The sequence below is a fragment of the Lygodium microphyllum genome, chromosome 11 (genome assembly GCF_053477565.2).
Source record: "Lygodium microphyllum isolate KBCC chromosome 11, Lygodium_microphyllum_v1.1.10, whole genome shotgun sequence".
Lineage (NCBI taxonomy): Eukaryota > Viridiplantae > Streptophyta > Polypodiopsida > Schizaeales > Lygodiaceae > Lygodium > Lygodium microphyllum.
Window position 1 is genome coordinate 34,174,183 of NC_141145.1, and position 144,179 is coordinate 34,318,361.

The 144,179-nt window shown below is 41.8% G+C and overlaps 1 protein-coding gene across 7 annotated transcripts; it reads right to left on the reverse strand.

Moving 5' to 3' along the window:
* Positions 1–11,763: 11,763 nt before the first annotated feature.
* On the reverse strand, positions 11,764–101,540 carry LOC148028691 (phytyl ester synthase 1, chloroplastic-like). Of its 7 annotated transcripts, none has more exons than XR_015692311.1 (18): positions 100,995–101,540; positions 75,999–76,203; positions 75,812–75,916; positions 74,622–74,798; positions 74,374–74,471; positions 72,843–73,041; positions 72,691–72,741; positions 72,508–72,582; positions 72,335–72,414; positions 45,043–45,091; positions 13,521–13,577; positions 13,334–13,440; positions 12,973–13,110; positions 12,771–12,867; positions 12,603–12,618; positions 12,442–12,506; positions 12,007–12,253; positions 11,764–11,928 (listed from the first exon to the last, which is right to left on the reverse strand). XR_015692311.1 is itself a non-coding variant. In XM_087687481.1 (18 exons), the coding sequence occupies exons 1-17, from the start codon at positions 101,495–101,497 to the stop codon at positions 12,037–12,039; spliced, it is 2,097 nt and encodes a 698-aa protein (XP_087543607.1). In that variant the 5' UTR covers positions 101,498–101,539; the 3' UTR covers positions 11,764–11,928; positions 12,007–12,036. The 7 variants fall into 7 exon arrangements, 2 of the variants coding, with proteins under 2 accessions (XP_087543607.1, XP_087543608.1); XM_087687481.1 differs by having other exon boundaries at positions 12,007–12,111; positions 100,995–101,539; XR_015692312.1 differs by having other exon boundaries at positions 12,007–12,506; positions 12,731–12,867; positions 100,995–101,539.
* Positions 101,541–144,179: the final 42,639 nt, after the last annotated feature.

The window sequence follows — 144,179 nt, forward strand, 5'->3', positions numbered from 1 at the left end:
TGCCTTGGCGTCATAAATATAATCCCGATATAGATTATTCCACACATTCAATGAAAATTCATTCTAACGGAAAACAAATCACATTACATGAAATGCACACCTTTGATCATTTTTCATTGCTTAGTTACACACATGCTAAACGTGCATTAAGAAAATGTAGCAAATCATATTTAGTATGGGTGAATGAAATTGAAGCTAAGGAAAATCAAAAGCATCCTAGGCACGCACAATTTCTTTCACAATTTAAAGATTGTTTTGGTGCTAACTTATAGACACAATCAAATTGAGCAAAAAGAAATCCAAACACAAGTTGAAGAATTGTTAACCCAAGGACTCATTAGGCCCAGTAGTTCTCCTTTTGGTGCACCTATCCTATTAGTTAAAAAGAAAAATAATACCTATAGGATGTGCATTGACTATCGTACCCTAAACAATATTAGTGTCAAGAATAGATATCCGATCCCTAGGGTAGACGACCTCATGGATAAACTACAAGGAGCCACAATATTTAGCAAGATAGATCTCAAATCTGGATATCATCAAGTACAATTGGATACACCTGATATTTTTAAAATTGCATTTAGAACTCAATTTGGTCATTATAAATTCATTGTTATGCCTTTTGGTTTAACTAATGTACCAGCTACGTTCAGTTGTATGATGAATCGCATATTCTTGAAGCATCAACATTGTGTAATTGTTTTCTTTGATGACATATTGGTTTTCAATAAGAATGAGAGCGACCGTTATGAATATTTATCTTTGGTTTTCAAATTATTGAAAGAGAATCAATTATATGCTAACCCTGAAAAGAGTGAATTTTTTCAAATCCACATTGAATACTTAGGACATATTGTTTCTTCTAATGATATTCAAGCTGATCCTAAAAATATAGAAGCAATTTTGAATTGAGCGATTTCTAGAAATGTGCATGAATTACGTTCTTTCTTAGGTCTTGCTAGCTTTTACACAAAATTTGTGAGAAATTTTTCATTGCTTACATTACCTTTAACAAAATTATTAAAAAAAGATATTGTATATCATTGGTCTGATAATTAGCAAAAGTCTTTTGATTTATTGAAACATGCTTTAACCCATATCCCTGTTTTGTAATTACCTGACTTTAATAGATCATTTTTTCTAGTAGTTACTTATGCTAGCGGATCAGGAATAGGAGTTGTCCTTATGCAAGATTCACATCCCATAGCCTATTCTAGCTACAAACTTAAACCCTCTAAACTCAAGTATTCTACCTATGATAAGGAGTTGCTAGTTGTAGTACAAGACTTACGTCAGTGGAAACACTATTTAATGGAATCTGAATTCATGATCAAAACTGACCAACAAAGTATCAAACATCTCCTTAATCAACCACAAATCTTTGACCGTTATATCAAATGGGCTGCTTTTATTCAAAGTTTTCATCCACTTATCCAATATCAACCTGGAAAAGAGAATTTTGTTGCCGATGCCTTAAGTAGAAGACCAAGTATCCATAATATCTCCATAATATCTTTTGATTCCTTTATCGCTATGAAAAATACCTATGACCAAGACCATATTTTTCAACCTGATTATTGTTTTTAAAGATTGTTATCACTAACCATGGTTTACCAAAAGTTATTATTTCATATCGTGATTCTAGATTTTGCAATAATTTTTAGACTTCTTTGTTTACTAATTTAGGTGCTAAGATTGATTTCTCATTTGCATTTCATCCTAAAACAAATGGACAAACTAAAGCTACTAACAGTGCAATTTTAGATCTTTTATGTGCATCCACAATTTCAAAACCCCAAACATGGGATACACACTTGCATTTACTTCAATTTGCATACAATAATACATCACATACAGCTACACAAAAAGCACCTTTTAAAATCATTTATGGACATAGATTGCCTACACATGTTACATCATTGTCAAACAAAGTTAAGCTGCTGATGATATTGCCAATACGCATGCTACTATTTTTACTCAAGTCAAAGATATGATTGCGAAAGCCCAGCAATCATACACTAAATAACCTAACAAGAAAAGAAAAGCCATGAGTTTCAAAGTTGATGATTATGTTTGGTTACGCATTGAAAAGAGAAGATTACAAAGTGTTGAGAAACCCCCCATTGTTAAGCTAGCCCCTAGATTTTATGGACCTTTCAAGATCATTCATAAAATCAATGACAACGCATTTAAATTAGAATTACCCCAACACTGGAAAATCCACAATACTTTTCATATTAGTTTGTTACGACCTTTTAGAGGTCAATTACCTATTCACCCTATCTATGAAAACCCTCCTTGTTAGAAGAAGATACTGAAATCCTTGAACCTAAAACTATTCTAGACACTGATATTATGACTACTAGAACTTGCCGTCGATACTCTAGATATTTGGTTAAGTTTAAAAATCATCATGTTGAAGAGGCCTAATGGATGCACACCCACAACCTAAGTGCTTACCTCTCACTGTTCGCTCCACATTGAGCTAATAGTAATTTAGGACAATTGTTATCCCATCTCGAGGGTATGATACCAAGAGGCATATTCCATGATGGATTCCATGAGACCACGGTGGATTCTATGAGTTTTTTATTCCATAGTGGATTTCTGAGGTTTTGCGATGGATTCCATAAAACTATATTTATTTGCTGAGGCTCGTACACAAGGTGGATTCCTTATGCGAGAAGTTGACGGGGACGCTTGTCCTTTTCAGGCGTCATGTTAATTTAATGTGCACGTGGGTGATTCCATAGCGAGTGATTCCGCAAAATACATATTTAAATTAATGGACGTTTATCAGTTTAGAATGCACTCGTATTAAATTAAAGTTAGGACAGAGTTTCAATCTATTTATTTATTTTGTAGCTAAAGACTGCTAGGTATTCATTTTTTTTATTTAATTTTATTATATTTTAACAATTGTGAATGCTTCAGTTGATGTGTAGAGCAGGCAGCGATGGCATTGGGAAGCACTGGGCGATAGCATGTATTCAAATTACCTAGAAGAAATTATCATTTTTTATGGTTGCGTGTCTTATCATTAAAGACGTGGCGCTAATATTTATTTAAGCGTGCTTATTTATTGAAGTGCTTGACAAACATTTATTATTTTGTATGTGCATGGGCACTTGGTTTAAATATTTCATTATCGAACATTGTATTTGGACATAGTCCAACTTTTGGGCTGCCCAACCGCTTTATTCTTTATTTGGACAAAAGCAAACACAAAAGCCAAAGCATGCTAATTGTAAAATTGGGCTATTTTTTAGCTTTGAGATGAATAAATTTAGAAATACATGCCTTGTAAAGCACTCACACAAGGCATGGGGGGAGATTGTACCCAATTTGTCTCTTTTCTTCATGTCGTGCAAATCTATCTTCTTGTTTTATGAGCTTTAGTAGAGTTCTTTTGTTCTTGGGGACCTTCCGGTACTCACTACGTACGCATCCAGCATCCGATTTGCGCACCAATCATGAATTATATATTAGAGATGGATTCAATCTTATCTTCAATGCGCACGAATCAATGTGGAGGAGCCAACAAATCTTGTTCAGACACCTCTCAATGCATGAAACAAAACTCTTCTTTAAGTCATGTAACCCTATTCACCTAATCAACTAGTACATAGAACAAAAAGTCCCGATTATCATCATGCATACGTGAAAGGCCTTAAACATGTTTATTAGCAAGAGTTACACGTAGGTGAATGTGAGAGAGGATTGTAGACCACTTTGCCTCACCAGCAAGAACCAGGGGCATGCGCATGGAGTCACCTTCATGCATGCTTTAACGGCCGAAGATAGATTTCAGTATGGGTCCCGCTTTTATGGGGACATGCCGGTAACTCCCGATTGCTTGCCAATTGCGCAACCTTTTTATTTTTTAAAATTAATTTAAAACGAGCCCACAATTCTTCATCAATGTGATTCGCGGGCATGTGGTTAAAATCAGTCGAGTGTGGGAGGGGAAGTACAGGATTCGATCCCGTAGGACTTCATCTCCCGGGCGAGGAGACCTGTGCCCCTTCTAGGGGACTTATACTACAAATTCCAATGGCACTTGTCATTTCACTGGTTAGTGGTATAGGAAATGCCGAGCGTTTAGCGCTAGCTTGGACCCGCCGACATTGCTAGTTCTTTCTCAAAAACCATACCTTATCTCTAAATTTTTGTAAGGTCTAGAGAAAGACGAAGGCACCAGGTGGAACTCAAGAAATGCACGAGGAGATGCCAAGCGTTGGTGCTTTGAGCGACAAGAAGACCAAGAACTATTGTTGGTTCTTTATCAAAAACCATGCCCCATCTCTAAATTTGTGCAAGGTTTAAAGAAAGCCTAATCTTACTCTCATTGCATAGAGAAAGCCATTAGAGATGTGCAAGGTTTAAAGAAAGACTAATCTTACTCTCATTGCATAGAGAAAGCCTAATTGACTGCTATGCTTTATCTCTAGCTAGGACTCCAACTATTGGTTCTTGAAGACAAACATGAAAATTACATTAACAAAACAAGCATGCTCTATCTTTACTTAGAACACCATGAGCCAGTGCTTCCACAAATTGCAAACTTGGACACTTGAATGCAACGGCGCTTGGATACTTGGAGAGTATTAAAGATTCAAAAGTGCTAGTGCTTTATATTATTAGACCGAGGCCAGTTGCTCACTTTTACTTCTACTTCTTATCATGGACACACAAATCTTAGTAGAGCAAGGTGGAAAATAAATGCTAGATCTTTGAACTTCATAAGTTTACCACTACTTGGAATTGAACCTATGTCTAAGACCTACTCTGGACATTGTGTTAGTACACATGAAATTCTAGATGAAGGTATTTCCAACTTACTCAATGAATGTCCTCTTGGATGCTACAATGGTATTGCTATGAATCAATCCATATAAGGTTGTTAGCACTATTATAATGATTGATGGTCCTCTTTCACTATAAGATAGTTACCAAAATTGGATGAGACTTTGCTAATTTTGTAAGATAGCAAAATAATAGGTTTGAAACAAGTTTCAAGTGAAAATTCATTCTCTACAAAAATTTAATTTTCAAAAGTGCATAATAATTTAACAAAAAAACCATACATATCAAAGAAATTTTCATGAAAAAAAGTGTTTCGAGATGATTTTAATTAGAAGTACAATAAGTTGTTCGTTTTTTATAAAAATAGCCTCAAAGCTTGACATAGAAATATACACTTTCTAGCTTGTTTTGACACTTTCTATTTTCTTTTCAACTACGAGCTTCTACTCATCACATTTCTCAAAAGCCATTTCTAAGTCTTTCTCATTGATGAGAAGTGAAAGTTTTTATAGCACCTTGCAAACGTCTTTTGGAGGGACACACTATATCAACATGAGCATCATTCAAACCTGAGTTATCTTGTCTACAAAAATAGAAATTACATTTTCAATAGGATGGAGACAAAGTTTTTGACTGTGTGCATCCCTAAAGAAACGTAATGGAGGAAAGATATGATGGCCATGTTCGGGTGGTATACAAACCTTGCACCAAAGATAACTTTGATGGTGTGGGGTCTATCATGGCTCGCGCAAGACATTTGATGTGTTTTAATTTGGAGTACTCCTATTATGGATGCACTAATAAGAAATACAATCAAATACAATGGAAAGGGAAGTTAAGGTAGGTGTCCTCTGTCAGCATTCTTAGGTCTAAAGATACAATCAATTACAATATAAGGGAAAGTTATAGTAGGTGTCCTCTCTCGAGATTCTTAGATCAAGAAATGGGACTTTGGTGTGTCATCATTGTTTTACTATCCGAGAAAGTGTGGTGTAGAGAACATGTTAGAGAAAGTGACTCGTCTTGTCCAACAAAAAGGCTTAGAGTTTTTGTAGAGGTTTTCATTCATCATGAAATTGAATATTGTTCTAGCTTTTTAATTCTCTAAGATTCAAAGGATCATGGATATAGCTAAGAAAACTATAAAAGGGTTAGCCTCATGCCTTGGAGAATTGTTAGAGTTAAAGGATAGAACAAGGGGACATTACCCTTACTTTGACCATGTCTTATTTTTTAATTAGTTGATCCATCAAGAGGAGCCACATATTTTCAATATGTCTATTATTGGTCCTCTCACTAGAGTACCTAGTTAATCGAATGAGATTTGGAGGTCCATTGGATTGGGTCATAGAAATATATACGTTATATCTATTGGAGGGAATGAGAGAGTGATGGCTAGAGAGTGTTCAGTAGATCTAACATCAACTATGCTAGAGGAGCATAGCTAATCGAGATCTAACCTACATAGTGGTACTGAATAGTAAATTATAATACAAAAGAGGAGAAATGTGCAATGTGATTATTATGTTAGACAATGATATCATAAGCTAGAGTATAAGAATGTCATTGTTCAACATCCAAGGTCTAAGAGAAGTCCAAAGAATCCCTAAAGAAATTGATGTGGATGTCAAAGAAAGGACTATTCATAAAAAACTAACAAATTGTCAATCCATATGTTTGGGAGTATTCAAGGGAAAAGCACATTGTTGAAGTAGCATTGGAAGGGTTAAGAGTGTGTGCTTGCACCATGCTTCAAGGATTGCAGCCAATACAAGGATAAGGAGAGTTGGAAAATATTATTATTTGATCCCTACTCACCTAAGATTACTAATAACATTAAGAGCTTTTGTGCATTGATACCAATGGTATGGAAGGTAGCCAAGGGGATGTGTTTAACTACAAAGAAGACATCTAAACGTGTTTCCTTCTTTCAGAGGATATGGAGCATAGGGTGCCAAATGTTCAAACAACTCCTTGCAATGTGCACCCAACAAGTAGAGAAAATGTTAAAATTTCACACAATTCCTTGCAATGTACATCCCACAAGTAGAAGAGATGGCTATGTTGTCACATGGAGAGGAAATTATGCAAGAAAAATAGTGAGCACAATGATTGTGCTCATCTTTTTGTAAGGAAAAATGGTGAATCCCACATCTTTTAGATTACAATAGTGGAATCAAAGAAGACAATATCACTTTTGTTATGAATCTATGTGAGTTTGAAAGGTGCTCTAGCCACATATTTCTCTCTTCACGAATTGAACGAGGCCTACCTGCCTTGAAATAATTTATATTCTCTTTTCATTAGGTCCTTAGATGGGAGCACTTGATGCATGAATTTATGCATCAATTAGCTTTGACAAAGGTGGAATGTTACAATGCCGCAATGTACCATCTATGAGTGGTGTTTCAGTGATGATGTGTATTTGGAAGTGAAATTTGCGTTCAACAGCTATGATGATGTATTCCACTTTTTGGTCTTGTTGGACTTATTGATTTTGGAGGAAAATTGAGTACTATATTACTTTGTTTCATTTTTATAGTATTGATATTTGGATATGAACTTTGGCTTGGTAGATGAGGATAGTCTCTTCTTGATTTTGAAAAGGCTGGTGTCTTCCTAATTATGGCTTAAATATTTCTTAGTTATTGTAGGCTAGTATATTTGGTTTTAATAGGTAATGGAGAGTAATTTGCTCTTCGTAATAAAAGTACAATATAGAAATAGTCAACATTGCATCAAGTTTGTTTGGATGTGAGTTATGGGGCTGAGTAGACCAAGATAGTTTCTTCTTAATTTTTCCATGACATTGTCCCTCCTAATTGTGGCCTAGATATTTGTTAATCAACATAGGCTAATGTGTTTGGTATTGGTAGCTATAGAAGAGTAAATGCACTCTTCTTAATAAAATTATAGTATGAAAATAGTCTATCTTGCATCAATTCATGTGCATAAATGGTCCATTCATGCTCGTTTTCTTCTAGTGCTCACTCAAGTTTGCTTGATCTATAGTAATCATCATCCTAGCCACATTGAAGCCAAAGGACCTTTTGATCTTGCTATTTGATAACTACACACAAGCATCAAAGATAACTATGAGGCCCTTATATTTTCTCTCTATGAGTCCTTTGAAGCAAAGCTAGGTACTACAAGGTAGAGGAAGGCATGGTGGGACTGTGCGTGTCATATCCACGAGATGAGGAATTCCAAAGAGTATTGGTTTATATAGTGGCATTGTTGCCAAGAGGCATTTATTAAGCATGAGAGGTGTATGTCCATGAGAGGCCCTACCATTTATTTTTAGTGAAAGATGTTTGTGAGATGTCCTGGCATGTATTTAGCCCAACATGTGTATTTCAATGAGATGCATTTATTTAGCGTGAGATACATATGCCCATGAGAGGCATATTTATTCAGTCTATTGGACAAAATGCCCATAAGAGACATATTTATTGGCCATGTGATATTATTAGTGGGGTTCCTTTTGAGTATCCTTTAACTATTTATTTTGGTAACAATCGATGTTTTATTATTTATATTTTAGTATTTTAGAAAAATGATTAGTTTGTTATGATTCTTGCAATGACTTATTTTTTGCTAGACTCGATTGATGTGTAAAGACAAACAGGGATATATCCAGATATGATGTTGTACTAAGCATCATGTTAGGAAAAATATGGACTAAAAAATATCCCTTTAGATTAGAAACTAAACCCTCTTCTAATTAAAAATGATTTGAGGTCTGTTAATGAGAGAGGGGATGGTGTGCACATTTGATTTAGTTTTTTTTCACGTTAGGCCTATTACTCCTAGTTTTGCTCAAAAGTAGTGGTTTGGTTTGAAAAAATCTTGCAATACTATTTTAAAAAGATGGTGTATGTCAAAGGCTAGCTTGTTGGTTGCCATATGTAAAGGTTGATGGGGGAAATTTTTTGAAATTCAAATTTTTAAATTTTGACTCCATTAATAAAACATTTAGATTTATGTAGCCCATGTAGGCATAGAATTTAAAAGCGTGCACCACATATAGATAGCCTCACAACTTAGAGAGATCCCCCAGTAAAAATGGTTGCCATCATTACTACATGCATGTGTAGTGGAACCCACAACCTCCTACTTCAAGGCCCTCCATCATACCACTAGGCCAAGGCCCACCAATTGCATTTGAAGAAGCTCAAAATAAAGAAAATAAATTTAAATTTAAACTCCCCTTTTTTTCTTTTTAACAAAAACCACCATTCTCTTGGTCAAAACCATTTTTTATCCTCCTTAGGACATTTGAGTCCAATGCCCTTCAAAATTAGAAAAAGTAATCTTCTTGTAATGCAATCCTTACGAGGTTTTTTTGCAGACTATATTTTGCCTAATGGGCTATTCTCGATTATCCACATTTATTCGTGGATATAATTAGATTTTTTTACTTGTTAATATATGCTAATGGACGTATATATTTTTATGATGTTATTTACATTATCTGTTGATTATTGATTTAAGATATGATGCCTTTATTGATTGTCAATTATCTATTGATTACTGATTGTAAGGTGTAATGTCTTTAATATTGGATAATTTAGGCATATAATCTTATTATTTATATAATACAAAAAGACAGAGAATCTTAGTGCATATAAGCAAGTAAAAGGCTTGCAATATTTTTTTAAAGAGGACCATTTTTAAACACAAGAATAATCAAATCATTAAACATATACATTGAGAAGAGCTCTCTCAATACATGGGGAGAGATTGTATCCAATGTTGGTGTCATACTGTCTTATTTTTTATCATGTTCATGCTCTCTTACTTTCTTGTGAATTTCTTATATATTGAAAATTATCAAATCTTTGATAATTGGTATAGCAAACATGTGGTTAAAATTTTGAAAATGTGGACTAAAAAGTGTCTAAATCTAAATATTTTTCTTGCAACTAGATTTTACCGAGACCGTTTAAAATCAATCAAAACATCAATGATAATGCTTTTAAATTTAACCTACCTCTCACTGAAACATTCACAATATTTTTCACATTGTTCTTCTTTAACCTTTTAGGGACACTTCATTTGTTCACCCTATTTATAAACAAACACCTTCGTTAGATGAGATTACTAAAATTTTAGAGCTTGAGGCTATCACAAATATTAACCAAATGACAATAATACTTGCTCTAAATATTTGGTAAATTTCAAGAATCGCCCTATTAAGAAGTTCAAATGGATTACATCTCATGTGTCACACTCCTATCCTACTTTCTTCGCTACATATCAAGTCACAAGCAATTAATAAAAGTTTCCATACCCACCTTAAGGGTATGTTGCCAAGAGGCATTTAATTAGCTTGAGAGTCATATGCTTATGAGAGGCCTTGATATTTATTAACCATGAGAAACATAAGTCCATGAGAGACATTTATTTAACTTGAGAGAGGTATGCTGCTAAAAGATATATTTGTTTAGCCTATGAGAGGCAAATGCCCATGAGAAGTGCATTTATTTAGCCTATGAGAGATACACGTCTATAAGAAATGTAATAATTAGTCAAGAAATATTATTAGTCAAGTGTCTTTGGAGAATTCTTAAAACTATTTATTTTGGTAAGTAGCATTTGATCATTTATATTTTTGTATTGTAAAAAATAACTTGTTTATTATGATTGTCATATTAACTTATTTATTATTAGACTCAATTGATGTATAGAGATAGATGAAGATATGTCTGCAATGGTGTTGAGTTGAGCATCAACCTATTTTGGATTATTCATATTTATTTATGGATATTATCAAATTTATTCACTTATTAAGACATGACAATGAATGTATTCATATTTTCAACATTACCTACATTGTTTGCTATTGATTCTAAGGTATAACACCTTTGGCATTGGATAACTCAACACATAAAATTATGGTACTTATATAGTACAAAAAACAATTGAGAATCTTACTACAAATAAGTATAATGGTTGTACTATTTTTATGAAGTGAGTTATTTTTTGATACAAAATAATCAAGTTACTCATACATGCATTGAAGAGAACCCTCAATGCATTGAAAAAGATAGTATTCAATGTTGGTATCGTGCACTCTCTTGCTTTTCTCAAGTTCATGCTTTCTTGCTTTCTTGTGAATTTCTTATTGAAAATACTAAAAAAGAGAATCGATAATTATTTGAGAGAGAATTTTGAAAAATCAGATCAAGCTAAAAAAGAGGAATCATATATTGTTACCATTTGAATCAGTACCAAACACACAATGTGACATAAATGTTTAATTCTTAATCAAGGCTAAGCTTGATGGCCAACCTAGTTAGAGGCATATTGTGTTCTATATTTTGGCAAGACTTAAAATGTCATACTATGATAAGAATCTGTCTTTGTTCTTAGTCGATATGATAACCAAGATGAGAAATCTTCAATGAATTTTCCATAGAACCTATGAAACTAATGTATAGCTCATTGGCTCGTTTATGTCTTATGACATCACTTAATACATATGGCACAGTTTTGGAAAATATATTTGTTATCGAACCAATCATGAACAATGTTAATGAAAATATTTCTTGGTAGGAGATACAAAAACCTTTTAACTCAAAGTTTTGGAGGGAACCTTGAATCAAATTTACATGTACTTACTATTTTAATAACTAAGATTTTTACAAAGCTAATAGATTTTTAACCTTGTTTGGTACAGTTTGAGAGGTTTTTTTAGAACTTTTGCCATTTATTTTACATTAAACCTTGAGCTTTTCATGAACATTGATCATGAATCCTTGTCCTGTTACATTGAGGATATAGCAGGCCTCCATTGCCACACTGCTGTTTGTTTTAGCATCAAGAGGAAGGGTATGCTTAGGTTAATGGTTTGCCTTGCTTGTTCAAAGTTTTAAAAATTTACCCCAATTTAACTAGAGTGGATTGGACATATGGCACAATCAATATTTTACATTTTACTTTATCCACAAGGAATGGCCATGACCATTGAGAATGCTCTCTCTCTCTCTCTCTCTCTCTCTCTCTCTCTCTCTCTCAAAATGGGCAATGCGCTGGCACAAGAGACCTTCACGAACACTTGTTTATGTTCATAACCAGAGAACTGGATGAAGCTTCCGGAGCTGAATCAGGCTATCCTTGCTGCCATCAAAAGATAGTTCAGTTATTCTACAATTCTAGGTTCTCAATAATGGCATGTTATGGCTTGTTTGGATTTACCATCATCTCACTGAAAGGACAGAATGCCACTCAGGCTTTAGCTCTATTGAAATCTGGAAGCAGCTCCACTACTGTTCCAAGCAATCGCTTCTGCAAGTCTCTTTCCTGGAGATTTCCGTCCAAATGTAGTTTCAGTTCGTGCAAATGCATGCAGCTAGCCCAAAAAGTCAGAGCTAAGCTCAAAAGCAGAGCCTTTGATCTGATTTAGATCAAAGCCAAGCAAATCGGTGAGATGGTAGGTATGGAACTGCACCAAGAAACATAGAAGCCAGTCCTTTTCTTAAGTACTTACTACCGGGAATACAAAAGCCACCATCAAGACATCCAGAGTAGAGTCGTTAGATGGTATAATGCCACGCCCCAGTTAATCTGTCACACCTTCCTCAATATATACAAAGACCACCACAATTCAATGCATTAAAGATATACATAAACCTGATCGTTCAGTCGAATTTCATTCAACATGTCAATGGCTTTTTCTACCCTGTTTTTCACCAAGCCTGCAGTTGAACGAGATAACTAAATGAAGCTCTGAATCCATATGAGAGATTTCTCTACAACGAACACTAGAGACTATGCTGGGAATGGAAACTTACTGTACATCCTGTCATACTGCAGTGCAAATACAAACACAAAAGGCCGTCAATCTCTTAATATCACATTTGTTGCAAACTATAGTGAAATTTCCTGAACATTCAACTGTTCACTTGCTTCACATGCTTACTTTGCTAATTATGCTGTTGAGCATACATTTAGGCATATACCTTTTCCCGTCCTCCTGAACTTTCTTCAAATGTAGCAGTGTCAATGGGTTTTGCAAAATGTAAGTAAATACGTTCAATGTTAGGAACTGCAAGTAAGCTGCAAAATGTTGCCCATATACACCATCTCAACATTAAAACTGAACACGTGATAAGCTAAAAAGATTATCATCATCTTTCAACTTCTTCAATAACCAAAGACTACCTGGGTATATTTGTTCCAGGAAAGGCAGTCACTGGATAAACGGTATCCAAGCTTATATCTAGCCAACTGTACAGTTTCTGAACTACTGGTGCAAATGGAGATTGCATTATGTCATCTCCATCAAAAAGGATTTTATAACTGCAAATAGCACCATCAACACATAAGGAGCATGACAAGTTTCATTAAGCACAATTCAAAAGGCACCAGGATTTCATAAAAGCATAATAAATTTCATAAGCACAGTTCAAAAGACAGACACAGTTGGGTCAATGCTGACGTTTAACAGAAGTACTGTAAAAATAGAAATTAAAACCAGCTAGTTGGATGCTGACATTAACAACTGTAAGTATCCAAGACATACGCATCATCACCACCCAAAGTTGCAAAGGGAACAATAATGGCCTGGAACCGACTTGCCATCCGAACAAAGTCTGCTGTGGACTTCCACATAAGCTTGTATTCTTCTCCCTATGATGGGACAGACTGCATCAAAATCACAAATCCATAATAGTACACCAGAAACCTTGCAGAAACCACTACCCACTTGCCTTTCTCTTGCATACTTCTCTGACTCCCCCAGGAAACAGGAGAACATGCTCCCCCTCCTGCATTTGTGAAAGCAAACATACCCATTGAATGCCAGTATCACTACATCAAATATGCCCCATTAAAGCAAAAAGTAAAACGTTTGCAACACTAAGTGCCCAACTCGTTTTGAAGTTTGAACAGATAAATTTGGTCCTCCTGTAATAAGGAAGAACACATAAGTCTGCTGACCATATTGAAACCTAGGAAAAATAGGGCATACAAGACTGGAGAATCCACAGATTATGAACCAGTATAAAAGACCTATCAAGATAAAATGGATGAAAAGCAACTAAGGCAGTGCAATGCTTGGTAGCACCATTACTCATAGTGTTAATTGCTCCAAGTGTCCATGAACCTTGCTCTCTTGGCACTTCTGTAGTGCACGACCATTCTTTCCCAAAGAAGCAATACAAAGACATCTGACAATATTGACTATGAACTACCAAGAAAGAGCTACAAGAATGGCTCAATACAATAGCATGAGCCAGTAATAGATTATAAATATCTGTTATAGACCTCCAACATGGGTGTTTCTAACAGATAGACCAGTAAAAGATTGTACATCATGTCCTATGTGTTAGAAACATGGGTGTTTACACCTCCGTTTGTGAACCTCGCATACAAAACTAGTGAAGCTCCTGTAGTAAATTAATTCATATTGTTAAGATCGCGCTCAGCACCGTCACGTCATTTGGCTCTACCCCCCCACTCCGTCTGATCGCGCCCGCCCCCCAGTCTGGATCACGCCCTTCGCCTCCGCCTGATTGCGCCTGCCCCCCAGTGGGGATCACGCCTCTCGCTCCGCCTGTTCGCACCCCCCCCCCCCCCCCCCCAAAATCATGGGCTGTTTTCTTCCCCCCCGTTTCCGCCCTGCCTGACCGTTTTGCCCCTCGCTTGGACATCTGTCCCCCACCTCTGGCCGCCCACACGACTGTCCATTTCGCCCCGCTTGGCGCTTCCCCCTGCCTGTCCACCCAGGCGTGACTGCCCCCCCCCCGCCATTGATCCCCCCCACCCCCCAGTTGCTCCCTCTATCTACAGCAACTCCCCCCCCTCAGATAGCACCGCGACGTGATTGGTAGTTCTCTCAGAAGGGATGCACAATGGAAACCTCCAGTTAGATGCCGCTGCACTCTATGAGTGCCCCCCAGTCAAACACCTTGCATGTAGTCCTCTCTAAGGAGCAGCTCTTAGCCATCCGAGCTAAGGAGCTGGAGCTAATGGAAACAGCGATTTATGGTCAGGTAGTAGGACATTCCCCAACCAGGGCCTAGCTTCGAAACTGGCTTCACTCCACACTGCGCATCGACACAGTGCACATCGTGGAGGCGGTCCTATTGGGCCAAGGGATCTTCATGGTCCAGCTCAGCTCGGCTGACGCAACTCGCGAGTTACCCTCGCCAGTGCACCATATGCTTCCATGAAGGGGGTCATATACATGGTCCCTTGGTATAGTGGCTTTACTGTGGAGGCGTTTGCACTCCACAACAAGTTTCTTCGGCACCCAGTCACCCTTCTTTTCCCCGGCCTGGCGATTGAGTGTCACCAATTGGTGGAAGACTTTGGACGACTCTTCGGCACTATCTTTCGCGGATGCAGTGACAGCAGCAGGAGTCCCAAAGGTACGGGTGGCAGTGAAAGAGGTCAAGAATATCCCACAGTTCCTAGAGATTGAGGCAGGCGGGCATTCCTTTAGGAAGTAGGTCATTGTGACTGGGCAATCAGGACAGTGCCTACGCTGCCACGATTTTGGGCATCAAGCAGTAGTTTGTATGCGTTTCGGAGCCAAGGCGGCTCCGCTGACAGGCCCGCAAGTGGACGCCAACGGTTTTACTCGGGTCAAGAGACGAAAGAGAGGGAGACGGCAAGGGGGACGCAGCCAGCTCATCAGACACAGCCTCGTCAGCAGGGTGCAGGCGGGCGAGTGACGCCCCCTCAACACAGCACTCCATAGGCCCCCCTTGTCCGTCCCACTCGACAGGACCACAGCCCCCCCACATCCTCCACCCATCCACAAACTGCCTCGCCTAAGTTCCCACAGTCCCCTCACCCACCCCACCCCACCCCACATCCCATGCCCCCCCCCCCCCCCCCCAAATTGACCTTGGCCCACACCCCCCCCCCACACCCACCATGCATCTCGGTCCATCCCACCATCCCTCGATCTTCTTCCCCCCCACCAACCCCCCTAATCCGCACCCGGTTCAAGTGACCCAGCCAAACCCGCCCCCCCCCCCCCCCCCCACAGGAGGTGATGAGCCACACACACCTACCTCCTCCACGCACCAGTAGTCTTCCCCCTCCCACACAACCACCAGCTCATCCGCCCCTGCCACCCGCCACACCTTCCCGAGACAGGCACAACTATTGCCACAGGAGTTCTTCCATAGTGGCCCATGGTCCTACATGAGAGTTGCAGAGCGCGGAGAGTTCCCACTACCTCTAGAGGTGGGAATCTTCGTGGTTCGTAAGTCAAGGAGAGGCAAGATCCATCTACTAGCACCACCGGATGGACCAAACTATGCCTTTTTTCTTCAGTCCTCTCACTCAGGGGAGTGGACGACTACACAGATTAAGGAGGAGTTGAAGAGTCAGGTGGCGGATCACATCTCCCAGTGGATGGGAGATGAAGGATTAGCACTCTTTGCACAACAGTGGCCTGGTTGCATGATGGACATTAACTCGTGGGTTGGTGCCGAGGTCCCACACTTGAGCATTATCTTTCAAGCCCCCCCATAGTGGAGAGCTCCGAGGGACGTGATCGAGTGGCCCCCGGCACAGGCGGCCCATTTCTACCAGTGTACAGAGTCGCGATTCTCAGCATAGTTGATAGATGCACTAATAGCACCACCTGGAGCATCTATCACCCCTATGGTCCGGCTAAGGGCCACCATGGGGGACTTGAGTTCACCGTCCAGACCAGCAGCAAAGCGCACTTGCATGCCTCAGTCTCTTCTCCTGATCAGCAACATCCACACCTTGCATCCTGGAATGTGAATAGTCTCCACTACAGTGGGGCACGTGGTTCTAGGAAGTTGATTGTTCGGCAAGAGCTGCACCCTGCCCTTGCCAGACGGATCAATATCTTGCTTCTGCAGGAGCATAAGCTCACCCCCACCTAAGCCTAGCGGGTTAGGAAGGTACTTCCGAGCAGCTCGCACACTTACTAAAGGAATGCCCGCCTGCCTCAATCTCTAGGAACTGTTCACCCCCACCTAAGCCTAGCGGGCCAATAGAGCAGCAACGCAGAAGGGGGACACGATGTGCAAGGAGTTCTTCCAGGTGCACCAACCCTGCACCGCAAGAGAGCAGATACGCAACCTTCGGAATCAGTATGGGAGAACCTGTTCTAGCCCAGAAGAGGTGATGGAGATTGCCACCGACTATTACACGCGCCTTTTCCAGCAGGAAACAGCTTCAACTAGAGAACAAAGATGTAGACAGTAGGTATGGGATCACATCCCGTCCCTCATCACAGAGGAGATGGGACGCTCCCTCCTAGCCCCCTTCACAGAGAAGGAACTAGAGGAGGCTTTCCATACACAGGATGGGCAGAAATGCCCGGGGGAGGATAGCCTCTCTAAGGCCTTCTTCACTACCTACTAGGAAGTGGTGAAGGACCCCCTACTGAGGACCTTCCAGGAGATTTTTACTTCAGGACAGATGCCAAGGAGTCTCTCGGCAGCCTCATCAGTCTTCTCCCCAAAGGGGGAGACCGGTTGGAGCTCTCCCAGTGGAGACCCATCACCTTATTGTCAGTGACCTATAAGGCACTGGCAAAGATGATTGGTAGGCGACTACGCCCCGTGCTTCCAAATATTATCCATGACACACATACAAGCTTTATCCAGGATAGGAGCATCCTAGACAATGTATTTACCTTCTTTGAGGCGACAAGTGGGCTCAGCACAGTGGGCAGAGACTGGCCGTACTACTCTTGGATTTCGAGAAAGCTTATGACAGGGTGGACTGGGATTTCCTAGAGGACACCATGGTGAGGTTGGGATTCCCCCAGGCTTGGATTCGTGAGGTCTCCGCCCTGTACAGATCGGCCACATCCAGGGTTCTCATTGCGGAAGATGAGGGGAGAAGTTTCGGCAGGAGAGATCGGTTCGACAAGGCTGCCCCCTGGCCCCATACCTGTTTCTACTCTTCGCAGAGGCGATGTCTCACTTTCTCAGGTCACGTGTGAGTGGATTACGCGGCCTCCGACTTCCAGTGAGAGAGGAGACTGAGTTGCTAGACTCAAAGTACGCAGATGATACAGCCCTCTACATAGAGGACGATAATGTTTCTACTCTTCGCAGAGGCAATGTCTCACTTTCTCAGATTACGTGTGAGTGGATTACGCAGCCTCCGACTTCCAGTGAGAGAGGAGACTGAGTTGCTACACTCAAGAGTACGCAAATGATACAGCCCTCTACATAGAGGACGATGAGTTGATGCTGGAGAGAGTGAGGCTGGCTCTTGACGTGTTCTGCCCTGCAGTGGGAGCGAAAATCAATTGGTGAAAGTCAGTTGGTTTCCTCACAGACCCGGACTCCAGCACGGAGTAGGGCGTCCACCTGGGATTTAGATGGGTGAGCAAAGGGCAGACCGTCTGGTACCTAGGGTTCCAGGTGGGACTCGACATCACTCCTGCCCAACAGTTTCTTCCTATCCTTGATTCTATTTAGAGGAAACTGACCTACTGGAGCACAATTCGACTCTCACTAGCCGGACGAGCCCTAGTGGTTAACCAAGTCCTCCTAGCAACGGCCTGGTACATCGCCTCGTGTTAGTGCTTTTCCTCATCGTGCATAGTGCAGCTTCGCCGCCTAGTTTGGAATTTCCTTCCTTTGGTCGGGGTCTGATGGTTCCAGGGATTCCAAGGCCAAGGTGGCGTAGGCGACCATCATACGACATAGGTTAGAGGGAGAGCTTAGGATCATAGACCCAGAGTATCAGAGTATGGCCCTCTTGGGCAAGCTAGTTGTCCGCAGTCTCACACCAAGCGGGCAGACCTGGAAGGTCTTATTGCAGGAGGGCCTTCAAGACTGTAGACCGTGGCTTGGCGGAGAGTAGAGACCGTCCCTGAGATGGATCTTCATGTTTGCCCAGATCACCTTTCCTTCGCAACTTACTCCGCATGTGGTAGGGCCTCCAAAAGACCCTAATCCAGAGCCCCCCAGGCTGCCAGTAGGAAATAGACTGTCAACCGTTGATCTGTAACCCCCAGGTCAAAGATCGAGAAGGGGCACAAATAGGTGAACGCCCCCACATCCAGTGGACTGGGTGGGAGACCGGCCCGGCTCATACCATCAAGACATGATGGGAGGTGTACAGGATGGCGGACGAGGAGGTGTTGCAGCGAGTATTAGGCTGCCAGAGAAGAGTGGAGTTGAGGAGAAGGGAGATAGACACAGCAATATCTCCGGAGTGGCTTGCTCCCCCAATACGAGAGCCAATAGAGCCCGGGGAGATATGGGCAACTAGGTTTTCACCAGCAAGCATCCTCCTTCAGGTAGCAGGTAGAGTGGGTGGCACCCCACAAGGGACTTTCTTCATCGTTCAGGAGGGGGGACGTCTGGCCCTTGACAGATAGCAGCAGGATGAGGGGATTGCCACCCTTTTGGTGGAGGAGGATTCGGATAGCCGACCTTCAGGGGAAGACATGGCAACTGGATCCCTATGGTTTTTGGAAGGAGCTCAGGAATGGCGCCTTTGGAACTGGGAGGACAGACCACTTGATGAGCTGGAGTGGGATCCAGGAGAGTGGCTATGGCCGGCCTCTGCGGTCGCCAAGAAGCCACCCAGATTCCTAGAGTACACTGCCAGGATTGGCAGACATGTACTGATGCAGGAGGATATGGACTCGGCGCCGTCACGTTGCAGGCATTGAGCAGAGCACAACATCACGGAGCCCTTCCGACGAACCTTCTAACGCCGCCTATGGAATAATTGGAGGCCGAGGAGGGTGTCGTACTTCTTATGGTGAAAGGTAAGAAGGATCAAAGCTTACACGCGAGAGATATGGCGTGAGAGCAAGAGCAAGAAAGAGAGAGACAAGAAATGGGAACTCCAACAACCACAATGTGTGGCCGGGCCTTCCTTTATTCAAATTGTCACTAAAAGAATAAAGAATAAGTGACTGTGACGGACGCCCGCTACTTGCAATGTGCAGTGGCAGGTACTGTTAGTGTAGTAATACACGGGCGGTTAGGCAGAGGCACCTTTACCCCCAACAACCTCCCACTTTAAGGCGAATCTGGCCCAGTGAGAGAGAGAAAAAAAAGAAAAGACAATACAACATGTACACATGTACAACAGGATGAGAAAAAAGACGTCATCTCATCCAATGCCCATCAATCTCCTGAGGAAGGCAAAGTTCTCAGTAGTGAAACTCTTCGCGAGCAAGTCTGCAAGATTCTGCTCAATCGGAATCTTCACAAGGTCAACAGACCTGTCCTCAACGACCTTGCGAATGAAGTGATACCTCACCTCAATATGTTTCGTCTTCGCATGGAAGACTGGATTCTTGGCTAACTGAATGGCACTCATAGAATCCGAATGCAGTATAGGCATAGCATCTGTGATACCAAGGTCTGCAATCAAACGGCCTAACCAGATAGCCTCCTTGCAAGCCTCTGTGGCTACAATATACTCGGCCTCTATAGTAGAAAGAGCCGTACACTTCTGCGCCCTGGACATCCAAGAGATAGCCCCTCCAGCATAAGTGAACACATAGCCAAAAGTGGACTTTCTACTATCTGCATATCCTGCATAATCAGAGTCAGTGTACCCCACGACTCCTGTATCCTAGCTGCCATAACAAAGACACATATCTGCTGTGCCCTTCAGGTACCTCATGATACCCTTCACGGCATCCCAATGTTTCTTGCCAGGTGTATCCATATAACGTGCCACAACCCCAACTGAACGGGTGGCTATCATGGCATACATAAGACTACCCACGGCTGATACATAGGGAATCTTGGCCATCTCGGCCCTCTACTCATCTATCTACGGACAATCGGCCTGTGAAACCTTCACATGAGAAGGTAATGGACAGCCAATAGGCTTAATATCCAGCATGCGGAAGCACTCAAGGACTTTATGAATGTACTCCCTCTATGACAGATAGAGTAGTCCCTGAGATCTATCGCGCGTAATGCGCATACCAAGTATATGAGAGGCATGTCCCAGATTTTTCATCTCAAAGCTCTTCTTGAGCTGAGCCTTAAGAGCATCAAGCTCCTCATGAGCTATCCCTGCTAAAAGCATGTCATCCACATAGAGTACCAAAATCGGTCAAAAACCGTCACGGGCTTTCTTTGTGTATAAGCACGGATCCATAGCACTGCAGCTCTAGCCCTGTGACTGTATGAATGCATCAAACTTATGGTACCATTCCCTAGGTGCCTGCTTTAAGCCATATAGACTCTTCTTTAGCTTGCACACTAGGTGTTCCTTGCCAAGGTCTGCAAAGCCCTTAGGCTGCTCCATGTAAATCTCATCATGCAAGTCTCCATGTAGAAAAACCGTCTTGGCATCCATCTGGTACAAGTCTAGGTCAAGCTGTGCAACCAAGGCCAAGACTAAGCATAGGATAGTTATCTTAACCACAGGAGAAAAGACTTCATCAAAATCAACACCATGCTCCTGTTTAAAACCCTTAGCAACCAATCGAGCCTTGTATGCCGGCTTGGGGTATCTAGGGGTACTTTTCAGCTTGTACACCCACTTGTATGGCAAAGCTTTCTTACCTTGAGGCAAGGAAACCAAATCCCAAATCTGATTTTTATGCAATGAGTCAAGCTCAGACTCCATAGCCCTCTCCCAAGAGTAACAACCACCTCGGCGCATAGCCTCATCGTAAGTGAAAGGCTCTCCTGCATCTATAACCAGTACATAATCCATAGAGGGCGCAAAACGGTCAGGAGGTCGTCTATCTCTAGTAGAACGCCTCAATCCAAGCTCTGCTACCTGACCGACATCCTGTCTAACATCAGCATGTCTAACATCTGGGTCATGAGCATCAGGTGATACTGCACGCTGTCTAGCTGGCCGTGGAGTGGATTGAACGGAAGCAAGTGGCTCCTCCTGAAAGATAACTCTGCGTACCTCAACCACTTTCTCAAGCTACATATGTATTTTGTTCTCATAAAAGATGACATCATGGCTGCGGATTACTTTCCGCGCTTGCGGATTCCATAGACAGTAGCCCATCTCTTTTGCATCTCCATAGCCAATGAAAATGCATTTGACACTTTTAGGATCTAGCTTATAGCGTTTGTCGTTGGACACATGGCAGAATGCCTCAAAGCCAAAGATACGCAAATGATCATAAGAGGGGGTTTTTGCCTGCCCATACCTCCTTTGCAACCTGAAAGTCAATGCCACTGCTAGGCGACCTGTTAATAAGATGCACTGCAGTAGTAACTGCGTCAACCTAAAAGTGATGTGATAAGCCAGTCTGGCTAAGCATGCTACAGACCCTTTCCTGAATGGTCCTATTCATGTGTTCAGCCATACCATTTTGGGGTGGGTTGTAAGGGGCGGTCAACTGACGCTTAATACCCGCTCATCACAAAACTGCTCAAAAGCACGTGAGACATACTCACCCCCATTATCTGATCTTAGGCATTTTAGCCTTTAGCCAACGCTGAAATGTGTCTAAGACATCGGATTTTCTCTTTATGGGATAAGCCCAAACCTTACGTGAGTAATCATCTATGAAAGTAACAAAGTACTTTGCCCCACCAAGTGACTGACAGGGCATGGACCCACATACATCTGAGTGCACAAGAGCCAAGGGCTCACCCATGTGTTTCTTACCAGACTTTTTATGCGTATTTCTAGTCTTCCTACCATACAAATAATGATCACAAGAATCAAAATGCAAAGAATCAAAAGGCGGAAGATACTGCAAAGCACGGAGCATTTTCATTCCTTTAAGAGACATATGCCCCAAACGAGCATGCCAAAGGGATACATAGGGAATAGAACCCACAGACAAAACATGATCCAATGTAGCTCCTGATACAAGTAAGAGATAGAGGCTGCCAGACTTGACACCTCTTGCAAGTACAAGCCTGTCACGAGTAATCTTCTATGCAGAGTCTCCAAAAGAGACAAAATACCGTGCATCATTAAGCTGTCCAGCTAACATAAGGTTGTGAGTCAACACAGATACATGACGTACATCATGCAAAACAAAAGAGCTGCCAGAAGAAAACTGCAGCCTAACATCTCCAATGCCCATAATATCAAGAGACCTGTCATCACCAAGACACACAGAACCAGACATGGTATGATAGGTATGAAACCAATCTCTACAGGGTGTCACATGAAAGGACACACCCGAATCCAAGAGCCAGCACTGCACATGTATAGAATGTATCTCAGAAGTCTGTAAGGCATCACATGAAGAAGCTGCAAGTATGTAATCATCATCTGAATCAGTGGCCTGCATGACATTAACCTCTTCTATCTTCACACTGGACTTTGCAGGTACAATACTGCGCTCAGAAGACTTTTCCTGCACTTTTTATTTTCTCTTTTCCTTGCGTTATCATCGCGCATTTTATGGCACTGTAGCCTAATATATCCTGCTTTCCCACAATAATGACAGGTATGATTAGACTTCCGTCCACGGGACTTACTGCGACCACGTGACTTGGACCTGGACTTTTAAGAGTCCCTGCCCTTATGATCATTATCATGCCTGCCACGTCTGTCACCTCTAACGGTCAATGCATGTGAAGAGCGGGAAGCATCATTGTTTCTCCTGTTGATTTCCTCAGTCAATAAAGCACTCTCAACATCTTTGATTTTCAGCCCATCAAGCTTGTTCGTGCATATGGCAGTACGGAAGGCCCATGATTCAGGCAAGGTGCCAAGCAGAAACAACGGGTGCAAGTTGTCTTTAAACTCAATACCCTGTGACAACAGACTCTTCATGATAGCATGAAACTAACTGAAATGAGATAAAAGAGAGGTCTCCTCCTTCATACGAAGGTCCATTAACTGCTTCAGCCAATACATCTGTGACGCAGGACTTTGCTGCACATAGAGCTCCTGAATCTTCTCCCATAAATCCCATGCACTCTGATTCTCATCTTCAACAACATTATGATAGATCTCTTTTGAGAGTGACAAAATAATGGTAGACTTACATAGCTCATCAACTTCCATCCAAACATCATTATCCATATCCTCAGGTTTGACACCTTTGAAAAGCAAGGATTTAATCTGCAACTTCTACACCAAAACCTGCTATATTTGGGACTTCCAATACCCATAGTTGGTACCATCCAACTTAGCAATGTTAAAGAGAGCTGTGTCTTTCAAATGACCAACCATACTGTCCCAAATCAAAGCAAAAATGTAAAATTGCAGATTGTTATAATTAGCAGAAAATGCACTAAAACCATTGCTAAAACGGGCTAAAAGGGTGGATTTCACCAAGAGAAACACCTGTCCACCAAGTATGACCAAGATAACATCAAATAGTAAGCATTACCCTCATAGAAGTGCTCAAAATTTACAGATTTCATCTTGCTGTAATAAATGACAGATTTCAGTAAATGAGAGCTAACTGTGCCAAAAGCGGATCCCAAGTCAATCATATACTGCCAAGACCATAACCAGCATCATGCGGGCATAACATAGGTATATGACAATCGATAAGCATGAATCCAACACCCAAACATGTCATGAAATATCTGCCAATGAGTAGGCACACCCCCCAGTCAACGGAGCAAAATGTTCATGCCATTGCCAAGACTTGATACAAGTAGGTGTCAGCTCACAAAGAGAGGGACTCAAGTCGGAGAGTCAGCTCATAAGCATCGAAAATGAACCAAGACATATGAACCATGCATCATCCCAAAGGTAAGAGATCCCAAATAGTCTCAAAAGCTCAAATAGCATAAGATCCGTCCACTCAATGTCGATAACGCATCCAAAGACGCTCCCACTGGCACAAAAGCCGTAAATATCAAGGAACAAAGCTCGAACAAAGCATGTACAAGCACCAATGACAAGTGTCCAAGATCAAGCATCAATGAGATATCCCCGACATGGAGCGGTGTGACATCCATATGTAGCATCCATAGACATCAAGTATATCCCAAAATAAACTCTGGCAAGCCAATAAATCTCCAAAATATGCTTCAAACAATCGAATGTCAAGCCCAAGTAAAGCTCCAATAGCATCCAAGCTCAAACAATGTAACTGACATAGGTAGGTGATATGAGCATAAGTGCATGTTCAAAGTGGTCAAGCATAGACGATAAGTGCCAAGATACATCCAAGATAAATATCCAAATGCTATGGAAAGCGGAGCTCAACCTCAACCAATGATTAAGAAGCAATGTCGAACTCTTTTCCAATCCCCGATGGTCAATACATCAATGTACATCTTCAAGACATGACCCGAATAGCATAGGCATAAGCATACATGAGTAGAATAGCTTCAACCCGATTGTTTACAGTAGACATTCACTGCTCCAAACTGAGTATTTCATGCCTCAAATCGGTACCAAAATGCTATGGAAAGCGGAGCTCAAGCTCAACCAATGATTAAGAAGCAATGTCGAACTCTTTTCCAATCCCTAATGGTCAATACATCAATGTACATCTCCAAGACATGACCCGAATAGCATAGGCATAAGCATACATGACTAGAATAGCTTCAGCTCAACTGTTTATAGTAGACATTCACTACTCCAGATTGAGTATTTCAGGCCTCAAATCAGTACCAAAATAATGGCAATCCATTAACATAGCATCTCCATACATGTAGACATCATCCGGGCATCAATATGCATCAAGTGATCAATCCCGGTACGCATAGACTTTAAGAGATAAGTGCTGCCCTGTTTTGGCCTGTCTATGGACTGGTTATACAGTCCCAAATCTGAGGTAAATCAACTCAAGGTCAGCTCAAGCTCAATGCCAATGCCCGAGAGCTCAAACAAGGGTCAAGACAAGTGAAAATGACTTGTGAAGCTGCCTTAAAGTGCCAGGGAGGAAGGGGGGGCTGCTGAAGAAAATCACGAACAGTTGGGACAGATGGCGCAGCCTGCGTGAATGGGCTGGGGGGTCCTCTTGACCACATGGCAGCAGATGGCTTATGGGAAGGGCCCCAAAGGGGCCAAAGAAGCCAATGACAAGGCCTTGACAAAGCTTGATCAAGCCAAGTTGAAGGGGGAGCTTCAAACTCCAAACGGGAGCTCACTAATGGCTGCCCCTTTCCTGCATGACCTGTAACCAGTATAAACCCTGAAGAGAGTGAGTGTATACCTTTGATACGATGCCTTGAGGGTGCCCAAAAGCGCCGGGGAGTGACGGGAGCTCGAGGGAGTCGGCTATGGCTGCCGGGATGGAGACCCGATGAGTGTAGGGATTCGAATGGAAGCTGAAGACGCCACGAACCAAGCTCAGAAGGTCAAAAGTCAAGCTCTGAAACCAGTTGAAAGGTTAGAAGGATCGAAGCTTGCATGCGAGAGCTATGGCGGGAGAGCAAGAGCAAGAAAGAGAGACAAGAAATGGGAACTCCAACAACCACAATGTGTGGCCGGGCTTTCCTTTATTCAAACTGTCACTAAAAGAATAAAGATAAGTGACTGTGGCGGGTCCCCCGCCACTTGCAGTGTGCAATGGAGGGTATTGTCAGTGTAGTAATACACGGGCAGCTAGGCGAAGGTGCCTTTACCCCCAACATATGGCTGGTGACACATGGAGACTTGGAGGTGGGAAGTTGGCTTGCCCAGATGCAGAAGGAGGAAGATTGTAAGTGCTACATACAGCAGCCTCTTGAAACCCTAAAGCACTGCCTTTGGTCATATGAGGAGGCGCAGCTCGTGTGGAGAGGAGCATGCCACACCCTTCGCCGTATAGCACCCAGCCTGGGATGTATCTCATGGGGAGCTTTTTGTTGGCAGGTAGTCAACCAACGCCGTCACCTTTTATATGAGGCCGAGATGCAGGACACGATATTCAATATCAAGGCAGGGTCGTGCACAGTGGTCGGTTTGAAGGCTCTAACCATCCGCCCCCATCCGCCAGATACTGGAGCCCACAGCGAACCACTCAGAGGTATGGGAGATCATAGGAAGCCTTACTGGATGGCATATCTGGAAGGCGCGGTGTCAGGAGGCTTTCGGCAGAGAGAGACTTTCAACACATGCGACCTTAGCATAGCTCTGGACCTCCATTATCCACTCCCTCCGCGGCTAATGGGACCAAGTGCAAGGTGAGTCTAGGGCTCGTCAGGAGCTCCGAGGTCACTTCATGCGCACTTGGGGCGGTCAGGGTCTATTCTTCATGATGCAGGCAGGCAGCCCCAGTTGGCGATATACAACCCCCCCCCCCCCCCCATGGCTTCTTGGCCCCAGACCACCTTGAGAGGCTTGTATACATGATGTATTGGTGACTTTGCATCAGCTCCAGCTAGTCTGTTGAGCATGAGCACTCTGTTGTAATCAGTTTTTTTAAGTAATATAATCAGCCACATTTTACTTGCCAAAAAAAAAAAAAAAACATTTTCAGACAAGTAGAGAAAAAACCCCATGTCTAGTGGGTCTAGGAGACAAAGTTAACATCATATATTTTGACATGTAGCACATTTTCCGGTGAACAGTTATGTGTATTATTTGTCATTTGTGGTGTCACAAATCCTGGAACACAAATTGCAATCATATTTGGTCTGTTACTCATTTGGGGCCTAGAAAAAGAGCAAAACAAGTAACAAGTCATTCTCCCTGCAAGCAGGTTTTTTTGTGCAATTTTCTTGACAAAAAGAAAAGAAACAAGAGAATAACTAAATAACCTAGACCAGCCCTTGCTGGCTGCTCTCTGCAGGTGGCTAATAAAGGCAATGAAACACTGGGTTTGATCATTGGCCAATTGAAAGTGGTGAAAGAAAACACCAACAAGGCAATAACCTAGCAAATGTTTGGCCACAAATAAGTCGAAGAAAGGACAAAGTGCTCATGTGGCTTTAGCAAGGCATTTGTCATGCGTACCATCTGAATTGCCCCTAAGGATACAGATGAGGTCCACCCACATACAAGCAATTTGTCCACCAGCCAGATACTTGAGTTCCTTTCACTCACAGACATTCATCTTTATTCTAATTCACTAAGTGGATCCACCATAACTTATGACCACTCATCAATGACAACCTCTATTGCATTATTCTAGATATCTTTTAACTACAAAGGAAAAAAATTTAATGGATAATTAAACATACAAATTTAACGCACAAGGATACAACTTTTTTTGGGTATGTTGTGATAATATGAGTTTGTAATCAAGCTTTTGTTCTAGTTTACTTCGAATATCAAATCATGTGGACGTGTCTTTTTATTGGTTATGATTTTATTGCTTTATGCCATAATTTGTTCTCTCACAAAAGATACAAGTATGAATATCGTCAAGAAGCGCATTAAGACAAATTAAAGAAAAGTGTGTTGATTGCTAGGAAGATTGAGGTCTAACTCTATAGCAATTGATTGGTGCCTTGATGAGGCCTAGAGCTACTAAAGCCATGTCAAAAATTTCCCTATGTCGTCTTACTAGGTTGGAAAGCAAAGGCACAATAACAACATGATATTGCCTAGAGAACGGCTTGTGCTTTCAAATCCATTCTAGCATCCCTAGGAGTTTAACCAATATATATATCTAGAAGTTTCTTTTCTCTCAAAAAAGAAAAGGGAACTTGCAACCATGTCTCATTAGAACTCTTCTCAGAAAAGATTCATATATTTTCATAGTCTCAAGGAAAGAGGAGGAAAGCCCTTATAAAGAATCTTATGATGAAGTCTTGGATAATTAGTGTTGAGATTAGATAACTTCAAATTATCAATTGTTTCTAAGATGATAATATCCTAGGAAAATGAGATCGTTTGATGGATTGAATTAGACACATTAGGAAGTTAGAGTAATGGAATCATGTTTACTTTATCTTGAGGGTACCTATGATGGAACTAGATTTTCTCAATTAGGATGTATTCTTAGTCTTTTTCTACTAAATGGGAGTATAGCTTTTGAGTGTTAGATAGGATATGCTCAATACTCCACCCATGTAAGGTGCCATCATTGATCCATGGTGTTCAAAGTTGTAAGGCCCCCATTAGGAGTAGAATCCATGTGAGGTCCTAACTTATATATCAAAGGAGGCCTATGTGACCGGATGGTAAAAAGATGATATATAGGCGTCAAGCGTACTAGTTAGATAGAGTAGTTAAGATAATAGCGACTTCAGGTACACTACATGTCAAGATTGTGGGAGAGAAGGAAGGAGTCTCACTTGTAGCTTTCTTGCTTGCACAATGGGAGAATGCACACAAGGGTGGAGACTGAAAACAGTTTTCCTCTTCTTAGTTGTGAAAGCCAAAAGAACTCTCATACAAAGAAATAGAAGAACCCTATATATGCATCTCAAACCAAACTCAACTAACTAAGGTGGCATACTAACTGAGCCACGAACTAGAGTAGATAAGGATAGCTGTCATGTAGCTATTATTCATGGGCGGTGTACCAACCGCGTCTACAACTGACAAGTCGGTGACATAAATACACAACGGTCACCCTGGCGTATCACGAGTGGAGCTCGATATCTCAACACTCCCTCTCGAGCTCAATCCCAATTCCTGCACACCAAGCAGGTCTCTGAACTTGCGCAGCTTCTCTGCGTCCAATGCCTTTGTGAATATGTCAACTACCTGATCCTCTGTGCTGACATAAACTAGATCAATAAGACCTAGTAAAACCCTCTCCCGCACATAGTGATAATGCACCTCAATGTGCTTTGTTCTAGCATGATAGACTGGGTTATTTGCCAAGTGTATACTACTCATGTTGTCACAATAAATGACAACTGGCCCATCTGTAGACTGATGCATATCATAAAGTAGCTTATGCAACCAAGCTACCTCACATGCAGCCATTGCTGCACCCCTGTACTCAGCCTCTGTGCTCGACAAGGCAACTGTAGGCTGTTTCTTGCTGCTCCAAGTGACTACAGCACTCCCAAAAGAGAACACATATCCACTAGTAGATCGTCTATCAGAAATGCTACCAGCCCAATCAGCATCAGTGTATCCGTGCAACTGTATCTGAACCCCAGTCTCATAAAATAGTCCATACTGCAATGTGGACTTCACATACCTAAGTATGCGTCTAGCCGCATCCAAATGCGGTTTCCTTGGAGCTTGCATAAACTGACTTACCAATCCAACAGCATAGCTCAAATCTGGCCTGGTAATAGTCATATAAATCAAGCTTCCTACTATGCGTCTGTACACAGTAGGGTCTTCCAGAAGCTCACCTGCATCTGCGCTCAGCTTCACATTCTGCTCCAAAGGAACTGAAATAGGCTTACAGCCTGTCATCCCATATTTGGACAGCATGTCCAATCCATACTGCCTCTGCAAGAGCTGTATCCCACTTGGCGATCTAATCACCTCAATGCCCAAGAAATAACGCAGCTCTCCCAAATCCTTCATCTCAAACTTTTGCTTCAATAGCATTTTCACATGAAGGATATCTTCATCACTGTCACCTGTCATAATCAAATCAACATAAATGACAAGTAGCATAATACCTTTCTCTGTTTTTCTCACATAGAGTGAGAAATCTGCCTTGGAAATCTGAAAGCCAATAGTGACAAGATACTGTCCTATCTTGTCAGACCATGCTCTAGGTGCTTGCTTCAAGCCATACAAGGCTTTCTTCAACCTGCAAACAAACTCAGGATGAACAGCATGCACATAACCTGGTGGCTGCTCCATATATACCTCTTCTTGCAAATCACCATGCAAGAAGGCATTCTTTACATCCATCTGATGTAAAGACCATTCCTTTGATGCAGCCATAGCAATGACTGCTCTTACGGTTGCCATCCTTGCAACCGGACTGAATGTTTCTTCATAGTCAATGCCATATGTTTGTGCATACCCCTTGACTACTAATCTTGCCTTGTATCTGTTCACAGAACCATCTGCATTGTGCTTCACCTTATAAACCCACTTACAGCCAATTGCATTCTTACCTTTAGGCAAAGGTACCAATTCCCATGTAGCATTTGCTTCCAAGGTATCCATTTCTTCATCCATGGCTTTCTCCCATATTTCTTTTCCCATGGCTTGCTCAAAAGAAGTGGGTTCTGGTTCCTGTATCACTTTGACCATATATGCATAGTGAATGGCTGTAAATCCATCATATTTCAGCCTATCCACAGGATACCTAGCTCTCGTAGACCTGCGCAAAGTAGGCTCACTCCCAGGTGCTCTCAAAACATCCCTGGTCTTCCTTACTCTAGGTGTAACAATAGAAGGAATACCCAACTCATTATCAATGCTCTGTTCTGAGCCACTGGATTCACCATCCACATAAGAGTGACCTGTATTCACATCAAACATGGGCTGATCTACCTTCTCTTTTCCTTTTCGTGACACCTGCATACCACTATCTACATTGCTTTGAGAAGATTCTCCTGATCTCAATCTGCCTGTCCATGGTGAAGAATGTGAACCACTGCTAGAGGACGCTCCAGGTCCACTATTTTGTGACTGCTGCTGTGAATTCTGTGCAGTATTACCATTTTGTGCATCTACATCATCAATTACATTTACTGGTTTATACCAGCTACTCATCTCATCAAAAACAACATCTCTGCTCACTGTAAACTTACGAGTAGAAGGGTTATAGCATCTATACCCTTTTTGCTGCAGAGAGTAACCAATAAAGATGCACTTCTCAGCTTTTGGATCCAACTTGGATCTCAACTCATCTGGCACATGTACATAGGCAATGCAACCAAAAATTTTCAAATGAGAAATATCTGGTTTCCTACCAATATACCTCTCCTTTGGAGTCATCCCATGTATTGCTGCAGTGAGAGTCCTGTTCATTATGTAGACTGCTGTAGCAACTGCTTCAGCCCAGTAAAAATCTGGCAAGTCTTTTTCGTTGAGCATGGCACGAGATACCTCTCCAATATGCCTGTTTTTCCTTTCTGCAATTCCATTTTGCTGTGGGGTATGACTGCATGAATATTGCTGCTTTATGCCATGCTCCTGCAGGAACCTTGCAAACTCATTTGAGAGGTACTCTCCCCCTCCATCTGACCTTAGGTATTTTATCTGCAGACCTATTTCTTTTTCAACCATAGCTTTAAGAGTTTTGAAATGCCCAAAAACTTCACTTTTCTTTTTCATAAAATACACCCAAACTTTTCTGCTATAGTCATCGATAAAAGTGACAAAATAATGACAGCCTCCAAGAGATGCAGCTTTAGTAGTCCACACATCAGAGTGGATTAATTCCAATGGCTTCTTACTCTCTTGAACATGTCTAGGAAATGGTTTCCTTGCCTGTTTTCCAAACTGACAGGCTTCACATACCTTATGCATTTCTACAACCTTGAATTTAGGCAATCCTGCAACAATGTTTTGGGCCTGCATTGATTTAAGTCGCTGTATATTAACATGACCAATGCGTTTATGCCAGATATCAATATCTGCAACTACACCGGTCCCATGTGCAAACATTGCTGCACTCAATTCAGACATGTCTGCATCCAACGTAAACATTCTGCCATTCTTCTTTCCTTTTGCTATCAAGCGACCTTTATTTTTAATATCCTCAACAAAGCATCCATGAGGATTAAATCTGACCTGCAAGCCCTGCTCAATCATTTGACCAACAGAAACCAGATTCTTGGTGATATTTGGAACATGAAATACATCGGACAAGTATTTCTTTTTTCCATCCTGCATAGACAAGGGAATTTTTCCAATCTGCATAATAGGATGTGCAGTATCATCACCAGTCTCCACAAATCCTGGTTTTTCCATTTTCCTTGCATCGTCCATCCATTCTGCATAACCTGTCATGTGGTTTGATACACCTGAGTCAACATACCATACATCATTGCTTTCTTCTGCACTTGTCATAGAATTGTTCATGTACTGTACCATGAACAAATGCTCATTTCTGTCATCACCCTGTCTACTAGAAGATGCATAATTCCCTTGTTGCAGTTTTCCATTCATGATGTCATTCTGCTTTTTATAGCAGTCTTTAGCCATATGACCCATTTTACCACAGTAGTAGCATTCAACATTACTGTTTGCATTTTGACCTCTTTGCCATCCACCATGACCTCTTTGGCTCCCCCTACCTCTAGAGTTGCCACGTCCTCCTCCATAGGACTGGTTTTCTTGAGTTTGCTGCATATTTTGATTTCTACCACGGCCTCCAAATCGGCCTCCTCTACCTCTGCCTCTACCTCTTCCAGCATTTGAGTAGAAGACAGTTTCTTTTGAAGTTCCTCCTGAAGAAGATGCACCACCATTTCTCTGCTCCTCAGAAATTAGAAGAGCAATCAACTCCTCAAAATCAGGAAATCTTTCACGAACTGAAATGGATGTCTGAAACTGTGCATAATCCTTTCCTAGACCATTAAAGGTCACAGAAACTAAATCATCATCTTCCACTGGCGACCCAATGGAAGCAAGTGCATCTGCAATCTTCTTCACCTTCATGTGGTAGTCATTGATGCTCATATTTTCTCTTTGCACATTGTGCAACTCTTGCTTGAGCTGCATTTTCCTGGCTTGCGTATTTGTGCTATACATCTTTGACAGAGTATCCCATGCCTCCTTTGGCGTACTTGCATCCTGAATATGCACAATCATAGAGTCTGAAATGCTGATAGACAGCCAGTGCATAACTTTCCTAGCTCTCTCATGCCATGCTTTAAATGCCTGCATTTGCTGTTGATTGGGAACATCAGGAAGAACTCGTTCTTCATTTCCTGCAACAAATTCCCAATATCCTTTTCCCATAAGGAAATTCGTCATTCTAAACTTCCATGCTTGGAAGTTGTTCTTGTCAAGCTTTTCAGTGACAATCTGTGAAAGAGAATCAGACGCCATTACAGAATACTGCAAAAAATTCTGTCACTGCAAAAAACACAGTTTTACCCTCACAAGGGCAAATCTGCAAAACTGGCGAAAGTGATATTTGACCACACAGTCACTTCCTAGTGACGATTTTGCATAAACAGAAACCAAGGATGATTTTGTAACTCCCAATGTCTCTGCACATAAGCATACGATGCAATTTCTGTGGTAACTTTTCACTGACCTGTAGAACAGTGGTCGCACAGCATAAAACTGGGCCTTTTTCTGAGTGCGTGCAGAAAACTTCCGCCTCCAAAACAGGCCCCGAAATGGCCTCAAATCAAAAAAACACGGTCGCCAAGGGCTAAAGCCCTGTCCCGCAGCATATACTGCCCTCTTGCTTCACCGCGAAGGGCGTCTCAACCTGAGACAATGCACTCTTGCAATTTCCGGCTATGCTACCTGCAGAGATCTGCTCCCAAAACAGAAAATGAAAGCAACACTGCTCCTCTTACCAGAACACCGCGAGCTTGGCTTGCTTTCTTGAGCTCCTTGCTACGAACAAGGCTCTGATACCATGTCAAGATTGTGGGAGAGAAGGAAGGAGTCTCACTTGTAGCTTTCTTGCTTACACAATGGAAGAATACACACAAGGATGGAGGCTGAAAACAGTTTTCCTCTTCTTAGTTGTGAAAGCCAAAAGAACTCTCATACAAAGAAATAGAAGAACCCTACATATAGATCTCAAACCAAACTCAACTAACTAAGGTGGCATACTAACTGAGCCACGAACTAGAGTAGATAAGGATAGCTGTCATGTAGCTATTATTCATGGGCGGTGTACCAACCGCGTCTGCAACTGACAAGTCGGTGACATAAATACACAACGGTCACCCTAGCGTATCACGAGTGGAGCTCGATATCTCAACACTACATTGACTTGTGTGGTGTGGGAGTTATCAAGACACATATTTTGGGTCCCAAGGGCATTGGAGGTGGCCCAATCATGGTCACAAGGCATCCCCTAGCAAGGGTTTGGGTGCAATATTGTTGACTCCCTGGTGGTAAAGGGAATATTCCATGGCTAACTAGCATATGCCAATCAAACCGACCTACCATATTCGTGGGCTATAAAAAGAAGACCCTCTGAGAATCATGATGACCCATTACCCAACAAGAGTTCATCCAACAAGCTTTAAGCTCTTCACCCTAGAATCCGTCTAGATAGACATCTAATAAATTCATTGTGAAAGAGCACATGTGAAGCTATCATTGTATCAGTTGGTTTACAAATAAAGGAATCCCACTTTTTGTCTACTTTATTTTTTGCTCAGATTCTATTCACTCTGCCATGCAATTTTACATTGAGAAGGGTTAAGCTCTGAGTGAAGTTGATGATGAGGAGATATAATGGTAAAAGAGAGCTGAAGAGTTCTTTTTGTACTATGTTTTGTATCATTAAGGCACCATGCAACGTCCCATACGAGTAGGCCAGCCTTGAGCTGCCCCTAGGGCTTAGACTTTATCTAACTCACATACCCATTTACCAATTGGCCTAAATGGTAGTGAGTAAGAGAGCTTAGAGTTGTAACTTGTCCTAATGTTCTAAAAATTATTGAGAATTTTACCACTCCATGAGAGGATGATAGGCTATGTTGAGCTAAAATATGCATTACTTGTTGATTAGCCTCTTAAACAGGCCCAAAACACAATAAAAATGCTCTTTTAGAGTAAAACCCTAAAACGAGAAGCGGTTCGAGAGAGTTCAGTGGAAACCCTAAAACGGGGAGCAGCTCGAGAAAGTTTAGTGGAAACCCTAATTTTTGGGGCGCCCTTCCACATCTATAAATAGACAGGCTGCCCCCATTCAACAATCATCCTTGTTTGCAAGTTACACCAGCCCACACACCCTCTACTGCTGTTGGCGCCCAGTTTCTAACCTGCAGCCTGCCTCCATCTGCTGTCTAGCCATCATCGACTGCAGCCACATCATCTTCAGCCTGTCCATTGCTGTAGGCGACAGCTCTTAGCTACTGGCGACTACTCCAAACTGTCCCAGACTGCTGTTCAGCCTGCTGTCCATCATCTCCAGGGTCAGCCAGCCTGCGTTTTCAGCATTGCAAGCCTTGACACTCTCAGACACTGTTTCAGCCTGCTGTTTAAAACAGACTGTGCACAGTTTCCAGCCCCCGATCGGTGGTACACTGCTACATTTACCAGTTTCCAGTCTCCAAACTGCTGCGTTTTGGTGACCAGCTTGCTGCCATTCACTATTCAGCACTCCTACCCTCCGATTGGTGGTCACAGACTTGGGATCCGTCTTCAGTGGACATCACACTCCGACATTGCTCTACCCTTGAGCACACTATACACCCTTACATTCATTTACAGCATTCATTCACTTCAAAGTTGTGTTCTCTCTCTCCCTTCTTCTGTTTGGGTTTGAGTTTTTGTGTTTGAGTTTTGAGTTTTGCGTTTAGGGTTTGAGTTTTGCCCTCTCTGTCTGTGTCTGTGTCTGTGTCTGTGTCTTTGTGTTTTTGTCGTGGTCCTACACTCTATGTGTCCTCAGTACAAACCCTAGCAGTCTTCTTAACATGGTATCAGAGCCGGTGCTCTTGTAAAGAGTATCTTGCGGATATTGTTGAGAGCTAGTCTTTGTGCGAGCCACACAATACGACTCGTAACCGAATCACAATGTCCCACACACCTTCTTCTCCAGTTCCTATGATGTCTTATCAGGCTTCTCCATCATTGGAGGCCCTGAGACGGCATTATGGACTCGGTGAGGAGGACAACACTCCACCTTCACCAGATTTCACTAACATGACATAGGAGGACTTTGAGGAGTACTATCACAACAAGTACGGTGATATTTACACCCCTCCTACCAATTTTGCTACCACATCCGGACCGGTTGGTGAGGCTGGTCACCTCTTCGATCATGGAGGACATACGGCATTTGGAACGTCTAGCGATCCATCTTCATTATCTCAGCCAGGTCCAATGTCAGGTTTGTACAATTCTTTTGTGTTGCATGAATCAAAACCCTCGCCTATTTCTTCTTTTGAGGTACAGGATCCGGATGGCTTTGCGTATGTGAACTTCAATAGAAGGGGCTCATGAAGCAGACGGAACTCAAGTAGATCTATAGCTTCTGTTTCATTTGAGCATATCACACACACTTCTCACTTCCCTCCCATCCCACCTTCTATATCACACCTTGATGATCTCTCATCATCTCTCCAAAATCTTGGATTACACTCCACATCTGCTTCACATACCCTAGGGGTTGGATCTTCCATCTCCGCTCCTAGCACCTTCTCCTTCACCCCATTCTCTACCTCTTTGCACCATGGTACTTCGTTAGGGGAAATGCCACCCTTTAACACAGTGCCTCTCACCTTTCAGCAAATGAGCACACCCATCACTCCTGGGTCGACTGTGATGGGCATCCCCCTCACTATCCCCAGCTTCACATCTCCCATGACCACTCATACGCAGGGGTTTCCATCCTCAGCTTATGGTGCGTCTTCACACTCTCCTTGGGTTACACCTGTTAGCAGTCATGTTTGTCATGCCTTGTCATCTCCTGCCTGTGAGCCTCAGTCTGAGTCAGACGAGGACATTAGGAGCTCTGACATGTCTGTCATGTGTTATGATGGGGGAGGCTAGTCACTCTTGACTGGCTGTTTTAGGTTGTGTATTTCTTTTTGGCCTCTTTTAGTGGGCAGCCACTGGCTGCCCGGCCACTTTTTGGTCACTGTTGTGGGGCGCCCATTTTAGGGCACTTTTAGGGTTTGCACCCATTTTAGGGTTAGGGTTAGGGTTTGTCCGTTGCCTATTTATTGGCAGCCCCCCTCCCCACTTGGTCAGTTGTCTTCTTGTAGATTCCGACACTCCTTCTCCCCCATGGTGGTGCTGCCATCATCATCAGCCTGATCTGGTGCCCTCACTGACGCTGTGGGCTGCGTGCAGGGACTGATCAGTCCATTTCAGTGTATTCAGCATTCATTTCAGTCAGTGCAGATTTCTCTTCCTTATTTTCTGCTTTCTCTCTCTCTCTCTCCCTCCGTGTTCGTATTTCCTCTTCCGTTGCGCACTCTCACATGGTATCAGAGCCAAACCGAGAGCACGGAGGTCTTCATCGACTGGAGAGAGACCACACCTATTATCTGTTGCTACCCCCCTTCTCTCCAACAGCCAGGCAGCCCCTCCAGGTGGTCTGAATATTTGCGTTTGCTGCATCAGCCCCTTCCAGAGGCGCCACGTCATCAACCAGCCCTGTCTCCTTGCGTTTTCAGCTGGGCGGCCTTCTTTTCAGCGCGACTCCACTACAGGCTGCGTTTTGCATCCTCGCTGGTCGTCTACCCTCCTGGCGGCTCATCTCCAGCTGGCGCTTCTCTTCTTGGCTGCGTTTTGGTGCCTGGCAACTTTCCCTCCGGATTTTGTGCCCTACACAGCTGCATTTTCACCTCCTGGTGATAGGCGACCTGATTTCCTGGAGTTTGTGGTTCTTCTGGTGGTTGGTGACCCTTCTGGTGGTCATTCTTCGGCATCGGCACAGTTTTCTTTGGTGTTTGGTATTTTGCAGATTGGAAGATGTCTTATCATCAGTTTACAGGTTTTGATGACTCAGATGATGAGCTTTTGTCTCGACATTCATCTGAACGGAGGCGTGATTTCTATCGCGAGGATCGTTATATGGAGTCTATTCCTCGTTCTCGTCCCCCTTCTATTCATGTATCTCGGCTAGCCCCTTCCAATGGGCCGAAGACACAGCCTTTGGTACCTCCTGTACAGGTACCCGTACTTCCTCAGCTGCCCAAAGAGGACCGGTTGGATGGCTCCAACTTTTCTCTATGGTCTTGCAAGGTGGAGTGTATCTTGGACTCCTTTGATCTTTGGGAGCTTGTTTCTATTCCTATTCCCCGGCCTCAGGTGGATCCCGCAGATGGGACATCTATGGATCGTGCAGCCTTATGGGATCGGCTTAATTCTAGAGCCAGATCTTTCCTCTTTCTGAGTTTGCAGGATTCTGTCCTTGTTCATGTTCACCGGTTGAAGACTGCAGCAGATGTGTGGAGAAAGCTCGCATCTCTCTATCAACAGAAGACGTTTGCCCACCGGATATCTCTTGAACAGAAGTTGCGGATGCTCGCTATTGATGATAGTCCTTCCATGAAGGACCACATCAACAGCTTACAGGATATGAGGGATGAGCTTGCATCCCTCGGTCGGACGATATCTTCTGAAGACATGGCTATGATTCTCTTGACTCACCTGCCATCGCCTCGGTTCGATGTCTTCTACACCAGCCTTCTTACATCGAGGACCCATGAGAAGCTTCTATGGGAGGAGCTATCCCCGCTTGTCTTGGAGCATGACGAGCGACTCAGAGAGGTCAGTGCTAGTGGATCCGACTCCACTAGAGCCTTTGTTGCAGATTCGGGAGGACAGAAGAAGAAGAAGACGAAGTCAAAGGCTAAGAAGAAGGACAGTTCTTCAAGCTCTGACTCAAATTCAGAGAGACCGAAGTGCCCACACTGTGGGAAAGGGACCCATCCAGAGGAAAAATGTTGGAAGAAGTACCCTCACCTTCGTCCGAGAGCGAATGGTGGATCTACATCGGAGCCTTCTTCTACCTCTACACCAGCTGTTACCCATGAGTCAGTGTTCCTTCATATCCATGCTTTGGAGGAGGATCCTTCTTCCGTGGCTGCAGTGTCTTCTGCGCAGCCTTGGTTAGTGGACAGTTGTGCTTCGAGTCATATGACTCCCCGAGGTGATTTGTTACAGGATCTCCGTCCATCAGAGGGTTCAGTCACTATTGGTGACATTTTATCGGTGCCTATTAGTGGTGTTGGCACATTGCCTTTGTTTACCGACCGACCTTCGAGCTCTTTTTCCCAGGCCCTACATGTTCCGGATTTGGGCCTTCCCCTCCTCTCAGTTTATGGCCTTACGAGGCTTGGCACACGAGTGATCTTCACCGAGCATGCCGTTGTTATTGAGGATTCTTTTACAGGAGCTGTCTTATCTACAGGTTGGCAGGAGAGTGGGCTTTACAGGCTCCATTCCCCTTCTTTGATGCAGGGTCCTCCGAGGCAGTCTATTGCTACACCCATTCCCGCTTGTGCACCTTCTATTCCACAGGTTCCTTCCCATCCCCCACCCTCTCCTCCGGTGGTTCCCTCGTACCTCCCATCCCTTTCAGAGGGGGACGATCTCGGTAATGCGGCTGTGGATTCCCTGGCCCCTAGTGTTTTAGAGGGGGATTCCCAGGATCGTGAGAAGCTCCTTCAGTGGCAGTCTACATCGACGGACTTCATCGACATTGGCATTCCTCTTGCCGCCCCAGGATCTATTTCCTCTTCGGCCTTCAGCCACATCCAGGATCTGAGAGGGGGTGTTAGCAATCATGTTTGTCATGCCTTGTCATCTCCTGCCTGTGAGCCTCAGTCTGAGTCAGACGAGGACATTAGGAGCTCTGACATGTCTGTCATGCGTTATGATGGGGGAGGCTAGTTACTCTTGACTGGCTGTTTTAGGTTGTGTATTTCTTTTTGGCCTCTTTTAGTGGGCAGCCACTGGCTGCCCGGCCACTTTTTGGTCACTATTGTGGGGCGCCCATTTTAGGGCACTTTTAGGGTTTGCGCCCATTTTAGGGTTAGGGTTAGGGTTTGTCCGTTGCCTATTTATTGGCAGCCCCCCTCCCCACTTGGTCAGTTGTCTTCTTGCAGATTCCGACACTCCTTCTCCCCCGTGGTGGTGCTGCCATCATCATCAGCCTGATCTGGTGCCCTCACTGACGCTGTGGGCTGCGTGCAGGGACTGATCAGTCCATTTCAGTGTATTCAGCATTCATTTCACTCAGTGCAGATTTCTCTTCCTTATTTTCTGCTTTCTCTCTCTCTCTCTCCCTCCGTGTTCGTATTTCCTCTTCCGTTGCGCACTCTCACAACACCTACGCAGGGATTCCCATCTTCTACTCCCAGTGTTCCCATCCCACCTCCTTGGTTTCCTCATATGGCTACCATGCCCATGCCTAGTCAGCCCATCCCTACCTATGGATCCACTTTGCACACTACCCGCATGACTGGTGGGCACTCTGAGGCCCATTCCCAAGTGTACTCCACTCCCCCATCCTACCCCCACTACACTTTTTCACACTATCCATCTCCAAGCACTACCACTCCTATTGCAACGGCCAAGAATGCCTTCACGGATAAGACACGTTTTAACAGTTCCAATTTCACTACTTGGTCGAATTTCATGCAACAAGTGTTTGAGTCTCAGGGTCTTTGGGACCTCGTCATTGATCTAGAGCCTATGCCGGACCCTCGACTAGCTCACCCTGACTACATCCGTCAATGGAGAGTCCGCAATGCTACAGCCAATGTTGAGCTAATACAAGGATTGCTTCCTGAGTTTCACTCTCAGTTGCAGCACTTCCTGCTCGCGTTAGAGCGTTGGAGTCACCTTCTCGACCGCTATGCAGCTCGTGATCGTACTCAACGCATCAATCTTGACTTTGAGCTTCAAGAGTTCTCTCTTAAGAAAGGGGATGATCTGAAAGTCAAGCTGGCTGACTATAGGCGGTTACATGCCGAGTTTGCCACTACAGGCTCTCCAAAGTCAGATGACGATCAGGTTACGTTCCTCTTGAATAAGTTGCCCGCAAAATACTTCAATTTCATTCACACATCATCTACCAACCTCGATTGCCAACCTTCTACGAGTTTGAGTGCCAGTTCTTGTGTTACGCAAGGCTGTATGATCAAGTCCACAAGAAATCCTCATCACAGCCTTATTTAGAGCAGAGGGGGTTGGTTGCTTCTTCTTCAGGAGGAAAAACCACCAGTGGCAAGAACTCACTAGATGCGAAGGCAAGCCAATCAAAGGTTGACTCTTCTTCCTCCGATGGAACCAAAGAATCAAGACCTATCTAGCAACAACTCCCTAAGAAAAACCGATTTTGCACACACTGCCAGAGAGCAAGCTATGTGGACGAGGAGTATCGCTCCAAGGCCCAAGGTCTTCCACCTAAAAAGCCTCAACAGACCGCTGCGACTTCACAGTCCAGTGGGGCTACACCTTCCGCTGTTGCCCCATCTGCTCCTCCAACCCCCACAGCGACTGCTGGACATGTGGCACCCGGACAGCCTCAATGGCCATCCTTCTCTACTCCTAAAGGATTGGTTGATTGGTCTGCAGGTTCCGATCCCGTTGCACTTCATGTATCTATCTTATCTTCCTCCCCACCTCGTCAGGCGTTCCCTTGGTAGAGCCTTGCTACTAGATGTACGTGATGGTGACCACCTTAGACTAGCATGTCTCTAGGCCCTTTCGGATACCCTAGGTCAGTCTAGCATTCATTTTTCGCACTCTTAGAGTCGGGCCCATAGGATTTTTATCTCTACATTTTAAGTCTTCCGCTGCATTTACTCACACACATATACACATTTGCATCTTTGCACTTGTTCCTTCACTTAGCTTTTCATTTTTGTTTTGTTTTGTTTTTTGGAGCATCTCACTACTAACCTTTGTGATTGCAGACTTTGATCTCCTTTGCAGGTTTTGTTTTCAATGTAGGGCTAACATGCAGGTTTGCCCAGTCCTACTTGGGTTGAAGACTTAGGATGTGCGATGTTCCTTCATGGTTTCATCATCCTTGGAGTTTTTCTCTTCTACCATCATGGAGGCTTTCCCTCCCGAGGCGGATCGTGCAACATCTCTCTTGATGCTATCATGGCGGTGTCTTCTACCTAGCTCTTCTAGCTGGGATGCTTCCTCCTCCTCTTCATTCCTTATGGTTCTCGGCACCACAAGAAGACCGACATCAGGCTCCTCTTCCTTCTTCGGCATCTACGTCCAGGTTGAGAGGGGGTTCCTACCCTTCTTGGTATTCTACAGGCTTCAGTACTTTGTCTTCGACATCGGCTTCTCCCCCTGTTGTACCTTACCCTTTGCATTGCATGATTTCATCATCTTTGTACTAGGGCGCTTGGGCAAGTGAACAATTTTCCCATAAGGGACACTGTCCAAGTGACACCTACTGCATGAGCATTCTTCAGCATGTAGCATACTTTGCATCTCATTGTGTAGAGCACCACTTGAGCGGATCCTAAGCTGTTTCCACCGGCGGCTGTTGTTACCACACCACCATCCTTCTTCATCACATGGATACCTCATCACCTACTTTTTCTTGTCATTGACACCCTGAGTGGATGGGTTAGCTTGTACTGTTTTGTGATGTATTGGGTGTACCCTCCCTACTCCCATCTTCTAGATCACTATTCCTCAATCGGCCGCATCCCATAAAATTTACCGCACTTATTCCCAAAAAAAAAAAAAAAAACAACACACAAAAGTTCCATGTAGTTCCATCCGCCTTTGTAGGGCTTGGTAGGCCACTAGGCAGCCGACATGCACTCTTTGTCCAATGCTCTGTCCTCTCTAGGGTGACTACTTGTATTCCCTTGGTAAGATAACCATCGCCTCTGTAGTCTTGGTAGGCCACTAATAAGCAGCCGACGTGCACCCTTTGTCCGATGCCTTGGCTGCTTTGGGGTGGGACACCTTGGGGTACATCAACATCACAATGGCTGGCCTAACCTTTCGGCTCAGTTTTAGGCCTGAGAAGGGGTGTTGAGCTAAAATATGCATTACTTGCTGATTACCTCTTAAACAGCCCCAAAACACACTAAAAATGCTCTTTTAGAGTAAAACCCTAAAACGGGGAGCGGTTCGAGAGAGTTCAATGGAAACCCTAAAACGGGAAGCAGCTCGAGAAAGTTTAGTGGAAACCCTAATTTTTGGGGCGCCCTTCCACATCTATAAATAGAGAGGCTGCCCCCATTCAACAATCATCCTTGTTTGCATGTTACACCAGCCCACACACCCTCTGCTGCTGTTGGCGTCTAGTTTCCAGCCTGCAGCCCGCCTCCATCTATTGTCCAGCAATCATCAACTGTAGCCACATCATCTTCAGCCTGTCCATTGCTGTAGGCGATAGCTCTCAACTCCTGGCAACTACTCCAAACTGTCCCAGACTGCTGTTCAGCCTGCTGTCCATCATCTCCAGGGTCAGCCAGCCTGCGTTTTCAGCATTGCAGGCCCTGACACTCTCAGACATTGTTTCAGCCTGCTGTTTACAGCAGACTGTGCATAGTTTCCAGCCCCTGATTGGTGGTACACTGCTGCGTTTACCAGTTTCCAGCCTCTAGAGACTGCTGCGTTTTGGTGATCAGCCTGCTGCCATTCACTATTCAGCACTCCTACACCCCGGCTGGTGGTCACAGACTTGGGATTCGTCTTCGGTGGACGTCACACTCCGACATTGCTCTGCCCTTGAGCACACTGTACACTCTTACATTCAGTTACAGCATTCATTCACTTCCGAGTTGTGTTCTCTCTCTCCCTTCTTCTGTTTGTGTTTGAGTTTTGAGTTTTGCGTTTAGGGTTTGAGTTTTTCCCTCTGTGTCCGTGTCTATGTCTTTGTGTTTCTGTCGTGGTCGTACACTGTGTGTCTTCTTAACAGGCTATTCTCCAATGAACTCCACTATCATAGACTTAAGAGAAGATTCTCTACACAAGGAGCTTGGACAGTAGACAACCATATCTTACCAAGAATGCTTGTCAACTTTCGCAAAAGGATTGAATGGTCCACTATTAGGCCTACTAGATGAGCAATGAGAGGCTTAATTTCTCTCCCGGGGGGTTTCCTGAAGTGCTTACAAAAATTGCAGCATATACATTACACCCTCTGCAGCATATATATCTCCATCTATTATCTGAAATATCTGCCAAACAGCTAAATTTGAATCCCTAAAACAGCCTGTTAGATCGTTGCTCACCATAATGGCTAGATAGAAATTATGCATCTATGCAATGCCATCCAAGAGAGCTCTCTTTAAAACAAATTGAAAGTAAAAATGACAAGTCAATGCCAGATTGGTGATAAGAGGTGAAGAAAGATTTGCTGATGATGGGTAAACAATGGTTCCCTTCATGAAAGGTTTCATACAAAAACAGCTTCTACAAAAGCTGGCATACCATAATCAAGGGTACAAATTCAGTGTGCCAAGATGGTGCCTGTTAAGTAATACTGTGAGCACACAACTGACATGTATGTAGAATATCATTGTTGACAGCTCAACTCCATCTGTAATTTCATAGCTTAATACAATACTAGTAACGCAAAATGTTTTACTTGATGTAGCCTACAGACAATTTACATTGGCTCTTGTTGTAACTGTGATTAAATGAGACACTTAAATGTAACATGCTTCATCAACTGGACTGGGTAAGTATTTTTCATTTTCATTTTCTGGACTCGCAAATGGCATAACATTTGATGTTCCTATTACAAAGGTTGCAATTGTCCTTGACAAAGAACTTAAATACCTTCCCATCTTGAAGTCGGTATTTGACAAATAATATTTGATGTTTCTATTATAAAAGTTGTTGTGCTGCTTGACAAATAGCATGATACCTTCCCATCTTTTAAGTTTCCACCAAACAAACAAAGCTAGGCATTGTTAGAAAACTACTCAGATTTGTTACCATTCCATCACAACTTACCTTCAAAAGCCGATATGCAGCAAGCTTTGTAGCCTTCACATGACCATATCTGCCATATGAAAATGATTTGCTTTGATACATGATTTACTTTGATTGTTTGAACAAGAAAATCCACCTTGTATTGACCTTTCAAACATTCATTCCATAGACAAAATTCAAAATTTTGACTGATGAATACTACTGAAATCAAGGTCACCACCTACTGAAATCAAGGTCACCACCATGCTACACTTTAGTAATAAGTGCTAGTGAAAATGAGGGTTACCAACCTGACTCTGTACTTGAGATGACAGCAATTAGTACTTTTAACAAATTCGATTTCTTTTTGTTTCCATTCCTTTAGCTGGCCAAATGTTTTTTTGATATGATTTCAAGAATGCCTACAATCTTAACAATGCCCAAAGACTTTCTTAGAGCAAAAACAAACCAGGTGTAAACATGAAAGCAGGAGTAAAATAGAGAGAAAAAGCAAGAAAAAAACCACATAAAGTGTAGGAAATACCTCAAGGATCACTGAGGGAAGTAGATGATAATTAGGATCTCAAGTTGATAATACCTTTAAAAAACTGCTGAGGGACTACGTAACCTACAATGGTTGGCATCAAGTTGATTATTGAGATGCCACATTCTTTCTCGAGAATTATGCAACTCCAACCACAAAGATTTTGAGAGCTCATTCCTTATTGTAATAGAAGTTCTTCAAGACACTTTCTCTTTGGAGCCCGATCGTAGAGACACCTAGAGGTAGCTCAAAGCCCAAAACATGATAACGATATGTTTTGAAAGGGGTGAGCACTAAGGATGGACTTGGACGCTCCATAGACTGGTGGCAGCCACATAGCAAAGCTAAGAGAGAAAGGAGATAGATCTGACACGGTAAGCACATTGCTCTCGTCTAAGGGATGGAGGTATGCTAGGGAAGACTTGCAAAGGCTTGACTAGATCCCAAGAGAGTGGGTTTAAAGAGATGCAATCTAGGATAGGGCTCTAGAGTCTAGACATTTCCTTCCTCCAATGCATGCCTAGAATTAGGGAGGAGGATTAAGATGAGAGACAAGGTATCACTCACTCTAAGATACATTCTAGGATAGGCTACAGAGTCTAGACATTACCTTCCTTCAATGCATGTCTAAATTAGGGAGGCGGATTAAGATGAGAGACAAGGTACCACTCAATCTTTCTTAAAAGTAGTTGGAAGAGGACAGATTTAGAGAACTTTAGTGAAGAACAAGCCTTAGTAGAAAGTTGTTTGAATCTCAAATAACATAATCCCATGAGGGAATCATAATAGTATAAGAAGCAATTAACTCATCCCAAAGAGCAGATCAGACTAAAAAAGAAGTATCCATTAAGATGGTACCTTATGGTACTAATTCGTAAGATAGGGTACCTATAGTACTGTATATTATAAACCCTTTCATACATAATACTAGTGCAACTATAGTACTGTATATTATAAACCCTTTCATACATAATACTAGTGCAACTATGCCTACCACTGTCATGAGGCTGTTGGGTATGGAGCTGATGCGTGCCCAATAGGGTATGGAGGATGAAGCTCTATGAGAGAGAGAGAGAGAGAGAGAGCTCTCTTGCAAGTACACAACAAGCTGAATGGATTGATGTGATAGTTTGTGATGAAAGTACAAGTGATAGGGCCTAAATATATAGGCTGAGGTATCCACCTACACCATTGACCCATATTAAATGCTAAGTGGTGTAAAAGGTGTTCACACCTAAACACGCACTTTACACACAATAATGTGTGTTCACACACAAGGATTAATCTAACAAATCCCCCCTTCGGGTCATGGGTGGCTAAACTGTTACACGAAACATACGAGAAAAGAAAAAGGGAAGGTCTTACCTCGAAGAGGCAATGTCCAATCCCATCCAATGATTCTAAAAAGGAGATACATAAGTGAGAGAGAGACAACACGAGGTAGGTCATGACATTGTCTACCAACAAGCTCAAGGACCAAAGTAAGGCATGGTTCAGAGGTGGTTGTGCATGGCTTAGAGACTGATCAAAAGCCCCAGAGGTCAAATACATGGGTATAGCTTTCAAGATCAACTCAAAGGTCACCTGGGAAGTGGTTACAATCCCCCCTACAATATAGCTCCCAATAGAATCATAAAAGAAAAGTACAGATCATTTTGGATAAAAATTTGCAAAGCACCCCACACACTAAGTGTTTGAAAAGATCTTAACACATGCATGGGCATGGTTAGTATCTAATTCCAAAACACATTATTTATTTATTTAGGATTTGATTTAAAAAGCATACTGATAGGATTCAACATTGTTAAGAGGGAATGATTGAATGGATACATTAAGGGCCTTATTAGACGTGGTAGGTGGCTCGTCAGAGTCACTATCAAATAAGATAACGATAGTGGCATATTGGGTGTGTTGCTTGTCTTGTTGCTTATCTTTCTTCTTGTAGCATTGATCAACAGTATGACCAACGTGTTTGCAATATCGACACTTGGGCAGTTGTTTCTTGGTGTAGAAGGCCATCAATGCGATGTTAGCATCTTTGTTGCACCTTTCATCATTCAAAAGGATGGCAACCATTTCTTCATATTTCATCTCTTGAGCCACCTTGAGAGCTGTCACAGTTTCATGGAATTATGCTTCTTTCATTAGGCTATTAAGAAGTATAGCCTTTTTATCATCATCATCTAGACGGCTTTTGAGAGTGGTCAATTGTTTGTAAAGAAGGCTTAAATGATCAAGATAATGCTTAAGAGTCTCTAAAGGATTGTAGGAGACACTAAACACTTGAATTTTTACAAATAATTTGGAATTATTAATGTCTCCCCCAAATGTGATTTGAAGGAAATCCCATATCTTTTATTGCCATTTTTGTAAGATCAGGGTGATGAAAAAGGTTGTCAAAGAGGTGAGGCCGATGATGGCGAGTGCGCTTTCATTGTTCTCAAGCCATTCTTGATGAAGTTGTGCGTTGCCCTGAATGTGCTCTGGCTCATCAATGGAGACGACTTTCCATGCACCTTCTCGCATGAGTATGAGCTGGGTCTTTGTATTCCAGGTGGAAAAGCCAATGCTCAAGAATTTTTCAATCATGATGCTGCATCTTGACATTCCGATGGTAGATGCCATATGGGGAGAGCTCAAATTGAGAAAATATGAGATTTTCATGAAGAAATTTGAAGAAAGCAGGCTCGGATTTGAAAAGCTCCAATTTTTATTCGATAAATGACATGAAATTTTGATAAAAATCAAGCATCCCCAATTTCATGTGAACTGCCCCTAACAAATGTTTAAACTTTTGATTAAGGTTTAATGTGATAAACCTAATCATGATTTCGAGGTTAACAAGAATGTGTCGAGTAGGCCTAATGGTGACATGTGTCAGGTCAACCAACAGGTGGAAATGCAATCTATGTGCGGGTAGGGCAGGTAGCATGTTGACGTGTCACGAGCAGTTGAGACGGGTCGTTGGTCACAGTGGTGATGATTCTTCAGACATGATGCAAATGTTGATGCACTAGTAGAAGTTGATGGGAGCCACAATGGGAAGGCAACGTCAGACACAGACAATTTGGCACATAGCCGTGTGGGTAGGAGCAGTGATGACAGATCCAGGACACATGGCAAATTGTCGAGGCAAGCAGCCTATCGTGATAGCTAGCAGGTCTGTCCTCATCGATCAAGGAGGCACCTCCTCAAAGAAGTAGACTGCACTCCTTCGCTTTCTTCTTCTTTTTCTTTTTCCTCCACTATAGGTGAACAGAATAGAGCTACTACAGCAACATTGATGTGAGCTAGTTGAGGCACACAAGTTGAGATGATGAGTAGAACCCACTCTAATACCACAGTTGGGTATGGAACTGATGTGTGCCCTGCAAACTATGGAGGACGAGGCTCTGAGAGAGAGAGAGAGAGAGAGAGCCCTTGCAAGTACACAACAAGTTGAACAGATTGATGTGATAGTTTGTGATGAGAGTGCAAGTGATAGGGCCTAAATATATAGGCTAAGGTATCTACCTACACCTTTCACCCTTATTAAATGCTAAGTGGTATAAAAAGTATTCACACCTAAACACACACTTTTACATATAATAATGTGTGTTCACACACAGGGATTAATCTAGAGGCTACAGTTTCAATGAAGAAAAAGCAAGGAAAAGACATCCATACAAGTATTTTGAATATATGCTTATGGAATACTTAAACAAGATCTTTACAAGATTTTCAAGGAGCAAAACTAATCCACCAAAATAGACTAATTTTTTTATATTAAGTTTTGATGACTTAATGAGAACTTTCGATGGATCCAAATGCATAGAAAAACCGATATTGAAAATAGTATAAGTCGTCCAAGATCAAAAATATCAAAAAGCGATGTGTTTTATGAAAAGCTCAATTTCTGGATATTCTAGGAGGATTTTTGTAATTCTGTCTGCGGCTTGAAGATCAAGGTTGTTCCACCGTTTTGAGTACATACACGACCATATTCGAAGCTCGTATGACAAAGAAGGCCCGCATAAAAACGAAAACAGGGAAAGCAAAAAGCAAAGGCCAGGAAAGCAAAAGCAAGCTTTTGTATTTGGAAAGCAAGATTTTGAGTTTGTAAAGAAGGGAAAGAGTTGTATAAATGGAAGCATGTATGAAGGAGAAGGTTTGGAAAAATAAACAAGTGATCCACTGGGCAATCAAGAGAGCTGGGCAAAGTGGATTAGTCACAGTGCCTCGGCGCAAAACGGCTCACTTGACGACGACTTGAATTAGATTATTTTGTTAGGGTTTCGTTATATACTCTTTGTATCACTACTTCAAATATTTGGGATTCACAAAGAGGATGGACTTCGTGCAATCAAGAGTTGAGTTCAAGCTAATAACTTAAGATAGGGTTCGTGATTTCCAAGAAGCATTTCGCAATGTACAAAGATTATACAAGGTTTATTTATTCATTATAACACATTGGGTTTCTATTTTTCATATCCTGTCTTCCGTCTTGCTTATTCTCAAGAACCCCTGTGGTTAGACACAACCCACCTCGACATTTAGTGAACCCAACATGAAATGTCAAGATTGCAGAATGGGAGACCATAGTAATTATGGAACTTATTGGAACTTCAACATGGAGCAGATACAGATACTAAAAAATTGTATGCACATAGTTAAGTGATTTAGATATGGACTGCAAAATACAACAACTCAAATACTTATGAAGAAAATACAAATATAGATACCACAAAAAATAAATAGCCTCGCCGGATCTGGCTATCCATATGTACCAAGCAATCATGCTAGCTATGAGCTCCCATCTATGACAATGCCCCTAAGTCCATACTATCTGTGAGAAATCTAGCATAAAAGTCCTACTCATAAGCTGCCCCAAGATAAGATAAGCCTGACACCCCTGCACATCCTCATACCCACAAGCTGAGCCTGTGTCAATGACCCATACAACTATCCCCCACGTAGCAATCATAGAATCTGAAGTGCTATGAAACACCATCCTGAGGGCTCTCCTATAGACCTCCTATGCCCGTGGGGCCTGGGCAATCCCATAAGCAATGCCTCTGAGTCTCCTCATGCTTCCCACATCTAGTGCAAGGAATAGGGTCTGTACCATAGCCAAGTCATGTACCAATTGCTAAACTCCCATATGCTAGTAACCAAAGAAAGCGTGAAATATTTCTTGGTCTAAAGCTGTCCTCCAATATCCTCCAGAAGTTTGCCAACAAAGGCTGTGATATATCTTGGATAGTCGAGTGCTCAGCTGCAATAGGCACCACTCAAGTCCTGCTCATCTGTATTCTCCTCCCCAACCTAGTGGTATAGTCAAAGAAGGGGACATCCTAAGGCATCGCTGTCAAAGTGCAACGATGCGGAAGCGTAGGACAAAGACTGAGAGAGAGTGAACACACAAAGAAGAGAGAGAGAGAGAGGAGATAGTTTAAACGCAGAAAATCTGCAGTGTAGTATGCTATATAAGAGTGCAGAAATGCACAAGGGGGCAGAGGAAATATCTGCGTATGTCTCCGACTTGATGACCTCGATCTCCGTCAGCCCAAGCACAGTCTGTCTCCACCAACAGAACTCAAGATCAGAATCTGAATAATGAATACTAAAGTGTGCCAAAAAACCGGCTATAAATAGCCGAAAAATAGGAAATAATTGCAACAGGTCAGCTGCATTAAATGCAGCCGACTGCAGTAAATACTGTCCCGACTGCAGGTGCTGACATGGCACCTGCTGACATGGCACCGGCATCCATACTGTCCAGGAAATGACTGGCTAACACCCCCTCTCAGATCCTGGACGGGTCAAAAGACTGAGGGATCTGGAATGCTGCCAAAGAAGAGCCTAGGGAAGCGCCTTCGTGAACAAATCTGCAAGATTATCCTCGGTCTTGCAGTACTCCACATCAATAGTCCCATCCGGAAGCTTCTCCCAAATGAAGTGATATTGGATCTCAATGTGTTTCATCCGGGCATGGAATACAGGATTCCGTACCAAGGCAACGCAACTCTCATTCTCGCACTATAGAAGAGTAGGATGAGTCTGGGGGCAGCCAAGCTCCTCCAACAATCTCCAAAGCCACACAACCTCACATGTGGTGGAAGACGCAGCCCGATACTCCACCTCAGTAGAAGAAAGGACTACTGTGGCCTGCTTCTTGCTACTCCAAGAGATAACACCGGTACCCAAGATAAAACAGTAGCCTGTAATAGACCGTCGGTGGTCCACATCGCCAGCCCAATCCGAGTCACTCCAACCTGCAAGGACTAGATCTGTAGCATTTGTACCTGCGGGATAAGAAATCCCTAAGAGGTCCCTCTCAAATACCAAAGAATCCTCAAGGCAGCCTGCCAATGCACCTGTTTGGGTTCCATCATGAACCCTGCCAAAAGACCCACAACAAAACAAAGATCAACACGAGCGTTGAGAAGCCAAATCAAGGATCCAATCAACTGACAGTAGCGTGAAGCATCCATCACGGGAGAATCTGAGTGTGAAGTGGCCTTCCAATTCGGATCCATAGGAGTAGTAATGGTCGACAAGTCTCCATCTCAAAAGTCACCAAGAGCTCCTGAATGTACCTCTGCTGAGAGATGAAAATCCCCCTTTGGGACTAATAAATCTCGTGACTCAAGAAAAAATGAAGAAGCCTCAAATCCGTCATCTCGAATGTCCGATGTAAAGCTATCTTGGTCTCACGGACCTTCTGTGCATGATCCCCTATCAAAATCAAATCATCAACATACAACACAAACAACATACGACCAACCTCAAAAGTGTGCACATAAAGCTGCGGAAGAATCTCCATCAAGAGGCTCTGGCTCCAAAGAAATTGTCTCAGGAGCCCAACTCTCCCCTAGATCTCCAAGGACGGGGTGCTCCTCACCCCCCTCTGTGGCCGGTACTTCCACGAACCACACATCTCGGCTCATGTAGATATCCCGCTTAACAGGATCAAACAAACGATAACCTTGAGATTGGGAGCTATAGCCAACAAAAACCTGTCGTCAGGAAGCCGCCTCGAACTTATCATGTTGCGTCTTCGGAATGTGCACATAGACGTCACACCCAAAGATCCTGAAATAAGAGACATCAGGCTTAGTCCCGAAGTAAGCCTCAAAAGGTATCATCCTGTCAACGGCCGAAGTGGGAGATCGATTAAGGATGTGAACTGTAGTAGCTACTGCCTCGGCCCACAGAAACTGAGGTGTCTTACAGTGCTCCATCATGGTGCGTGCCATCTCGATCACACTGCGGTTCTTCCACTCCAAAATGCCATTCTCTTGGGGAGTGTTGGTGGTAGCAAACTCTTGGTGAATGTCCCTATCTGCACAAAAACAAGCAAACTCATTGGACATAAATTCACCTCCCTTGTCTGAACGCAAGGTCTTCAGTCGCTGGCCAGAACGGTTCTCCTCAAAGAGAAGCCAATCCTTGAAATGAGAGAAAGCCTCTGACTTCAAAGTCAAGAAATAGGCCCAAGTCATCCTGCAGTAGTCATCTACCATCAACATGAAGTACAAGCTCCCCTTCAGGGACTCGGTCCTCATCGGGCCACAAAGATCCGTAGATACAAGCTCCATGGGTAAAGTAGACCGCCTAGAAGCTTTGTTGGGAATCGCATCCTAATGCACTTTCCCACGAATGCAGGAGACACATGGCTAATAGCTCACCACTATGTCCCGGCAAGCCTCGGACAAATGACCCTCGCAACGCCTTCCGAAGGTACTCGTAGTTCAGGTGGCCAAACCGAGCATGCCATAGCTCGGACTGTGTCTGAGAAGTAAGAAGAAGAGAAGTAAGAGCTGAAGAAGACTTCAATTTGTAGACTCCATTCTCCTCATACCCTGCACAGAGAACCTTCCTCGATCCACAATCAAGGACTCGAACAGTATCACTGTCAAACTCCACCAAGAGACCAAGAGCACAAATCTTATGAACCGAAAGTAAATGATACCCCAATCCTGGCACATGCAACACCTCAGAGGTGTAGGTACCACCACGTCCGTCTGGAATAAGCTGCATCTCACCCCGCGCAACAATAGACACAAAAGAGCTGTCTCCAATGAGAATCTGCCCACGCAAAGGTCACAAATGGGCAACACCAACGGAAGGAGTCATGTGCCGTGAGGCACCACTGTCCACAATCCACTCTCGAGCCTGGGGAGCTGTCATCGCAACATCAGAAGTTGTTGGTGTAGAGTCCTCAATGACTGCTAAGTGTAGAAAAGCAGTTGACGAGGGTGCAGCCACCGCTCCAGAGTCCTTCGTGTCCTTCTTCTTGGTATCCTTCTTGTCTTTGTCAAGGCAATCTTTCTTCCAGTGACCAGTCTTGCCACAAACATGGCAAGTTGATTCCTTCTCCTTGTCCTTCTTGGATTTGTTGTCCTTCTTCTTCTTTTGGTCCTTCCCCTTCTTCTGAGAGGCTTGACCAACCAATGCATCCGATTTGGAAGCATTCTGTCCCTTCAATTGTTCCTCCTGGTCCAAGACCATAGGAACCAACTCTTCCCACCGAAGAGTCGACTCCCGCCCTGAAGCAATAAGAGCGGAATAAAAAGTACCGAATCGTGGCGACAACTCGAATAGTAAGGTGATCGCCATGTCTTCGGAAGAAATAGGCTTCCCCGCATTTTGAATCTACATCTAAAGCTACCGAAGCTTGTTGATGTGTTCCCGAAGCAAAGAAGACTTATTCACGGACAAAGTCCGCATCTATACCTCCAAAGAAACCCTCTTCATTAGGGTCATCCTGTTGTACATCTGATCGAGCTCTAGCCATATCTCACGAGCCACCGTCAAGTGCTCGATGTGAGCTATCACAGATGTGGTGCAAGACAGAAACAGAAAAGATCGAATCCTGGCATTCAGTTGTCCCAATGAGACTGGGCCTTGGTCAACTCCGTACGAGCATTGGAAGAGAGTTTGGACTCATCCCTCACCGAGGGCCTGTTAATCTCCTCCATCACCAGTTCCGCCAAATCATAAGACTCTAAAATGGCCAACATCATCACTCGCCAGATACGGTAATTGTCACCATCAAGCTTTTGATCCGTTGGAAGAGTCGGTAGGATAGACACCTTCCTGTCCATGATCGCCTGGAACTCCAAATCAGTCTCTGAAGACATGTTAACTTACAATACCTGCACAAACGCAAAAGCAGCCCCCTCTGACTGTGAAAACACAGCCTTCTAGGACTGATTCCTCCGCTGCCCAAACCTTCTTCACCCGCCAGAGGCAATGAAAAGGTAAAATCTGCAATGGAAGGCCTTAAACACAGCCTTCCTCCTCTTTGAACAGCAATAACCTGCAGCAAATTCACCGATTAGACTCCTTTCCCACACGCCTACGCTCGCTTCAGCCTTGATTCGATGCGCAGCCCTCCCGCTCACCCTCACAACCTGAAAACGCAGCCTTGTGTCACGCTGAAATCTCCTCTTCAGATAGGTTCAGCCCTCAATCAGTCCATCTTCACCGCTCTGATACCATGTTAGAGTGCAGCAATGCGGAAGCGTAGAACAAAGACTGAGAGAGAGTGAACATAGAGAGAAAAGAGAGAGAGAGAGAGAGAGAGAGAGAGAGAGAGAGAGAGACAGAGAGAAAAGGAGACAGTGTAAACGCAGAAAATCTGCGGTGTAGTATGCTGTATAAGAGTGCAGAAATACACAAGGGGACAGAGGAAATATCTACGTATGTCTCCAACTTGATGACCTCGATCTCCGTCAACCTGAGCATAGACTGTCTCCGCCAACAGATCTCAAGATCAGAATCTCAATAATGAATACTGAAGTGTGCTAAAAAACCGGCAAAAAAAAACTGAAAAATAGGAAATAATTGCAGCACGTCGGCTGCATTAAATGCAGCCGACTGCAGTAAATACTGTCCGACTGCAGGTGCTGACGTGGCACCTGCTGACGTGGCACTGACGTCCATACTGTCCATGAAATGACTCGCTAACAATCTCTCCATATCCACTCCCCAAGATCCCACTCAAACCTTTGTAGTGGCCTCTTCCTATATGCCCAATATCGCCGTTCATCTTCCATACAAGTCTTTGAAGGTCTAGGTCTAAGGATCAAGTCCTATCACAATGAGCCACAATACTCGTTGAGAGCATCCTGTAAACTCTAATTGATCTAGATCCTCTCATCTAAGTCAACCATCCATCTCTACTAAAAATGTAAACACACCCTCTCCATGCGGTTGCCACTCCAAGCCAACCATCCATCTCTACTAAAAATGTAAACACACCCTCTCCATGCGGTTGCCACTACAAGAAGGATCTCTCCTCTAACAAAGAATCCTATCCATGTCTCATCTATCACTGTGTCATTTCTCCATTCAAGGGGTACAACCTCCCTAATGCTCTCCATTATGACTCTGACCCCCTTGGTACCTCAAAGTCTTTGTCTCTATATATGGGCTGGCAGCTCCTAAAAGGCAAACCACTCCCCCACTGTAGAAGCCACCTGTGTTGAGATTCGAGAACCTCCCCCAAGATAGGAGGGTCCTCTCTTCAATGTTGTGGCCTCTCTCTATCTTGAGTATCTGATTAAAAAGAAGTGGCTGCCTCAACTTCTCTTCGACACTTGCTAGGTCAATCTAATGAAGTCCTATAGATACTAATCTCGATGCCCATATAATAGATGCAACAAATCTGACCTCAAAACTGTTCCCAAGCCTTGTAGCTTGGATATGCTGAAATAGCCAGTGTGTGCTAGGCTTCCATGGCCCTCCATGAGCGGGAACAATGGTCTCTAATCTCCATAACAGTAGCTTCTTCCATGGCTCCTCACCCGAAAGAAGGCCCCTCACAATAAGCTTTACCATCAGTGCTCTACTACGGAGCTTTGGCATGCTCATTACGGTCGCATGAGTTTTGGCAATCTCATGACTCTTCAGAGGTGTCGAATGGTTGATGCTTTACCTACTTTGGATACTCCACCTCCCCATGCCTGTGAGGGTTGCATTCTTGGGAAAATGCATGAGTTTTTCTTTGAGAAGGATGATGCAATACATGATGTCTGAAAAATGCGGTTCATACACTCTAATGTGTGTGATCCTATGTGGACTAGAGCACTCCGTGGTCATTTGTATTTTGTTATATTTATTGATGACTACTCTAGATACAATTGGGTGTATGGTTTGAAGGCCAAATTGGATGTATTTATGCACTTCAAACACTTGGTTGCAAAATTGGAAGCACAAACAGGTTTGAAGGTGCATACCCTACGCATAGATCGGGGGGGGAGAGGGAGTATATGTCTTGTGCATTTGAGACATTCTTGCTTGAGCATGGCATTACACATTAGGCCACTATAAGGATCACGCCTCACCATAATGAAGTTGCTAAAAGAAAGAATCGTACACTCATGGAGATGACTAGATGTATGATAAAAAGTTAAGGACTACCACATAAGTTTTGGCTTGAGGGCCTACAATGTACCAATCATGTACTTAATAGCACTTCAACAAAGATACTTGAGACGATCACTCCTTTTGAGGCATGGCATGATCAAAAACCGAAGGTTGATTACTTTCATGTGTTTCGATGCATAGCATATGCCATGTGCCTAAAGAGCTTCATGGGAAGCTAGATGATAAGGCCCTTACATGTATTTTGGTTGGATACAATTCATAGAGCAAAGGCTATCGTTTGTATGATCCTCGCACTCCAAAGGTTTTTGTCAACAGAGATGTCATTTTTGCTGAAAATGCAGCCTATTCCAATTTCCCATGATCAGTTTGAAATGCCATCCACCTATGAGAATGATGATGTCTTTAAGGGTCTTTTGCCACTTGCATTGGGACCCGTGCCCAAAATCAGCCTCCAGCTAATCCAATTTCTTCTAGGGCAGTGGATGACGCAATTGTGCAAGAAAGGGCTGCTATACATACAACCAAAATAGTCCTTAGATGGCCGTTACAGTCTCTTAAAGAGAATCATATGGGTGCTCCTTTGCCTCAATGTACACATTCCAATGCTAGAAATGTATGAGAGGCACATTTTGTTGATACAAGCCAACTCATTGATGATGAGAAAGCATATGCTTTTGTTAGCACTCTTTTGGATGAAGATGAGCCTACATGTTTTGAGGATGCAGTATAGGATGTGCATTGGGTGCAAGCCATGAGTGATGAGATGCACTCTATTGAGCAAAATAACACTTGGAGATTGTTGCCTTGCCTTCTAGTAAAAAGGCCATTGGCACACCTACCTATTAGGCAATCTCATCTAATTGCTTGAAGCTTCCATAAGCTAAATGGTTTATGTGACCCTCCCATTGAACAGAATCCTTGAGAATATTGATTGTGAGCCCCCACCATTCAGTAGAAGGCCTACCATGCCATTTCAACTGATGATGTAAATGAAGCTAAGAATTCTCCCAATTCTACTAAGAGAAGGATGGTCAGACTATGATGGAGCACACCTCCCTCCCGACCTTTCTCCCTCCCTCTCCTTCTTTGTAATGATTGTCATAATAATAAAACCGTTTGTAAAGTTGGCCACCATTGAAGCCCCATACTGATGCCCATAGTGGATTTTAAAATAAGGCTACATAACCATCGTAATGGGTTGGCCACCTCTATCCAAGTTGCCACCTCATCCATGGCATGTCCCTAATTGGAAAGTTGCCAAAGGCTAACCTTAAATCCTTGAAATATGAAACCTAATGCCCATTCGGGAATCAAAATAAAGGCATTCCTTGTCATCCAAATATCCCAAAAGCCCCAATCCTCTTTGAAAGGGTGACCAGGTGGATCCCATCAAAAATCCATCGGAAAACTACTATGTAACAGCTAGCCACACTGCAGAGATGAAATACCACGCCTTACAAGCCATGGCACGCCTTTAACAGATGTATACTCACCTCCATGAAATCGTGCTGAAAATGCATTGCCCATATATCCTATTTTCATTTTCCTCAGGTGATCCCCAAGGGGTATGCCCCCACCATTGCTCTCCATAGTAGCACCTAGCCTTGGAAAGAAATATCATAGATCCGACCATTCATAAGTGTGGGTTTCCATTATGCTCTGCATTTCAAATTCCAAACCACATGGGTTTCTGTATAGGCCACTGCATGTCTTGTATGGAGATGTGTACATCTCATTTCTGTCACAACTGTAACATATGCAGACTTGTATCCATGCCCCTCATGCAGAAAACAAAATGGTCCAATTGCCAGTGACTGCTTTTGCTTTTTCTCAGCTGATCTCCAGAAAACGAAGTCCCTTCAACATCACTTTCCAAGGGAACACCTTACATTGGAATGAATCTCACAAATTCAACCCATCATTAGCGATCTCTTTGTCCCTCTCTCACTCAGAAGCACATTTCAAGATTTTTTGACAGTCCATTTAAGTATTATCAGGCCTGGCATTATATTGCCATTTGAAACTACTAACATATTTGTGTCTTACAAATCTCTCTCTCTTTCCTTCACAGAGCAAAGCAGCAACCCCCACAACCAAGCTCCTACCAGCTCTCAAATGAGAAAGACGGTCCAGCACCTCTTCACTGTCTTCCATCAGGCATTGAGCAAAGGGACCTCCTCACCAGATACCAGCTTCTTCATGACCAAAAGGACAAAGAGACACCAAAGCTCAAGCAACCAGCACAACCATCACCTCAAATATGTAGGTCATGACAATGCACTACAATGCATCCATTGGCTTCAGCTCCCAAAAAACAAAAGGAAGTCCACCTACATGTTGAGCTAACATAAGCATTACATGCTGAATTAGCCACTTAAACAGCCCCAACAATGCTTGATTAATGAAAACCCTAAAATGGTGCACAATTCAAGAGAGTTTTAAAACAGTGCACGGTACAAGGTCCCGAAACCTTCTATAAATAGGTAGGCTGCCCTCCACTCAGCCCAATCTCGTTTTTGCAGGTTTGAGGCCCTCTAGCTTCGTTGCCCACACCTTGTTCGCAGAGGATATCTCAACCGAAGGTGCCTGTTGCTATCAACATCCATTACGCACCTGTTTCTAGCCTCCATCAAGCAATCTACATTGATTTTTGCTGCGTTTACTAATCAACCACATCGTCTACATCTGTCCACTTGCTGAACTATTACATTTGTGATATGCGCCTACTGTCCGGATTTCCACATCATCATTCCTGTGTTTCTATTGCCGTCAACCTACCACATCATCATGCCTACGTTTTTGCTACTATCAATGTGCCACATCATCATCAGCTTGCTACGTTTGTGGTTTTCTTTCTCCTCTACCTATCTGACACACTAATCCCTGGCACCACACATCATAGCATTTGCTATTGTCCGACATCTGCACGTTGCCTTGCTGCATTTCAAGATCCATCAAGAGTATGACACACTCTCCCACTCACCATCTCTGCCTCGGTCCTCAAAACACAAGAGTTCCGGGTATAGTTTTCATTCCTGCATTGTTTGTTTGTTGGATAAGCATTGTATATTCCGTATTCAATCATTCATTTAGATTCCACTATGTTCATTATCTCTAAGGTACCCTAACCCTAACAGTGTGTTCTTTTGAGTTTATGATTTGTCGCATGCTTTCATTTATGTTTCTACATTAGGATATTTCTTCACATGGTATCAGAGCAAGATTCTCTTCTACGAAACCTCAGCCTTTGATCTAGAAGCCCGTCACAAGAAGTAGGAACAATAGGAGGGCAAGATGACTTCAAACACATCTTGACCACATCATCATGATACTCCCAAGCCTAGCACATCGAGACATGTGACGGAGTGGGCTTCACAGCTTGCTCCTCCATCCAACATGGCCAGAGAGCCTTCGGACTACCATGGAGTCCACAAACCATATGAGATCTCATGAGCCAAATACGATCTCATCCTCACGTATCGAGATCAATAGTAGATTCGGTGCACCGGTCTAATGACCTTGCAGGAGGGCCTTGTCGTAGCGCGTAGGGTTGAAGGTCACCACAGGGGTTTGGCAAGAGAAGAATGTATGGGGGTTCAAGAGTTTTTACTCCGGAGATGGTAGAGATAAGAGAAGGGTTCAAGGTTTCAAGCCAAGGTCTTGAACATAAAAGACAATAGGGTGAAGATAGATTTAGAGAGAGGAGTAGACGGAAGAGAAGGGGTTAGAAGAGATTGAAGATGTAGAAGAATACTCCCAAAAAGAATTAGAAAATATAGAAGAATACTAATAGAGATGAAGCCTGTCAGTTTCTTTCAGCATTATGAGAAAATATAACTCTAATAGACAAAAACGTATACAAAATAATACATTCCTCTATGCTGCTCAAATCGCCAATCTGATGCCTCCATTAGCTCCGAAAGGGGGGGTTAAATACTAGGACACCTGGAAAAAATTCAGCCAAATCACTCCTTCATCTCCCACTTCGGAGTGTTGTTCACTGCCTGAAAACAGCGATTGCACGTCGCACGATTTTGTCAATCTCTCTTTTTACATAAAATCCTCTAAAATTGGCTGAAAACTACATGCTTTCTTTTGTATATCATCCTAATCTAGAAGTTGTCTATAGTTTTTATGGATTTTTACAAGAGATAATATCTAGAATATCAAAAATTGACTAAAAACTTGTCCAAAAAATCCTAATATTTTGAACCATAGACACTAACTAATGCCTAAAGTGGCATTGGCTCTCTAAATCTAAAAGGAAGCCTCACTCTAGATTTTTTTACATGGTGTGCGCGTAGCGGCACGACATCCACCCCCTCCTAACATGCACATCCTCTAGCATGTGCCAAAGTCTTACGGATTTGCAGTGTCAGAAGAAGTATCTTCTGCTATGTCAATGTCTTCATCTTCTGCCTCTTCTTTTTCCTCTATGTCTTCATGCTCTTGAATTATATTCAAGTCTTCTAGCTCATATGTTGAACTTTCTCTTCGTTTGAAGAGCTTGATTCTTTTTCCAGCTATGGGTATCTTCATGCTTGTTCCATCCAATTCAGCCAATGAATATGTGGCATTGTCATGAACGACCTTTACCACATATGGTCCAAACCAACGCTTTACCATCTTCCTAGAAGCACTGTACTGATTGTCTAGGCTACTGTCATAGACAAGCACCCAGTCATTTTCTTGAATTGCTCTTGGCCGAAGTCGATGTCGCTTATCAAATCTTCTTTTGTTCTTTAGTCATGTTGTCTTTAGCTTTTCAATAACTGCTTGAACATCTTCAAGCCTTCTTTCTAGCTGATGCCTTCCTCCCAAGGTAGAAAACTCCATGTGAGAATAGATTCTTCAATTGACATAATTGGTTGTTTTCCATGCATAAGTTCAGCTGGCATATAGCCAGTCACTGTACTGTGAGTAGTCCGGTCAGCCCATAATGCAAAAGGTAGCATTTTAGGCCATTCTTTGATCTTTCCTCTACAAGACTTTGCTAGAGCTTTGAGAATAGGCTGGTGCCCTCTCTCACTTTTCCCATTGCCTTCAGGGTTGTAGACTGATGTTAAAGCCAACTTAATATCCAATTGAGCAAAGAAGTTGCGTGCCTCATCAGCATCCAACTCTCCTCTATCTGCAGTTACTTTACCCACACAACCATATCTACAAAACACACCTTCAAGCAAAAAACGACAAACAGCATGAGTGGATTTGGCTATTAAGGCTTTGCCCTCAACTTGACTAGTTAGATCCTCTCTTGCAAGTACTAAATATCGCATATTCCATATTCCTATAGGCATGGTTACAAGATCAATAACCCATCTATAATGTGTAGACAAGGGATAAGTCGGTTGTAACCCATCTCAATGCTTGACCATCGAATACATCTGACACATATAACATGTTTCAACAAAATGTGCTATGTCCCGATATATTATTTGCCACCAATATTTTTCTTTGACTTTAATAAAGGTTCCTCATATGCCTCTATGTCCTGCCCACAAGCTTTTATGAAATTCCTTCATTATCTGTTGTTACAACCTTTTGTTACCTACAACTCGGACAGGTGCTCCTTTCTTCTTCTTTGCATACTTCCATAGATGTCCTTCTTTAAGAAAAAAAAACCATAAGCTTTCCTCTTGATATGCTTGAACTCCTCATCAATCCAAATCTCCTTCTTCTTCATTGTGCTCAAATATTGGCCAATCTTCTTCAAGGAATGAACTAGAACTTAAGCAATGCAATGAGCATGCTGGCTTCTAGTTGACCACCCTGTTGTTTTCACCTTTGGACCAGTATATGCTGTAATTGAAAATGTATTTTCAGCAACCATGGAATGAAATTCAGCAAGTATAGATTCTTCGGCTTCATCTTCTTCCATCAGCTCTTCTTCATTGTCATATCTTGCACATGATAGCATGTCAGCAACTGAATTCGTCTTTCCTGCAATATGCTTTAATTTGGGGTTGAGAGATTTAATATATACAATCCATCTTAGCATAGCAATGTCGTGTGTAGAGCAGATGGCAATCATGCCCAAGAGTGGAAGACAGTCAATTTCTACCACTGCGAAAGCACCTATAAAGTATTCACGATCACACTTTAATGCTATTACAACTCCCCACAATTTCCTTTTTACTTGTGCATACCTTCTTTGACATTCATTGAGAACTTTTGCTCCAAAACAAATTGCATACCTGTTACCTTCAAGATCCTCTTGGCCAACAGCCCATCCTATCCCAATGGAACTTGTATCCACAGTAAGGACGATGGATTGACCATTTGAATAATCGGCCCTTTTGAGAGTGGGGACTGAAATTAGCAGCTTCTTTAATTTACGCATAGTGAGAGTATGGTCATTACCCCAAGAGAATATTTGGTCTTTTCTTAATAATTGATAAAGATTTTTTGCCACATGAGCAAAATGCGGTATCCATATAAGATAGAATACGCATGCGCCAAGAAATCTTCTTACTTCTAAAGCATTTGTGCATTTTTATTGCATTCTCCTGATGGCATCTATCTTGATTGGCGAAGGTTTGCATCCATAGGGGCCACATAGATGATCGACCACTAGGACTTCTTTTACTCCAAAAATCGACTTAGCTCCAGAAAGGGTAAGATGTACCTCTTCTAGCCTTGTCAAAATCCTATCACAATCATGAATATGGTTAACTACAAATGTCCTGCAACCATCTTCGTCAAGCTCCTTATTCTTTTCATTGACTTCACATCCCTTGATAGGTACATCATCAAGAAATGGAAGAGTAAGTTCTGGAATAAAGTCCCTTAAGACTTTGTGCATGGCATTCATCATATGGGCTACAGAGTTTGTTCCACCTTGTGGTAGAGTGCACATGCGGACCAATCCAAGAGGTGTCTTCATTGTGGTAATGTCTCGGCTTTCTAATGAAAGCTGAAATTGGTCATATCCTGAATATAGGTCGCCCATAGAATAAATTGCTCTACCTGCAAAAGCTTCAGCAAACTCATCAACAATTGGACCCAAACCAACATTTCGGATTGTGACACGATTGACAGGCTGTAGATCTTGAATGAATCGTAAAGATCCATCTTTCTTAGGCACAGTAAACCATCGGTTTGAGTAAGGTGCTGAAGAAGGTTCCAAAATCTTCATTCTGATCTTTTCATTTAGAAGTTCCAGTAATTTGGGCAAATGCGCCCTTGGATCAGGAATAGGTTTAAGGTTCCAAGGTACATGTGAAACTGTAAAAATAACCATAGGAGCCACAATATTTGGATCCACACAACCTATTTCACTTAGCTGAAATGCAAAAGCTTTTCCATGTTTCATTTGTATTTGCATAAAAGAGTGTTTTTCAACCGGCGAAAGGAAAAAAATTTCACCTATTTCGAGCTCTTTTATACTTTCACATATGAACTTGTGACCAATGTTGAAAGGATCACGAAGACTTGGCTGATTTGTTGCCCTATCAGCCAACCCTTTACTTTCAGGAGGCAATGGGACTGCCACAAGCTTGACTTTCTTATCCACCGACTTGTATTTTGTCTCCACTTGTGCTTCAACCTTGTTGAGTAAACCAATGTCTTCCTACTCAACAAATTCTTGAATTGTTTGATAAAAATCCAATGTACATACTTCTATGGACTGATTTTCAACCTGATTTTCTGTATGTGTCAGTAGTAATCAGTCCAAAAAAAATGCCTAAAATATCTTCATTTTCAACCATCGTATCATAAGTTTTTAGCTCCCTTTTTACATGACATAAGTATTTTATTTCAGCTTTAGTCATGGCTGGAAAAGACTTATAACAACCCATATTATTGGTTGTACATACATACAGATTTGCTAGAGACACAATTTCTGTAGCATAAGGAAGTTCAATCTTTTTACATGACACACTACCATAGCCTCCTTTTATAGCAGCCCAAGAACTCTTGAATTCTCAGGCATTAGAAGGCACAAGATAATCACGCAATCGATCTCTATTAATAAGAAATTGGACAGCTCATTCATTACCCTTGCTTCGGATTCGAGCATAGAAAGAACCATCATCGAGAGCTTTTGTTTCCAAGCGGGCTTCAAAAATGTAAGGTTGCCCAAGAATGATAGGGTAACTACAAGAGTCTTGAACAAAAAAGTGAAATTTATCTTTTATGTCTCCAATAGTTACCTACACATTAGGACATGCAGCATATAACTCTCCAGAAGAGTTGTTTGCAACTCTCATTTGCCATCCTGGATCAACATCTATGGGCCATCCGCCACTTTCATAGAGACTCCTTACCATGACGTTTATCTCCGAGCCATGGTCTAAGAGTGCAATACATGGTGTTTCTTTTTCTCCAATTTTGACTACTGTCTCTGTTGTTGCTCTTGCCCAATGCGTACGGGAGTAGTAACTGCTTGGAATGAACCAAGCCTCTTCCTTGATTTGTCCAACGGGAGTAATTGTCCAACGGTCTTCTTTTTGAGAGGTGGACTGTCCAACTGGTTTGGACCAGCCGACCATTACATTTTCAGCTTTCACTTCTTTAATTTTTGCATTCATGCTTTCTTTATCTTCAACTTCAATTGCTGTAATTAATTCTTTAACTGCTTCAATATGAATTCCTTGTGAAGTCAGCTTCTCTTCATCCTACACAAAAACTCGAATAACTTGCAAAAAAGCATGCACTGTTTCTTCAGCTTCATCACCAACATATTGTCTTTTCCTTTTTATTACATTAATAATTACATTATGGAATTCACGTTTGACAATTCCAAGAATTTTGCCTAAGGTGAATTCAATTTTGCTTCCTAGAATTCATTCTCCTAGGACTCGTTTGAGATCGGTTGCAGATTCTATGTCAGACTGCAATTTGTAGCCTGGCTGCTTGCCTTTCTTCTTTCCTTCGATCTTCTTTGTTTGTGACACGTCTTCTATCTCTTGATCTGGGGTTATATTTTCAACAAGCTTTGGTTATTCAGGCGTTCTTCTAGTTACCCGTTTTGGAGGGCCAAAAGAGGAAGGCCCTGGTTCATCTTCTATTCTTCTCTTTTCTTCAATCAAGTCTTCTTTATGAGTGACGTCAGCCAAATATGCAAAGGCGGAAAAAGAATCTACCGGTTCTTTCCGACCAGTTATTCCTCTTCTTTGGCTGCTTTACCACGTTCCATTTGATCTAGTGCCTGCATCCATACTTTAGATTGCACAACTTTACATGCTTTCAGACTTGATTTAGTTGGCTCAATTTGCAGCCCATAGGTAGCTGCATCAATTGCTGCGTAGGCATTCATTACAGCTAAATCTTCTAATCTTTTCTTCATTCCACCATTGCCAAAATTTGGCTCCTATGGAAGACCAGTTTCAGCTGCATGAATTTTTCCGTCTTTCCAAAAGACGAGCTTCTATGCTTTAGCCTCACAAAAGATAGAACACTCCCTATTGTCATGTTGTTGCCTGTCGCACCAAATACAGCGCCTCTTAAAGCCTTCTCTGATGGGTCTTTGAGTTGATAATCGTCCTCGTTCTTCAACTTTGACATCCAGCTTCTCCACCTTGGAACTAATTTCTGTAAGATTCAGATGAAGGTCACGCATGCTTTTAATGAGTTCATCCATTACATCATTTTTAGAAGGAACAGAAGAAGAAAGAGTTGGTTGATTAGTCAAAGGAATAGGGGATTTTGAAGGTGGAACAAGCTCCATCAATGGAGTTGTTGAAGTTGAAGTAGAGCCCAATCTTAGCCGTATCCGCTCTCTTCGACCAATCATGTTAACTGCATCAGTAACATCTGTCCATGCAATCTTAACTCCTGATTCGGAGATAGCATCTTCTAGTCGATCAGTAAGCTTTTCTTGCAAAATGGAATCTGTAGCCTTAAGGAATAATTCAATCTTCTGACCTTCCATACTTTGTTGGTCTTCAACATCAAGTTGTCCAAATTTAGTTTCAAACTCATGGTATAAAGCGGTTGCAGCTAAACCTTTGTTGGATTTCTCAACCCAATTAGTGAAACTTTTCTTCGTCATTAGACCAGAGTCTTCTAAGAAAAATTCTTTGCGTAGGGCTTTTTTGAATGCAGCCCAATCCGCATCTTGCTGAAAAAGACCATGGATTCTTTCTTGAAAACCGTGCTTGGCTAGTCTGGCAAAATAACAGCTCCATACATATTGTGATATACCAAAGAAGAGTATTTTTTCAACATATAAGCGAATAAAAACAGAGACATTTTGACCATTAAATTGTTTTAATTCACGCCCAACTTCCTCTAGGGCCTTGATAGCTGTAGAATCAATCTTCTCTTCCTCTTGCCTTTGTTGTTGTTATTGTAACATTTGGATTTGTTGTTGCTAAGTCTCCTGCAGTATGCACACCAATTGTTGTAGAGTATCTCTTGAAGAATCTCCCATCTTGGAGTTCTCTTACACCGATCTTCACGTCGGGTTCACTAATGTCGCAGCGCGTAGAGTTGAAGGTCACCACAGGGGTTTGGCAAGAGAAGAATGTATGGGGGTTCAAGCGCTTTTACTTCGGAGATAGTAGAGATAAGAAAAGGGTTCAAGGTTTCAAGCCAAGTTCTTGAAGATAAGATACAGCGGGCTGAAGGTAGATTTAGAGAGAGGAGTAAACGGAAGAGAAGGGGTTCGAAGAGATTGAAGATATAGAAGAATACTCCCAAAAAGAATTAGAAAATATAGAAGAATACTAAAGAGATGAAGCATGTCAGTTTCTTTCAGCATTATGAGAAAATATAACTCTAATAGACAAAAACATGTACAAAATAATACATTCCTTTATGCTGATCAGATCGCCAATCTGATGCCCTCCATTAGCTCCCAAAGGAGGTTAAATACCAGGACATCTGACCAAAATTCAGCCAGATCACTTCTTCATCTCCCACTTCGGAGTGTTGTTCACTGCCTGAAAACAGCGATCGCGCATCGCGCGATTTCGTCAATCTCTGTTTTGACATAAAATCCTCTCAAATTAGCTGAAATCTACATGCTTTCTTTTACATGTCATCCTAATCTAGAAGTTGTCTATAGTTTTTATGGATTTTTCCAAGAGAGAATATCTAGAATATCAAAATTTGACTAAAAACTTGTCCAAAAAAATCTAATATTTTGAACCATGGACACTAATACTAATGCCTAAAGTGGCATTGGCTCTTTAAATCTAAAAGGAAGCCACACTCTAGATTTTTTTACACGGTGTGCGCGTAGCGGTACGACAATGTGGAATATAAACCATTTTCCTCTCTACCACCATCATTTACATCCTTAATTCTTTCATCTTTTCCACACACTTCTCCACCTTCATTCACTCCTATATCAAGGACGCATGTTACCACTCAATCTTTTGATTTTACTTCTTCTTTTCCGCAAGATATGGAAGATGCTCATGATGAAGAAACGCTTCAAACTAAGTATTGGTTCATTAGTCCCAAAGAGGATAGGTTTTTCCAGTTGCACTCAAGAAATTACAAGAATCTATGGTAAGTACTCTTTCATCTGTTCCTTTAGCTTTTACATCTCATGGTCAATTTGATTTTGGTGAGTCATCATCATTTGCATTTAATTGACAAAAGGAACCTAATACATTTCCCACATCTACACAAATGACAAATCCATTTAATCTCCCATCCACTAGTTCCATTGCACAATTCTTTTAGCCTCCATTAAGTGCACCTTACATGTCTTCACACATCACACCAGGGGTCCGCCCTTAAGCACGCCTTTTAGGACCTCGTCTTTTCCTCACCCTAGTAGTGTCTCTGTGATAAAGGTTCATCCTCCTATCCCCACATTTTAACGTTTTTCATGGCTTGGAAATGCCACCCAACCTTCATCGAGTACAGATCTGTTGGTACCACAGTTTGCCTCCATGGCATTATCTAGTGGGCCTTCTGCTCATTTTGCTATACCCTAGCTAACCGTTGGACAAGGCTTACATGTCCTGGTGCCTCCACCTCCATCAACACTTCATAAAAACATTCATATTCCAGTGTCTCCGTATCAATCGGCACCCATTGGACATTATCAATCCATTTCTACCTACCCACCTCCCCCTCCTCCTTATCCCTCTCCGCCAGCTTCTTATTCCACTTATCCAACACCTCGTGATTCTTCCTCCTCATCAGTCAAACATGACTTTAATGATAAGACTCATTTTAACAGGTCAAACTTCACTACTTATTCAAATCTGATGAGACATATCCTTGACTCACAGAGCTGATGGAAGGGATTGGAACCTCAACCTAATCACGCACTTGTTCCATACAAGGTTGTCCGCTCATGGAAAGCTGGGAATACCTGCGCTATTGTCGAGCTGATGCAAGGTCTATTACCTGAATTTCATTCACAACTTCGGTATTTTGACTTAACATCCGAGCATTGGGCACATTTGTTGACCGCTATGCAGCTTGGGATAGGACCCATCATATCAATTCGGATCATGAGCTCCAAAACTTTAAATTCATTGACCGGGATGACTTGAAAGTCGAGTTGGCTGAGTATCAGTGTCTTCTCGCCAAGTCCTCAATCACATTGTTTCTAAACAAGCTGTCAAGAAAATACTTCCATTTTGTGCAACAACTGATCTCACAGCCCACTATGCCCACTTTCTATGAGTTAAGTGTCAATACTATGTTACGCTTAGTTGTTCGATCAGTTTCATAGTTTGACCTCCTCAAAGAGGGCTCTCATTGCTTCTTCTCAAAAGGGGCAACAAGCAAAGGATAAATAAAATCAAAATCCGAATCAAAATCAAAATTAACTATAAGACCTAAGGAATCTCCCAGTCATCGCTAAGACCTGGGTGGCAAAATGTTCCAAAGAAAAATCGGTATTGTCAACATTGTCAAAAGGCTAGCCATTTTAACGACGAGTGTTAAACATAGGCAAGAGGTACCATGAAGGCTTCCACAACCGAGGCCGACTATCGAGCTCTTTTTTATGCTACCACACAGGCTATCTACTTGAGAAACTTACTTGCAACACTTCACTTTCCATACGACTCTCCCACTATTGTCTACTATGACAACTAGAGTACCATTGCCCTTGCGGGCAATCCGATCATTACACCACGGAAGTGGCATGTGGGGGTCTACTTTCACTTCACCAAAGAGCAGGTTAAGCTAGGTACCATACGCCTAAAGTTTGTGCCTTCCTCCAACAACTTTGCAGACATATTGACTAATTCACTTAATCGGCCAGCGTTGCAGTATATTCTACCCAGGATCGGCTTGGATACACTCTCCTCTACTTCTTCAAATTGATGGGGAGAGTATAATTTCCTCCGTCTTTCCCTTTCACTTTGAGAGGAGACAACATTCTTCTCTTGATAGTGACGGGATGTTGTTCACAATTTCTTTTTCAAACAGTATTGTATATTGTACTTTGTATCTTCATCCACATCATTAGGATGACATGATTGTAAAAGGGAACTTAGGCAAGTGAATAATTCATTTGCGAGGACACTATCCAACTAGCATTGTTGAATAGCATTTTGCATGAGTATGATCACACCTGCATTGTCTCTTGCATACCTCCAATGCATTGGCATTTTATTCTGTAAACATGCATTTGTGCACATTTATCCCTTTTCGGTCTTTCTAAGCGGTCAACTCTAGATCCGCCATATTCGTGGCATTGCACATGGCAGTCTCCCTTGCTTACTCAACTTTGCTAGCTTGCTTTCCACACATCTTTCTTGTCTCTCTATATACCCCCCATATTTGCTGCATACTCCACTAGCCTATTTCTTTGTCATCGACCTCCAATAGTGGTAGGGATAGCCTGTCTATATTCTGAAAGCCTTTGGATCTTATTACTCGTCTCCCGTCCGTTACTTAATCAACCGCCACCTCCCCTTTTTTGAAACAATTGTTATCAAACCCAAAAAAAGAGAAAAAAGTTCATTGTGTTTCATTTGCCTTCGCATGACTTGGTAGGCCACTGGACCGCCAACGTACACCCTTTGTCCAATGCCTTGGCCTCTTTGGGGTGACCACTTGGACTCCCTTAGTAAGATAATCATAACCTTTGTAGTCTTGGTAGACCACTGGCAGCCACCATGCAACCTTTATCCAATGCCCTAGATACTTTGGGGTGGGACACCTAGGGGTAAAAACATGTACAAACTAAAACACTCAAAAATTTGGATTGGCCTTCCTTTCTAGCTCAATTTTTGGGCCTAAGAGGGGGTGTTGAGCTAACATAAGCATTACACACTGAATTAGCCACTTAAACAGTCCCAACAATACTTAATTAATGAGAACCCTAAATTGGTGCGTGGTTCAAGAGAGTTTTAAATAGGTGTGTGATACAAGGTTCCAAGACTTTCTATGAATAGATAGGCTTCCCTCCATTCAGCCCAATCTCATTTTTGCAAGTTTGAGGCCCTCTAGCTTCATTGCTCACAACCGCTTTGTGGAGGACATCTTAGCCAAAGGCGCCCATCCATCAGGCGCCTGTTTCCAACCTCCATCGCGCAATCTACATCACTTTTTGCTGCTTTTGCTAATCAACCACATCGTCTACAGCTAGAAACCAGTTGAGCTTCTGTGTTTGTGATCTGTGGCTGTTGTATGGACCATCACATGATCATACCTGCGTTTTTACTGCCATCAACTTGCCACATTATCATATCTGTGTTTTTACTACCATTAGCCTGCCACATCATCATCAACTTGCTCCATTTGTAGATTTCTCTCTCCTCTGCCTGTCCGCCGACACAAATCCACCGACCAGCACAACGCACTACTGTGTTTCCTGCTGACCGACACATGGAGGCTGCCTTGCTGCGTTTCGGGATCCATCAAGAGTACAACACTCTCTCCCACTCAGCATCTCTGCCTCGGTCCTCGAAACACGAGAGTTTAGGGTACAATATTCATTCTTGCACAGTTTGTTTGCTGCATGAGCATTGTATATTCAGTATTCAGTCATTTATTCAGATTCCACTGTGTTCATTGTCTCTAAGTTACCCTCACACTAACTATGTTCTTTTGGGATTATGCTTTGTCATACCCTTTCATTTATGTTTTTGTGTTAGGGTGTCTCTTCACACTATAAGCTTCAAAGCAAAAACATGAAGGGACAGCACCCAAATACCCACAATGGAGTAGAGGGTCACCTCATTAACAGTTTGCATTCAGAATTCACAAGTGATTTGTCTTTCCCAATTGGCAAGTTGTAGGTTTTGATCATTTATGCTACCCTTCAATATGAGGAAAAGAATATGTAGAGGGAAGCCACAACACATGATCATTGCCCTCTCAAAATCGAGAGCTAGTGTTAAATGTTTAGTTTGTTTGTCCGTATTGAAGTTGTTCAAAAGAAGGTTTTGAATTGCTGAAAAGATAATAGTGATATGTTCTGATGGCTGTGTAAAGCCTTATTTGCAAAAGTTGGAAACAAGTGCAAGATGCTTTCTTTAACCAAAGTACCTCTCAAAAATCCGGCCAACACTTGTTCTCCAATGGCCTGGATGAGCTAGGCCTCGACAACGAAAGCCACGCAGAAAGAGCTGTAAAGCAGCAACTCAATCAAATCTAGATCAGAAGAAGATGAGCTGAAAATATAAAAAGGCCTTATTATTAAAGAGTTGTTTGACACCAACCTCATGGAAAAGAAGAGGTGTGTCATAAAAACCAAACATAGTATGATTTCCTACAAACAGTATTGGTCGTTTCAGCTGATCCAGGTTGGTCTGTGTTAGCACCTCAGTCCAAGAAAAAGCAAACAAATTTTGAAGGGGGATAATTTTGTAGCAGCAACAAAAAAGGTGGCACTAAGCCCTCACCTCTGGAGATGGTAGATTTTCCTCTCCACAAACTAGGGGAGATGTTAACATCTGCAATGTAAAAAGAGACCAGAAAACAGCCTCAGTAGTGACCATAGGCTATTATTTAGGTTATAATGTGATTTGGGACAATTAAAGCATAGGTCACAGACCCGCCAAGGAGCAAGAAATCTTCCCAGCTCATCCAAAGCTTCATCCCGATCTTTTCCATTTCCATTTTCATTTTGGAATAAAGTACTAAGTTCTACAGAGCTTGAAGGCATGCCATTTGAAAGTTTTGGCACACCAAAACCATGCATCTCCATAATCAGGGACAAATCTACTGAATCTTCAAGAAGAGCAGTGTGTCCACTGTAGTTTGTCAAAAACTAGTCAATTCAAGCAAAGAAATACAGGTGGTATCATGTGACTATTTGCTCCAAGAAGAGCAGTGTGTCAACTATAGTTTGTCAAACATTATACAATTCAATCAACAAATGCAATTGGTATCATATAACTCATCTACTTAAATAATCTCATTGCTCATATCTCCATTAATTTTCTAAGATACTACAAAACTGTTACACTGTTAATATATATTTATGTAGAATTCCCAGGCCGATAATGTTTTCCACTAGTTTCTGATTTATTTGTTAGGTGACCTTCATAGGGGTGAACTTTGAAGTGCCACCATGGAGATAATCCCCAAGAGAAGCAAGGGCGACTGGAAAGCATTTATTGGTATTCTTCTCAAAGCTCAGACCTAGGAGAAATATGAAATATTATTTTCTCAGATGCCAACTGACGTGGCACTACAGGAGACAAGCAGAATACTGTTGTTTCTTGAAACCTGAAAAACTTGCACCTCAGTATTCACTACCTATGTTGACACATAACATTTATAAACATTGTCAATGAAACCCACGAGACACTTGCCAAAAGTATGGCTCAAAATGGACATACAGTGCATGCAAACAGCAATGTATTGCAACCCGAATCTGTGAACAAATGAGCCAATTAAGAAGGATGGTGGTGATTTGAAGAAGCTACATACAAAGAGGAATTACATGCATATGTGAAGGTTCTATAAAAAGGAGCTGAGGAAGCCAAAGCCCAAGGAAAAATCCAAGTGGAATTGTCTCCAACTTGTCACTTCCCAGGGGCCTGATTCATATTCCCTATTGGTAAGCCACATCTGCAGTCACCAGTCGCTGACAGAGTATCAAGCTTTGACAGACCTCAAAAAGCAAGTGGAAGGATTCCTCCCTTACTATCAGCAATTACATGATCAAGTCCAAGAATGTAAAAGGAAATTTCAGAAGCAGGAGCAGGAGTGGACATCATAATCACACAGGTGACTCATCTCAAACAAGGAAACCAGGCATTGGCATTACATAGGCAACTATTTTGGAAATACTGCTCATAATTGCCACTCCAGCAAAAACTATTGTAAAAGTTAAATGTGTCATAAAGACAACTGCCATTGGGGCCTTTCCCTCTGGAAAATGTAGGCTTGACTATCCAATTTCCAGCACTATGCGTCAAGTTCAGTGTTTCAAAGCTACATTCCTAGTTTTCCAAATTTGGTTCCCTTGAGCTTAACTCTTTATTTGACTTGCTATACCATTGTAGGTCTTTAAACTTATGAGAAGCATTAGCATCCAAACCTTTAAAAGAATTCGATATAAGATCTGTCAAATGCACCTGTGAGGTAAAATGATACGTTTTGCATTGGGCAGAAGTCTCTGTAGCCTGCCCCCTTCTTCCACTGCTGATAGCACATTGTCTTTTGCAGATGTTATCTGCTAGGACAGAAAGACGAGAGCATCCAAAACATAAGCTAGTGGCTTCACATAAAATCAGCACAAAAACATATTGTTCATAATACAAAGAACATAAATTAATCAAATCTCTCTCATTTAAATATGAAGACCTGACACAGTCACACCTACCACAAGTGTCGGGATTTTTATAGAGTTGAGATTTTCGTCAGTCAATCCACTGCTGTCATTAAGAAGTAAAAAACGCCATGCTGCACATGCCACTGGGACCAGATCAACAGGAGATAATATATCCTGTGGTTGAGATCTGACTCGTTCTCTGTTAACCATAAGGGGTAGTAAAATATCCTGTACCCAAATTCATATGAGATATTCTGACCCTCTTGACAGATTATATATATAAGTATCATGCTATACAAAAGGATGCCCTCTCCAGACTATTGGACTGTTCAAAAGTAGAAAGACGTGATTGTGTGGATATGCTGTTAACCAAGTGACATTTAAGATTTATTTACAAGTCTTACAGAATGCATCCAAACTTGTTTCCCCACTGATATTTGGCTCTTGAATGAAGCAACTTTTAGCCAAAAAAAATCAGCAAAATTCTTAGCCGCAAACTCAATAATACAACATAGTATCTCGTCCAGAAATCATGTAGAGCACCTTCAGTTTCCTGGTCATACAGCTAAAGCTGTGTAATTGTTTTCAGAAAATCAACTCTGCAGTACAGGAACAGGATTCTAGATGCCAAATTATGGCTAGATATGACTTTGTTATTGGAGTTAGCTTCTGAAAGAGGTAATAACACCATCAGACAGCAAACATCCATTTGTATTGAAAAACTTGACTGGAAGAATGCAGTCCATTGATACTCTGGACCTTGATACAAGGAAGCTTTAACTATACTTATGAGAATGAAAATGAGCTCTTCAAGGCTAGCAGGCAAGACAAACAGAAATAATGGGAGAAGGGAATAGATGGAGCACTAAAAGGAGAAATCAATGGCAGGGGTATGACCAGTTAATATGGGAGTAGTAAGCTCTATTTAGTATGCGTACAGTTGCACAACCCATCCATGCATGACTTAGTACACCTTTGCTCAAATGCTCAAGCATTGCTTTGTATTTTGTTGCAATAAATGGCAGTGAAATTTTTCTATGACAAATTTGATGACTTCGGTCTTCCAGCATCAAAGGCAACTAAGTTTACTGAATAGGTAGAAAGTGCAGGCTAAGCTTTATAAAGACTAAGAACTCATCAACGTAACACAACCATCAATCTAGATGAATCTACTGCACAAATTTGCCTTGTCTTTTCAAGTTGGAAGAGATACTAGGCATTAGTTGTGTGTGAAGTGATACCTGGGCGATTTTGTATAATTCCTCAGGAAATAATGCCAGCAAACCAGTGCCTGAGAGAATACTCGCAAGAGGGTTACTCTTTTGGAAGTTGGTGGCAGGGTTCACCTACTCAGAACCAGCATCCGTTATTCTTCTTGTTGAATAACCTTAGAGTTGCTGACTAATCTTCCAGGGGAATAAAACATACCAGCACCAAACGAGAAAATACATCAGGAGCCGAAAGAGCCAAGTGAAGTGCCAATGGTCCACCAAATGATTCGCCAACTAATGTTATATCACATTTATGACCAGCAGCAACCTGCTCTTTCTTTAGAAGAGGAATTAATATGTGTACTAGTTTTTCCCACGACGATCTGTCAGTTGTAGGAATATAAATACATCTAACATCATACCTGCAGATATAATCAAATGACAAATCCTGATAAATTTTTCAGATGCTACCAACTGTCATTAAGATTTAAAGAACACTGCAAAAACACTCCAACTTCATGCTCATTGTGATGCTGCTATGTTATCATCTGCAAAGTAGGATTCAAATTTCATTCTCTTATATTCTTCTTCATTGGATTATATACATCCTCTCTGCTGCTACTGATTATTGTTTTTACACAAAAACAAATTAAACTATATTGATCAAAACATGTCAACATATGTGAAACAGATCATTTGAGGGGCTTCTACTGTTTCCAGTATCAAAACCTTTCCAATTTTCACATGTTCTCAAATGGAACAACAAACATGGAGAACTCAATACAACTCAAATGATCGAAACTCAAAAATCACACTTTTGGAAGTCAAAAAAATATGTAAAGTGAGAAGATAACCTGAGTATGGGGTTCTATTTTCTGGAGACATCATTCCAATTCCAAACCAGAAATTGACATTGGAAAATAAGGATTGAGAACAATTTAACTGACCTTTTCTAGTTTTGAAAGTAGTTACTGATTACGTCTCTTTAGTTTTGTATTTATCTAGTAGTAGCTTGACTTTGACACAAAAGTATGGTAGCCAAACGGATGATGTTCTCTTAGGAAGAATTCCTGAAAGGCAATTGTATTTGTAGCATTGCAGATTGAGTTGCTCAAGTGACTCATCTTTCCTCAAGGCTAGCATTTTAAAAAATCATGGGGTTGTTGAGGTGCTGCAAGTCTGACTGCTACATACAATTTTCTCAGGAGCTCACTGAGAAAATCGTTAAGTTGTCTATGGACTCTTGTCCACATTATGGCCATCCTATAAGTGTACCTCCTCCTGAAAAATGTCATTCAGGAACGCAGATTTCACATCCACCTGACACATGAGTAAATGGTGGTCAGCTGCAAGAGCTAGAACAGCCCAAATGGTAGGCATATGGGCAGTCAGAGCAGCAAAGGTCTCCAAGTAGTCTAAACCTGTAGTCTAAACCTGCCTTCTATGCAAAACCCTTGGCAACAACCCTTGCCTTGTGCTTGTTCAAGGTGCCATCAGCCAAGTACTTGGTCTTATAGACCCACTTCACACCGATCACCTTTTGACTCGATGGACCTGGAACCAACTCCCGTGTCTCATTGCACTTGATAGAATCAAGCTCTTCCTCCATAGCGCAGAGCCATGTCTCTTGTGCTAGGGCCTCCTGAAGAATGCTAGACTCTCTATCCTCCAAAACCCAAGTCATAAGGGCATAGTTCACACAATGTGAATGCACTAACAGCTGTTGCAATCTGACTAAACAAGGACCCTCCAATGTCTCTCGAAAAGAGAGAACTCTAGGATCCTACATGAATCTCTGAAACCGTTGGGGGATCACATAAGGCTGCTTATTCTGTGAGGAAGACTAAGGGGACTTCAGCACTTGTGGTAAACCTACATTTGAAAGGGGCTCCCCCTCTCGCAACTCAATGTCCCATGAAGAAGAATGGGGAGAAAAAGGAGAATCTGGTGGAGGAGGGGAAGGTAAGGGACAAAGAGATAGAGATGCCGAAGAAGAAGAAGAAGAAGAAGAAGAGGTACTAATAGGCGGCTTGGAAGGGAGAGGGGGTGCCGAAGGTGGAGGGGGTGGAGGTGAAGATCCACCTAATGAAGCACCATCAAGGGGAAGTATCAAAGGTAATGTCCTCATCAAACACAACATCTTGGGTCACCACCACTTTGCTAATATCAAGATCGTAGAGTATGTAGCTTTTGGTTATACAACTATAACCAACAAAAATATGTTGCTTGGACTTGGCATCGAGCTTTCCCTCTTTTTCTTATCGACATGTACATAGGTATTGCATCCAAAGATGTAAAAATGGGCATTAAGAGGCTTCTTGCCAAAGAAGGCCTATAAGAGTCATATTTTGCAAGGCAATAGTTAGGGACCTATTGCAAATATGAACCATGGTAGAAATTGTTTTAACCTTGAGGGTGTGAGATATCCTTGAGGTGTTAGTGAAACCAGCCTTCCTTCTCGGATAGGGTGGTTTAACCTGATTAAGCACTTAATTACAGCAATTAGCAAATGAACATAAACTGAAATGCTCACTTTACCTTCATAAATTTGGACAATGGACACCCTGTTGGCCCCAAAACTTGCGCCCCTTTCGGTATTTCTTTAATTTCAATTGCTGATGGATAAATTACAAGCCGAGATTTCACGATCTCCTTGGCTGATTCAAAAGCCCCTTGCTGTTCCAATAATCAGCAAAGCATTAGGGCAAATTGCCCCTTGATTGTCACCCAGGACTTGCTCTAATGGAACCCCAACTGGTCAAATGCTACCCCAAATTCACAATAGATGGGCTGGCATCTGAAATCCTCACAATTCCACGAATTTCCGGTGCTAATTTCAGTGTACAATGCCTTTGACTAATGGCACGGGTCCCAAGGTGGCTGCTAAACCCTAATTATTGCTGTAATTTAGGGTTTACAGCAGTAAACTCTTTGCTGTCCGCCAAATATGGCTGTACTCTACTACCAATGGCTAAGAATTACTGAGAATGCTTGAGCATAGACTGGAGGAGATGAGAGAATGCTGTAAAGAGAGAGAAAATCAGCTAAAATGTATATTTTAATTGTTAGAAATCAAGCTCACCGTCAGTGTGTCTTTATCTATGACCGACATCTATGAAAGCTAGAGTGTGCAGCTGTCTACATGTGACTACATTAAATAAGTCGGGCTAGTAGTCAGTTAGTGACCTGACTAGAGTTAGTCTGTCTAGTCTACACTTACACTAGGTCACTTTATCTTTGTATTGTGTGTGCTTTTCAGTTTTAGAGTGTGGAACATGAAGGAATGACCTTGAGAGCCTGAAGGCTCAAGAAAATGGAGTTTCCTTGTCTCTCTCTCTCCAACTTTGAACATGGTATCAGAGCCTTACTTGGTGGACCTCTTGGAGCAGGAGGGAGTGAAGATGATCTGCAGTTGAAGGCTTGTGTCATTTTTTCAAACAGGCTGAATGCCATTGTAAACTGAAGGTATGCATTGAGTGATTGCCTACTCTATGGGTCAAGCTGCAGGTTGTGGCTTGTTTAGAGCCTTGTGAAGGGGGTATTGAGCACTACTGTGTGCTCCATCAGCATGGCAGATTTACAGGAGTTCAATCTGAAGCAAGTACACGGCATATGTATTGACAGTTATTTCTACGAGTTGGACAACTTGATTGTGGACTATTTTGGGCCAATACTGGGCTGAAATTTACTGGTTTTTTACTGCAATTAATTGCAGGAAACTGTCATAAACTGTTACGGACTAAAATAGGTCAGTCATACTTACTGGTCTGCAGGGAGTCAGGCACTTGATAGACAATCTATTGCATCATGGCTAATGCACATGGGACTGACAATATCACTCAGATAGTTGGAGAGAAGTTGGACAACAAGAACTTTGCATTATGGAAATTCAGAATGAAAAACTTTCTGGTTGGCAGAGGTTATTGGGATCTATATACAGGAGATGAAGTTGCTCCTGAGTTGCCTGCACACAATCCAACAAATGAACAGACAAAAGCCTACAGGCTATGGAATGAAAGAGCATGCAAGGTGCTGCATTGGTTTTCTTTATGTATATCTGATGCTATGGTAATTCAAATCACTGGATGTGAGACTCCGAAGGATGCTTGGGACATACTGATGAAAAATTATGGAACCATGACACATGCAAGGAAGATCCAGTTAAAACAGCAGTTCAACAACATGTCTAGGAATGGCAAGAGCATCCAGGCGTATACCACGGAGATTAAGACCATAGCTGATCAACTTGCTACTATTGGCTCAAGTGTATCAGAAGATGATATGATTGCTGTTGCCTTGAATGGCTTAGGCAAAGAGTATAAAGCTTTTGACACTTCCATTTCTGTCAGAGAAGAGCCCCCTAGCTGGGAAGAGCTAGTTGCTTTGTTGCTGCATGAGGAAGTCAAGCTTGGCTTGAATACAGGTTCCAGTGCATCTCAGAGTAGAGACACTGTGTTATACTCTAGCTAGCGTGGCAGAGGATCTAGAGGTCGTGGTTCATTTCGAGGTCGTGGTGACACTCGTAATGCTTATGAACAGCAGTACCAGCAGAGTAATTGGCATGGTGCAAATACACAAGGCCAGCGTGGATCTGGTGGGTTTAGAGGCAGGGGGAGATCACCCCGAGGTAGAGGTGGTGGATCTGGTTCATGGCAGTCATCTGATCAGTCCAACAAGGACAAGGACTGCCATTATTGTGGCCGGTATGGGCATATTGCAAAGGATTGTTACAAGAAGCAGGGAGATATGAAGGCAAAGGGCAGACAGCATGGGCACTATGCATCTTCCAGTGGTGCTCATGATGAGCCAGTTGATAGACTCTTTGCCATGCAGCATGTATCTAAAAATGCATCGAGACATGATAGAGATGACAGATGGTACATTGACTCTGGAGCGTCAAACCACATGACACCGCATGGAGAGTGGTTTGATGAGATGGTTGCAGGTACACATGGTCATGTATGTACTAGGGATGACACCCAACATGACATAAAGCATAAAGGGATTGTTCCTCTTATGATGCCTGATGGCAAGAAGAAAGGCCTGCATGATGTATTACATGTACCAACCATAACAAAGAATCTGTTGTCTGAGTCAAATGGCAGAACAAAATTTGCAAGTGAGGTTCAACAAAGATGGGTGTTTCATTGAGGAGTATGGAAATGGCTGCAAGTTAATTGCCAAGGGCAGAAGGGATGGCAGGATGTTTACATTGGATGCGACCATTCCGGGACTCAAGGCAGCCATGTTTGCTCATGATGAGAGTGCCATTCGGGATGTAGAGATTTGGCACAAGCGGATTGGACATGTCAATGTACAAAAGCTGAAATCTATGCAGTAGAAAGAAGTAGTACTTGGATTACCTAAATTCAAGTATAATGATTTTGGTCATGTATGCCCTACATGTCAGTTTGGGAAGTAGGCACGGTTTCCTTTCATGAGACATGTAAAAAACAGCACTAGGACTTTATAGTTGGTGCACTCTGATGTCTGGGGTCCTTCACATAATGCTTCTTTTGGCGGTGCACGGTATTATGTCTCATTCATTGATGATTTCAGCAGGTACTCTTGGCTTTATATTTTGAAGCATAAGGATGATGTGTTTGATGCATTCAAAGACTTCAAGAAACATGCTGAAACTGAATTGGGCTGTTACATATCATGCTTAAGATCAGATGGAGGAGGTGAATATGTCTCAAATTACTTTGACAGGTATCTTGCTAAATATGGGATCAAAAGACAGCTCACATGTAGTTATACAGCGCAGCAAAACGGTGTTGCAGAGAGGAAAAACAGGGTTTTGATGGAGTCAGCTAGAGCTATGCTGAATGAAAAATGTCTACCAAATAGTTATTGGGCTGAAGCAGTGGTGACTGCTGTCTATGTGCTGAATCGAACCCCTACAGCAGGGATTCATGATGTCACTCCGTATGAACGGCTGTATGGTCATAAACCTGATATTTCACACTTCAAGGTATTTGGCAGCATTGCATATGTGCATATACCGGATGAGAAGAGGAAGAAATTGGATCCTAAGGCAGTGAAAAGTATGTTTATAGAATATGCACAGGAACGGAAAGCTTATAAGTGTTATGTAGTGGTATTTGATGAGTTAGCATCCTGGTATGGGAATCCTGCTGAAAATACTCCTGCAGAGAGTACTTCCATGAGTGGTCAGACAAGTGATGTATCATCTACAGTGAGTCCTTGGATAGGACGATTACGAAGTCGCACTACTGCATCCACTGACACAGATATGTCAGTGAGGGGGAGAACAGATAAGGGAAAAGAAAAGGTTTTTGAAGATGTAACAGGTCCACTCACTGCAGGTTATGATTCATCTAGTAGTGACAGCTTAGACAGTGAATTGGGGATTCCATCTGTTATGACGCCAGGTGCTAGGCAGAGCCGTTATGTACCGCCTCATGAGAGGCAAGCTCACAGTGAGCCACAGCTCAGAAGATCAGAGAGGGTCAGACGACCTGCCTGCGCTTAGTCTTGGCTTTGGTTGCTCAGCTTGACTTGGATTTATACCAGATGGATGTCAAGACGGCGGTATCATAAGTTTGATGCATTTATGCAATCACAGGGCTACAGCAGGAGTGCTATGGATCCGTGTCTTTACACGAAGAAAGCCCGTGATGGTTCTTTATTGATTTTGGTCCTCTATGTGGATAATATGCTGATAGCAGGGAAAGCTCATGATGAGCTAGATGCTCTTAAGGCTCAGCTCAAAAAGAGCTTTGAGATGAAAGATCTGGAACAGGCCGCTCACATACTTGGTATGCGCATTAGATGTGACAGGCATCAGGGACTCCTCTACTTGTCACAAAGGGAGTACATTCATAAAGTCCTTGAGCGCTTCCGCATGTAGGACATAAAGCCTATTGGCTGTCCATTGCCTTCTTATGTGAAGGTATCACAGGCTGCTTGTCCGCAGACAAATAAGCAGAGGGCCGAGATGGCCAAGATTCCCTATGCATCCGCAGTGAGCAATCTTATGTATACCATGATAGCCACTCGTCCAGATATTGCCTTTGCAGTTGGTGTTGTGGTACGCTATATGGCTATACCTGGCAAGAAGCATTGGGATACCGTGAAGGGTATCATGAGGTACCTGAAGGGCAGTGCAGATATGTGCATATGCTATGGCAGCCAGGATACAAGAGTCGTGGGATACACTGACTCTGATTATGCAGGACATGCAGATAGTAGGAAGTCCACTTCTGGCTATGTATTCACATATGTTGGAGGTGTTGTTTCTTGGATGTCCAAGGTGCAGAAATGCACGGCCCTTTCTACTACAGAGGCCGAGTATGTTGCAACCACTGAGGCTTGCAAGGAGGCCGTTTGGTTGGGTCGTTTGGTTGCGGACCTTGGTATTGATGCTATCCCTACACTACATTCGGATTCTATGAGTGCTATTCAGTTAGCCAAGAATCTGGTCTTCCATGCGAAGACGAAACACATTGAGGTGAGGTATCACTTCATACGTGGGGTCGTTGAGGACAAGTCTGTTGATCTTGTCAAGATCTCGACTGACCAAAATCCTGCAGATCTGCTCACGAAAAGCCTCTCTACAGAGTGCTTTGCCTTCCTCAGGAGGTTGATGGGCGTGGGATGAGATGATGTCTTTCCTCATCCTATTGTACATGTGTACATATTGTATTGTCTTTTTCTTTTTCTTTTTACTCCTCATTGGGGCAGATTTGCCTTTAAGTGGGAGGTTGTTGGGGGTAAAGGCGCCTCTGCCTAGCCGCCCGTGTATTACTACACTAACAATCACCGCCACTGCACACTGCAGGTGGCGTGCGCCCGTCACCGTCACTTTATTCTTTATTCTTTTAGTGACAGTTTGAATAAAGGAAGGCCCGGTCACACATTGTGACTGTTAGAGTTCCCATTTCTTGTCTCTCTCTTTCTTGCTCTTGCTCTCCCACCATAGCTCTCGAGTCCAAGCTTCGATCCTTCTCTCCCTTTCATTTACCGCTGACCTTCCTTTCCTTATGTGCCAAAATCTGCTCAGATACCAATATCTCATTCAGCTCCTCTACATTGGACTAAATTTCAGTAAATACATCCTTAGGCACATTACCATAAAAATGCCTCAACAAGCTCACATGAAAGGCATAGTGTATCCGCTAGTGTAGAGGCAATTTCCTGTCAGAGTGCAGCGGTGCGGAAGCGTAGGACTGAGAGAGAGAGAACGCAGAGAGAAAAGGGAGAGAAAGAGACAGTGTACAATGAAGATCTGTTGTATAAAGAATGCTGAATACAAAGATATACACGGGCGCAGTACGCTGGACTGCGTGTCTCCACCTCGACGATGCGACCTGCTGTCCACCTCGAAGTCTGCTGCAGTCTGCACTGTCTGCTGTCTGAAATCTGTGAACAGAGACAGAAATCTGCACGGCACCGGTCTGTAATCTGCGACAGAGAATAGTGGCCAGACTGCTGAAAACGTCAGCAATAAATAGGCGAAAAATCACCTAGAACGGGGCTCAAAAATGGGGCGCAGCCTGATAAAAATGGCTGCAGGCAGTCGGACTGCCACGTGGCAGTCCGACTGCACAGTCCGACTGTGCAGCTGGTCCGACTGCTGGACCAGCTGTGCTGCTGCCTAAAAAACAGGCTATGAACTCTAACACCCCCTCTCAGAGCCTGGACAGGGCAGAAGCCTGAGGGATCTGGAATGTTGCCGAAGTAGAGCCTGAGAAAGCGCCTTCGTAAACAAATCCGCAAGATTATCCTCCGTCTTGCAATACTCCACAGTGATAGTCTCATCCAGAAGCTTTTCTCGGATGAAGTGGTACTGGATCTCAATGTGCTTCGTCCGGGCATGAAAAACAGGATTCCTTGCCAAGGCAATGCAACTCTCATTGTCACATCGCAGCAATGTAGGACGAGTCTGGGGGCACCCAAGCTCCTCCAACAATCTCCGAAGCCACACAACCTCGCATGTGGTGGAAGATGCGGACCGATACTCCGCCTCAGTAGACGAAAGGGCTACCATGGGCTGCTTCTTGCTACTCCATGAAATAACACCTGCACCCAAAGTAAAGCAGTAACATGTTGTAGACCGCCTGTGGTCCACGTCACCGGCCCAATCCGAGTCGCTCCAACCTGCAAGTACAAGATCTGACCCATCTGTCCCTGCGGGGTAATGAATCCCCAAATCAGACGTCCCCCTCAGATACCGAAGTATCCTCTGAGCAGCCTGCCAATGCACTGTCTTAGGTTCACTCATGAACCCTGCCAAGAGCCCAACAGCAAAACATAGATCAACCCTGGTGTTGAGAAGCCAAATCAAAGACCCTATCAACTGTCGATAGCGGGAAGCATCCGCCAAAGGAGAAGCTGAGTGGGAAGTGGCCTTCCAGTTCGGATCCATAGGAGTAGAGAGGGCCCGACAATCTTCCATCTCAAAAGACACCAAGAGCTCCTGTACATATCTCTGTTGGGAGAGAAAAATCCCCCTCTGAGACTGATAAATCTCATGTCCTAAAAAGAAATGGAGTAGCCCCAAATCCGTCATCTCGAACGTCCGATGTAAAGCTGACTTTGTCTCCTGGACCTGCTGTGCATCATCACCTGTGACAATCAAATCATCAACATATAATACAAACAGCACACAACCGTCCCCGGAAGTGCGAACATACAGCTGCGGATCGGCCTTGGACCGCCGATATCCCAACTGAGTCTGGAGGAACGAATCAATCTTCTCGTTCCAAGCTCGCGGAGCCTGCTTGAGACCATACAGGGCCTTCTTCAACCTGTAGACTTTCCCATCTGAAGAACCAAAGCCAGGAGGCTGCTCAACGTAGATCTCCTCCTTCAAATCACCATTCAGGAAGGCCGACTTCACATCCAGCTGATAAACAGGCCATCTCCTATGGCCAGCCAAAGCAAGAACAGCTCTAATGGTTGCCATACGAGCTGTAGGGGCAAAGGTGTCATGACAGTCAATCCCTGGGCGCTGGGCAAAACCCTTAGCAACAAGGCGAGCCTTGTGCTTATCCAAAGTACCATCACTGAGATATTTGGTCTTGAAAACCCACTTGACTCCAATCACCTTCTTCTTCGGGGGGCGTGGCACAAGTGACCAAGTGCCATTCCTCTCAATAGCCTCCAACTCAGCTTCCATAGCTTTCTTCCATGGGGCGGACTGTAAAGCCTCCTTCACGGAGATGGGCTCTCGATCCTGCATAACTCGGGACATCAAACAATAATTGGAGCAAACAAGCTCCGAAGAATGCGCCTGGTGCCTCCGTGACCGCCGCAGACCATCCTGCGGTCCCCACTCCTCAGGAACCCCCTGGATCCCTGAATCACGGAGTGTGTCACGGGCCCAGCGAGGAGGAGGCCGAACCTCCCCTCGTCGTTCTCCATCAGTAGAAGACTCTGGAATGTCCACCGGTGGTAACTCCTCAGAAGGATCCGGTGGAACAGTAGACTCTGTGTCAGAAACAGAATCATAATCAAACGGCACAGGCTCCAATGGAACTGTAGAAGGAGCCAAACTCTCCCCTGGATCTCCAAGAACGGGATGCTCCTCACCCGTTGAAGAAGCCGGAACCTCCACAAACCGCACATCACGGCTAGTATATACATCCCGCTTGACGGGATCATACAGTCGGTAGCCTTGGGACTGGGAGCTATAGCCAACAAATACCTGTTTTCGGGAAGCCGCTTCAAATTTGTCACGGTGAGCCTTGGGAATGTGAACATAGGCATCACACCCAAAGACCCGAAAGTAAGAAACATCTGGCTTAGTCCCAAAATAAGCCTCAAATGGAGTCATCCCTTCCACGGCCGAAGTAGGGGATCGATTAAGGATGTGGACTGCAGTAGCCACAGCCTCGGCCCACAGAACCTGAGGGGTCTGTCGGTGCTCCATCATGGTGCGCGCCATCTCGATCACACTGCGGTTCTTCCGTTCTAGAATACCATTTTCTTGAGGAGTATTGGTATTGGCAAACTCCTGGTGAATTCCTCTATCTGCACAAAACCGAGCAAATTCATTAGACACAAATTCACCTCCCTTGTCGGATCGCAAGGTCTTCAACTTCCGGCCTGATCGGTTCTCCTCAAAGAGAAGCCAATCCTTGAAGTGCGAGAAAGCTTCTGACTTTAGTGCCAAAAAGTAGGCCCATGTCATCCTGCTATAGTCATCCACGATCAGCATGAAGTACGAGCTCCCACGCAGGGACTCATTCCTCATAGGGCCACATAGATCCGTAGATACTAGCTCCATCGGTGAAGTAGACCGCCGCGAAGCTGTGTGGGGAATGGCATCCCGATGCTGCTTCCCCCGTATGCAGGAGACACATGGCTGCTGGCTCACCACTATATCCGGCAACCCTCGAACAAGCTGTCCACGTGACGCCTTCCGAAGATAGTCATAGTTCAGGTGACCAAACCGAGCATGCCATAATTCAGACTGTGACTGTGTAGTAAGAAGAAGAGAAGAGAGGGCAGTGGAAGACTTCAGTTTGTAAATGCCGTTCTCCTCATATCCAGATGATAGAACCTTCCTCGATTCACGATCAAGGACTCGCACAGTAGAACTGTCAAATTCCACCAAAAGACCAAGGGAGCAAATCTTATGAACTGAAAGGAGATGGTACCCCAATCCTGGTACATGCAAAACCTCTGAGGTATGGGTGCCACCTCGTCCATCCGGAATAAGCTGCATCTTACCCCGACCTGCAATAGAAACTGAAGAGCTGTCTCCAATGAGAACCTGCCCACGCGAAGGTCGCAGCTGGGCAACACCATCTGATGAAGGAGTCATGTGCCGTGAGGCACCACTATCAATAATCCACTCTCGAGATTGGGGAGCCGCCATCGCAGCATCAGAAGCATTCGGTGAAGCGTCCTCAATGACAACTAAATGTAGAAATGCAGCTGATGAGGGTGCAGCCACCACTCCAGAATCCTTGGTTTCCTTCTTCTTGGTGTCCTTCGAGTCTTTGTCAGGGCAATCCTTCTTCCAATGGCCAGTCTTTCCACAAATATGGCATGTGGAGTCTTTGTCCTTGTCCTTCTCCTTGTCCTTCTTGGACTTGTTATCCCCCTTCTTCTTCTTTTGGTCCTTCCCCTTCTTCTGAGAGGCTTGACCTGTCAACGCCTCCGTCTTGGAAGCATTCTGTCCCTTTAACTGTTCCTCTTGGTCCAAGACCATAGGAACCAACTCTTCCCACCGAAGAGTAGACTCTCGCCCCGAAGCAATAAGGGCAGAGTAAAATGTACCGAATCGTGGCGGCAACTGGGACAAGAGTGTAATCGCCATGTCTTCGGAGGAAATTGGCTTCCCCGCATTCTGAACCTGCATCTGTAGCTGCCTTAGCTTGTTAATGTGTTCCCTTAGCAAAGAAGACTTATTGACGGACAAGGTCCGCATCTGTACCTCCAAAGAAACCCTCTTCATCAGGGTCATCCGATTGTACATTTGATCAAGCTCCAGCCATATCTCACGAGCCACCGTCAAGTGCTCGATGTGAGCGATCACGGCTGTAGTGCATGATAGAAAGAGAAAGGATCGAATCCTGGCATTCAGTTTGTCCCAATGAGACTGGGCCCTGGCCAACTCCGCACGAGCATCGGAAGAGAGTTTGGACTCATCTCTTACCGAAGGCCGGTCAATATCTTCCTGTACCAACTCCGCCAAATCATAGGACTCAAGAATGGCCAACATCATAACGCGCCAAATGCGGTAGTTGTCGCCGTCGAGCTTCTGATCTGTAGGAAGAGCCGGTAGGACAGGCACCTTCCGGTCCATAATCGCCTGGAACTCCAAGTCCATCTCTGTAGACATCTTCACCTGCAATGCCTTCTCAAACGCAAAAGCAGCCCCCTCTGACTGGGTAAACTCAGCCTGCTAAGGCTCTTCCGCGTCCCGAAGCTTCTTCACCCGCCGGAGGCGATGAAAAAGCAAAACCTGCACTTTTAGGTTGAAAACTCAAACTTTCTCCGCGTAAAACAGCAGTAAACAGCAACAAATCCACCACCTGTACTCCTTTCCTGTGCGCCCACACTCGTTTCAGCCTTGTTCCAAGGCGCAGCCCTCCTGTCTGCCCTTAAACGCAAAAAACGTAAATTTGTGTCGCGATGGAAACTCCTTTTCAGGTTGATTCTGCGCTCAGTCAGCCCTCAAACACTGCTCTGATACCATGTCAGAGTGCAGCGGTGCGGAAGCGTAGGACTGAGAGAGAGAGAACGCAGAGAGAAAAGGGAGAGAAAGAGACAGTGTACAATGAAGATCTGCTGTATAAAGAATGCTGAATACAAAGATATACACGGGCGCAGTACGCTGGACTGCGTGTCTCCACCTCGACGATGCGACCTGCTGTCCACCTCGAAGTCTGCTGCAGTCTGCACTGTCTGCTGTCTGAAATCTGTGAACAGAGACAGAAATCTGCACGGCACCGGTCTGTAATCTGCGACAGAGAATAGTGGCCAGACTGCTGAAAACGTCAGCAATAAATAGGCGAAAAATCACCTAGAACGGGGCTCAAAAATGGGGCGCAGCCTGATAAAAATGGCTGCAGGCAGTCGGACTACCACGTGGCAGTCCGACTGCACAGTCCGACTGTGCAGCTGGTCCGACTGCTGGACCAGCTGTGCTGCTGCCTAAAAAACAGGCTATGAACTCTAACATTTCCATGATAGCCAGCATTAAACGGAGCATTTGCATGACCAGCACTTATTCCTTGAGTCCCAAAAGCACGATAGGGTACCGATGCTTGCCCATATGCGTGATTTTGTATACCAGGCATCATACCGATGCCGCCATACATTGGATTATGCATTCCATGAGCCATAACCGAGTGCATTGGGTTATGCAAGCCATGCATTGATTGCTGAAAATTATGGGGAGGTGTGCCATACATTCCCACATTCGGTCGCTCACCCACCATAGCATGAAAAATTGTGCTACCACCAAAGTAAGCTGGCTGCCCTAAATTCTCATGCAAACCTTGCTGTCCAAAAACCATAGGATTAGCATTTACATCATGAACTTGCATTTGCATTTCTTGCCCAACTGGCACCAACTACTTTTGACCATGAGCATCTTTAGGAGCATCTTGAGAAGGCTTTGACTTGTTCTTTGGTACATCTGACTATCCTGAAGTTCTAGAAGAGGATTTTCTCTTCTTGCCCTTGTTATCCTTCATAGGAGTGTTCAAGAACTGAGAAAGCTGAGGATCTTTTGCCAATTCAGCAAAGATATTGGCTGCTGCCCTCATTCGATTCTTGAATGCAACATCAAATTCCATTTCCCCTTGCTGATCATCATCATCTTTCTGCATTGAGGGTCCAACATCTTAGCCTTCAGCCACATTTTCAGCATGTTGTCCATGATTCATGCCTTGCCCAAGATCAAGCATTGCATTTCCTTCTTCCCCATGTGAATGTGTATCATGAGAGGCATCATTACTGCCTGATTGCATCCCACTGTATGAAGACATCTTGCTGTAATTTCTCAGCTGAGCACAAAGATCAACACTAGCACAAAGCTTTGGCTTGCAATTAGGTGCCTTGGCCCCACCAAATCAAGAGATTTGATGTATCTCGGAAATGGAACCATGAATCCAGCCTTCCTTCTCAGATAGGGTGGTTTAACCTGATTAAGCACTTAATTACAGCAATTAGCAAATGAACATAAACTGAAATGCTAACTTTACCTTCATAAACTTGGATAGTGGACACCCTGTTGGCCCCAAAACTGGCGCCCCTTTCGGTATTTCTTTAATTTCAATTGCTGATAGATAAAGCCGAGATTTCACAATCTCCTTGGCTGATTCAAAAGCCCCTTGCTGTTTCAATAATCAGCAAAGCATTCGGGCAAATTGCCCCTTGATTTTCACCCAAGACTTGCTCTAATGGAACCCCAACTAGTCAAATGCTACCCCAAATTCACAATAGATGGACTGGCATCTGAAATCCTCACAATTCCACGAATTTCCGGTGCTAATTTCAATGTACAATGCCTTTGACTGATGGCATGGGTCCCAAGGTGGCTGCTAAACCCTAATTATTGCTGTAATTTAGGGTTTACAGCAGGAAACTCTCTGCTGTCCACCAAATTTGGCTATACTCTGCTACCAATGGCTGAGAATTACTGAGAATGCTTGAGCATAGACTAGAGGAGATGAGAGAATGCTGTAGAGAGAGAGAAAATCAGCTGAAATGTATCTTTTGATTCGTAGCTCTGATGACAAATCTGATGGCACCAACTGCCTCAAAAGGGGGACAAAACACCAGCTCAGCTACCCAGCCCTCCTATCCTACTGCCGCCTCTCTTGAGACGGAAGAGAAAACCTGCTGCCCCGTCCTGTCGCGGCACACGATCAATTGTCGTCGCCTCTCAGAGCCAAATCTGATCACCTCCTCTCCCTCCACCAAGCTCAGAAGGCCTGCAATTCAGCTTCCACCACCCTCTAACAGCCTTCTCCCTAGTTGCATGGGAAAGTTTTGCCAAGTGGCAGCCTTCCTAATACATTTTCAGCCATTAAATTAATTTTCAGAATTAATTAATTCTGAAAATTAATTTCAGCCCTTTTGACCTTGCCAAAAATTAAACATGCCCATCTATAATGAAATTGGCTAGGCCGTTTGCAACTTGGAGTGGTTCCCAACCTCTGTTGACCCTTAGACTAGCATTAATTAATTAATTAATGCTAATCCCTAGTGCCATCACTGACACTTAATGGCCAAACAATTGTCCTAGGGTCCAACCTGGCACCAACTGACCACCAAAACCCAATTGGCATAACTTAACACAACTTTTGCCTTTAACACCCACTACATCCTCGGGGTCCTTGGCCCGTTCCCATGAAATAGTTGCCATGTGTATCACATGTGCTAAACAACCTTGCACATTTGATTAATAACTTAATCAAATGTTACTAGCAAGATTAAAGAATCTCAAAATTTCACGTCCCCGTGACAGTTAGAGCATTGCCATCTCCAACATGGCTTGATTTTGTCACTCCACAATACCATTCTCCAATGGTGTGTTCGTATGAGAGAGCTCCAACTTGATCCCATGCTGCCTACAAAACCTATCAAATTCCGTAAGATAAACTCACCTCCAAGATCAGCTCGAACCCTTCAATATCTGAAGACTGTATGTTTCTCCACAAAAACCTTCCACTCACAAAAACTCAAAAAATGCTCCAAAAAATAAGGCCACACATACCTAGATAAGTCATCAATCAAAAGCATAAGATACTTGGTTTTGCCTAAGGAAGCAGTTCTCATAGGGCCGCACAAGTCAATGTGAACCAACTCCAACTTCAAACAAAGCACACAATGGTGTTTTCCCCTCAAACAACTAGGGCATAAGGATGGAAGTTTGAGAAAGAAGTCTAGTGAGCCCCCAACAAGACCCTTCCACAATGCCTAATGAATGGAATCAAAGTTTGAATGCCCATAACATACATGTCAAAGTATCTCGAGTGTTGAAGAAGAAACAGTTGAACCTCCTGTGTACCCGTCCATAGCACATCTGCAATGGTAGTATCCTAAACAATCATCACCTCCTGGCTGAAGACCACACGGGTCCCCATCTATGTAAGTCCAGACTCTAAAGTAGGTTAAAGCCCAAATCTAGAACAAGAACCCTCTCTATCACAAATAAGTGAAATCATGCCCACTCCAATAGGCACCAATGAGTCATCACCAATGGTGACATTGCCCCCTCTTTCATGGAGGTATTGGATCCAATCTCAACAATTAAGTCATGTGAGATGATGAACCACTATTTCACAAACCATAGTACACGGGAGTTTCAAAAACACGGGAAACGGAAATGGCAAAAAAACAAAGTTTCAAAGTTTCAACTAGTTTTGGAAACAAGGAAAGGAGTTTTGGATTCTAGCATTAAATCCATCCATGGCTACTTTGATATATTAATGCACATAACACCACTTGCTCAAATTTTGACAAAACTCCAAGCCTTCAAGTCACATGAACTTTGTCTCCAAAGATTATTCCCGTAGCAGATATTATTGTTGAGCTATGCTTTGCAATCTCTCCTAGGTTCCAATAGTGGACCTAAAAGGGAGTGTTGAGCTAAGAAATGCATTACAAACTTTAAACATTGAATTAGATCTTTAAAACAGCCGATGTGCACCCCTTATCCAATGCCCTAACTGCTTTGGGGTGGGTCGCCTTGGCGTATTATGGGCTGAGCTATGCTTCGCATTCCCTCCTGGGTTGCAATTTTGGGCTTGAAAGGAAATGTTGGGCTAAGAAATGCATTACAAACTTAAAAATTCAATTAGCTCTTTAAATATCCCCAAAATGGTAAATTACCAAGCTTTCTTAGAGAGTATCTATATCCCATGAGCCAAAACCCTAATTTTGGGAGGATCCACATCTATAAATAGAAGGCTGCCCACTACTCAGTCCCCCAATCCTTGTTTTTGCACATCTATAAACACCTAATCAGCTAGCAACCTATTCCACTACTATCACACCGCCCAAAGAGGGCTGCATATCCAACCTACCCCAGCTAAGGTGTACCCCTAGCAGCTGTCACCCACCATCTACAGCCTTTCTGGAGCCTTCAGCCCTTACATTTGTTATAGTCAACTCTCACCCAACTCATCTTGGAAGCCTTCATCGCATGCAAATGTCAAGAGCAGCCCTAAAAGGCTGCATTTGCAGCTGTCTGCTGCCGCCCAGCACTCAATCTGTCCGATGACTCAGAAAAAGACTATGAAGCCAGAAGAAACAGTCGAGATGGGTGAGCACGAGTGATTCCTTTCACCTCCCAGCCTTGCCTAGTATGTTGCTGGCCAGACCATCGTGATTGAGTCCTACTGTTCTTGGACTCTCTTAATTTCTAGGCTCCCCTTAACCCGTTCGGGCGCCCAAGAGCCCGGACGGTCATCCTCGTGCGTGTTTCCCTTGATTCACCTTAATGTCACATTAAATGCCACTTTAATGTCACATTCAATGTTTGTGACCTTAATGTCACATTAAATATCACTTTAATGTCACATTAATGTCACATTTCCTTCCCCTTAAGAATCGGTTTCGTCCTCGAAAACAATACTTGGAAGGTCTAACTGTAAATCGGGAAACCTTTTCTTTAAAGTACTTACTCACTCCCATGTTGAGCTTTCTTCTGAACAATCTTTCCAGTTAACCAAACATTCTTGATAAATAGTATTCCTTGTTCGTCTATTACGAACATTTAATATTCTTCTGGTTCATGTGGATTAGATTGGTCATTGAACAGCTCCTCAATGTTATCATTTAAGATTAGATTATCCAAATCACCCAGCTTCTTCCTTAATTTACTTACATGAAAAACTGGATGTATTTTACTACCAGCAGGTAGTTGGAGCTTGTAAGCCAATTCTCCCACCTTTTTAAGTATTATGAAAGGACCACAATACCTTGGTGAAAGCTTTGGACATTGTCCCTTTTTCATAGTTTTAGTTTGTTCAGGCACCTTAATATAGACCAATTCTCCTTCTTCAAAGGAGATGTCTCTTCGGTGAGGATCTGCATATGCTCTAGCTCGATTTTGAGCCTTTTTAATATTTTCTTGAGCAAATTTTAACATATTATTCATATCCTCCAAAAAGTCTTTAGCTGCCTAAACCTTTTCCTTATGCAGTCCTACTGCAAAAGGAGCTCTGGGCTGAAACCCATACATTAACATAAATGGACTATATCCAATGGAAGAGTGTTTGGCACTGTTATATGCAAACTCTACTATCGGTAAATACTCTTCCCAATTAGTTTGCCTTTTACTTACATATGCCCTAAGCATATCTTCAAGAATTTGGTTAACCCTTTCAGTTTGCCCATCTGTTTGCGGATGATCCGCCGTACTCATGCTAAGTTTAGTATCCAATTTCCTAAATACCACATGCCAAAATTGGCTATCAAATTTTCTATCCCGATCAGAAACTATATTTGCCGGAAGGCCATACAATTGGTATATGTTCTCTACGAACAATCTAGCCAATTCTGGTGTTTTAACATCAGTTGAAGTTGGAATAAACCTAGCCATTTTGGTTAACCTATCCACAATCACCCACACAGAGTCGTGCCCCCTCTGTGTTCTAGGTAAAGCAACAATAAAGTCCATGGAGATACTCTCCCATTTTCCCGAAGGAATTTCTAGTGGATGGAGAAGTCCTCCCATTTTCAATCTTTCAGCTTTATTAACCTGGCATTTATTACATTTGACCACATAGTCAAGGACATCCTTATTCATTCCAGGCCAATAGAACTGCCTTTTAATAAGACTATAAGTCTTATTAACTCCTGGATGTCCCGCACTAGGGGTATCATGACACTCAAAGAGTATCTGGCGCCTTATTTCTGTATCTTTCGGGACACATACCCTACCCTTGTAGAGTAAATAACCATGATCAATGGTAAAATTCTTCCACTTGAATCGAGTTTGAGCAACCCCTGATGCTCCATTTCCTTGTTGAACATCCTCAGTTATTCCTTCCTCAGTAGAAGCACTTTCATTTGGATCCCCATTTTTTATTGCTTCCCATATGTTGGAATATGCCGGATCAACCTGGCATTTCCCTTTTAAAGATTCAAGCAAGTTGAAAGTGAACTGAGTAAAACTCAATTCATTAATGATGGGCATTCTGCTGAGTGCATCAGCTACTATATTATACTTTCCTTTTCTATATCTTATCTCATAGTCGAACTCTTGAAGGAGTTCGGCCCATCTGGCTTTACGCCCGTGTAAATCCGGTTGATCATTAAGCCACTTAATGCTTTCATGATCCGATAAAATTAAAAGTTTGGCATCATACAGATAGTGCCTTCATTTCTTCATTGCATGTACTATTGCATACAGCTCCCTCTCATAAACAGAATAATTCTGTTTTGCACGGTCTAATTTCTTGCTTTCAAAAGCAACTGGTCGACCTTCTTGTAATAAGACCGCGCCTATCGCCTTATCACTGGCATCAGCTTCAACCACAAACGGTTTATTGGGATCCACTATTAATAATACTAGAGCTGTAGCGATAGCTACCTTAAGTTTTTGAAAACTTTCATTTTGGTCTGTTCCCCAATTAAAACTTTTTCCTTTCCCTTTAAGTTGGTCTGTCATTGGAACAGCTATTTTGGCATAATCTCGAATGAATCTACGATAAAATCCAGATAAACCTAGGAAGATCTGCAGCTCTTCCAAATTCCTTGGAGGTGGCCATTCAATAATTGCCCTTACTTTTTCTGGATCCATGTTAATTCCCTCTTTCGAGATAATATGCCCCAGATATTTGACCTCTTGTGCAAAGAATTCACATTTAGTTAGTTTTCTTCGCATAAAGGGAATGTGTTCTTAACAGTTGGAATACTACTTGTAAGTGTTCCAAATGTTCTTCTCTTGATTTACTAAAGATCAAGATATCATCCAAGAAGACTACTACAAAATGTCCTAGATAGGGCCATAAAACACTATTCATCAGCTTCATAAAGGTAGTTGGTGCATTAGTGAGGCCAAAAGGCATCACCAAAAAATCATAATGCCCGTATCTAGTACGAAATGCTGTCTTGGAAACATCTTGTGCCTTAATTCTTACTTGGTGATAACCTCATCTTAAATCTATCTTTGTGAAGAATTTTGCCCCTTGTAATTGATCAAAAAGATCTTCCATTCTGGACATAGGAAATTTATTCTTCACCGTTATTTTATTAAGTGCTCTATAGTCAACACAAAGTCGCATAGAACCATCTTTTTTCTTTACCAATAAAATTGGTGAAGCCCAAGGTGAATTACTGGGTTGAATAAACCCTTTATCCAGGTAATCTTTAATTTGTCTTTCAACTTCTTGATGCTGTGTTTCACTTAACCTATACGGTGGTTTAGAAATAGGGTGTGAATCCTTATTTATATCAATTGGGTGATTTATATCACCCCTATCTGGTGGAAGGCCACTTGGTAAATCAGAAGGAAACACATCTTTAAAATCATCTAACAAATTACTTAATTCATTATTAACATTCAACTCATAAACATAAGAAAATTGTTGTTTTATATTACAGAAAGTAAAAGTGTTCTGTACAGGAAGAGACCATAACATATATACCTCACAAACTTCCTTCTTTATCAACTTCTGAACTTCAGTAGAACACAGCAAAGGATTATCAGATACTTCATGTTCACCTTGAATGACAAAAGTCTTACCATCCCTTTCAAATTCCAGTGTATTATGGTGATAACTACGTTTTAAGGATGGTTCCAATCCCCATAGCCACTCCCTCCCTAGAGCAATATCAGCTCTTTCCATGTTCATAATTTGGAAATCAAGTTTATCTTTATATCCTTGAATCTCAATTTCCAAATTGGATACCATTGTATCCCATATTTTATTGTCTTGGCCTTGCATCATACGAACAACATATTGATGCCCACTCTTTTATTGGGGAAGTTTCAATTTTTTGACAAGTGAATAATTTATAAAATTATGTGTGGCAGAGTCATCAATCATGACTCTAACCCTCTTTCCAGCTATCAATCCATGTACTCTAAGTAAATCATGTGACCCAAAAGTAAGCTGCCACATAGAAGTTGACATACAACACTTATGTTGTACATCCATGTGCAAGACCTCCAAAGATTTGTACTTTTCATGCCCCTTTAATTCTAAGGTCTGCACTTCATGGATTTGTTTTTCTTTTCCCTTGCCCTTGTCCTTATCCTTTCCTTTGTCTTCCCCCTCTCACATATGGTTTCTTTTCAAAATGTTATTTTTTACCCTTAAAGAATGGCATTTTCCTTTTAAATTTGCCCACAAATTTTGAGGTTTCCAATTCCTTAGACTTGGGCTCCGTATCAGTGAGACTAGTGAGTGTACCTGGATGCATACTATCTTCATGAATTAATGCAAATTTAATTGTCTCTTCCAGCGTCTTAGGTGAACTCCTTTTTACTTCCTTTTTACAGGCTTTATCTAGTCCCCTAATGAATCCTCTTGTTTTTTGAAATTCATCTATTCCTTCCAATTTGAGGATTATCTCACGATATTCCTCCAGATATGTCAGCAGGGGTCTTCCCTTTTGTCTGACATAATCCCAATCTTCCCAATTTCTTTCCATTTCATTTTCAGGAAGGAATTCTTTCAAAAAGACGGATTCAAATTGAGCCCAAGTTTCAGGTATTTTATTTGCCTCCTTTAAAGTTCGCCACCACTTATATGCTTTGGGCCCCAAAGTTAAACTAGCCTCCAGTGCTTGGAGATGTGGTGGGGTATTTTTAAGTTTATGTAAATCTTCCCATTTTTGGAGGAAATTAAAGATTGTATCTTTATTCCTATCTTTTTCCTCCCCGTGAAACTGAGGTGGTTTCATATCCTTTAGAACTGGATTATCCCTCAATTTATGGTGGGGTTCCTTAGGATCTCGCATAGTTACATCTAAATCTTTCGATGAAGATGGGACATCCGAGGTTTCTATCTTATTTTTATCTCTTTCTAACAATAAAGTTGATTGAGATTTTATTTCAGTGAGTGTTTGGGTTAAAATTTCCATTTGAACCCCCTGAGCTTGCACACGAGCAGTAAGATCATCAAATTGCTCTCGTGTAGCAAAAAATTCTTCCCACTGTTCTTCTTGCATTTCTGGTTCATGGGGATCTACCATAGGGTGGTCCCCAAAACTAGAACCTTCCATTACTCTCTCTTTCCCTTTTTCTCCCATTAATACACTGGAATTGGAAAGCAAAGATAAGAAATTTGCATACATAGTAAAGTACTTCCCTGATTTTAACGGCAGGCAGTTGTTGCTGGTTTGTGAATAAACCCGAAGAGTAAAGAACAAATTTTATCGCCCGAACAAAGTCGGTTACGCAGGAAATGGAGCTTCTTTGCAGAAACGACTAGTATTCAGCCCCCTTCTTTAATAATCACGCAGGCCATCAATGCCCCTTTCTTGAACTTGCTCTCTGCTGAGCTTGTACTTGTGATGTAAATGCAGTCGAGGCTGATAAGAAAAATTCCAAACGCGCAGTCGACTGATCAGACACACATCAGAAAATAACTTCAGCTTCAGCCTGCGAAAAGGAGAAGAATGTGTTTCGTTGGTGTGTTCACGGAGTGGCGTTCACGGACGGGCGTGAACCAGGATTCGGTGGCCCACGATTCAGCCTACGGCGTTCCGTGAAAAGGTAGCTTCCCCCTCGATAAGTTACGTGACATAGATACACGTCACGTCAAACTTTACGTGACGTGTCACCCAGCACCTTTGACCAGCGACTTCACGGATCCGTGACGGGTCGACGAAGGAAAACCCGTCGACTGAAATTTCCTGCGTGACGTATGAAACCTGTCGACTGAATGGATAGCGGGACTGCTGAAAATCTGTCGACTGCCTTTTCGTTGAAGGGCTCCACGAATCCACACGGCTAAACCTGTATGCTCTGATACCAATGTCCGATGACTCAGAAGAAGACTATGAAGCCAGAAGAAACAGTCGAGATGGGTGAGCACGAGTGATTCCTTTCACCTCCCAGCCTTGCCTAGTATGTTGCTGGCCGATCGCCAGCCGTCAAACTTTGGTGAGTCCTACTATTCTTGGACTCTCTTAATTTCTAGGCTCCCCTTAACCCCGTTCGGCGCCCAAGAGCCAGGACGGTCATCCTCGTGCGTGTTTCCCTTGATTCACCTTAATGTCACATTAAATGTCACTTTAATGTCACATTCAATGTTTGTGACCTTAATGTCACATTAATGTCACACTATCTCCCTCCTAGTGCAGTCAGTTTGCTGCCAGTCCCTGCATTTTGCAAGCTGGTCTCCTTTTCAGTTGATGCCCTACCGTTTTCACCTCCCATGCAGACCGCCCTGCTGCCACTGCAAATTTCAGCCTAATCCAGACTCTCGGATTGGTGTTTGTGGTTGTTGATTGCATATAGAGGCTACCCGCTACGATTTCAGATGCATTCAAAGTACAACACAGTCTCTAGCTCATCTCTACCACCCCTATCCTCTACCCCCATCCTTTTTAGAGACACCGGAGTTTGAGGTTTTGTATTCACTCTACATAGTGTGTTTATTGTATTAAGCATCGTATTCATTCATTATTCATCCTTCAATGTTCATTGTCTCTGCGGTACTCTTCACCCGTATGTTCTTCCATTATCACTTTGTGTTTTGTCATACACTTGTGTTCGTCTTTGGTGCTCAAGTATTTATTTCCAAGAGGGTGGTGGTGGTGGGGTATCCGAGCCTTATCCATGGTGGACCTTGAGTGTGGCTTTCTACATGCACCTAACAAGTCTAGCAAATTCAAATCCTAGTTTCAAGTTCATGATGAGATGGATGTTTGATCCTCGTATGTTCCCACATGAGGGGACACTTTGGTAGTCAAGCCGAAGGCAAGGAATCCACGATTATGATAGTGCTTTCCACAGAGCTAGTTCATGGCAGGCATCAGAGTTTCGCTATCTCTACTGGTTGTGGACAGGAATTGGTACAATCAACATTGACATCAGTGTCTTTTCAAGGCACCTTGGTGATTGCTTGATCACCCACTACTTGGCTATCCATGATCCTATCCAGTCCTCATTGTTATATGTACTATGATGTGACTCTTATCATTGTATATATTTATTATACTTATCACCCATGATCTGAGAAAGAATGTTAGTGATGTGCATATTTTGGGTGTACAGACCCATAACATAGTGTATTTCATTTCTGATCATTTCTAAGGTAGTGTACATTCAACGTTGGCCAACTTGCTTTTTATGATTTATTTTTGCCTGTTTATTGGCAGCCTTTCTCCACTTCAGAACCATCCATATGAGCGCACTACATTCTATTGGAGGGAGTGAGACCGGGAACACTTTACTAGTTGCCCACAACTAATGCCTTTCTACACACTCCTGTGCCTTGTTATATGGATTCCATTTTCCAAGTTCATTATCCTTGAGTTCATGTGATCTTGTTATTCTGTTATGTTCTTTGTGTTTACACCAGCCCTATCTTTGCTCCACTCCATTTTGACAAAATCTTTCTACCAACCATGCCAACTTTGCATGACCCAAGCATATGAATGTAAAGAAAGGCTATATGAAGGATCATGAACTAGTTTTCCATTACGCATACAACACAAAATGAAGCTTTCTAGCCTAATATGGTAAAACCTGTTTAGGAAATATGAAAGCTCATCAAGCTGCTGCAAAAGCAGGACCAATAGTGTAAGTCAGATGCCTCACCCTGCATCAATAAGGCGCGGCAGCTGGTAGCGGATGCCCTGTCCAGTGCAGTCCATGCCGGGAGCATAGACGAGAAGCGGCCTGTGGTCCATGGATGAAGACGAGCACAATTTGCAAGGGTTAAGCAGGGTGACGGATTGGGAGCTGGTGGAGAATTCTGGCATGGGGCAGGAAGGTACAGTACAAAGGGCTTCTTCCTCGGCTGCCCCAGCCACAGCCGCCGTGGGCCCGGCATAATCACCGCCACCATCTTCACTGCCGATTCGCTGCTCGATTTCTTCTTCTTCGGCGGGCCTGATGGAGGAGGACGTGCACAAAATGGACGGTGCCGGCGCAGGTCGATGATGGCGAGGACGACGGGGATGCCATGGGGAGGGGGAGCCAAGGCTAGAAGCAAGACTTCCTCGGCGCCAGGGCTTCAATGCTCCTGCTGATGATGGAGGCCATCCTGTGACATAACCGCACCTAGAAACGAGCGTAGCTGATGCCATTGCAGATAACATGGCTGGCTCAATGGTGAAACGATTACGTATAATTTTGTATTGTCAATACTGCTACTCTACTCGTTGATGTTCCTGTTACAAGTGTACCTTTGCCACGTGGCTGAACTGTTTGTAAAAAATCGGCCATTGTCTTGCCATATATATATATATATGAGTTGGGTCACGCGTAGGTCAAATAGACTCATGTAGATTGTCAAAGCTAAGTTCGAGTGCATGTAGCGGAGCAACATACACTTGAAGCCAACTTGTACCCCCAAAAAGAAGGGGACTATGTCAACTCCATCAAGTTTGCCAAACTGTCTTGTTTCAACCTCTAACTTGACTATGTATATGTTTCTTCTACGCTTGTACTCGATTCTTCCCGCTTTTAGAGCAACACGGTGGACCCCACCATGAACTTTGACTTGCACATCCCCAAAACTCCTTACTAGTGCTGTCAACAATTGCACAAGGTTGATTGACTTGGGCATGACACAACCCTTAGCCAAATCGAAACAAGAGTATCATGTGCTGAAGTATCTTTTTCTCTTGTGCTCATTAGCAAGGGATAATTTTCCCCCTCCAAAACAAGCATGATCCCCCTAGCCATTACTATGGCATTGCCTTTATGTAGAATGCTCATAAGCACTAAAGAACAGTGTGTCAACAAGCACTATGATCCTTCCCAATTTGGAAGTCACAAGGTGATAAAATTACAAGGGTCTCCCACAAAAAAGGGTTGAAAATAGTGGGAAATGTCAAGACATGTGTAAGCTTAATATCAATTGATCTAACCATGGATAAAATATTGTAGAGAAGATTGTAGATTGTACCAAGATATTTGGCCAAATATGGTAAATGTGCTTCAAAAGATTGTTGTTTGTTGTGATTTTCTGTGTTGGAAACATTAATTAATGAGCTAGGGAAGCTTGTGCCTTTTGTAGATATTAATCTCATTCAAAATTAGTTGTGGAGGAAAAAGTTGGAAGTTTTGAAGATGTAGGGAAACTTGCATTCTCTAGAAGTTAACCTTGTTCTGCAACACTAATTTTGAGATATCTCTTTGTGCGTTGTTTGGATGAAAAAACGTCCAACACAAAAGTTATAGATCTCAATGTTTTCGATAACCCACGCGGCCCATTTTTAGAGATCGTTTTTCTATTGTGAGATATTTTAAAAATGGATTTTTCAAAAAACAACTTTTTAAATTGTACTCTTAACTTGTAGTCCATGCAACCACGTTGAGTCATATATAAGGAGAGTTCATTAGATTGCCTTGGGCCTCAACCTTAAGATTGAAGTCCACACAAAATCTTGTGTTATTTTAGACCTTAGAAAGAGAAAATCACTTCTTTCCTCACTTCTAGAGGATCACGTCTCTCGTCTTTCTTAGTGAGAGAATTCCCTCTCTCGTATTTCTTAATGAAAGAAAAGACCTTAAACCTTGACTTGTAGGGGAGAGGATGACCCCAAATGAATGCAATGCTCATTACACACAAGTAAACATTCCCAGGCGTCCTTGGATGCACACATAAATACATATACACAATGCTAATGCACTTTCTCTTCTTAGAACTCAATCCATCTTCATTTATGTGTAACTCCTTGGTTCTTGTGTACACTCCTACACTTGGCAGACACTTCTTGTCCCCTTCATAACTTGTACTGTATGTACCAGATATCCCCGTCACAGTGCTCTGATCACCCCATTAAGTGACGCACTAGGAATACTGGTCTCTAAATGGTCTCATGGCCATGCTAGATCATCATCAACACTTAAAGAAAAGTGAGTCATTAATTTATTGACATGAATTTATTAAATAGAAAATATGTAATAAGCAATCAATTTAGTAACACTCCCCTCAAGTATGTTCTTCCAATGATCCAAGACGTTGTGCCAAAAAACTTGTTGCCACAACTCTCTCATACAAGCCATCACCCTCGTCCCCTCATTATTCATGATGATGGCTCTTGTTCTATCATCTACAAGGTATCCATATCCCTCTGGGGTATGCCTAAGATGTGCCCTCTCCCACCTGTGACCACGCTCTTGGACATATCCAGGAGACCCCTGTACATTTGGTGTACCTATAGGGGTAGTATCTCTCGGAGTAGCACCCATAGGGGTGTCACATGTGGACAGCTGAGCAAAAGTTGGAGTGACTAGAGTAGACGTCCCCACAGGTGTGACAAATCCCATAGGTGACGCAACCCTTGCAGAACGACGAGACGAAGACACTGCGTTGGTATGTCCACAACAACCACCTGAGCCATGCTCTCTCAAATCACCACGAAAGCAAGGAGTAGCACCTATATCTCGAGCCGACTGCGGGCTCACTGTATCCATGTCTTCTCAACATCCCCCAGAACCACTCCCTCTGTCTGGCCTAAGTCTGGAGCTTCAACCTCGTCTAATAGAAACTGATGCATTAGAGCGCACCGAAGTAGATCTAACAGAATGGCCTGATGGTATCCAAGACAACTCCTAGTTTGCCATATCTCTGAATCGAGTCATCTGATCTGGAGACATATGCGTGAAGATCTCTTGTAGCTCCTCGTCACTCATCCCTCGATTCATCATGTTGATCTAAATATCCACAAAGGTCACCTGCACAGACTAAAATTGATGTTAGCATAATCAATATAAATCAAGCAAAGCACGATAAAATAAATCTTTAAAAAATAATCTTACTTAAAATGCATATCTTATGTACCCTTATAAGTGATTCGTCAATGAATTGAGTAGGTGGATGCTCTAAGTACGAAGTACCCTATGATTCCATGTCAATCTCATGACATAACTCTGCATACATTGGAAGGTCGATAGACATGTCACCACAAAAGGATGAGTCCACCTCGTTCTCAAAGAATTCTTGGACTCCTGTATTTCCATCATTGTTACCCGATTTTGGCTTCTCTACATGCTCCAAGCTTTCGATGGCCTCCACCCCTTGCAATATCAACCCCTCTATTTGCATACTATCCTCATCTACGCTGGGAACATCGCTTTGATCATATACTCTCGCACTTCGGGGAGCTAAAGGTATAACATACCACCATCGAGGTTGTCAAGGGTTTGGATAGAAAATTACATGTTCAAAATCTTATACAATAGAGATTTAACTTTTGTGACATGCACCATGTCGTAATAAAATTTAAAAAAACATGAGTTCATGCATTTGTTCACAATGGGTCAGCAACACAAACGTGTTGCGCAAATCCGCCCATCTTTTTTCAGATTCTATTTTGAGAAATCTAGATGGACCTCATTGAACTGTTACTGCAGTTCCTTCAAGTACTACTTTGAACCACTGCACATCAAATAGGATCATGGAGAAGCTACGGTAATTCACAGTGATGATACTTTGCAAGTTTCCAAAATACTCCATCTCATCTATAACCGTGTTTGGATCCGTTGCTTGTCGTCAGCTCTCTTGCTCGAACTTTGCCATGATACCACAATCTGTTGTGGAGGGCATTTTACCGATACCCTCCACATAGAAATGCCATCTGTGCGACCATGCCACACTATATATTTTGTACTGTACATTGAAACACTCAATTAGTTGTCACATATAAAATATAGATACGACAAACCCTAAACACGTCGTCACCTTTGGACTACATCTCCTAGAGAATTCCCACTCCTCGTTTGAGACCTCCGCTCCTTCACGAAACACTGCAGTCAAAGCTCCATGCAACCATCGCGTTGATATAAATCGCAGCATCTCCTCCATACCCTCAAGATATTGAATTGGTTGATGGCGCGTACTACATCAAAATTCAGATCGCGCTTCTTCCCGATCTTTCCTAGCTTGCTCGTACGTAGCGAGCCACGTCTCCATGGAGGCATGGTACAACATACAAAAGTGATTCACTTTCTCCTCCATTGTAGCATCCATACTTTTTTCTACCCCATTTCCAACCACCACATCTTCGGTCAAGCTATCATCGTCATTCAGCAACATAGCATACTGTTGTTTGAAGCCACCATTGGTAGCCACTATGAAATATGCACTAATGCCTCAGACACTAACCAACCTTCAGCCATGCTACCTTCTGCCTGAGATCGTTGTCGCACAAAGCCTTTCAAGGTTTTCATGAAGCACTACAAGAGAAACATCCATCGCATATGGACAATTCCAGCAATCTCCACTTCATCTACAAGATGCACAAGAAGGTGGATTTGTATCATGAGCATACCTTGCGGATTCAATAAAGGACGTTTTAATCTCCTTCTGTGAGATCCATTGCACTAAAGTTAACAACCTGTAAATCACCCCGCGTATTTCTAGAGTAAGGCATCCTGTGATTGCGATCGGTAGTACAAACTGCCACAAATGAGGAAGCATTATGAATAACGACTACACTCCAAATTGCAAAATATGCAGGTCACTTACAATCCATTCGTAGTATAAACGCGACATATTCTTATGCCAATCATGGGATTTTAGCCCTGATAATTTGTCATCTTTAGAAAACGTGGACTTGAGTGAACGCATCATACCTGTCGGAGTGCGGATAGACTTGATAATTTGCTTCACAATGCACTCTTCTTTAGTGGACAAAACCCAAGGAGTGCAAGGTAGCTGCAAGCGACCATCAGCACTCGACTGCGGCCAAAGCGTCTCCATCTTGCCTACCTCCTTCAAATCCATTCGTGCCCCTGTAGTGTCTCTCTTTCCTATGATGTAGTCCCATAGTAAGCTGCCCACGTTCTTGAAAATATGCATGGGATTCAACAAGTGGTTGATTTGTAAGTGGGTCCAATATGGCAACTTGTAGAAAACTGAGAACCGTTTCATTCCGTTTGGATGTGACTCTACGAGGACCATTTTCAGCTCGTACCAACTTTGGATGTTCATATGTGCTAGAGGTCGTCCAAGAAAATCTTCCTTGAGTTCATGACCCTCTGGCAAGAAAGCGGCGTGTCCTTGATATACCATCTTCTTCATGGTTCGTGACCTTGGAAGTCTAACTGTGGTCCATACAATGGACATGCATGATAACCTGAGGTAACCAAACCTATCCCAATACCTCTATCCAGTGAATACAAACTTGAATGAGCTATGATAAATATTACCAACGAGAATGGAAGTCTACTTACCTGAGCACTCTCGAATCCCGAAAAGTCATGCATGGTCCACATGAGAATGGCTCGAATATTGGCAGACCATCGACCATCGCGCTTGCTTATATCTTCCGTGGTGATGCCCTCCTCCCACAAAATCTTAAGCTCATCGACTAATGGACAAAGATACATGTCCATATTTTTGACTTTGTAGTGGCCAAGAACAAGCAAGCTAAGGATGAGGTGTCCTTTCTTCGTAGAAAGCCGAGGGATGTTGTAGTTGACAAGGACTATAGGCCACACACTGTAAGAAGTTGAGCACAGACCGAATGGGTTCACGCCATCCATAGCAAGTATGAGCCGAAGATCCCTTGGCTCTCGGGCAAAGCCTAGAAAGGTAAAGTCAATGTGGCTCCATGTATGTGAATCTGTCGATATTTGTTGAACTCCATCTGTGGATCATTCTGCGCATGCCACATTGTCAAGCTTGCCATACTGGATGTACGAAACATATGGTTTATGTGGGGGATAAGTGGAAAGTGTTTAAGAACTTTTTGAGGGATGGTTTGCCCTTGCAAGTCCTGTCGATACCTGTGAGCACCATACTTTGGACATGTCTCCATAGTCTCGTATTCTCCTTGAAATAGTATACAATCATTGATACATGCATGGATGCTGTTGTAGTCCATGGCAAGCTTTCGTAAAACATGCCACGCATCATCACGAGACTTAGGCATGGTATTTGTAAGTTGTAATATATGATACTTCAATAACTTGGAAAAAAATCATAAAACACCTTGAAAAAGCACAAATGTTTTTTATGATAGTGCCGAAAAGAAATCAACGAAGCGTACGTACAAGGTACCTGAACAACTCGGTCACACTCGCATTGCTCCACCTGTATTTTGCTTGCTCACTGAGGAGTGCAAGTAGTGTCTTCAGGTGAGATACTCGGCACCCATCATATAATGGTATGGATGCTTCCTCTCTAAGCGGAAGATGTCTCGACGTCCATGGGCATCAATGCATTGATCATTGCCTCCATCTTAGACTCTAAGATTGTAGGAAAGTCTGGAAAGCTGCATGTCTCCTTTGGTATTGACGGTATAGAGTGGGTAATACCTTCCAAGTGGTGGATTGGCTCAGGCACTCCATCCATCGCATGCCCACGAACTCTTCTAAATGGCCACAAAGAATGCACTCCTCCTTGGGATGAGACGTCACCTCCCCTAGATAGAAAAATTGCCGGTCATACCTAATGTTTTTGTATATGATATTCAATTAGTTTGCGAATACAATGCATGATTGATATACACTTTTCTTACCATTTGCTCAAAATCTAAGATCGTCTGATCAATGATCTTTGATTGAAACTCACCGAAGCGTCATACGTGTTCTATAGATAATCGACATTTTCATCTAATTGCCAGCTTACATTGAGAGCAAGGACATGGGACATGCTAATTAAGATATGCCTCACGATCTTGAACATCATGACCTTCATCATTTTCCATTTGGTCTATGTTACGACAAATAATTTTTTTTTGTTATCATTCTTTTTTTCTTTTTTAAATTGTTTGAGAATGGATTTCTTCTATTGTAACTCAACAAAATTAACGTATGTAAAGTCTCCACCCACCCACAAATTAATGTATGTCGGAGTATTTTTCGTCTTGTGGTATTGCACAGGATCTCACTGGAATTCGCCACCACCACCACCACCACTACTACTACTACTACTATTACTACTACTACAAACAAGAAAAGAAGAAGTTAAAGAATAATATCTTACCCTCTCTTTGTTTTTTATCCATCCGTTCTCTTCTCTCCCTTCCTCCCTCTCTCTTTCTCTCTTTCTTTATTAGGTTATGTGTTTATATCTCTCTCTCTCGTTCCTTCTTTCTTTTTCTCTCTTTCTCTCCCACCACCACCACCACCACCACCACTACTACAAATAAGAAAAGAAGAAACAACAACAACAACAACAGTAACAACTACTACTACTACTATTACAAATAAGAAAAGAAGAAAAAACTACTATTACTACTACTACTACAACAACAACAAACAAGAAAACTAAACAACAACAAATAAGAAAAGAAAAGAAAAGAAAAATATTACTACTACTACAATAACAATAACAACAACAAACAAGAAAATTACTACTACTACTACTACTACCACGACTATGACTACGACTACTACAACAACAACAAACAAGAAAAGAAGAAATTAAAGAACTACTACTATTACAAAAAACAAGAAAAGAATAAATTAAAGAACTACTACTACTACCACTACTACTACTACAAACAAGAAAATAAGAAATTAAAGAACTACTACTACTACTACCACCACCACCACTACTACCACTACAAATAAGAAAAGAAGAAATTAAAGAACCACCACCACCACTACTACTACAAACAGAAAAAGAAGAAATTAAAGAACATGATGTTACCCTCTCTTTGTTTTTTATCCATTCATTCTCCTCTCTCCCTCCCTCCCTCTCTCTTTCTCTCTTTCTCTATTATATTTAATATTTTCCCCCTCTCTCTCTCATTCATTCATTCTTTTTCTCTCTTCCTCTCGCTCTCTCATTTCCTCTCTTTCTCTCTTAGTACACATAATTTTAAACAAAAACAAGCAAAAGAAAAGGAGAAAAAGCAAAAACAAAGCAAGAGGGAACAATGCGCTCACTGCAAAGGCCCGAGGATGGATTCGGCGGCTTCTCTACGCAATGGCAGCTCCTCTTCGCCCTCCGTACACTTCCTCCTTTTCTTCACAAACGGTAGTAGTGGTGGTGAGAAGCTCTCCTTCTCCCTCTTTCTCTCTTTCTCTCCCTCTCCCTCTCAAACAGAAGATGCATTTCGCTCTCCCTTTCACTCCCTCTTTTGTTCGTTCGCGCAAAATGCCGTGCTCGGGTTTCGGCCCGCTTTTTTTCGCCTGAGTACCATCGCTATTTGTGTCAGAAATGGCCATCGCTATACTCCTGTATCCTTGCAATGTCGTTGAGTTTTTTCTTGAAGAGTCTATGCCTTTATCATGAAATTGATTTCCTACGAGTAGAGTAAAGTAAAATCATCCTTTCACATGTAAGTCAACTTAACCCTCTAATTCAGGTCAAGACATGCAAATCAAATGTGATCATTTACTTTTGTGTCCCTAAGGCTTGTTTCTAGATCACAATTATTTAGATAATCTTAACGTGGAGATGGCATTATTACGATTAGTTAGAAGTTTATATGATTGTATGATATTATAGAGTTAACAATTAGATTCTACTTAAGTAATTACAAGTTAAAGAATCCTTGAGTATGAATAATCTCTAGGTGAAGTAAGTCCATGATATTGTAATATATAAGCATGAAGTATGTATTATCTATGAAGAATATTAATTTATTAATTTAAACAACATTAGAGTATTAGATTTAACATGAGATTTTCTTTGAAATTAAAATACACTTTCTCAATGGAATGCTTTGCTATTTTCTTTATGTGGTTCATTTTTGGAAAGCTTTCCAAGATTTTTTAAATCAAATCAATTGGATTGCATGCTAAACTAGAGAACATGTTAAAAAGATAGAGATACACTCATTTGGAATCAAATTTAGAGCTAAACAAGTCATTTTATAAGGGTTTTGGTACATTCCAAATGCAATGAAGATATTAAAACTGTTGAATTTAGGGCTTTAGGAATGCACACACACAAGGTGAGAAAAAGAAACTTGAGAGCATGTAAGATAAAGCATATTCAATGGTTTCAAAAGAAAAGATTTATAAGACTAAGTATACCTAAGAGTGAAATAAGTATCTCCATATGTTTAGGGGAAAAAAACTCATACAGAGGGCAAAAAGTGCCATGATAGGCCTAAGTGTATTCAAACAATCACTATCGAAATATAAAACAAATCCCCCTAGGAGTGATTTGGTGAACAAATGCTGGCACCCATGTCTAGGAAAGTACTAAGCCCGTGGATTATGATCAATTTGTAAAGGGAATAAGCCCAAATCTTTGAAAAAAACATCGAAGTTCTTAGGAGGCAAAGTTTTTCTACAAAGGTGTGCATGGTTGTCCTCTATTGGCACATAGGCCAATCTGATCTCTCTTGTAAAGAGTCTCTCCCTAATATATTGATAACACACCTAAATATGCTTAGTACGAGCATGGATTACTAGGTTCCATGTAGTTGGCAATGCACTTTGACAATTAGTGAAGATGATGGTGGCAAATGATTGTCTAACACCCAAAATAGACAAAAGACATACTATGAGCCAACATAATTAAATATAGCTCTGAAAGTTGCCCTTACTTAGCTTCACAACTAGAAGTGGTCATAATGGATTGTTTCTTCATGATATGCATGAGTTGCTAAGTATGAAGCAAAACCACTTGTGGATACACGACTGTCATAACAACCACTCCGAGCAGAATCCCAAAAAATATGTAAATATGGTGGTAATAATTCCCCCAAGCATAAATCATCCCAAGGTGCTAAGTATCACTCAAATAGTAAAGGATATGCTTCACTACCTACCAATGCTTGGTGCTTGGACAACGCATAAACTTGTGAGACCGCAAATTGAATACCATGCCTTGTAATGTATATATAGATCAAGCATCCAACAACTTGCTGATGGAGAAAGACATGAAAGCAGTCTCCCACATCATGAAGTAACTTCAAACCTATCTTTAAAGGAATAGCAATAGTCTTGCACTCCTCAAGGTTAAATATCTACGATAACATCTTAATATAGCTTTTTGGCACAAAGCAACACCTCCATCACATTGCTTGAATTATATGCTCAAATAATGATGCAATGGGCCAAAATCTAAAATGCCAAAGTCAAATTCAAGTCAATCTTAAAATCAACAACATGTGTCTCATTAGGACCAATGAGTAACATATAATCGACATAAACCATGAGGATTAGAGGTACATCACTCTCATTTCTAATATATAAACTGCTCTTAATTGGAATTCTAAAAACCATGTGCAGTTAAGAATGCATGTATCTTCTTGTTCTAAGCCCAATGTGCTTGGTTTAAACCAATGCCTTTTTCAATCTACACACTTTGTTTTCTTGCCCCTTCTAAACAAAACCATGAGATTGAAAGACTTCCTTTAGGATAGAATTGGAAGTTAGATTGAGTGCAACCATTTGAGCACAGTAGGCATTCGAGTGTAAGAAGAAAAGAGGAGAAACTTAAAAATAATAAAAATTAAAAACAATATATAAAAATAAAATTATATATTGGAAAATGATAGGTAAATCTCTATTTGGGAAAGTTAGGTGTTAGAGAGGTAGACTGAGCTAGAAGGAATGTTGTTGTAACTATGTAGAGAGAGAGAGAGAGAGAGAGAGAGAGAGAGAGAGAGAGAGAGAGAGAGAGAGAGAGAGAGAGAGAGAGAGAGAGAGAGAGAGAGAGAGAGAGAGAGAGAGAGAGGCATTGTCATGTCAGAGAGTAATAGAAAGCACAACCTAGTCCTTAGAGCATGAGTTAAAGCTCCTAGTAGAACTAGCACACCTCAAAAAGGGGGGCCATAGGCGGTTATTTAATAGAGTCATTCGGATGGAACAAAAGAGAGAGAGAATCGGCTTGTGCAAGTAAATACTTACACGATCATTGACAATGGAACTCACATGGAGTAGCAATGTGTGAGTGGGGCAAGGATTCCAAAGTAGCATATAGCCAAAGTGATCAAGGAACGAGTAGATAGAGATAGAGAAGGTTGAAGGGAAGATTGGTACAAAAGTATAAAAATGCACTTAGAAGCATGGGTAGAATTGAACGTGCGCTTAGTTGAGTGAAGAGGTAGAGTAAAATGCTTGATAAAAAGAGAGGCAAATGCTTGGCATTGGAGTCGAATGCACCTAGAAGCATGGGTAGAATTGAATGTACACTTAGTTGAATGAAAGGGTAGAGTAGAACGCTTGATAAAAAGAGAGTCAAATGCTTGGCATTGGAGTCGAATGCATGCAACTGCTACATGGTGCATGTTTTGGGTGATGGGCCTCTAAAAGACCCTTTACAATAGATGAATGAATTGAATCAAAAGTAAAGACTCGATTTGCTTGGAATCAAATAAAAAAACTTGACCTTTTGTCTTCTCCTGTGTGGAAAATCAAGCATAGGGCAATTAGAAGCAAAGCTCGTCGTCTTCACCTTTTGACCCAATCATCCAACTATAGACCTGAATACCCCACTATTTGAGTGCTAGAACCAATCAGACAAAAGCCACCCTCTTACTTTGACTTGATGCACATCCCCTTGTGGAATCAAATGGCAATCCTCTCTATAAAGTGCATTAGCTTAAAAGAGTTGGGAGGTTGAGCTTGGAAGGCTGGAGAGTTGAATGCTTTGATTTAGAAAACCCTTATGAAGGCCTTTGATTGCAAAAGTTGAATATTAGAAGCTCGAGGAAATTTGGGTCAAAGGCTTGGTGAAATCGAGCACTTTGTGGAATCCAAGGCTTGTGGGATGAGTTGAAATGAAAGGATGGGAAATGAGTAGAAATATATTAAGGAAAGCCTTGCTTATGGGGACTCGGGAGGGAGGCAAGGGAATCAATCAACCCAATTGAACGCCTTTAGGGAACCCAATACCCCGCGCTTTGTTAAAATGGGATCAAATCGCCTTTCTCTGATCGCGGGATTGTGGATTCATCATCATCTCATCGGGATCGGGATCGGGATCACTATCGTAGCAATCGCCTTCAAATCGCCGTACTTGTCTCCCTCTCTCTCTCTCTCTCTCGCCATCGGCCTCCATTTTTGTGGGGATTCGACTCGATTGTGGCAAGCTTGTCTTCCAAAATGTCGTCACACTTCAATTTTGATCATCATCATCATTCAACTCCGTCACTCGACCCAAAATCATATCTTTGGCACCATGAGCCCTAGTGCTTGGAACAAACACTACAATCGAATCCACCACACCTCCAACCTACACTCAAACTCCCTTCCAACCTTGGATAACACCACACTTGAGTCTGTCATTGCCTTTGATCAGCATCTCAAAGCCTTTGATTACTACTACACGAGTGCCAAAGCCATCGAGGAGTGCCAAAAACCCGAGTGGAGTTTTCTACTTGATCTGAGGGGGGTATTCTACACTTGAACATATTGCTTGGGAGAATATGAGTGTGGTAAGGGGCCTGTTGTAGCCTTGCCACAACATCCTATGGGAATTCCAATAGAGCAATAGTCAAGCGATTGAAAAAGTAAATTGCTTTTAAGTAGATTGGAGCCAATTAGCAAGTACTTGACTTCACTAACCTTGGTTAAATTGCATTTGGTTGTCCTATCTTGCTTTTCACAATATATTTCTAAGGATTGTCTTGTTTGACCCAAGGCTCCCTTTCTTGAGTCCTATGAGTACTAGAAGCAATTAATACTCATCCATGCCTCTCCACAACAAGCACATCTTATACTTGCACCCAAACCAATCACTTTATATTAGACATCCAAATTGGTGAGTGAACCAAGACCTAGGTTGCTTACTTGTTGACCACCACTTGAGCCTTACTACACAAACAAGTTCGTGTGCTAGTCTACGACTTGATTGACCTCTTGCATGCAAGACACCCAACTTGGCCTTCAAGGTAGCTCTAGAATCATCTCTAAAACCTAAAGGTGCATCTAGATCTAGTATTCGACTCAACCATTCAAATCCTTTCCTAAAAGTAGAACCTAGGCTTGCTTGAGACCAACTAGACCTTGTCTAGTGCATACCATCAAGGAGGAAAATGAGTCAAAAGTAAGACTACAAAACCATTGAAAGGTTGCCCAAGCAACTTTACATAAACTCTGGACTTGGTTCATGGATGAATGAACCCTTGAGTCAAATCTTGGTGCACACTATAGGGCTCAAGGCTTAAGCCACATCTAGGCTCCAAAAGGAAAGAACCTACTTGTATCAAAAAGGGAGAAATGATAACCTTGTCATTCAACATTACTTCAACCCTAAGAGGCAGCCATTTGCATCCTTGACACAATTGAAAACCTAGTACAATTGACTTGGACATTTGAGATATGTTGCAAGCAACAGCCCTCCTGAAGAACAACTTAGACGAGATAGAAAGGGCATGCATCACCCTAGCCACTCTTGTAGCAAGGGCTTCAATAGCATGGGCCACGGTAGTGCAACAAGTGTGAACCTTGAGTTGAAATCCTAAAAGGATGTAACTAGCACATGATCACAGTCCCAACTGCAAGGCTTGAGCAGTGCAAGGTGTCAGTAGTACGATTTGCAATTGAGAAGCAGTTACTTGAATTGGGGGCATAGATACTCCTCGAGGCTTACACAGTTGTGATTCAGAGTTGGACAACACTCTGTATAAACCCTTGCAACCAACCAACTAGGCACATAACAAGAAGAATCCATTAAATTGTAAATTCTTGAAAAGACCTCCAAGAAGCTCACATGTATCTCTGAGACTTGACAAGGATTTAAACCCTAAACCCTATGTCAACAACCCTACAAGTAAATTAAATGCCTTTTGGGAAGGAATCAAGATGCAAACAATTCTTCTCATCATTGGGTTGGGTGATATGTCTCAAAAGGGGATTGTTGACATGGGGGCAGGAGTTAGTATTCTTAGCCATACAATTTTTGCAGGCTTGAGGTAGCCCACTTGTAGAAACAATGTACTTTAATGTTACATTGGCCAATGGAACAAAAACCATTTGGAGTGTTGAAAGATTGGCTAATCAAAATTGTGGGAAAAAAATGGGAGTGGACTATGATATCTTGCTAGTTTGGCCTTGAATGCAAAACACTCGTGCACTTAGGATTGGGAAATGGTGGCTTGATGTTCATAGACAATCGTTGAGAGGCAAATAGAATCAAGATGGACACTTGGAAGACCTCGCCTATCAACTTGGATACCATCTCAGCCTTATTAAAAGGTGATACAAAAGGAAATGTGCCCAATTACAATTACATCCTACTCATGAAATATATCCCTTATCTTGATGATGAGCAAGATTCGATGCGTATGCTAGCTACAATTGAGTTTCCCTTCTTGAATGACGAGGATGACTATAAGAGAGCAGTTGATAAAACAAGCAAAGTAGAAAAGCAAAGAGAGGCAATGAATACCCTAGACTAGTGCATGTCACCAATCTTGACTTATATGATGGCAAGGTGTCAAAATAGCTCCTATCATGACCTATCAAGTGCTTTTAAACAAGCTAGAAGTGATGAAGTTTCCAAAATTTTAAAGAGATAGGTTGCATGATAACCTTGATGCAAACTCAAAACAACTTGAAGAGCTTTTGGAAGCTCAATGATGGAAGTGAACCAAGGTACATGACTTGAACTTGCTCTACAATTGGACTCTTCTCAAGAATAATGCGAAGTTGAGGAAGGAGGCAATGAGTAATGATGAGTTTTCCAATGTAGAAAATATGAAAAATGCATACCACTGATTGTGAATAAGAGGAAGAAGTCTCAAACATAGTAGGGCTTGAAAAAATTGACTATGACACTGATTGACACGTGATTGAACAAATCAATGTTGACTCCAAACCTAGGGAAACACATGCATTGCTTGAACAAATTAACTATGACACTGACAAGATGCTATTGAAAAAATCATTGTTGAATCCAAACCTCAGGAAACACATGTGTTTCTTGCGAATGGAAAAGTCAGGATGGACAGTGATAGGACTTGGCTAGAGTATTTGGAAATGTTGGATTGTGAGCAAGTGGGACTCAATCAAATGGATTTAATAACATTATATGAAATTGAGACTACTTCTAAGCTACGACCGCTCAAAGGAACACCCTTATCTAGGAAAGGCTATGGTTTTAACTTTGAATCGGATGTCAACTCAAATAATGAACTTGGAAATCCCTTCACCACCTAAGACCTAACGCAGCAAGGGAGATCTCTTGGTCCATTTGTGGTGCAAATGGTTAAAGGAGCGAAATATGATTGCAAAAAAACACTGATGCTGAGAAATAGAAAAAAATTTAGGACCTCCCTAAATTCTTCAATAAATTCAAAAAAGGAGACTAGATAGTGGTGTTACTTGTGCTAAATGAGAAGGAAAAATTAATGAGCCAATAGAAGATCTAGCTAAAGTCAAAGAAATGATTTAGTGATAGAGGGCAAAAAGCCTAGACCCAGTTTTATAGTTGACAATCTTATGAGGATGAGGAAACTAATCTCATGAGTCTCTTGCAAGAGTTCAAGGATGTGTTTGCATGGTCACTTGAGGAGCTCAAAGGAGTAGACACCAATATCATCAACCACAATATCCCCATGGTGCTAGATGTGGTGCCAATTAAACAATGCTCTTATGCAATGAACCTTAAGCATGCGCATGCAATCAAAGAGGAGATTGCAAAACTCCTAAATGCTAGATTCATTTATGAAATTGAGAACATGGATTGGATGCACTTGATCATCCAGTAAGGCTATCTAGCCAACACACAACATCACCATTCACGAGGAAAGGCCTATCATCCGTAGTTTACCAACAATTTGCATAATCTATGCCATTTTTGACATGATTTTGGCCACAAAATCAACATACCAAAAGCATCTAAAGTGTGTAAGTAATGCCCAAGAGTATATCCCATTCCGAATGAACATGGATCAATTCCAAGAGTTGCAATGTATCAAAATAGCCAATAAATATGCATAAAATTGAAGTCTAAGGTTTTGATTGCCAACCATGAGCTCAATTGCTATCAAAACTATCAAAATAGAATGCTCACATCATATACATTTGCTTTCCATCAAGTAACCATGCATACGAAGCTCAAGCAGTGCAGATATGACTTAAAAATCTTCACTTTATAGGTTAAAATACATATTTTTCCTTGTTGTATTTATGTAGTTTTTATTCTCTTGAAAAGTGTGAAGTCCTTTGTTTGGAGAACGTTGTCTCCAATGTCTTCTACTTCTAGGTTTGGAATGGATGCCTTGAAAAAGGGGTGTGGCTCTAATGAGGGCATCTAAATCCAAAACCATGAGTTGGGTATCCACTAGAGGGTTTAACCCTTGGCAAAATGTGGCTACTTACTTATAGGGCAATGTCCATTGGTGGGGCATATTTCTTGAGGGTCACAAAATTGAAACTAATAAGCTTCCAAATTCAATCTTAATAACTGGTGAAGAGCAAAGAATTCATTCATCTTCAAAGTGGAATAAGATGGTGGAATGTATCCTCCATATACAACTTTTGTCATTTGATCCCATATGGCGGCCAATTCTAAAACTCCACTATCTCGACAACACAATTTCCATCATAGTCGTGCTTCTCCTATCAATCTTAACTTGGCTATCATGGCTTGATTGGGGGACACTAGTCCCTGTGGTGAGAAAATAATATTGCATGGTTTCAATCTACACCTTCACATCCTTTTCAACATCTTTACCTTATCGTTAAACTTTAGGGGTTTTACTTGTTTGAGAAGGAATTTCTTTTCTTGAATTTCAATGGTACTAATGATGAGTGTGGTGCCCTGAATTCCATTTAAGAGACAATTCAATATTGATTATCAACAAAATTCATATCATAATTATTTTTATGTGATAAATGAAAAAAGAGATATCATTTATTTAAATTTTGATATCCAAAAAGGCATTATATCATGATAAAGACTCTGTTTAAAGTCTATCCATGGAATTTAATTACATTGATACTTTTAGAGTCTCTCTCTCTCTCTCTCTCTCTCTCTCTCTCACACACACACACACACACACACACACACACACACACACACACACACACACATTTAAAGAAAGAACAAAGGATTAATCTTAATGTCCCTGCTAAAAGCTATTTATATAGACTTTTCAACATTTAAATCTAGCTCTTCTCACTCTCATTTCACTTTGGTTCATGTCTCTCTATTTCTTCCAACACATAATGGCATATTGATGAGATCACCTTTTTTTGGGGGGGAAGGGGCTAGGGTAAGGGCTTTGTAGATATACCATAGAGAGTGCTCCTATTCAACCTCACACTCTTTCCTATTCAAGTTGCTACAAAATTCTCCCCTGCATACCACCCAGAGCTAAGGTGCAGCTTCCCACAACAATATGGAGAACAATATAAAGTATGTACCCAACCCACCTGTGATAGTGAAACAGAGGAAGAAGAGTTGAGCTCAAGAATGGAGAGAAGCTCACAAAGATGTAGCTAGATTAGACAAGCAATTAAAGGGCATGCCAAGCATGTTAGGTTCAATTTGGAAGAGTATGCAGTTGTTCAAGGAAGAAAAGGAGGAAAGGAGAAGAAAAGTTGAAGAAGAGCAAGGGTACAAGGAGTGGATGAAACAACAAGAAGAGGAGGATGAGAGGTGAAAACTACAAGATGAGATAGATATACTAGTAGATACTCTAGCTATGGAGGAAGCATCTACGAAGTACTAAGGGCTAGAAGAAGGACAAAGAGAAGGAATTTGAAGTAGGAGATAAGAAGAAGGAAAAGAAGAAAGACAAGAGACAAGGCATGAATGATGGAGAGGAGAGTAAGAGTTTAGGAGATTACTACGGGAAATTCAAGTTGCCATCTTCTCATGGGAAGAATTGCAGGAAGAGCTTAAGGATTACTTCATCCCAAATATGGAAAAATTCAAGGTAAGGGATGAGTGGAAAAACCTCAAGCAAGTGCGAGGGAAGATGAAGGAATATAATCAAGATTCCTACTCTTAGGCCACATGGATGTTGTTGACGAGGTACTCCTACAAGTTTTTTATCATTGCAAGTCCATTCTATTGGCATTCCTGTCTTAGTTTTATGCCTTGGCCATGGTTTTGAGTTGGGTCATACAAAGTGTCACTAACCTCCAAAATAATGGCATGCTCTTGATTGTCGATTCTACTATTGTTGCTCTCCTTGAAAACTATAGCTGGTCACACCATCCTTGATCTAGGCTACCTGATTTGTTGTTAAAGGTGGTGGGAGTTAGCAGCCTTTAAATCCAGGAGCCACCAACTATGCATTGATGAGCCAATGGGTGTAGAAGTAGTAAAGACTACCTAGCATGAGACATGGGTGGAGAGAATGTTGCTACATGCAATGGCCTATATGAAGGAAGGGAGTGAATCATGGTTGTAGTTGTTTTTTGAGCATATGTATAGCCCTTGAGATTAGGTATCAAAGGGTTTCCCAAGCTAACTAGCATCCTAAGTGCTCTCTATCAACAGAGTAGATAGTTGTATTGTCCTTACTTTAACAATATATTTTGGATTGATCTTTGAGTACACTTGGTGATTATGCCTTGCTCTGCAACCCGAGCGTTGACTGTCAAAAGTGATGTCAATGTCAGCCTATGTCAGTTTTGAGTACACCCCCATCATCTATCTTGTGGTTGTAGTTCTTGGATATTGATTATAAATGGCAACAATGATTATTGTTCCTTCGTGTGCTAAGTTAAATGCATATGCATTTGCATGATCTGTCAGAGGCAATTTTGACTTTAGGCCCCACATGACAGTCCAAGTTTCAATAGTGCCAAATGATACTACCTTTTGAGGCTATTTTGATCCTCAGTGAGGTTGTATATAGAGCCCAACCCCCAAACTTGATCTCGTTCCTACCTCAGCTATGGCATATACACCAATCAAGACTATCAGCAACCCGGTAATGGCTATGGTGGGCATGGTAGATGTGAAGGAGGCAGAGGGAATTTTCAGCCCTTTGCTAAACATTGCTTCTTTTGTATACATGAAGGACACTAGCGATTCGATTTTCTAGACACCCAGGCCTATGATGCTAAAAAAAGATAAGGACAAGGCAACACATATGCTCGATGCTAACACAGTGAAGATCAAGTATTTTTCCAAATCGGAAGTGTACGTGATTACCTGGTCCGACAAAACCTACAAGAATGATGTGTTGCGACCCACAGAGAAAGTCTACCACTAGGTGACAGGATTGCAGGCAGAGCCAATGGCCATGCAACATTCAACCCCAACCAGACATTAAACACGACCATTGACTCGACAACTCAAAGCAACCACAGTTTACTTAGCATATCCCACCCAATCAAGGAATACAATAGTCTATGAAGACTTATCCCCACCCAACATGGAAAAGCCCAACCCCCAAACTTGATTGTAAATCCAAAATATGTGAAGTAAAATGAACTTTGCCCAAAGAATAGCAAACCTGACATGGGAGAAAAACAAACAAGTTGCATGAGAAGATCCGCAATCAAGTGAAGTGAAGAACTTGGGCAATTGAGGTTGAGCTAAGGGAGCAAACTTGGCATTAGAGTCCAGCTCATCCAGCTTGTGGGTGGAACTTGGAGCAACGATTTGTCATGGTGATGAAGAGTTCTCGTTTAAGCTTTTTCCATCAGTCGAGTGACTCCCTCTCATAGTTGCGCTGAAGTTCTTGAATGATCTCTAGCTTGCTGGATTTTGTGGATTGTCACCTCTGTAGAAAATTGGGCGCCAAAAATCCCTTGATGAGCTTCCTTCAAAATTGTAGGCTCCTCCATTGGAAGGACTACTCTTTACAGCACTCCAAAGAGGGGGCAATAATAGGTGTTGTTAGGGTTTGATGGTAAAGACAAGGAAAAATTCAAAGCACTGACTACAGAGAGCTAATCATTTGTGTTGGTCTATCAGAATGTGGTTCGGGACTTGTCCTAAGTTTAGGAAGGCCAGTATTTCCTTGTATCAAGTCCAAGGGGGGTTAGGTGGATTAGGTTTTAGACTTGCAGCTATTTTGATGATATAGGAAAGAGTTGAGTATCCATGAAATCATCGTTGACTCTTGAGGGAGCTTCTCTGGAATCTAATCGGGAGAGAAAATTTGCAATGGCATGTTAAACTCTTGATCTATGCACCACTTTAAAGTCAAACTCCCAGAGTAATAGTATCCATCTAGTGAAGCATCTTGTGACATTTTGTTGCTTGACTAAGTAACCTAGAGCAGAATGATCCACATAAAAAACGAATGAATGACCAAGCAAATAAATATAAGAACTTCTTAATTGAATAAATCATTCCAAGGAATTTTCGTTCAATCTGACAAAATAATTTTTCTCATAAGAGGAGAGTCATTCGCTAGCATAAAAGATGGGTCTTAACCATTCATTAAAATCATGTTACATGATCACACTACCAATTGTGATATCTAATGAATCCACAAATACATGGAATGGCTCAGTGTCCAATTCGAAGGGACCAGAATTAGGGCCTTTGAAAGTAATAGTCAAAGACATTGGAATGCCAGATCTTTTGCATCATTCCATGTGAAGACTAATTTAGGAATGTGAGCCAATTGATTTAGAGGAATGGCCGCATTTTCTAGGATGTGTAGATGCCATCCATGCCAAGGAACTTGCCCAAGAAACTACAACATAGTGGAGGGGAAATCTAGAACCATAACTTGCATAATAGCAGCCACCTTGTGGGGATCCACATCAATCCCATCTTTTGAAATGACATGGCCCAACAAGACACCGCCTTTTACAGCAAAAACACACTTCATGTGGTTAGGATTGAGACTTACTTCAGTGCATTTGGTGAAGCATAGTCGGAGATGATGCAAGTGCAAAAGTGTCGTGCCAAAGACACTAAAGTCATCCACAAATAATCTCTTCAAGTTGGTTAAGTAGGGCTTGTAGATTTTTTGCATGTCCCGTTGGAAAGAGGTTGGAGCATTCTTCAAGCCAAAACACATTACAGTATAGACAAATACTCCCCATGCCATAATGAAGGCAGTCTTGGGTTGATCTTTAGGAGCAAGCTAGACCTAATTGTATCCATTGAAGCCATCTAAAAAAGAATACATTGCATGGCCAACTACCTCATCTAAGATGTTGTCAAGGTATGGAATGGAAAATGGCTTAAGGATAATGGTAGCATTCAATTTTCTATTATCCACACAGATTCGTAATTTTTTATTTTTCTTCGAAATGATGACAATAGGAAAAATCCATTCTACATGGTCTATTAGAGCAATAAATCTGATCTAAGGAGTTGATCCAACTCTTCCTTTACCAATTTGGCCATGTGCAGATTCATGTGATACCCTTGCATGCGAATTGGAGCAACATCTAGTTTGAGCAAAATCTAATGCTAATAGAACCTAGCACCCAATGTTTCCATTTCTAAATAATCCCATGCAAATACATCCTTAAATTTGGTTGGGAGGACAATGAGCTATCCTTGGAACTCAAGTTATAGGTGAGCATTGATCTTCACTAGCTTATTATCTTTCAAACCAAGATAAACTGTGAAAAGTGCATCCTTCATGACTTTAGTCACCTTTTGCATTTGTGCTTCAAACTCCCTTTCCTATCTCAGCATTTCCACTACATTCAATTTGACTATAGCCATAGCTTGTGTTGCTTCTACTCTAGAGTATGGAATCATGATTTTCATACCCTTGGAAATCTGATTCTATGTTGGTACCGGCTCCTAGGCAAGATAAAGTGGAGAATGTAGATCTAAGTGTTGTTAATTTATTTGCATGACATCCACAATATAGAAGGGTTCCAAATGTGTATTTCCTACTGCTAGGAAAGTAGCTTCCTCATCATTATGCAAGTCATCGACCATGTTAACTGTCTTAGCTACCACTCGTCTGCAAGCTACTGATGGAGGTGGGATTCCATTTAAAAAGATATTGATTTTGTTGTGACCTCGATGAATTGTGAGCCAATCACAATCCTACTTATGACTAACCCAAGCTTGTTGCTGCAATTGAGGCCATCCAAGCAAGAGACATCAATATTCACTTGCATACTTCGTATTTAGCACCACCACAGAATTCAGAAATGAAACACTTGCTATCTCCATCAAGACTGAATGGGTAATTCCAAGAGGCCGCATTCTCTTTTGATTTGCCATGCAAATAAAAAAAGGGGCTAGTTCCCAATTCATCATCCTAAATCCTAACAAGTGGCCATTGTGATAATGTTGACTCCTTAGCCATTATTGAGCAAAAAATTGTTAATTACTCAACCCTTGAACCAAAGAGAAATCACCAGAATAGTGGGGTTGCGACAATGGTCTTAGCGTGGAATCGACTATTGCTACACATTGCACACTTCCTCCTCCAATGTAGTTGTAGTTAGGGCTACCACTTTAGATTCTAGTAGTATAAGTTGATTTGATTGAATCATTTGCAACAAATGGTCCTTGACTTCTAGGACCAAATTTAGCAAATCCCCCAAAGGAATAGTAATTGAGATTTGACCCTATGCATCCTATGTTCTAGAATTAGTTGGAACCACCTGTGAAGAAAACTGGGCCTTAGCTTTTAATGCTGGCTAGTTCCCTTCTGCCCTTGTGGGTGTTTGACCTTAGACCAAGAGTGGACATTGGATTTTTCATCATCACCGATCCTTGTGCTATTCCTATCAGTCTTGCATGTATTGTTTTTGGACTAGGAGTTTGCTTCAGATTTTGCATAATTGTTAATGCTTATGCCATCCCTTCTACTCTTACAGGTATTGAATTTGGTACAAGAATTGGCTGTGGATACCTCATTGCTACCAATTTCTTTGCCATCCACTCAACCACTTGGTGGTTGACTTTCTCTTGTTCTAAAATACTTGTAGATGTCTATAATTTTCCTTTGAGCTTTTTTCCCAACTAAGTAATGACATTTACTTATTGCTCAGGTAGCTCTTTAATTTCCTCCATATTGATTGAAGGCATGGGATTTTGATATTGACTTTGCCTCTTCTGAGCATTATATAGTTGGGCTTCCAGACATTTCAATCTGTAGTGTCCTTTTTGCATGCAAAAGAAACATTGTTTGTATGAGAGGTAGTGATTTCCTCGAGCTCCTTGGTTCCTTCCTTATCCTCTCTCTAAACCATGCTAGTAATTGTGTTGGGTGAAAGTGACTATTGGTGCTGCTATTGTAGATGGTCTAAGGGTGTTCCAGTTGGTAAGCTATGCTCCTCTTTCACCTTGCCACTTGGTGGGATGTGCTTCTCCTATGGATTTCCATGCCCCATCTGACTCTTGGAATTGTTCTAGTGGACCTCTATATTGTGAGTAGCCATATGGCAAATACCACACCATCGCTAATTGAGACTATAATCAGTTACTAGATGACCTAGATTGTTACACTTGGTACACTAGAGGGTTTTTGTTGTAGGTTTATGAGGGTCCTGTAAGGGTTTGCAACCCTTGTCCTTCCTCTTGGTCTTTGTAGGCTTTTGACATCCCACATCCTTAGAGTTCCGTTTCTCATGCTACTCTCTTCCTTTAGGTCCCAATCAAGATGTGAGTCATTAGATTCCTAGTGATGGCTTTTGTCAACATATTTAGCTAATTTCTTTCCTTTTTTTGACTTCTCCTTAGCCAGAACATTTAAACACAAACAATCCACTAATAAAAATATTCCAAATTACGACCAAACAAATCTTGCAAAGCCAAAGCTTTACCAATATCTTGGTTAAAAGCCCCTACACATATAATGAATATAGCATTTCATCAATAGGTTGTGTGTTAGAGAGATTCTTCATTTTAGGACCTTAAATTGAGTTGTATAGCTTTGGATTGTAGAATCTCCTTGCTTGAGATTATGAAATCTCTCCAACCTCCCTACATCAATTTGGTCTAGCTAAACCCATAAGCAGAATGCTTTCTTGGCATTATCAAAAATTTCCAAATTATTTTCCATTGGGAGTCAAGCCACTACCTTCTTCCGCACACTCAATGGCTCAAATACAACATTATGGGTGGGATCCACTTGGGCAAGAAAATTGATAGTATATGCCACCTCAAATTATTAAAGAAAAGCATTTGGGTCCTCAATTGATGATCCAAAAGGCTTAAGAAATGGAACTGGTGCCTAGTCAACCATCCAGGTATGGATTGGGGATACCATAAGGCAGAATGGATAATACCACATTGGGTCTTGTTGATACAAACAATTGTCCTCCTTGCTTCAGTGACATTAGAGGAGCAATTGGTGAATCTAGGAGCATATCCCAAGATTGAGGAACAGAGTACGAGTGGCGTTTCTGGGGCTACATTCTTTGTTGGGAGTTCGTCATCACTGAGGAATGAAGTAGCCTTAGGAGATGATATTCGATGTCATTGCTCATGCTTGGATTTCCATGTAAGCATAGGGTGGACATCCTCGTCCAGATCTTGAGGGCACGTGCGTATGCAAACCTATGTGTATGAGAAAGATTAGCATGGTCACCATGTGTAATCAAGTCCAAGTTTGGGTTGTGGTCACTAGGTGCAATCAAACTGCACCAACTTTGTAGGATGGAAAGTCTTGACATACTTAGACTCAACATAGAGATATGCTACCATTGTAGATGCTTCACTCACATCATATCAAATGAAACATATCTAAATAGACAATCATGGACAAAATGACAATTAACAAAATGTTCATATATTTCAATAGTTTAGTTTACATGTTCCATACAAGGCGCCATGTCCTCTCTAGGAGACATCAACAAGAAATTGCAAGACTTAGACCAATGAAAATGCATGTTAGGATTGACTACTTGGAAATACAAGGCAAAAGCTAAACAATCATCACCACAATAGCATCATGACAATGTAGCTAACTGTGTGTGTGGAATTGTATAAGTGAAATTGTGTTTGTGTGTAACCTTCATCTCTTCCTCTTTGATCTTTATATAGCTCTTTCACCTATGGTTCCTTGAAGTCCTTCTACCACTATCCTTGGCTACACTACTACCTTTCATTATGCACCACTTCTGTCATCTTTAATTGACACTTAGCATCCAATTTGCACCATCTTGTGCCTAATGAGTGGATATGTATTTCTCTTTGGAAATGGGGCTATGACTTGGAGCAGTAAGAAATAGCCCACTATCGCATTATCAAGTATGGAGGAAAAGTACAAGGGTGCTATTATGGAAGCATGTGAGGTAGCTTGGATATAAAAGCTACTTGATGATTTGGGAATATAGATAAGCAAGAGAGTTTCATTTTTTGTGACAATGTGAGCAACATACAATTTTCGAGGAACCTAGTGTTTCATGCATGCACATAACACATTGAGGTTCATTACCATTTCATTAGAGAGCAAGTCTTGTTGGGTGACATTGATCTCATATATGTAAGTACATATGAGCAAGCTGCAAATATTTTCACCAAAGATCTAGGAGTAGAAATGCTTCGACTATTTCAAACGTTACTTTGAGTAAACTTCATGGAGTTAAGAGCCCACTATCGCATTATCAAGTATGGAGGAAAAGTACAAGGGTGCTATTATGGAAGCATGTGAGGTAGCTTGGATATAAAAGCTACTTGATGATTTGGGAATATAGATAAGCAAGAGAGTTTCATTTTTTGTGACAATGTGAGCAACATACAATTTTCGAGGAACCTAGTGTTTCATGCATGCACATAACACATTGAGGTTCATTACCATTTCATTAGAGAGCAAGTCTTGCTGGGTGACATTGATCTCATATATGTAAGTACATATGAGCAAGCTGCAAATATTTTCACCAAGGGTCTAGGAGTAGAAATGCTTCGACTATTTCAAACGTTACTTTGAGTAAACTTCATGGAGTTAATAGCCTGAGGGGGAGTGTTGAGATGTCAAGCTCAACACAAGATATTACTCATGTACCTGAATGACTATTTTCGCATTCATATCGATGATGTAGTTGGTACTTGCATTGGCATATCATTCTAGTGATACTTTATAGTTGGTTAGTCCACCTACCTGAGTTATTGGATATCTATCTAGTCATATTTTTAGTTAGCATATTCACACTATGGACCACTTGTATATTATGTATGTTGTAGTCTCTCATTATTCTTAAGTAGACTAATATAGTAGACAAAAAGAAGAAAAAGAAAGACTAGGGTTTTTAGCTTCCTATCTTGTGTTCATTCTTTGTGTGTTTTGTGTCTTGCCAAGCTCAAGCTCCCTCTCTCTCCCCCCAATCTTTTCAAAATTTCCATTTCATTCCTTACACTCACCTTGGAGACATCCCATCTTGCTTCCCTTCTCACCTATCTCTCAATCACAAAAATTAGCTCTACTTTATGTCTTTGCAATAGTAGCTCCTCAATATAAAATAGTGTAGCATAAGAGGAAAAAAATCAACTTTATACTTTCTTGAGTGAGGAATAGAATTAACATATGGTTGTAACTTTTTCTAGGGGTTTTTTGATATTCCTTTTGTGTATTGTGACTTACATTACATGAAGGAACAATGTTCTAAAAGGCTAACTAGTGAAGCTTCTTTTATGTATCCTCACTAATGCGTTTATTAGACAATTAAAGTTGACTCAAGTGCATGCATGGGGAGTGGGTGAATGTCTTTCACTGATTGGAGCATTTTACAAAAGGGTGGGTCCAAATAGTTCAGTTTTCTTATAAACTTAGTTAGGATAAGAGTCAAGCATTGACTTTTCTAGGCTTGTTTCTTACATCTCATTTGAACACTGTTTTAGGGGGCCAAAGTGAAATTATGTACGTTGGAAAATGGATGGACATTCTAATTCTCCTCATCTCTCCTCTCATTAAACTAAGTTTAGTGTTAGCCATGTTTCTTGCCTTGATTGTAACTATTTTCTAAATGACAATTTTATGGCATTTATTTTGTTTCTATGACTCATGTTACATTAAGGACAATGCGCTAAAAGATTAATTAAGTTGGTGAAGGAAAAGTGTGCTAAAAGGATACTTCATGAAGTTACTTTTATATGTCCTAATCACTAATGCATTTGAGCATCCAATTAGAAAACTAAAGCTGACTCAATTGCATGTGTGGGAAGGGGTGAACGTATTCTCCATACAAAAAAATTGTACAGAAGGGTGGACCCAATTAGTCTAGTGTGGCTTCTCAACTAACAAATGATCATCTCTAAGGCTACTTGCAATATGGATCCTTTCACTTGCCATCATCATTTTGCAAGGGCAAGAAAGATTCCACTACAATGAACCTTTGCTTTCTTATGCAAAAGACTAGTGAAGATTCCAATTTCATGTTGCAAAAATCTAATACGAGAGCACTTGAGAAGCATAGAATCTCAAGTAGGAAGAACAAGATGGCATCCCCACAAGGAGCACTTTGAGTTTAGAGCATATGACTATGACTACATTGTGATAGATACACTATACTCATTGTGAGTCTTTTAGGTTTCTTATGGTACATAAGAATGTCTTGTATTGAAGTAGTTTCTTGGTATTTATGAGGTCCGTACTTTAGTAAATAGGAAAGGAAGAAAATTTATTTTATGCTTGAGAGCCAAGGAGAGGAGGAGGTTGGTTGAATGTTTTTGAGGTGGATGTAAAGATTAAAATGGTTAGCAAGTTGGAGTGGGAGAGAGAAAGAATAGGCCATGTGTATAATAGGAGGTGGCAAGAGGAGGTGGGAAGAAATAGAGATAGGGAGGGGAGGGTGGAAAGGTTGAATGTGACACTCTACATGGGGTTTACAGTAAGGTGGATAGATAACTAAGGTGAGCACATTGGCTAGTAGGTGGAAGCAAGAGGTGGGTAGAAAATGAGATAGAGAGGTGAGGGTAGAAATGTTGAATGTGACACTATGCATGGAGTTTATAGTAAGGCAAAAAGATGAATAAGGTGAGCACATTGACTAGTAGAGGCATAGCTAGGTTGCACTAAGACTAAAGGAAGTTAGTGCACTATCTGCATAAGGTGACACATGCAGTCAACACAAAGATAGGGTGTGCATTGGTGCAACAATTCTTTATCCCCTTATGCTATGGCATTCTTTACCAAGAGAATGCTACTCACGGCAAAGGGATGCGATAGAGTTGATTTTTGCATCTAAGGGCCAAGAAGAGAAGGCTAGTGAGTTAGATGCTTTCAAGGTGGATCTAGGGGCTAAAATGAGAAAACTTGAGTGATGAATGATGTAAGAGGCTAGAAATAATGTGGGGAATATTAATATGGGAGAATACTAACTACACTAGCTTGTATATAAAGTGTAATAAACTTTTATTTTTCACCATTAGTTAATACAAAAGTCTCTTCAGCTTACATCTTCTCCCTCTTAGCTTCCATGTCTTCTCTCACCTCTTTCTTGTCTTTCTCTCTCTTTTGCACTCATATTCTCTCTCTCTTGCAATCTTCTCTCTTTCTTTCTCTCACTCTCTTAGCTCATTCCTTTACAACTGGTATTAGAGCAGAGTCTTTGATCCATTCACGGTCTTTTTCAAGTCTATTTCTCCATTTTTCTATTAGAAACTCTATGGACCTTTAGGTACAATAAGTATAGATATGGCACGAAGCATTTAAGTGACCTAGAAGCATTACTGGAGTCATGGACTGAAGTTGGAGGAAAATCACCAAAGATAGTAGTACATTTTTCAATTTCAAGCTATTCTTTCGAATCTTGTTTTCACCATATCCATAAGGAAAAAGGATTCTATCTTGCTTTCATGGCCTCTTTCTTGCCAATGGACACTTGCTATGGATTCTTGGGATCAAATGGAAGCCATTGAGCACCATGTTACATCAGCTTGAAGCTAGGTGGATTGTAGATACACTAGCATGGCAATATGGTGCTTGATTGCAAGCTACGGCATTAACTAGTCACAACCTATAGGCATCACGATTTCACTCCTAGTTGGCTTCATTGCTTCTTCAAGGGTCAAGACAAGTATCCATACTTAGCATTGAAGGCTATATTGATTTCTTTGAGCAAGAGGCTTCTCCATCGAGTTGGAATAAACAAGGCATCAACAAAACTCTTCATCTTTCTTAAGATTGGAACATTGGAAAGCATCTATGCTTGCTCAATGTTTTCTACACGTTAGCTACATGCTAAGCAAGCCATTGATCCTCTTGAAGGAATATATTCTTCTCCGCTTGAAGCTTGCAAACCCTAGCTATGGTGGAATGTGGAGAATAGTGAGATATCACTTAAATGTTAGTTGATTGAAGACTCTAAATCAATTCTTAAGCTCATGGAAATCACCTATAACCTTCCTTCTATCAATTCAAGCCAAGAATTGGCTAAATCCTTCCCTTCTTGAGATGTTTTCCTCTACGGTAAAGCATGGACAACAAAGGCAATTGATTCTTTAGCAAGAAGGCTTCAAGATAGAGGGATTTTACTCCTTTGAGGTTGAGAATCCTATCTATAATAGGGACATATGGAAATTTTGCAACGTTGAAGGCATCTTGAAGACCATTTGACACAGGGGATTCTACAAACTTGGATTTGGGTATTCTTTAGTAACCATCAAAATCTCTTATAAGCAAAGATTTAAGGAAGCTAAATGCATGATAAATTCAAAATATTACTCATCAAGAAGCCTAAAATTGAAGCCATGAATTAAATATGGGAGCTACTAAAAGGTCAAATTGGAGCATCCAATATTCATCAACCAGTAAGAGGTATTCAATTCTTAGTCTCTCTCTCTCTTTGTTTAATCCTCTTGTTAGGCTATTATCCATTTTTTTGGAGAGAGAAAAGAATTGATAATGCATTTATGAAGGCCATTGCTTGTATGGATTAGGCATCATTCTTTATTTTAGTAAGCACTCAATTTATTGAAAATATTTCATTGAATCCCTTTTGCTCAAGAATCATTTTGGATTGAATCTTTTGATCTCACCCATAACTTGTTGTGATAGCTAATTGTGCATAGCAAAATAAATGAAAAAATCCATTGTTAAAGGGTAAGATAAGCAGTGAGTCATTGCTTGGTAAATCCCTCTTCCCATCCATTTAACCATTTCAATTTCCAATTCAATCCTTATCATGGAATGAGTTGAAAGTTTTTTTCAAGAAATGTATTTCATTTAAGTTGCATTTTACCATTTCAATTTCCAATTTAATACATATCATGGAATAAACTGAAAGTTTTAATCAAGAATTGCATTTCATGTTGGTTGCTTAGCCTAGAATTATACTGCCATATTGAAAATACCCACGAGGAAAAGTGGATATCAGGTGAGATGTGAGATAGAAGAGAGGTGACCCTCCCTCACATCATAGATCCTAAAGGGGTGCACAACCCATCTTGGGGAGAAAATTTGCACACCCGAAGTCTTAGAGCCCATGTAGGGAGTCCATTTTACACCTTTTCTCACATAGGTACAACGATGTGAGGAGTGCTAAGATGAAGCACTTTGTTGAATATTGAGCCTTAGATCAAGTTTAACAAGGCACTTAAGCATTTAAAGCCATTTGAGCAAGGATTATAGGTTTAAACATGGTTCTACAAGGTTTACATGTCTAAACAAGGGTTTGGAGCCTTTTATAAGAGTTTTCCAAATTAGAGAGGGTAGTTTTGGGTCTATTTAGCTAGGATACAAGTCTTACAGGAGTACTTTTAGTGTGAGCAGGCCATATAGTGGTTGTTATAGGATTTAGAGGCCTCAGTGAGGGTCTATAAGTGGTTTGAGACCTCAAATAGGAAAAATATAGCTTGATGTATACTTTTATACTGGCACAACGAATTGTTCCTAGAATCTGTTATTGATCTTTTTTTCATAGATGTTTTGTGCTTATCTCAAAGAGAGATTCTTAGCTTTGATTTGAACTAGAAATTAGGATAATCAGTGTTCCCTGTCAAAAGTTATAGCCAAAACAGTGACAATAGGTCTAGCTAGACTACACTCTAAGAGTGACAGAGAGAACAAGGGTAAAGGCAAGGATAATGAGGATCTAGATAAACAAATCAAAGATTCCAAGGACCCTAATACTGGAAATACTCATGGGATTGATTATGAGGAGGATTCATATGAAATGGGATCTTATAGTACCTCGAACAATACCTTATGCTAGCATGAAACAAGACAATCAATTAGATATGGTGAATTACTAGATGCTATGAATATGTTTGGGAATAAAACTCAATCCTCTCATGATAAGTTCACTACTCCAACTACAAGATATATGTACTTTCAAATGTAGGAGAAGGAGAAAGAGAAAGACAAGGAGTGTGTGTAATAAACTTGGTCTTCTATGGACAAACTTACTACTCAAATTGGAAAATGGATGGAATCCAAAATAAAAGAAAAGGAGGAGAAGGAGCTACATATCATTGTAGATAAAGTGCCAGGTCCATCAACCAATGCAAATTATATAATGTTGTTGTTAATCCTTTGGGCATCGTAGGGACGATTCCCCATAGTACTTATGAGATAGGTGAGGCTTCACATAAGGCCGATGACCATTTGGGCAATGCAAGTTGAGGTGGTTTCCTTGCCACTAGAGTAGCCATTTTAGGTGTTAGATCTATGCCCTCTTTTGGCAAGAACTATTCTAACAATGGTAACTTTGGTGATACACATAATGTTCAGTCCCATGGTTGATAGCCAAATTATGGTGATGAGGATTGAGGGATAAGAGCACACTATCCAAGTATAATGGGCAATCATCTTCTCCATCAGATCTTGAAGAGTGACTTTCCAAATTGGAAGATTACTTTGACATATTTCCTAGGGCTAATGATCAAAATATCTACTTTGTTACCATACACTTGGAGGGTTTTCTCCACACTTGGTTGTGATACATGAAGAGGGAAAACCATCAAGTGGACACTTGGGGAGATTTTAAGATGCTCATGGTGTAGGTCTTGGTTTCCCATGTGAAAAAAGAAAAGCTTGCTAGATGTTGGTGTGGCATAGACCAAAGAGGTCTTTTGTTAGAGAATACACCGATCAATTTTTTAACCTTACTATATATGTGGAGTCTATTAGTGATGATGCCAAAAATTACAAATACATGTATGGTTTAGATCCTCTCTTTTAGTTGATGTGATAGCACAATCCCTTACAAGTTTGTTTAGAGCTATTGAGTTGGCTAAAAGCTATTCCAAGAAATATAGGAGAGAGACTCCTTTGTAGTCATCTTTTAGGCAACAAAGAAATACTTTGAGGTAGCATTTGATAATTTGAGACAACATAAGCTATTTTCCAAAGAGTCCAAGTGTTCATTCATATCAATTGAGGTGGAATATTTAGGGCACATTGTCAATGAAATCGGAATTCATGTTGACCCTAAAAAGGTGAAATATGTTAAAGATTGGCCTACGCCCACTATCACTACTTCTCTTTGTGGATTTCTTTGTCGATCTTCATTTTATCAAATATTTATCCACCATTACACGACTACTACAGCACCTCTCACCACAGATAGGCTAAAAAAGTAGCTTTCTTTTGAGATGCCATGACACAATGTCTTTATATTGCACCTTCTCCAAGATATAATGCTATCCTAGGAATCCGTCTCTTAATTTGGGACTTATGTCCAAATTTTTAGACACACAATCCACCAATCCACCCTTAACTAGCATCAGGGCATTCTAGGAAGTCCATCCTAGGCTCGTAGAGGTTAGATAAAATCCATAGGATTTATGGCCAGAGCCCCATTGAAACCCTTGTTGCCTCCTAGCCTACCATCCTTCCTATGGAGAGACCTCTCATATCTAGGGCCGGTCCTAGCCCCCAATGTGGTCAAACAATCCCTTGATTAAGGGATCCTACCACTAACCTTGGGGAGGTTTAGTGCATAACCAGATATCCACCCATGAGGACAAGGAACTTTGGTGCAAGGACACAATCAAGGAAATCAGCCTATCGGCTACAAGGATAGCATTCCTTTTCCATAATTTCAACCAAACAATCGTTTTGACTATTCCATAAGAGTCAAACCAATTTATTTTTTGATAATGAAAATGGAACATAGAGCACTCTTCCAATCACTCTTGCAATCAAAGCCACTCCGTCATTCCACCAGATGGGTAGGTTTGTGAGCATGACCCGAATTGGGCATTCAAACTAAAAGACTATCTCAATGAGAAGGAGAGTGAGGATATTTCCAAGACAAGGTTGCCTTAGGGAATTTCCACAAGGAGCATCCCTTCCTACGATGGAACCAAGAAAAAAATGTTAAAATATAATTCAAATTTATCGAAATTCAAACATGAAACATAGGAGCAATTATGAATTATCTTAAGGAAAATCATTAATTTGATTTAACTTTTAAGAAAAGAGACTTAGAATTAATATCCAACCTTTTTCTTAAGAAAAGATAGTATAATGATTAGTATGCTTGGAGCTCTCATGTGATGACCCCACACTAAAAAAGAGCTAGATTGAACAATGTTAAATTGTAGTTCAAGGAGCCCTTTATTTGGGACGATCGATTAGTGGAATACTATCTTCTTGATTAGGAGAAAATCATCTTCTTAGACTTGTAAATTATTGTCTTCATTGCAAGATTTAAGATGGAATAATGAAGTTAAGTTCATTATTCCACTTGGATGGTCTCATTTCAAGATTTTGTCTCAAAGAAAGACTTTCCAAGACCTTGAATAAATTCATTGAGATGCATCCTAGTAATTTAACTTAGTTTCTAAGGATGAGAAGGATCTAAAGACCTCGCCAAGATAAGAAGTTTAGGATCTAAAGACCTTGCCAAGATAAAAAGTTTAGGAATGAATTAAGCCCCAAGGGAAGGTTTAGCCCAACTTAAGAGTGCCTTAAGGACCCAAAGATTGGTTCCCTTCTAAGAGGGATATGCTAAGGCCTATGTCAAGTCCATGACAATATGGATAAGTTGAATAGAACGTCGTGCTAGAGGATATATCACATAAATGTATTCTTATGCATAAAATCTATTGCCACATCTGCTTAATATATTAGAAAACAATTATTTGATTGATTATGTATTCTAAAGTTATGTTATATCAATGCAGGGTGATTTTAGAGATATGTACTAAACCTCCCCCAAGGTTAGCCCCATTGAGCTCTCCACTAAGGAGCAACTTGTTTGCAACACATGCTAGAATCAACACCATACGCAAAAGGTCTCTTCATAGATACTTATTGCTATCTAGTAGACACCAAGGAGCCAGTCCATAATTTCTTGGTAATACTAAGACAAGTTTGATCCCTTATGAGCTTGGGATAGGTCTTCTAAAAGGTCCTGAAACTAGGGAAATTTCGTGGTTTTACCTTTGGATGAAGTTCTCTTTATGATTGAAAATTCATGGAATAAAGAAAACTTTGTAAAGTTCGTTGGAATAAAGATTTATTCTTTCTCAAAGCCTTTTTTGACTTGTATTTATATTTGACATTAAATTACACAATTAATCGTGTTATAATGAGTCTAATTAAGGAAGCTATTTGTACCTGTCAAACTAATATGATAGGTAATTCAAAAATTAAGCAATCCCAACTCAATGGAAACTAGGAGGTTGAATCCCTAATGAAATTTTCCTATGATCACATGGTCTTGGTTAATTGAGAAGTTTTCCACAAAAGTATTAGATTAGGGAATTCTAAGAAAAACTGAATATTTGACTGTCTTAGAGCATTGTCCTAGATCCTGACTTAGTGTTGTTTTAGAGAAATAAAGTGAGACTTTACCCTATGGGTGGAAGGATTGATGCATCTATCTCCTTCTCATTTCTCACTCTCCTTAAACCAAGTGTGACATGGGTGTACTTTGGTTCAGATTGTCTCACATAAGTAGCTATCCGCAACTAACACTAGAAACTTTGTTAAGAGATCTTAGATTCAATTAGGACCCTTTTGCAGGTTGATCCTCATGGGAATGACATGGAGATTCCCTCTACAAAAAGGGTAGACTTAAGTGATCCTAGGCCATGAAGTTCGGATATTTCATGGGAGTTCTTGATGGACTCACCTAGGTATATCCCTTGATGGACCACTAAAATTATGATGTCACGGATTCTTTAGATAAACACATTGCACATGGTATTAGAGTGAAAGGAATTGTTGTTATGAACTTATGAATAATTGTTTGAAAACCTTGTGTAAGGTTATGGTTAAAATTGATAACTTCCTTATGAAGTGTTTCCTATTGTTGAATAACAGAATTTTCCAAAATGATGAAGCCTAATAGTACTTTCTAGTATTTTGGGTTATGTCCATCTTAGACTTACATTCTTTGGATTTTGACTAGAGAGATTGATTTATGTTTACATTGGATCAAATTTATAACCCATCTTTATTGTACTATGAAAATATTGGATGTGTAATGGCATATACTACTTCATTAATGCCAATCACCTTGCTTGTATTTGAAGTAACATGAAGAGAATTCAACGGATGAAAAATCTCAAAGTTGTTAAGCTAGTCATATTTGAAGAATCTAGATTAAACACTACCCTCCATATAGGTGGATAATGGATTCAAGAGAACCACTATATCTATAAGTAAGTGATTCAAGTCATTCCAACTGAGCATGTCACTATTTTAGGTTGCTTTCATCACCACAACTATTCTAAAGAAGGTTACCTGACCTTCATTCTAATTTCAAAACCCTAGACATTTTTGCAAAACCTCTAGTTTATAAAACTATGTACATATCCACATTTCATGGATAAACTTTGTAAAAGAATCCTTACAAATGCTGTGTATTTTTAGCTATTGAAAATATTAATAAAAAATGTAGTGAAGAAAGGCAATATGATTATAATGTAGTTAAAACACTAGAATTTGCCAGCTATGTCAAAGGAATGGCTTTAATAGTTAGTGTGGGGTAGCTTTATATAGCCTTCTAAGCTACATTATCTAGGCGCTACCCTTTTTTAATTACTATCTCCCTCTCTCTCTCTCTCTCTCTCTCTCTCTCTCTCTCTCTCTCTCTCTCTCTCTCTCTCTCTCTCTCTCTCTCTCTCTCTCTCTCTCTCTCTCTCTCTCTCTAGTTGGTATGGCAGCTACTTCAACTCTCGCCCTTTCTTCCTAGTTCTTTCTAGTCTTGCTGAGCTCGTCATCTCCCTCTTCTTGACTTGACCTGGTGTTCAACATGCCCCTCATGGGACCATGGCATCAGACCCACACAAGTAACATGGTTCGCGGGCATGTAGCACCGCGTCACGTCTTGTACACGCAGCAGAAGCTAACTTGCAAGATATGCCAAGAAGATGCCATCGTGTCATAGCATGCACCCTCTGCGTCGTGTTGTGTCATGAGCTGTCACACCCTTGATATCCCTCTTGTGTCACGGCTCGCTCACAACATGCATAACGTGTTTGTCTAACTCGCACTTGCGTAACTTGGTGCTAGAGTTGCTGAATCATGCCATGAAAGAGTTCCGGGCTCACAAGGATCCACTTTCAACCATCTTGGACCACGGTGCCACGGGGGCAACATGGGTCAATCCCACCTCTCCTCATAAGTCTCAACTCCTATGAGTCGTGTCGACTTGAAATCAAAGTAGGGGGACCGATTGCCTTGCTCAAAATGAGAACCCTGCATGCCGGGAGGCAAAAATGATGGTTGCTCCATGAGGCACAGCCACCATGGAGGTGTTAGTAGAGTATGTCAACTCATGTGTGAGACTGAGCATGTATTATGGCTGGGAACTTTATTTAGTTAATTTAGGCATTTTTAGTGTGTAGCATTTTATGTTATTGTGGCATTTATTGCTGCTAGTCAACCATCATTAAATGCTAGTCAACCTGACATATTTTATGGCATTATTCCTATATATATTCTAGGCTCCTCCTCCTCAATTAGTTCAGTTCACCACTTAGAGGTCCCGTGGAGAGAGGAGCCGATGCTGATGCCCATGAAGCCAGTGACTCACTGTTGTATGCGACACTCTCATGTCTGATATATGGATTCCATTTCCCGAGCATACATCTGAGTTCTCATCTGTATTGTGTTCTTTCTTTCCCTTTCTCTTTTGTCTCGTATTTCAGCAATTTATTACAGCATATGTTTACGCTTCCATTGCTGCTCCACTTTTGACATGGTATCAAAGCTCAGGATTTGTGATCTTGTTGTGTTTTCTTGCTGATTTCTGACTATTTTCACCCTTGCTGATCAAGTGACTGTTGTGCTCCATACATGTGACATGTTTTCCTTGCGTTTTTTGCAGATTGGCCATCGCCTGCTATCTATAGCCCCTCTACTGCCTGCGTTTTTAGTTTTCAGGCTATTGCGATAGTTTTTCAACCTATTTGTGGCAGTACTCAACCTGTGTTTTGGTATTCTTGACTTCTTCCTAGCTAGATGACTGTACCTTTAGGACGTTTTTGTTGTTTTTGGCAGTTTTCGATTGATTTTTTGATTTTTTGCAACAGCTTTTGTCTTCTTTTGGTTAGATTTTGGGTTATACTATATGTGAACTCTTGGTTTTTGTAGTTTGTGCTCGTGTTTTGGCTATGTTCCCTCTCCAAATACCTTCTCTTCTAAATCCTCTACAGATGGCTCCTCCATGCACATCCACTGATGACAAGCTCCATGTACCTGATTATTACACATGGAGTGCGATGATGAAGGCTTGGTTTATCCATAAGCGGTTATGGTATGTGGTTGGTGGAGCTATTGTACTCCCTCAACACCCTTCTCCTGTTCCAACTGATTTTAATGAAGCCAACCATGAGGAAGTAGTGTTTACATGGGATTCAAATGATACTCGTGCTTATTCGGCCTTACTTCTGTGTATTTGCAAAGAAGTCCTACTAACGGTCACCTCCTTCAGGACAGCCTTAGACATATGGTCGAAGTTGCAATTGCTAATGTACGAGGCTCCTTCCACCATGAGGGCTGTTATACTCTCTATGGCCAGCTCCAGCAACTAAAGTTTGAAACCAAAGATATGATCCAATCATTTCTACTTTGAATTACCCAAATCCAGGACCAGCTTCGCACTATGCAGTCTGCCCTATCAGAGGCGCATCTTGTTGGTATGATACTCTACAAGCTTCCTCAGGAGTTTGGAGTGGTGAATGCTTTACGAGTGCAAACATCTATGACTCCTCTAAGTTTTCTTCATATGTCATTGATGCTACTTCAGCATAAGGTGACTTTGCGACTACAGGGGCAGCTCCCGTCACATTATGGAGGTTTAGGTGAGGCTCTTACAACTTTGGACAGTCGAAGGCCCAGTGTTACCACTGTGGCCAAAAGGGCCATTTATGGAAGGATTGCAAAGAGTTAGCTGCTTCCAAGAAGAAAAAGGAGCATAAGACAAAGCGGGATGCGGACTCCTCCGATGAGTCATCATCTGCCTCTGATTTTGACTCAAATCCTTCGGCCAAGGCGAAGTCCAAGGTGCAAAAGGGATCCTCTTTTTTGGATCATGGGAAGGGCTTGGTGGCCCCTTCCTCAATTGCTTTCTCGTGGTGGTGATGAGGTTATTATCCCTCATGACTCTCCAGTGCCAAAGAGGGATTATGAGAGGGTGGTGAGATGGGGTAGTCGCGCCTCATCTATATTTTTATACACATGTACAGGATCCAGAGAGGGACATCCCTGACGCATCGACTGGCAGGTACAAATCTTAGAGTTAGGATTGTCATCCAGCTTCATGATGGATTGGTTCTTTGACAGAGAGCGGGTGGCTTTCATCTGGAGCTCATATGAGGGGACATTTTGGCACTTTGGCCAAAGAAAGGGAATCGATGGTCATTTATGCACTGCAGCATTGGTGACAGATGGTCATGTGTGCTACATCAGTGGTATTGTTGAGACAGACATTGAGAGCTACTATGATATTCTCTATCTTCAGGAGCTAGTATGATCAACATCGACATTAGGTTCTCTTCGAGGTACCTTGGTGGTGGCTTGATCACCCACTACTTGGGTATACATGGTTTTACTTGGTGGCTCTATGTTGTATGGTTTCTGATTCATTCTCATTGTATCATTGCATTGTATCAAATCACCCATGATCTAAGAGAGGGTGTTAGTAGAGTATGTCACCTCATGTGTGAGTCTGAGCATGTATTATGGCTCAGCACTTTATTTAGTTATTTTAGGCATTTTTAGTGTGTGGCATTGCATGCTATTGTGGCATTTATTGCTTTCAGTCGGTCAGCATTAAATGATGGCCGATTTGACATATTTTATGGCATTATTCATGCCTATATATTATATGGGCTCCTCCTCCTCAGTTAGTTCAGTTTCACCTGGAGGTCCCGTGGAGAGAGAGGAGCCGGTGCTAGTGCCCACATAGCCAGTGAGTCACTATTGTATGCGATAGTCTCGTGTCTAATATATGGATTCCATTTTCCAAGCATACGTCTGAGTTCTCATCTATATTGTGTTCTTTCTTTCCCTTTCTCTTTTGTCTTGTGTTTCAGCAGTTTATTACAGCACATGTTTACGCTTCCATTGCTACTCCACTTTTGACGGGGGGGGGGAGAGACATATGCCCAAGCCTCACACTCCCTTCCCTCATAAGCGGCTCATTTGAATGTAATGATGACAATGAGAAAAAGGAAACTTTCACATGAAACATTTTTAATCAATATTTTGATTATTAATTATTTTTCTTTGCTTAGGTTTTAATCCTATGCTCTAACCCCTGTTTCTACGCACTAACTTGCAAGCATGCATACAAGCTTGTATACTTAGTTAAAATTTTGGTTCTTCTTATAGGTGCATGTGTTTTTGGGATAGAGACATTAAAAGCGTATCAAAACTAGTTTTAGAACTTAGGCATGTGCTAAGGACCACTCTAGGGTTTCCGTTGCAATATGGAGATTCAAGGATCCTAAGATCATTAGCTCCGTATATTGGATGGATATTTGTCTTGGATTCATTGTATGCATCTTCGGAGATGGGATTGTTGTGGCTAAGTGACTTTGTGGCAATTAGGCGTATGGGGAGCCACATCCACTTCTATTACATTAGGTTAAATGGGGCTACTAGCTAGAGTGTTATGTTCATTATAGTAGGATGCTCAAACTCCTCATCATGCAAGAAAACCTAGCCCCTCTAAAACACTCTAGACTGGGATAAGGAACTATTCCATGTTTGGAGAAGCCTTTGGTGTCCAACATGTGAGGTGCAAATCAAAAAGAAACAACAACAAGCATTTTTAGCATAGGAAGTAGCCCCACCCAAATCTAGGGTTTCTCTTTTAAGGTCCCACCTTATTCTTTAGGGTTTCACTTCCTACTTGCAACTCCTTTTTGGGATCCGTAATTTATTTCGCAATTTTGAAGTCTATTTTATCATTATGAAAAGTTTTGTATTTCTGCCCTAAAAGATAATATGGGCATTTATACCTATGGGTTAGGGCAGGCAATTCATGCCCGCACTGCGCTGCCCTAACTCAGACATGGGTCAGCTCATCGTCTTTGTGTATGCTAGAGGGAAGAGAATATTTGAGCACTATGCTAAGTACCCCCGATCTAGTGCTCAAAGTATTAAGGACATCATCTACTAAGATTGAAATCATTAAATGCCCCATGTCTCCCATTCTTGACTCAAGGTGTGTGGCATTGTCACATAGAGCCCTCCTTGCACCCTACGCAAAAAAGAAGAAAAAAAATATCGAGTGTCAAAGCATGAAAGTTTTCATCTAGCTTTACAAAAGAGTGAATTATTGGGTCAAAGAATCACTACCTCTATGTGTTGCCTCCTCTTATGATGTAAGATCTTCATTAAAGAACCCCTTGTATTCATGCTCCGAGAATATGAGACAGTCCATAAGGAAGATGAGAAAGGTCCACAAAACTAAAACTCCCCACCGATATGTTATTGTTACAATAAAGCTAGGAAATAAAGATAAGAGTTGTTCAACCTAATGGACAATGAGGCTTGGTTGAGTGTGTTTTAATGTTGTGGTAAAGCTAGGGAATAAAGAAAGGAGGCCTTCAATTTTGGTGGGCAATGATTGTTTGGTGTCACCAATAGTTTGAGATATGATACCTTAAACAAATTTACCCTTACTACAAAATGCAAACTTGATAATCCCGTTCTACTAAAGTTTAAATGAGAGTTTTGGGAAACACCCTTCTACTAACATTTAAATGAGAGCATTGTTAAAAGAAAATTAGACTTCTTGTAATTATAGGATATTGAATGAACCCATGTAGAACAACTAAGTAAGGAGTCACTTTTTCCTTGGACTCCAATCATTCCTCATCCTTTAGCATTCTCTCCCATGCTTCAACTACTAGGATTGTTACCTTAGATTCATTAGCCTTGATCTTGCATTGCCTCAACATTATTGTCATGCCACTTTATAGTAGGCCACTTTTTACCACCAATAGGAACAGTGGTAATCTATGGCTTAAGTGATATAGCCGATGTTTGGGTGGAATCCAAACCCTTCAAACATTACATACTAAGTTGCAAGGCTCTCTTCTTCCTGGCAAAATATAATGACGAGGGAGAAGGGGTTGCCCTAATTAGACCAACTCATCCACCGGTTCAATAGGCTAACTCAAGTGATCAATCTAACCACCACTAGGAGTCAAACTAGCCACCACCAACTCGACTACGGCTAAGTAGGAAGTGACTCAAATAGTTGTACCTTTGTTTTAGCTCTTGAATCTTTGATCGATTTTTGAGTTCGGTAGCTCACACATAAGAGGGGATGAGTCATGTTTGTAATTTTTTTCTTCAAAAACTCTTGTGATAGTTTCTCTTGCACATGGATGCTTTAGTCTAGGTCAACTCATCCACTAGTCTAATGGGCTAACTCAAGTGACCAACCTAATCACCACCAACAATAGTAAATTTAATTGCCTAAGCCTAAGCCTAACCCTAACAACTCATCCATCGGTCTAATAGGCTAAGTCAAGTGACCAACCTAATCACCACCAACAATAGTCAAATTAATTGTCTCTAGTTCACTATGACTAATCCAAGCTGAAAATTTTGGCCCAAAACAACCAATTATCTCTAATGGTCATGCTTGGAAAGAAGCTTGTCTAAACACAAACCAAGACACAATCCAAAAACCATCACTTGTAAGTGGGCGATCCCCACTTTATTGCACCAAATCAAAGAGCCTATAAAAACATATAGCACCATAGTGAAAATAAATACTTGAGCCCCTCCCTCTAATTCTTGGGCACACAAATGAACTGTATATTTTTAGTGACAATCCTTAACGAACAACAAATAAATTTCAACCAAAATAAGTCACACAAAGATACCTATTAATGTAACTAAAACTACCTAGGCCAAGTGGAAATAAGGTATAGTAAGTGTTCAGGCATATATTGGGCCATCTCTAATAACCTCTTGGTGTCTAGCTCTACCACACCTCTTTGACAATGTTCTAACATTGACCAACTCCTTTGAAATTCCATGTGATGGACATTTCTAGTCAAAACCATGAGATAAAAGTCAGCATGCAAATTTGATTCTAACAGTTCACAACTTGTAAGTATTGTGTCTCTACTATGCTTATCCATATTACCAACAATATTAACCTTGAATTTCAAGAAGGGCCAAGTATATCTCTCATAGTACCTATATCACTTGTGTTCAACCCCCTCTATGCAAAAGCCTTGTATGCATTTTTGAGATAATTCTCATACCCTCTAATGTAGAGAATTTGTTCATACGTTGTTATTCAATACTTGCTACCTAGGATCGCCATGGGTGCCCGTCACGCCCCTGAGCTGCCATCGCAACCCCGCTACCCCCCCGCAGTGCATTGCACATCTCCCTCCCCGCTAGACACCCTTTCCATCATACTACCCCCCCCCTCGCTCTGTCCCCCCCCCCCCCCCCCCCCCCCCCCCCCCCCACCAAAACCTACCACAAGACCTCTCCTCGTTCCCTCGACCAAACCCACCCCCCTTGCATAGTACAAAAGCTTGATCGGTAGGTCCTTTGGCGGCACAATGGAAACCTCTGGTTAGGACGCCAGTGCATTCTGCGAGTGCCCCCCAGTTAAACACCTTGTGCATCATCCTCTCTAAGGAACAACTCTTAGCCGTCTGTGCCACAAAGCTGAAATTGAAAGAAACATCAATCT

Coding starts and splice junctions, on each gene's coding strand:
- LOC148028691 (XM_087687481.1), bottom strand. CDS start 101,497: ATGTTATCTGCAATGGCATCAGCTACGCTCGTTTCTAGGTGCGGTTAT. Junction 75,917..75,998: donor TATTTTCTCGTTTGGTGCTG/GTATGTTTTATT, acceptor GGTTCTGAGTAG/GTGAACCCTGCCACCAACTT. Junction 72,742..72,842: donor GATTTCTTGCTCCTTGGCGG/GTCTGTGACCTA, acceptor TTTACATTGCAG/ATGTTAACATCTCCCCTAGT.